This window comes from Callospermophilus lateralis, chromosome 8, assembly GCF_048772815.1.
Source record: "Callospermophilus lateralis isolate mCalLat2 chromosome 8, mCalLat2.hap1, whole genome shotgun sequence".
NCBI lineage: Eukaryota > Metazoa > Chordata > Mammalia > Rodentia > Sciuridae > Callospermophilus > Callospermophilus lateralis.
In genome coordinates this window covers 37,347,342-37,453,077 of record NC_135312.1, presented here as the reverse complement: position 1 = coordinate 37,453,077, position 105,736 = coordinate 37,347,342, and the positions used below count along the sequence as shown (strand labels likewise).

General features: G+C 36.0%; 2 protein-coding genes and 1 pseudogene across 3 annotated transcripts; all 3 read left to right on the top strand.

The window, feature by feature from the left end:
• The first annotated feature begins 6,533 nt into the window (after positions 1-6,533).
• Positions 6,534-19,849, top strand: Cnga1 (cyclic nucleotide gated channel subunit alpha 1). The gene is made up of 8 exons (XM_076864809.2): positions 6,534-6,646; positions 7,371-7,487; positions 8,399-8,461; positions 12,975-13,016; positions 13,102-13,206; positions 15,091-15,198; positions 15,935-16,041; positions 18,435-19,849. The coding sequence occupies exons 1-8, from the start codon at positions 6,540-6,542 to the stop codon at positions 19,847-19,849; spliced, it is 2,064 nt and encodes a 687-aa protein (XP_076720924.2). The 5' UTR covers positions 6,534-6,539.
• A 29,750-nt stretch (positions 19,850-49,599) lies between these two features.
• Nfxl1 (nuclear transcription factor, X-box binding like 1) lies at positions 49,600-103,596 on the top strand. 2 transcript variants are annotated; one of them, XM_076864142.2, is made up of 23 exons: positions 49,600-49,659; positions 50,004-50,237; positions 52,996-53,169; positions 57,498-57,607; positions 59,418-59,548; positions 62,449-62,627; positions 62,844-63,005; positions 63,108-63,208; positions 63,847-63,961; positions 65,566-65,690; positions 66,386-66,508; positions 70,288-70,378; positions 74,488-74,608; positions 74,825-74,984; positions 75,831-75,922; positions 79,102-79,123; positions 79,874-80,014; positions 83,888-84,054; positions 90,396-90,465; positions 97,546-97,650; positions 99,322-99,408; positions 100,222-100,275; positions 102,603-103,596. In XM_076864142.2, exons 2-23 carry the CDS (start codon positions 50,006-50,008, stop codon positions 102,774-102,776), a joined length of 2,736 nt encoding a protein of 911 aa, XP_076720257.2. In that variant the 5' UTR covers positions 49,600-49,659; positions 50,004-50,005; the 3' UTR covers positions 102,777-103,596. The 2 variants fall into 2 exon arrangements, with proteins under 2 accessions (XP_076720257.2, XP_076720258.2); XM_076864143.2 differs by lacking the exons at positions 90,396-90,465; positions 100,222-100,275; positions 102,603-103,596 and having other exon boundaries at positions 99,322-99,399.
• Positions 103,597-104,885: 1,289 nt separating this feature from the next.
• On the top strand, positions 104,886-105,427 carry LOC143405632 (armadillo repeat-containing protein 7 pseudogene; annotated as a pseudogene).
• Positions 105,428-105,736: the final 309 nt, after the last annotated feature.

Here is a 105,736-nt window from a genome sequence, read left to right as displayed (position 1 = left end):
CTTTCTCTGTTGGAGTATTAAGAAAATTTTCTGTGTTTTCTTCAAGATCATTGAGTTGTCTTAAAACAGCTATTTTAAGTTCTCTGCCTGAGAGTTTCTGGTACTTTATTAGCAAGGTCACATTTTCCAGAAAGCTCTTGATACTTGTTGACATGCAATGTCATCTAGGCATTGAAGGGTTAAGCATTTATTCCTGTCTTCCTGATCTGATTTTATGCCTGTCTTTCCAGAAATTCTGAGCAACTGCTTATATTCTCTGAACCTATAGTGACTTCTACTATTTCAGCCCTGCTTTGTTGTTCAGATCCAGATTTTTTTGGAGTCTGCCATTGGTGTGTGGTCACTATTTCAGTACTAGAACCCAGGTTTGTCCCCACATACATTGTTGGTATGTTCAGAAAGAACCAACAGAGTATCTAGAAAGAGTGTCCCCACAAACCTCTTCTTGGGACTAAAATAAACCCACATGATTTACCATAGTTCCTGGCCTGTGATCAGGCACTGTGGGATTTTGCCCAGCTATGGGAAGTCACTGTGGATGGACAACATTTGGTTCCTGTGTCATTCCCATGACTACCAATATCACAAGGCCCTGTCACACCTGAAGCCCATAGCTTACCCAGACCTGCACAGCCCTGGAGTAAGATCAAGGCCTACACTGCAGAGGATGTCTATTATTGAGGTGCATTTGTAACCCAAGATTGCTGCTACCAGCCACAAGTCATGCTCTCTGTAATAGAAGTCTGATAGACCAGAGCCATGTGTCTTCCCTTGGCACTAGAGGTATTATTCCATAGGCTCCATCCACAAGTAGGTTTGAAGATAGGGACTGATAGAATCTACTCTGTGTTAGGTTTCACCAGCTCAGCACTAAGTTCTAGGGTTGTATCCCACCTGTAAATGGGGTCTTTGTACTATATAATATGTTCAAGTTTGGGTAGTGCTTGTGAAGGCAGACCTTTGTCCTCTTAGATTGATGCTAAGCTGGGTAATGCTCAAGTCTTACAGTCACAAGGACCTGCACCAAATCAGGAGTGCACTGAGTCCCAGGCAGCACTGGGCAGTGATGAAGACCAAAACATGAATCCATCCCACTGGGGGGTCATAGTCTCTGTTTGGTATCAGGGTATTTAGAGAGAGCCACATCTGTGAGTACTGGCCTGATGATAGTTGTACTGCCTGAGGTTAGGAGACCAATAGTAGACACAGTCTCTTGGTCACTAAGACTGACACTGGGTCACCTCTGAGTCTCACAGCCACATAGGCTTGCACAGTCTTGCAGAGCTGTGCTAGACCCACTCTAAAGCTGGAAATGATGTAGACTGAAACTCAAATCTGTTTTACCCAGTGTACAGGTTTCTACTTGATGCCACAGCCAGTCTAGAGGCTCTGTCTGTGAGCTTTGGCCACAGTATAGGTCCTTCATTTTCTACCAGGTAGAAAATGTAGCAGATCTGGCCCTTGGCTCAAAGACAAAGCCCTGTGATAGCTTTAATGCCCCGTTTCCCAGTGGATGGAGTCTTGTACCTACCTCTGCTGCTCGGGTTTGGAGGAGGGGTAGTGGATATAGTCAATTGCCTGCTATAATACAATTTTGGCAGCTCAGTCTATGGATATTGGTCTGGCAGAAAAGATAAATCTCAAGGTAGAGGCAGAAGTTTTGTTTTTCCCAGGGCTTTGCTCAACACTGAGTTTTGCATGGTAGGTCCATGCTGGGTTTCAAGTTAAGTCCTGGACTTAATTCACTCTCCTTCACCCAAGAGGGAAGTCTCTTTTTTCATGCTGGATTGTTTGGAGTTGGAGGAGGCCTTGGGGTTGAGGTTAACCCTTTAGTATGTTCTTCAGTGCATCTTTTTGTTTTGTTATACTGAAAGCAAATATTATGGTCTCTTACCTAATTTTCTAGACTCTTGTGAAGGTACTTGGTGCATAGGTATTCAACTTGTTTATGGGGTGATGATCACTGGCAGGTCTTACTCAGCTGCCATCTTGCTCTGCCTCATTGGCTACTTTCACACCTTCTTTTAGAAAGGATTTGTTTGGCCATATTTTAATAAAATTATTTTTCTTGTTATATTTACTTGTAAATGTCTTTTATATTCTGTATATAAGTTTCATCAGACAAATTTACCTTGAATACACTTATCTATGGCTTGCCATTACGTCTTTTTGTCTTTTAATAAGCAAAATGTTAGAATTTTGATGATATCCAACCCATCAAAATTATTTTTACCTTTTTTTGTGCGTTCTAAGAAATCTTGCCCACATTAAGCCATGACTATGTTTTCCTATGCATTCTTTTAGAAGCTTCATAATTTTGTTTTTATGTTTCTGCCTATAATCCACTCTGAAATCTTGTGGTATTATGAGGTAGAGGCAGAAGTTTTCTTTTTCTTCTGCAATCTTTAAAATTAGAACTTACTTTATTTGCACATTGAGGCCACAGTATATTCAAGTTCCCAAAGTGAAATATGAGACTAAATGAATTTGGCATTTTCTTGGTGATACAAAGATTCCTGGGTGATTACATACTATTAATTTTTGTTCTTGGTGTCTATTCTCTATATTTTCTATATTTTTTGGCCTCTGATTAAGCAAGACAGTTTGTTGTTGTTGTTTTTGTTTTGTTTCGTTTTGTTGTTGTTGTTTTTGTTTTGTTTCATTTTGTTGTTGTTGTTTTTTGTTTTTTTTTAGGAGGTAGCCAGCCCAGGTTGCAGGTGTCAGGACTCATAAATTCCCCAACTCTTTTCTAATGACTGACTACTCCCTTTCTCAAAATATCGCTTTATGTTTTTGTTAGTTGGTCACATAAAATTTTCTTTCTTTTTTTTTTTTTGTTTTAGTTTCTTTCTTTTTTCTTTTCTTTTTTTTTTTTTTTTTTTGTGTGTGTGTGTGTGAGGTGCTGAATATAAATCTCAAGGCCTCATGCATGCCAGGCAAGTACTCTATCACTGAGCCACGTCCCTACTTCTATGTTTTTAATTTCTTATGTAAAATTCAAGATGATTCTGTTATAGCAAGTGATTTTATTTCTATAATAAAAATAAAGGTATTTTTTAGCTCCTACTTTATAACTCATGCTTCTACCAAAACATAAGATAATTATAATAATGATTTATGTTTTAGGCACACAGTTAGGACTTGGTACAGTAATCCACTTTAATATTTTAAAGAACTTAAGTATGTGCCAAATATGGTATACAGCAGCTCTCCCGTGAACTTTTTCAAAGAGTTCACAACTTAACCAGGGAGCCAGACATGTCAGTACCTATATATCAGCCAGGGTGTAAAGAGGCAGATGCAAATAACTATGGGAACAAAAAGGAGGATGTGATGAATTCTACCTAAGCTGGAGTAATTATTAAAGTCTTCACAGAGGTCATATGTGAACTGATGTTTGAAAGACCAATAGGATTTTCCTTCAAAAATGAAAAAGGGTGTAGAATTCTGTGTTAAGGGACCAGCATAAACACAATGATAAACACATCTGCCTGATGCACTATCAAGTTCTTGCAGTGTAGAGGAATGGTCGAAGCTCATTAAGGCTCCTGGATTGTTAGAAACCTCCACACTCTTTGCATCTAGTGAGATCAGTTCTACGTCTAATAGGAGATCCCTAAAATAGCATAAGAGTGTTCTACATCACTTTTAACCTTGCCTTTCTTTAAATGTCTTTTAGTACTTGTGAAGTGGGGCACTCTCAGCAGTTATTTTTACTCTTTTAATAAAAGATTCATGAGTACATTTAAGGAGACAATACTTTCATTGTCTTGAAAGGTTAGACAAATGTAAAAATTTGCAGTAATGGGCTGGGGTTGTGGCTCAGTGGTAGAGCCCTTGCCTAGCATGTAATGAAGCCCTGGGTTCAATCCTCAGCACCATATATAAATAAATAAAGGTATTGGGTCCATCCATAACTAAATTTCTTTTAATCTACAGTAAAATATGGTATTTATTGTCCCTACCCTGTTATATTCTAGACTAAACCCCAAGCATGATTCCAGAATAACATCCCAGAATGGGACCCCACAGGGGAGTTTCTTCCTCTCTCATATTCTGGAAGGTGGGTAGTGTGGAAGCTCAGTGGAATTCTTTATTCATGAATGAATCACCTTAACTGTGAGCCAAGGATCAGAAAGCCATTTCCTGTCAACTGGGCTTAAAGCCACCCAACTTCTGCTAGATCCATTACAACACGAATTGGAGGCCTTGCCTTCAGTACCCAGAATGCTAGTGAATGCTTTTTCTTGAATGCCGTAGGAATCCACAGCTGATTAAGCACACTTTGGTATTTTATTTTGCTATTTCCTACTTTACTAGCTTGGTATCATGTAGGACCTCTACAGTTTTGCTCCACACCTACCCTGCCTGAATATTTCAAAACTGGGATAAATCCACATTTTTGAATAAAACCCCTATCCTCTGATACCTTTTTTTTTTTGTACAGGGATTGGACCCAGGGGCACTTAACCACTGAGCCACATCCTGAGTCTGTTTTATAAATATTTTTTATTTTGAGATAGGGTTTGACTAGTTGCTTAGGGCCTCACTAAATTGCTGAGGCTGGCTTTGAATTCTTGATCCTCCTGCCTCAGTCTCCCCAGCCGTTGGGATTAAAAGTGGGCAGCATCACACCTGACTCTGGTACTTTTGAATTAAACAATGTACACCAAAAAAGTGGCCAATTGAAATTAAGGGGATAGACCATGTCTGTGTTCTTTTTTTTAAAAAATGTTTTATTTGTTGTAAGTAGTTATACATGACAGTAGAATGCACTTTGATACATTAAATATAATGAAGTATAATTTTTCATTCTTCTGGTTGTGCATGATGTAGAATCCCGCTGGTCATATAGTTATATACATACATAGTATAATAATGTCTGATTTATTCTACTATCTTTTCTACCTCCATACCCCCTCCCTTCTATACCTCTTTATCTAATCTAAAGTAACTATATACTTCCCCAGCGCCCCCACCATGCCACCCACACTCCCTGCCTTATTGTGGATTAGCAACCTCATGTCAGAGAAAACATTCGGCCTTTGGTTCTTTGGGATGGGCTTATTTCACTTTGCATGATATTCTCCAGCTCCATCCATTTACTGGCAAATGCCACAATTTCATTCTTCTTTAAGGCTGAATAATATTTCATTTTGTGTGTGTGTGTGTGTGTGTGTGTGTGTATGTGTGTATGCGTCACATGTTTTTAATCCATTCATCTATTGAAGGGCACATAGGTTGGTTCCATAGTATAACTATTTTGAGTTGTGCCACTATAAACATTGATGTGGCTGCATCATTGTAATAGGTTGATTTTAAGTCCTTTGAGTATAAACTGAGGAGTGGAGTGGGGTAACTGGGTCAAATGGTGGTTATATTCCAAATTTTCTGAGAAATCTCCTTCCCATCAGTGATGTATGAGTGTACATTTTCCCCCACATCCTTGCCAACATTTATTGTTGTTTGTAATTCTTGATAATTACCATTCTGACTGGAATGAGATGAAATCTTAGAATAGTTTTGATTTGCATTTCTCCAATTGCTAAAGATGTTGAACATTTTTTCATATACTTGTTGATCAAGTATATTTCTTCTTCTGTGAAATGTCTATTACCAAAAACATTATACAATTTAATGCAATTCCAATTAAAATCCCAATGATATTCTTTATAGAACTATAAAAAGCAATCATAAAATTCATTTGGAAAAATAAGAGACCCAGAATATCTAAAGTTATCCTTAGCAAGAAGAATGAAGCATGAGGCACCAGAATACCAGACCTTAAACTATACTAAAGAGCCATAAGTAACAAAAATGGCATGGTTTGGGCACCAAAACAGAGGCATAGACCAATAGGGCAGAATAGAAGATATAGAGACAAACCCACATACATACAGTTATCTCATACTAGACAAAGGCACAAAAAAAATGCACCGGAGAAAAGATAGCCTATTCAATAAATGGTACTGAGAAAACTGGATATCCACATGTAACAAAATGAAATTAAACCCCTATCTCTCACCTAGCATGAAACTCAACTTAAAGTAGATCAAAGACTTTGGCACTAGACCAGAGACCCTACACCTAATAGAAGAAAAAGTAGGCCCTAATCTTCATTATGTCGGCTTAGAATCTAACTTCCTTAAGACTCCTAAAGCACAAGAAGTAAAATCAAGAATCAGTAAATGGGATAGATTCAAACTAAAAATCTTCTTCTCAGCAAAGGAAACAATCAGTAATATAAACAGAGAGCCTACAGAATTATAGAAAATATTTACCACATGAAACTCAGATACAGCATCAACCTCCAGGATATATAAAGAACTCAAAGAGCTTAACACCAGAAAAATCCAAATAACCCAATCAATAAATGGGCTAAGTCACATCTGTAATCCTTTAAAGAACAATTCTTCTGTATAATTGTGAATGAGGTTATCACAAACTTGAAAAAGAATGATAAAGTCAAACTTCTGATAATATACATAAAAAAGTCTTCCCACTATTAAATTATTTTTCCCTCAGATATTTAATTAACCATGAAGACAAACATTGTCAACACATGGCACTCCTTTGTGAATGTTCCCAATGTGGTTGTTCCAGATATTGAAAAGGAAATAAGAAAGATGGAAAATGGAGCATGCAGGTAAATCTGTACTTTTTCTTACGTATTTCTCATAGCAGCCATTGTTCTTTGATTTACCTAGGTTAAATTTCAATTTAACTTTATAATTCATAACCTTATATTTTATAATTTTGTTAATTTATGTATACTGTGAAACAGTATAACTTGTATAGCCAGTGAACACAGATAATATTGTGATAAATTTTTCAGAAGCACACCAAATATTTCTTTAGTCATTGACAGGTACTTTCCTCATGAATTACTTCAAATTTAAACCGATGACATTGCCATAGATGAATGTGAAAAAGTACACAGAGTAGAAATGTTACTAATATGATTTAAAAGTATAAAGTGGTCACCCTATAAACTAACAGAAGGTGTGTGTAAATGTGGTTGAATTTTTTGTGTATATGGAAAGAAGGGAATATTAAGAGAGTTCATACAACTATATAGTAAGATTTAAAACTCAGATATCTCACTTTCTGTTTGATAAATGTTAACATCAACCAATGCATTGAATAAGAATGTGGAAGTCCTAGTAAAGGGTTTCTTAATTAAATGTGTTTTACTGTATTATACATATACTGTGTATTCTGTACAGTTTTCAGCCCAATCTAATTTAAAATTGTGTTAGTTTGAGAGGGAAAGAAAGAAGTGAGGCATGTGTCCCTCTTATGAGAAATGTTGCTCCTCCTCCATGGTTGAAAACTAATTGAATACATCTTTGCCTTGTGTTGAGCTGTAGCTCCTTTTCTGACAATGATGACAGTGCCTCTATATCTGAAGAATCTGAGAATGAGAGATTCCAGGCAAGAGGCTCCTTTAAAAACAACTCATGCAGAATGGGAGAACCATCACAGAGGTGAGCAGTAGATCCAGTCCCTGAGGACTTGGTTTTAACTGTTATTTGGACAAGAAGTCTTCTACTCCATTCAAAGATTGGGCTGGGCAAACATTCCTGTGTCCAGATACTACACAGGATCTCAGGAGTAACTTGCTCCTTCAGTTCTAATCCTTGCCCTCTATGGGAAAACTGCCACTGCCTGCACATTGGATTCCAAGTCACACAAGCACACTTGGTCATTTCCCCCTGAGACTCTTGTCAATCCCTTAAGAAACATCATCCCTAATTCTCTTTGTTTTCCTGTTTCTTTTTGAAGGGAAGAAGGACAATTTTTCAGGGTTCTGAAGCAATTTTACATAAGAAGGTTGGCTGTTACTCTTTAACCTCTTCTATGCCATTTGACTCTACTTCCAGGAAGCACTGCAGAGGAATGAACAGCTAGAATAGAAGAGCTACACTTCCTTAGTAGGAAGCACAGCATGGTGCAACATAGGGCTGTGAGGGTGTAGAAGGAGGCATTGCTGTGGATCAGGGGTTCCCATTCTATGAAAATTATTTACTTTTACTTTGCTTTTTTCCTTCCCACAGCTTTCCCTCTGTTTTTGTTTTCTCCTTTTCCTATCTTCCCTGATCTATCTTAAATCATTTTTTGGGAGTTAGTGACATACAACTTGGTTCACTTGAAGGCTGAGGAAGATGCTAATTCTTGGTATGAACATTTACCAACAGTCATTAACTAAACACTCTTGTTCGAAACATTGGTATTTGGGAAACGTGTGCTTCACAGAGACTCTATATTTTCAAAAATCATCTAGGAAATCTTTAGTAGTGAGTAGAAACTAAAAAGTATTTGTGCTTTAAAACCTTTTGCTTACAATGGAAATTATACAGGTGGTAATCATAATTTCACAGTATATTTTGTTTCCCAGGGAGCAATACCTGCCTGGTGCCATGACACTTTTCAATGTCAACAACAGCAGCAATAAGGAACAGTAAGTAATTTACAATAGAAAAATTGAAGTTTGTTTTAAAGAAAACCAGTAAATCTGATATTTATTATATCTATACCTGATACAGAGCAAATTAGGCAAATCATCTAATAGAATAACAGTGATGGTATTCTATTATTTGGGTTTTTTGTTGTTGTTATTTACATCATATTAAAAGTCGTATTTATTTATTTACTTATTTGAATGTCTGTAGAAAACCCTTGTCTACCATATGCATTCAAATGCTCTCCCTTGTGGTAGACTGGCTGACAAAAGGACATGATTAGTTCTTTCCAGTCTGAACCAATGTATCTTACTTAGGTCAAGTTCCCTAGGAGATAATCTAGATAGAGGTTTGTGTGCAGGTGTTTATTAGGAATGCTTTGGGGGACAATACCTGGAAGGGAGTTGGGGAACAGAATTGGGGAAGCTGAATTTCAGAGAATAGTTGATATACAATGTGATCCTATGAGGAGCTTTGGAGCATGGATGGCCTTTAAGAGTTGTCCCATATTTAGATTAAAGGACTGTGCCTTTTACCCATGTACAGTCATTGGATAAGGGCTGGCCCTAGAAAGTGGGGGCATAACATTGAGCATAGTGATTTCCTTCAGCCAAAGCCAACCAAAAGATAGGAAAAACTGTCAACTATAAGCAACCAATAGTCTTGGAAGGCAAAGAATTAATACCTGAAATCTGTGAACCATGGAATTCAACCAGCCCACCTTGCATGACTCATCCACTTTTCTTTGTGTAGAAAATTTACTCATCTGGGCATATCTCCTCCAGGATTCTAGTTGTTCTTTTTTCCTGGGGAAGGTATTAAGAGGAAGGTCAATGGATACATTAAGGTCCTTGACGACTGCAGCTGGTTTTGAGGATTTGACTAAAATTTCCCATCCCCTCCAACTCATTCTAGGGTCCTTTCTGCCTTCGTCAGAACCTCTGTGGCCATACATGAATTACCTGGTGGAATAATACAGACACTGATCCTTGAAGGATTTGAGCCACTGGGCATGATGCCCTTCTTGGGTCATGGCTACTGTACTTGTCCACTTACTACCAAATCTGGAGAATGCTTAAAGATACTACAGTGGATCACTTGGGTGCCACACATATTTTTCATTCCTTCATTATACACTAGCAGCACTATCTACTTCTGATGATCAAGATCAATGACTTGGCAGTATGGTGACTCTTCCTTGCCCATTGGATTCTTGGCATAAGGGATTCAAAGTGGCTGGGAATAGTGATAGCTTGATGTTTAATGGAACTTCAATCATGTAGCCTGGCAGAGGCATGACACCTGCCCCCTCTCCCCAAGAAACCAGGACCTCTAGACTCACAGAGCCTAAAGTGGCAGGAATGGAAAGTATGTTGTCTCTCAGTAAGTCACCCTTACTTAGACTCCTTGGTTCCTAGACTCATGTATTCTATATAGGCATAGGGTATCATCTAATGACCATGGATCCTTCATCTATATAGTATCTTGGAGAGTGTCACCTCACCTTCCTGGGGTCTGAACTCTAAGATGGCATTTCAGCTTTGCCTTTAAAAGGCCACTCCAAACCTCTATCACATCATCAGCTTCAGAGTGGGGCAGCATATGATAGGACCACTGAATCCATACTCAGCGTTCAATGCCACATTTCCTTTGCTGTAAAGATGATCCTCTGATCCAAAATAATGTTATGCAGTATTGTCAGAGCTGCCACATATGAGCTGAGTGCCCCCTAGCTCTGAGCGATGGAAATGTGGAGACTGGCTTCCCTGACCAGGAAGCAGGTGGATCCCCATCCTCACTGAACAGAGGAGCAAAGCTTTGGGAGTAGGTGTTACCCAGTGGAGTGGGCTGCCTTCTTGTTCCTTTGTAATACTACCCCTGACCTTTTTTGGAAAGAACATTCCATGGAACCTCTCTTTGGGTGTCCCCTCTACCTAAGAATAAAGAATTCAGGTGGTGTTCTATCTTTTCAATAGACCCCTAAGATCGAGAAAAAGGCCAAAGAAAAAGATATTTTCTGTCTGTAATTATTTTGTGCCAACCCCAATTCACCTGGAGTGATCCTGACTGATTAGTTTTGTGTAGAGGCACCGTATTCTATTTAAGTGGATCATAGTTTGTTTTTTTTTTTTTTTTTTTTTTTTGGTACTGAGGATTGAATCCAGAGCAACTTAACCACTTAGCCACATTCCCAGATTACCCACCCCCATTTAAATATATTTTATTTAGAGAAGGGATCTCGCTAAACTGCTTAGGGCCTTGCTAAGTTGCTGAGGCTGACTTTGAACTCATGATTAAGCCATTAAAATAAAGACACTGGTTAAAGCTTGTGATAAACAAAGCAAAACAAAACAAATCATATGTGTGTGTGTGTGTGTGTGTATGCACACATACAGACATATATATGTGTGTGTGTGTGTGTGTGTGTGTGTATGTGTGTGTGTGTGTATTATATCTATATATTTGGTGTCCCTTCATAGTGGCAAGGGTCCAGTGTAGTTATCTTGAAGAGTGCTGTATTAGAATCATAGCAATGGCCTCTGTAATTGGCAGGTTGGATATTCAACCTTGGTGAGTGGGAAGCCACATGCTGGACCCATCTCTACTACCATTGTGGCTCCATATCTATCCACATTCTGCCAGCATTGAAAATGCTGATGCAAGAGGTTGACTTTATCAACTGGCTGAGTCAGTCTGTCTACTTGTTTGTTTTTTACCTTTTCTGTGGTACCTGCTACTTGATGGACATTAAAAAGGGATACAAAGATTTTCAGTCTTGGTGCGTGTGTTCATAAATCCATTCATTCTGCTTCTTCTCCAGAACTATTTTCCTTGAACTTTCAATCTTTTTTTCATCTAGGTACTTGACCAACCAGTCAAGGCATTTGTGACTGCCCATAAATCCTCACATATTCTTAAGCTAAATCATTTTTTTTCCATACAAAAGTGAATGACCCATACAAGCAAAGAAATGAAAAATTGTGCTCCATTTGTGTACTATAAATCAAAATGCATTCTACTGTAATGTATAACAAATTAGGACAAATTAATTAATTAATTTTAAAAAGCAGCCAGGTGCTGTGGCACATGCCTGTAATCCCAGAGGCCCGGGAGGCTAAGGTAGGAGGATCGTGAGTTCAAAGCCAGCCTCAGCAACAGCAAGGCACTAAGCAACTCAGTGAGACCCTGTCTCTAAATAAAATACAAAATAGGGCTGGGGATGTGGCTCGGTGGTCTAGTGAAACTGAGTCCAATCCCTAGTACCAAAAAAAAAAAAAGTAAATGACTGTATTGTTTGAAGATGTGCCACAGGAGAGATTAATTTTACCACTGTGTTTCAAGGCTACCTCTAAGTGAGGTTATAGTATAGATACAGCTTATTTTTATCTTGCATTCATTCACATGCCAAGTGATCTACTTATTGGCCATGCTCCATCAGTTGATCCTAAAGACTGGGGATATAGCTTACCGGGTAGAGTGCTTGCCTTGCATGCACAAAGCCCTGGGTTCTAATCCCCAGCACCACCAAAAAAAAAGAACTCTCCATATGGCCCTAGGTGGCAACTTAGAGATAGGTGATGATGTAACCATGGTAATTGACATGGGGGGTCAACAAAATCCATGGGTCAATCCTTGGCTTCCCATGGATCTGATCTCTTAACATCTGCTTGGACAGTTTACCTCTTCCCTCTGTTTCATGCTTAATCTTAGATACACTACTCAATCATATGATGCCCAATCTTACAACTTGGATGGATTAACGCAGAGTTTTTTTTTTTTTTTTTTTTTTTTGTGTGTGTGTGTGTGTGTGTGTGTGATGCTGGGGATTGAACCCATGGCCTTGTGCATGTGAGGCAAGCACTCTGTCAACTGAGCTATATCCCCAGATCTTTCTGACTATTCATGAAAAATTACTTTAGTTAGGATTATTTTCTCTAAAGAAAATTTGTGGCATTTTCTTAAAATTCTCTATGCTCGGGGCTGGGGTCATGGCCCAGTGGTAGAGTGCTCACCTAGTGTGTGTGAGGAATTGTGTTTGATTCTCAGCACCACAGATAAATACATTAATTAAATAAAGGGCCATTGACAACTAAAAAAAATATTTTAAAAAATTCTCTGTGCTTTTATTTAAAGATAAATGCAAATTATATCAAGAGGCTTAAATTCTAAATTATTATTTTTAAAATAAATCAATACTTTGGAAGTGTACTCTCTTGAACTATTGTTTCTTAAGTTGACTTCTTGGAATTTTGCCTTTAATTCCATCCATTTTCTTTAATTTTCCATATCAATTAACCTGGGAACTTTTGCTTATTTTATTATCTGGGTAAGGGCCCACTTTTTTTTTTTTTTTTTGATAGAAATCTCCATTAAGAGAGTAAATTTCTAGTTTCTGAACATTGGGGAAGGTTTTTAAATGCAAGGCTGAGAATTTTCTTTATAGAAAAGTAAAACAGAATGAAAATCAGAGTGTAATATGATTATGTGACAGAGGTATTGTTTCTTCTTTAGAGAACCAAAAGAAAAAAAGGAAAAGAAAAAAGAGAAAAAGAGGTAAGTGAGACTTTGGCACAAATGTCCCCATATATTTTGGCCCATACATTTTCACTTTTTAATACTATATACTCAATCTTTTCAGCAAGTCTGATGATAAAAATAAAAAGGAGCCACAGAAGAAAAAGAAGAAGGAAAAGAAAAAAGAGAAGAAAAACAAAGAGGAGAAAAACAAAGATAAAAAAGAAGAGTAAGTTTTTTTTATTTGTATTGAAATTAGAAATGAATTTGTTGTGGGTTTTAGATGTAGGAATAATTTCCCATAATATAAAGTAGAAGAAACTTTATAATAAAGAAACCCTGTGTAAAGAATAAGTGACTCTAAATATTTAAAAATATTTAAAATTAATTATTATCAAATGTGAATTAAAACTTTTTTCTAAGTTCCCTAAAATTAGCTATTTTTTCTAAGTTCCCTAAAATTAGAAAACTATTAGTTTTCTCATTAAGACTTTTTGCAATTATGGATAACTGCAAAAGTCTTCTACAAGCATTGGTGAAGATAAACTTATCACTGAGAAATACTTAGGTTGGAGGAGAACTGGCTACCTAGAATCTTACATCACCAAACTGAAATAAGAATTTAATAATTTCATTAATGCTTTTGAGTAATAAATACTGTATGGTAAATACTTCAAAGTAAAGAATGATTATTGCAAAAGCATGCCTACTTTTGAGAGCAGTAAAAATGCTATCAAAACACCAGCCTCTTTCTTGTATTCTTTCTAAAACAAACAGTTGAAAGCTAAAACTTCATAAGGCAAAGGTCAAGTGGCATTTGAAAGCTCTTTTTACTTTCTATTAAAGACAAATTGTTTTATGAACTTACTTTGAACAAAGGTTTCATCCTGTGACTGTTTAGGATGGTGTTGAGGTTTGTATAAGGAGACAAGTCCTTAAAAATACAGTCTTGTTTAAAAGAGAATAACATCATGGCATTTGCAGGTAAATGGATGGAGTTGGAGAATATAATCCTAAGTGAAGTTAGCCAATCCCCAAAAAACCAAATGCTGAATGTTTTCTCTGATATAAGGAGGCTGATTCATAATGGGGTTGTGGGGGAGCATGGGTGTATTAGATGAACTCTAGATAGAGCAAAGGGGAGAGAGGAGAAGGGAGGGGGCATGGGTGTAGGAAAGACAGTAGAATGAAATGGGCATCATTACCCTAACTACATGTATGAAGACATGAAAGGTGTGACTCTACTTTGTGTACAACCAGAGATATGAAAAACTGGGCTCTGTATGTGTAATATGAACTGTAATGCATTCTGCTGTCATACATAACAAACCAGAATAAAAAAATAAAAATATGAGGGCTGGGATTGTGGCTCAGCGGTAGAGCACTCATCTAGCATGAGCGAGGCCCTGGGTTTGATCCTCAGCACCACATAAAAATAAGTAAGTTAATTAAAAGTATCATGTCCATCTACAACTAAAAAAATTTTAAAAAAATATAGGCTTGGACCAGAACATTAAAAAATAGTGTCCATTTCACCATATGTTTCCTTCCTGCCTTCTTCTTGCCCTTTATCACCACTCTTAAAGAATCTTCCTCCATGCCGGTGAATAAGGCCCTTTGTATTAGGTTGTGTTAGATTATTCTTTCTTTACAGATGAGAAAGAAGTCAGGAGTCTTTCCTCCCCACACACAATGTGTTTCTGGTCACTTTGTTACGTGATTGAGAAGGGGTGGCAAGTTCACTATTCTTCTACCACCCATAAACTTCCCAACGAGTCTGTGAACATCTGTGTGGTTTTCTGTAATCTATGCTACTCTTCCCTCTTAGGGGATGGGGTATAGAAGTGACTGCAGCATTACAGTAAAACCAGGGCCTTAATAAAATTGAATATATGGTTTAATATAATACTGGTAGTTTATCTATCCACCCCTCATTAATCAGTTTCTTATGCCTAGTGCACTTAACAAGCTAACCTTCTGACTTCAGGGTAAACTTATTCAGCTTACTCCTATTTCATTAATTGTGGGAGGTAGGCGTGACCACATTTGATATGGTAAATAAAAATGTTCTTGTTTCTTGGTAACCTTCCTCCTTATTTCTACTTGCTGCTAGGGAGAAGAAAGAAGTTGTGATTATTGATCCCTCAGGAAACTCATACTACAACTGGCTGCTTTGCATCTCCTTACCTGTGATGTACAACTGGACGATGCTTATTGCAAGGTGTTCATATATTTTTTTGTGAATCTCAGTCCACTTCTAATGTCCAAGTTTACTGACTAAACAATTTGACCTAGAGCTCTTCAGGACATACCTTCTCTACCACAGGTTGTAAAGGGAGTCTGAATTATTCTCAATGTGTTTTCCTGAGATCAGGAGAAGGTGCTTTGGTTCTCAATATACTTGGACCTTCAGTATGGGGATGGCAAGTGGGGGGTACTTTTAAACTTCTAATTGCTCTATCATGTATTTAGAAGATTAGGAGAAAGATAGATATATATATATATATATATATATATATATATATATATTCATATATATATGAAAAGAATGTTGCCAATAGTGGAAACATATTAAGGGTGTAGTGTCTTCAGACGATAGATATCTCAGTCATCCACAACCAAGCATGATTTACTTAAGCATTTTGTATTCAGAGAGAGAATATAAACTGGTGATCACTGTATTTCATCTGATATATCTTGACTTTAACTTGAGGCCATTTATTCTTATTTGATATTTTTACTGACTAGGGTTAATGAGAAGAATGTTGGAGTTCAAAAATATGAGAAAAATATTTGAACTACTCAAGGAAAGATTTGGGAAAGCCATGATTGATCTAATACATTCTAAGAATCCCTCCTAAGCCTTAGCGTATTGTACTTCTCAAAATTATAAACAGACAAATTTTACTTCAGTTAATTTCCACTTCACTTTATTTATATAAGATTTTCTTTTACAGAGCATGTTTTGATGAACTTCAATCTGATTACCTAGGATACTGGCTTGTTCTGGATTACATATCAGATATAATCTATCTTATTGATATGTTTGTACGAACAAGGACAGGTAAATATGTTTAGTTTGGATATTCTAGAATTTAATGTCTTTTCCTCTATTAAAAGATTTGAAATTTCTGCATCCGAGTATTCTTTAAAATAAATTCACAAAAATCTGTTTTAGAGGAAAAAGCACTTCTCTTAAAAATTACAATTACTCTTGAAAATAAAAGTAATTATGTACTCACTGGCCATCTTAGGCCACTCCAAGTGATTCAGAAAAATGTTAGTTGCTAGGTAACCTTTTGAGCAGGAACTGGTGGTTTTCCTCCATTTTCCTGTTCATTAGGTCTATGCCAGGTGAGAGGACTGGAGAGAACAGAAATATTCTGCCAACTCTTTTGGGGGAATGGATAATTACTACATAATTAGGAATCCCTTGGAAAGGCAGCGGAAACATTGTTTTATCCAGCAGAGCCATATTAGATATGTTACAGAAAGCATGAACTTTGTGATGCATGGTGGGGCATGATTGACCAGGGACAGCTTCTTACTTCACGTGCTCTTGTTTTTGCATTGCTCTCCACATGCATGTGTAACTAGTGTATGCAGAGGAGAAGCTTTTGAGAACTATTATAGAATATTGAGGCATTTTCTAAATATCAGTGCCCTGGGGTAATGCTCCAATTATTCTGTCCTTTTTCCGTTATAGAAAGAGGAACAGACGTCTTGTCCTAATGTGATGTATTACAGCGCTGAAATTCTGGGTTTAACAAAAACAGGCCTATGGTAAATAGCATAGAAGGAAAGATCCCTAGTAACTAGGTATGAGGGACAATGATGCCCCGCCGCCATCAAGGGAAAAGATGAGAGATGAAAATGCAGCCTCATAGAGACTTATGCTTCACATGAAAGGGGCAGGGCACACATGCAAAATGGACAGCAGGGCAGATACCCAAGCAGACACCCAAATTTCCAAGGTAGGCCTAGGATTCTGTCAAGAGAGTGGCATGAGTTATTAGGTGTAGGGCCAGGGTGTTCAAGACACTTTTGAAGATCTGTGTATGTAAGGAAAAGCAAACTATTTTTTTCTTACTCTACTCTCAACACAATACACTTGTGTCTACCAAAATGTATGTGGGGAAACTCCACATACCAAGCAATTCTGCAACATCAGTTGGGTATTCTTCAATTAAACTCAATTCTGACACTAACTGGAAGTAGTGCAGACCCCATATGTTAGGGGCTCAATCCCACAAGACACTCCCCCACTTCAGATGACAACCTCAGCTTGTGACCCGTGCTTGTGACCTACGAGCTATAAAATCAGGGTTCTCACAATCCCTTCCTTGGTTTCAATGATTTGTTCATATGGCTCACAGAACTCTGGGAAACACATTTACTAGTTTTTTGTATTAATAAAGGGTATAATGAATGATACAGATGAATGGTCAGATGAAGAGATTCATAAGGCGAAGTCTGGAAGTCTGGAAGGGTCCCAAAGCAGGGGCTTTGGTCTCCATGGAATTGGGGCGTGCAACTCTTCCTGCATCATACATGTCTTGGCCAACCTGGAAACTCTCTGAATCCCATAGTTAGATATATTAACTAATATATTGACTAGCACAGTGGCACACGCCTGTAATCCCAGGGGTTTGGGAGGCAGAGGCAGGAAGATCACGAGTTTAAAGCCAGCCTTAGCAATTTAGTGAGATGCTAAGCAACTCAGTGAGACCCTGTCTCTAAATAAAATACAAAATAGGGCCAGTGATGTGGCTTAGTGGTCGAGTGACCTGAGTTCAATCCCCAGTACCCCCTCCCAAAAAATGCCTAATATATTAACTTAATCTCTACCCCTTCTCCCCTTCCTGGAGAAAGTTGAGGCTGAAAGTTCCAAGCTTCTAAACATGGCTTATTCTTTCTGGTGATCAGCCCCCTCTAGGAGTTGCTTTCTTAGAATAAAAGACTCTTATCACCCAGAAAATTCCAAGGGATTAGGATCTCAGTGTTAGGAATTGGGGTCAAAGGTCAAATATCAGAACAAAAGCTGCAACTAGCACTCCTGTTGCTTAGAAAATTATAAGGATTTTAAGAACTCTGTACCAGAAACAAGGACAAAAACTAAATATGTAATTTATTACATCACACTATCAAGAATATAAATGCTTTCTATGAAAGAGATGACTTTACCTGAATACTTGAATGGGGATTCTGAATCCTGAGAGATTTGTGTACATATATACAAATCTCTCACTTTCACACTTACAAAGTTCTACTTTTTATTTCCACAACAGACTATTGTCCACAGGCATATATTGATTGATATTCAGGTTACATATTACATTGATGAAGGCAATTGGATTGTTGTTTTGACCTTAACAAAGTTGAGAGTTACTTTGGAAAAATTCACAACAGCCTAAAAAAGAAAAAAAAAATCAAGTTGATTTTTTCCTTTTATTTTAGGTTATCTAGAACAAGGATTGCTGGTGAAAGAAAAAGGAAAACTCATAAAGAAATACACATCAGGTTTGCAATTTAAACTTGATGTTCTGTCAATGATACCAACTGATCTGATATATTTTAAGTTAGGGTGGAACTATCCCGAAGTTCGATTGAATAAGCTGTTAAGGATCTCTCGTATGTTTGAGTTCTTCCAGAGAACAGAAACAAGGACAAACTATCCAAACGTCTTTAGGATTTCTAACCTTGTTATGTATATCATCATCATTATCCATTGGAATGCATGTGTGTACTACTCTATTTCAAAAGCTATTGGATTTGGTAATGATACATGGGTCTACCCTGATATTAATGATCCTGAATTTGGCCGTTTGTCTAGAAAATATGTATACAGCCTTTACTGGTCTACACTGACTTTGACTACCATTGGTGAAACGCCACCTCCTGTGCTGGACTCTGAATATATCTTTGTGGTGGTTGATTTTTTAATTGGAGTTTTAATTTTTGCTACCATTGTTGGTAACATAGGTTCTATGATTTCCAATATGAATGCAGCAAGGGCAGAATTTCAATCAAGAGTTGATGCTGTCAAGCAATACATGAATTTTCGAAATGTAGGCAAAGATATGGAGAAGAGGGTAATTAAATGGTTCGACTACCTGTGGACTAACAAAAAAACCGTTGATGAGAAAGAAGTCTTGAAGTATCTGCCTGATAAACTAAGGGCAGAAATTGCCATCAATGTTCACTTAGACACATTAAGAAAAGTACGTATTTTTGCTGACTGTGAAGCTGGTTTGTTGGTGGAGTTGGTCTTGAAATTACAACCCCAAGTCTATAGTCCTGGAGACTACATATGCAAGAAAGGGGATATTGGAAGAGAGATGTACATCATCAAGGAAGGTAAACTTGCTGTGGTGGCAGATGATGGAATCACTCAGTTTGTGGTGTTGAGTGATGGCAGCTACTTTGGTGAGATTAGCATTCTTAACATTAAAGGTAGCAAAGCTGGTAATCGAAGAACAGCTAATATCAAAAGTATTGGCTACTCAGACCTGTTCTGTCTGTCAAAAGATGACCTCATGGAAGCTCTAACTGAGTACCCGGATGCCAAAACTATGCTGGAGGAGAAAGGGAAGCAAATCCTAATGAAAGATGGTCTACTGGATGAAAGCATTGCAAATGCTGGTAGTAGTCCTAAAGACCTTGAAGAGAAGGTCACTCGAATGGAGGGGTCAGTAGATCTCCTGCAAACACGGTTTGCCAGGATCCTGGCTGAGTATGAGTCAATGCATCAGAAACTGAAGCAAAGGTTAACCAAGATCGAGAAATTTCTGAAACCAGTCATTGACACAGATTTTTCAGCTCTCGAGGGAGCTGAGGTAGAAGGTGGACCCACAGACTCTACACAGGACTGAAAAACTGATCATTAACAAGAACACACACATCTTGTGATCCTTTTGATCATGTGACCTAAGGCAAATGAAATTTGGAAGAATAGGAAGCCACAGTTGGGAAATTTTTCCATAAGGAAAATTGTTCTTGGGTGCATGACACAAGGCCCTATACTCACTGTAAGGAACTATGATTATGGAATTATCGTATCTCAGGATTTTTCACAGTGTATAATGTGCAAGGACATAAACTGATAAATTTGTCAGTGTCTGTATCTTCTGATTTTTTTTCTTATCACTTCCTGTGCTGGACTCTGAGTATGTCTTTGTGGTGGTTAATTTCTTAAGTGGAATTTTCATTTTTTGCTCTCATTGTTGGTAACCATAGTTTTATGATTTCCAACATGAATGCAGCCTTCTATGTTCCTTTTTATGTAATATTATTTATAAAAGTGAATAAGTATCCCTCACTTGCAGGCTATTTGCATTGTTGAGGAATAAAATATATTCAGAGTAACTGGGAGTTATTGTGTGTATCATGTCGGGTATACCATTTTTTAGAAGAATTAGAATGTAATAAAGTAACATGAATTATGAAACTATAGTGAATATGAATTTATTGATAATTTAGTAGGGAGTTTAGGATCTTAACTCTTTTCAAGGTCAGTTTAAGAACACTAGCCTTTGTGATAGTCTAGAACTCAGGGTAGTAGGGAGAAACTTCTTATAGATAAATCGTGAAAAGTCAGATTCCACTATATGAATATATTCATACACACAAATATTGAAATATATAATATTGAAAATCATAAAATGTTATAGAAATTCTTTTTTAAAATATTTATTTTTTAGTTTTAGGTGGACACAATATCTTTATTTTTTATTTTTATGTGGTACTGAGCATAGAACCCAGTGTCTCGTGCATGCTAGGCAAGCACTCTACCCTTGAGCCACAACCCCAGCCCTAGAAATTCTTTATAATAAAATGTTAAAAGTCTTTGAGTCTTAAGGCCTGACAGCTATTATCTTATTTATGTGCCTGACCAGTAGTGAGAAAAACAGATAAAAGTAATAATAGTATTGGGTGATTAACAGGGAAAGCTGTGGTAATGTTAGAAAAGGAGAACTAGAAGTTGTGTACAGCAGCATGGGCGTTACCTAGGTGCTTCTTAAAAATGCAGAATCCCAGAGCTGGGGATGTAACTAAGTGTAGAGTGCTTGATTAGCATTTAGGAGACCCTAGATGCATTCCCCAGCACTGCAAGGGAGAAAGCAGGAAAGAGAAAGAGGAAGACTCTGCTCCATACCCATTGCATCAGAATCTGCACTTTAGTAAGATCCCTATATGATTCATATCCACATTGAAGCTTGAGAAACATGTATCTAGAGAATCATAAAGGAGGTAATAAGAGGATAGTTCTAAGGGGAAAAAAAGAAAGAAAAGAAAAGGGAACTTTCTACAAATGTGTGAACACATTGGAACACACTGCTAATCAATCACACAACTCAGTGCTTGTAAACCCAGATGTGGTTCAAAAAATTATTCTTAGCATAACTCATTAGAATTGATGTGTGATTTCTATCCTTGCCTATAATGACATTACTCTACATGGTTTCTTGTTAATTTGACATTTCAGATATTTTTTATGGACCTGAATCAGTGAATGCCAACACTATAATTTATTCCATCATTAGAATACACATTGAATTATACACTATGTCTTTGTAGTCCTTTACATTTTATCTGTTTCTTCAATATCAGCCAGCAAGTATTTCTTCACAATAAAGGAAGTGTTTGATCCTTAAGTTGGTGCATTGAATGTAATATGCAATATGGTCTCGGAGACAAGGGCTCCTCTTCCTTTCTTTTCTTTTTTGTTATTCCTTCTCTTTCATCTGTATAAAGACCTCTAAGACACTGTAGACTAGACTTGCAGATAGAATAGAATAGGAATGAGTGAGGGTTATACACTAATTCAAGGCTGGTTCCCCAAGAAGCAGCAGCCTCAATAATAGTACCTGGGGGATGGATAGGTAATTGAGTCTGATCTGTGCTGGATATATAGCCAAGAGTTCTGATTTGGTGACCTCTGACCCCAAGCTCTGGGAGCTTCATTGATGCTTACTTTGGACAGGTGGCAGATTCTGAGTTCAAAGGTTTGGGGAAGGAAGGTTAGCCAATTTCTTTTTCATTAACTCCTCTAGGTCAAGGGCTCTGACAGACTAAGTTGGGTTACAGATTAGACTCCTGGAAGGAGTACAGTGCAGAGATTTACAACTTCGTAAGGGAACTTGTTTTTATTTTTTGTTTTGAAAAAACTAGAAACATTGCTTTAGGTAAATTCACTATAAGAGTGCTGATTGGGATACCCATGGATGCCAAAGGACAAGTCCACATTTAGCAATGCTGAAATCAGCCATATCCCTGATTCTGCACTCCAACTAGTTTTCCAGAATAAGCATCTTACCATATTAGGACCAGAACAGGGGCAGGAGAGGGTGAAGGGGAGCTAAGGGTGAAGTTTGAAGATCCTTAGTGCTTGCAAATGAGGGGATGAGACAAAGAATTCTGGGATTCCAAGATGGCAGATCAGTGGAGTAGAAAACCAAGCTCCTGGTATTGCCAATATGTCTGAGGAGTGTTTACTCTACCCCCCACTCTATTATAATGTGATATTCATATAGGAAGAAATTGCTTCATTATTTTGAATGCATTTTAAAAATAGCAATATTTCCAACTTAAAATATTATGTGATTAAGCATCTTGCCTTTAGGTGGCAGTGTTACTCTACAATTATAACCTTTGAAGCCTAAAGTTGTATATTTTTTCTCCTTAGAAATTATACATAGTATATCTATAATTCATACCCAAACCTCAATCATGATGCAGTGTTAAACAATGACTCATCTCCAAAAGTTGCTAAATATTTTAAAGACAGGAACTCTATAAAATGAATGTAAATTTGTGAAAATCTAGGCTGCCTTAATTAATGTGTAAAATTCACGTTTCCTCAGAAGTTAGAAAGTACTTTTCAATAGAAGAGGAATCACTAATGAATCAATTTTCTCTGCTAGAGGCATGCACCAAAAATTTCAGTACCTATGACAGTTGTCTGCTTGACAGAGTTGAGTTTTGTTTGAGACTCAAAGGGTCACTTGCTAAAGACTTCTGGTTTGGTTTAATAAGCCAACATAAGCTACCTTGCCTAGCCAGAGTCCTGGGAAATGTGTCTTGTGTCTTTTTTTTTTTTTTAGTCATAATAACAGATAGACTTTACTTCTCTTAATAACAGCATTGCTATGCAGAACTGAGCATATCAAAAAGAAAGGAAAAAATCTTGCAGCTTGCACATATACACACAAGCATGCACGTGCAAACATATACATTTGGCTCAGTTTTACTGATGATATCTTGACTTGAAAATAAAACCATGTAATTCATGAAACTGTTCCTGCACAATTCTTAAATAAGTAATTGTTACAGAAATACATCAAATCCTTAAGTTACCTAGTCACAATGTATATACACATTACCCAGACTTTTCTCTAAAAATCACTAGCATATACAAGCTGAAAGGAACTCAAACCATATTATAGTACAATGTTGCTGTGCGACATTTTGAAGTTTCCAGTTTGATATTTCAATATTTTTCTTACCACTTACTTATTTGCTTCCCAATAATCATTTCTTAGCTTTCTTTCCCATCCAGATTATGAAATTCTTGAGTCAAAGACTGCATCATCTTTACTGTGCTCATAAAACTCTGCACATAAAAGATGCTAAGCAAATGTGGAATGAAGTTGGTGCTGTGCACATACCTTATTAAACAATCTCAGATAAGAAAATGCAATATGTGTATGTATTCTTTGTGGGATGGCCTTCAAGGATGAACAAAGCAAATTTTAAGCACTACTAATATATGATAATGATGATGATGGAAAAATTATTGGTGCCAGACAAAAAATAGTTTCTTTTTAAAAGAATAACAATATAATGTGTGGATCATCCAGACCTCTGTTTTCCTCACCATTGAAAGAGGAAGTGAGAAGGGAGGAATGCAGACTTTTTGATCTGGATGTTAATGTCAGTTTGTTGCATCAATCTGGCCAGATAGAGGACTGACCATCTTTATGAATGACTTGAAGTTCTCAGAATTCTATCCTCTTAATGTGTCATAAATGTCTGATCCTGGGATTGAGGATTTCAGAAGTCTTTACTCACTTTTTATTTCTACACAATTGAAAATGGAAATTTGGTTCAGTGGTTTAAAATGAAAGAAATTATAGGTACTAAAACCAGTGCTTTTTGGCAAGGAAGAGTAGGGTTTTTTGTTTGTTTGTTTTGTTTTTGGTACCAGATATTGAACCCAGGGGCACTGGACCACTGAGTCACATTCCCAGCCCTATTTTGTATTTTATTTAGAGACAGAGTCTCACTGAATTGCTTAGTGCCTTGCCTTTGTGGAGGCTGACTTTTAACTCATGTTCCTCCTGTCTCATCCTCCTGAGCTGCTGGGATTACAAGTGTGCACCACAGTGCCTGGCAGAAGAGTAGTATTTCTAACATGAGTACTTCCAAAAGGTTTTAGAATCTCAAAGTACACACCAGTCTAAAATAAAAATATGATCAAATAAGGTTGAAAAGGTAAATTTAATGAATAAAGTAATACAACAAATTGAAGTGTTTCAAGGTTTTTTAATTTCAGGAAGTTCATAAGGGGAATTATAATAATAATTACAAGAAGCTTTTTACTAATGTATAGGTACCAGAGATCAGCTAAAGGGAAAGAAGGAGCAAGCAGCATTTATCTTAAAATTCAATTTGAATTTCTATTTTTAAAAAATGTCCTTGCTTGAAAACATTTAAAAGCATGGGTTTGTTTTAACAGTGTGGCAGTAAGCCTGGCTAAGACACAATCATGGTCGGGATATGTGTTATCCCTTAAAAACTCGCATGTGAGACAGTTCAAGAATGTTCAGAGGTGAAATGACTAGATGATGAGAACCCTAACCTAACGGTGGATCACTGATATGGATTAACTAGGTAGTAACTGTAAGCAGGTATGGTATGGCTGGAAGTGGTAGGTCACTGAGGGCATGCCTTTAAGGTACATATTTTGTCCTTGGTGAGCAGAGGTATCTCTCTCTCTGCTTCCTGGTTTGTATGTCCTGAGCTGCTTTCTTCCCTCATGCCTTTCCTCCATGATGTTCTGCACCACTCCTGGCCCATTGGTATGGAGTTGGCAGACCATGGACTGGACCTCTAAAACCATTGAGCCAAAATTCCTCCTCTGAAATGTTCTTTTCAGTATTTTGGTCACAGTGAGAAAAAGCTAACTAAAACAGACACTGTCCGTTTAGATTAAATTCTTCCTGATAATTTCTTAAATTGTTTTATTGAATGTCCAAGTTTGTAGACTGTTCAGAATAAATAATAGCAAAAATAGATAGATAGATAGATAGATAGATAGATAAAAATAAATAGGTAAATAATAGCAAACAACAGGACTCAGGAAAATAATTTGATATTCCCTGGGCTAGTGTATCTACAGGCGAAGGAAAAAAATGTGGTTTATCCCTTCACATTTTATAAATATACAAATGATGGTCAGTCAACACCAAAATCCGTGAGGCTGTAGAATATTAGGAGCTATGGACAAGTATTGAAAAACCAGCCTCTACCTCAGAGCAAAGCCTGTTCAAGGAAGGGACATGACCTTTGTCCTTGGAAAAACCCACAGAGCACTCCTAGGCACATTCCCACCCTGCTAAGTTGTTTATCTACAGGAGAGATCTGCGCTCCAGGTGTCCCTGACTCAGTCAGGCTAGGTGGGGGCCCATAGCAGCCCCCTAGCAGCCACCAATCAGCATGAGACAGGGAAATACCTGGGATGCCAGATGACCCTCCCAGTAGTTTTGTAAGGGTCCGGCGAACGTCGTCGGAGGAAGAGACCACCAAGTGACCAACTCATGCAATAGCAAAAGGGGTTTATTGAGGATCCAATCCAGCACACTGGAGCTCCATGCTCACTCAAGAAGGGAGAGCAGCCCAGAGCCCCGAGCAGGGCTTGAAAAGTGTTTAAGTACACTTTTTGGGGAGGGCGGGGGCTTTGCATACATCACAGTCTCTTTTAACAAATCATCATACACCGCGGGAAAATCAAACAACAATTCTTAGACATGATTAGTACATTCATTGGCGGGAACAGGTTGGGCGGGGGTGATTGGTCACTCCTAAGCGGGGTACACATTCAAACTGATTGATTTTGGGCCCTGAATGCCTACATGCCAGGCTACACAGGGTCCTAGGTTATTAAACAACCAGAGGGTCAGGGGGAATATTTACTGGGCAGTTCGGATATTGTCCTAACAGCTACAGGAATTTCAGGTTTTGGGGATAGCAGAGGAACTTAACAATACCTGGTCCTTTACTTTTTAACTCAGGCCTTGCAGCTTAAAAATTTTACAATGCCCGGTCTTTTACACTTTAACTTCAATTTCTTTTACAGTTTATGATGGTTGATAATGTGTTGGGAACCATGTAGTTCAGCATGAACACCCCTCTTGGCTTAAACCAATCAGTTCAAATGAATACCCTTTTTGTACTGACCAATCACCCTTACCCAACTTGTTCCCGCCAGTGAATGTATTGATCATGTTTTAGAGTTGTTATTTGATTTTCCCGCGGTGCGTGATGATTTGCAAGAGATGCTATGATGTATGTGGGTGTCCCTGCCTTCTCCAAAGAATGTAGAAAACTGCTGCAAACCCTCGGCTCGGGGCCTCTCAGCGTCACCAGTTGCTGTGTGTGTGCGCGTGCGGAGGACCCAGCTAGCTCACAATAAACACCTCTTTGCTGTTTACATGGATCTTGGTCTCTGGTGGTCTTTTGGGGGTCCCGAATTTGAGCATAACAATATAGGAATTTTTTTATCATACTTTTGAATGTTACATGCTAATGCCTGGTAGAGCCAAAGTTGGGATGACCTGACATTCAGCAATTTTATTCATTGGTATAGTAATGGATAAACTCTGCCACACTATTTTACACATTCTTAAACATATGTGTTCAAGGACACATGTTTAAGAATGTGTAAAATAGTAAAACATTAGGAAACAGCCTAAATGTTCATCAAAAAGAAATTAGATATGTAAATTAGAATAGAGACTAATTATATATACACAAATATAGAAATATTTATACATGTATTCTAATACTTATATTCTAATTATACACCAATTTTTATAGATAGATAGATATATTGATATACCTAGCCTAGTTCTCTGATTAGATCAGAAGCCAGCTTGTCACAAGTTATGAAGGATTCATTTCTGTTTTCTGTAAAAATATTAGGATGTCTGTATGGGCTGGCCATTAGTTGATGTTGTAAAGCTGATTGGAATGCCTGCCTGTGCCCTGAATTCACCCATGTCCGGTTTTCCCTGACCAGATAACAACCCTTTTCTAAACTGAAAAACCAGCCCCTATCTTAGAGCAAAGCCTGTCCAAGGAAGGAACATGACCTTTGTCCTTGGAAAAACCCACAGAGCACTCCTAGGCACATTCCCACCCTGCTAAGTTGTTTATCTACAGGAGAGATCTGTGCGCCAGGTGTCCCTGACTCAGTCAGGCTAGGTGGGGACCCATAGCAGCCCCCTAGCAGCCACCAATCAGCATGAGACAGGGAAATACCTGGGATGTCAGATGACCCTCCCAGTAGTTTATGATGTTGGGAAACCATGTAGTTCAGCATGTACACCCCTCTTGGCTTAAACCAATCAGTTCAAACGAATACCCCCTTTGTACTGACCAATCACCCCTAGACAACTTGTTCCCACCAGTGAATGTGCTAATCATGTTTTAGAGTTGTTATTTGATTTTCCCGCGGTGTGTGATGATTTGCTAAAAGAGGCTATGATGTATGTGAAGTCCCTGCCCTCTCCAAAAAATGTATAAAAATGCTGCAAACCCTGGGTTCGGGGCCTCTCAGCGTCACCAGTTGCTGTGTGTGTGTGCAGAGGACCGAGCTAGCTTGCAATAAACACCTCTTTGCTGCTTACATCGATCTTGGGTCTCTGGTGGTCTTTGGGGGTCCTGAATTCGAGCATAACAAAACAATAGAAACACCTGTAATGTAGATCTATTAATTAATTATCTATTAATTATCAGTATTTTTGCAAAGTAAGGAGTGGCATATTACATTCTAAAATGTGCAGGAAAAAATATAATGCTATTCTAGTGACGCACTGGTAATGGTCAGCAAATATGCATTCCTTAAGTAGTATGAGTGGTTCAGATGTCATTCTTCCCGTGGAAAGTAAGTGTGAAGCTGATACTGCCACTGATCAGTAATGAGTCCTGCTTCCTCACATGTTGAAGTTTGAAAATTAGAGAAGCACACCGAGGCAAGCATATAAAGCAGGGTTTATTTAGAAAAGTCTAGGGAGAAGGGGGTCATAGCTGGTATTCTGGTATCCCAAGAATCAAGGCATTCTGCTCTTTTTATATGTTCTGGTTTTCCTTTGTTCTCCTGCTCTCTTCCCATTATCTCTCTCCTTCCTACATACTGTATGTGACTAGGTCCAGGAAATGCTCGGTGGGATGGCCAAAAGGTGGGAAACAGGTGGGCTGAAGTGGGGAGGGCAGGATGGAGCAACCCATTAATTTAAAACCTTATAGCTCCCTGTAGGGAGGGGTAATTCCTGGGAGAGGTCACCTTAGCAATAGGTTGGAGCAGGGGCAGTTTCCTGATTTGATAAGGGTGGAGGAAGGACTCAGAAGGAATTAACATTTCAACCCTTCTGGGGACAGTCTCCAACTTGCCAGACTCACTCAAAAACTGGCCTTCCTGATGCAACCTGACTCAATTTATCTATCTATACTGACTGCCTGTCCGATTCTGTCTTCAAGGCCACTGGCAGAGACCATGGCGCAACGAGGGCTTTGGTACCACCAGGGTACCAATGCTCCTCAGCATCATGAATCCTGGACAAACCCAGGAAACAGGCTCTCTACTCTCTAAAAGCTAGCCCAAGTAGCTTTCTGGACTAGATCCAGTTGGCTGAAACTCAGCCCAGATAAAACAAAAATGAACCTAGGTATAAAGAGGAAAATTGGCACTCTGACAAGAAATCCAATATTAACTCTTTTTAAGGGTCAATATTGACAGGCTGGCGAGTAATTTTGTGGTAAATTGTTATTTTCAGATTCCCAAAGTGATTTATGGGTGAAAAAAATACATTCTTTCACTTTTAACTAGTCAGGAAACCAAGAACCAAACATGAAATATAATTCTAGAAAGTATTGTCTCAAATTTACTCAGTATGCACTCAGACTAGTCTAAAGTGGAAACGTATAGTTAACAGGCATGATATTGATACTGCAGGTTACTGGTGACAAATCCTCAGATGTTGAATTATAACATTAGAGAAGCACGCCAAGGCAAGCATATAAAGCAGAGATTATTTAAAAGGGGGTAACATAGACCCCTCCTGGGAGGGAGAAGGGGACCATAGCTGGTATCCTGGTATCCCAGGAAGTGAAGGTGTTCTGCCTTTTTATATGACCTAGGCTTCCTTTGTGCTCTTGCTCCCTTCCCCCTTAGCTTTCTCCTTCCTGCTTTTGTGACTAGGCCCAGGAAATGCTTGGTGGGATGGCCAAAAGGTGGGAAAAAGGTGGGCTGGAGGGGCCAAGGAGGAGTGGTCCAGGCAGGAAGGGGGCCCAGGACAAATTAATTAACTTTTATAACTCCCTATAGGGAGGGACAATTCCTGGGACAGGTTACCTTGGCAACAGGTTGGAGAAGGGGCCTGTTCTTTTTTTTTTTTTTTTTTTTTTTTTGATGCCAGGGATTGAACTCTGAACTCAGGAACACTTTGTCACTGAGCCACATCCCCAGCCCTATTTTGTAATTTTTTTTTTTTTTAAATTTAGAGACAGGGTCTCACTAAGTTGCTTAGCACCTTGCCATTGCTGAGGATGGCTCTGAACTTAAGAATCTAATGTGACTCCATTTTTGAGAAACCAGCCTCTACCTCAGAGCAAAGCCTGTCCAAGGAAGGGGGCGTGACCCTTGTCCTGGGAAAAACCCACAGAGCACTCCTAAGCACATACCCACCCTGCTGAGTAGTTTGTCTGCAAATAACAGGAGAGGTCTGAGGCTCCAGGTGTCCCTGACTCAGTTAGGCTAGGTGAAGACCCATAGCAACCCCCTAGCAACCACCAATCAGCATGAGACAGGGAATGCCAGATAACTCCCCACTAGTTTATGGTGGTTGATAACATGTTGGGAAACCATGTAGTTTAGCACACACCTTTGTGGCCTAAACCAATCAGTTCAAAGGAATCCCTGTCTTGTACTAACCAATCACCCCTACCCAACTTGTTCCCGCCAGTGAATGTGCTAATCAATGTTAAGAGTTGTTGTTTGACTTTCCCGTGGTGTGGAATGATTTGCTGTGTGATGTTGTGATGCATAGAGTATCCCCCCAAAACCTATAAAATCTCACCAAAAAAAGGACTGGGACTCACTCCCTGGGACCGCTGCGTTGGAACAGTTGTGAGTCCAGGCTCGAGCTTGCAATAAAGACTCTGGTGTGATTGCATCAGATTCGGCTCCTGGAGGTCTATTGGGGTCCCACGAATCTGGCATAACAAACTCATGAATTTTTTCTGCCTCAGCCTCCAGAGCCACTGGGATCACAGGCATGCACCACCACCCCAGCTAGGAACGTGTTCTTGATAGGGTGGAGGAAAGGCTCTGAAGGAATTAACATTTCAATCCATTCTCTGGATCTGACCCTGCCTATCTGCCTGTCTAATTCTGGCTTAAGTATTGTTATACTCGAGTTCGGGACCCCCAAAAGACCACCAGAGACCAAGATCGATGTAAGCAGCAAAGAGGTGTTTATTGTGAGCTAGCTTAGTCCTCCATGCACACACAGCAACAGGTGACACTGAGAGGCCCCGAGCCCAGGGTTTGCAGCAGTTTTATACATTCTTTGGAGAGGGCAGGGACTTCACATACATCATAGCAAATCATCTAGCAATCATCATAGCACATCTCCTAGCAAATCATCACCCACCGCGGGAAAATCAAATAACAACTCTAAAACATGATTAGCACATTCACTGGCGGGAACAAGTTGGGTAGGGGTGATTGGTCACTACAAGAGGGGGATTCATTTGAACTGATTGGTTTAAATCGTGAGGATGTTGCAAGGGGAGTACGTGCCAAACTGCAGGGCTTCTAGTTTAGATACTGGTCACCACACCTAGGTGGGGGCCATCTGGAATTTCAGATATGTGGTTATCGTGGCCTATCTTAGGTGATCACCATCTGCGGCTTTTCCAAGAACTGTTTCCACAGAGTTTCAGAGCAAAATAAGGTCCCAAGCAGAATGAGATTTCTTAGGTCTTTCAGTATCATCAAGTGGGAACCCAGAAAGCACTCACCTTAGTCTGTAGAAAGCAATCAAGGAAGACTTTCTCAGAGAGAAGACAGAACTGAACCAAGGCTCAAAAGTTCAGGGTTTTCCACTAAACTAGCTACATGAATTTATACTAAAACCTTCTACTCTTGTTTTTTTTTTTCTTCTTTTGAAATAGTTTAGACATTTCACAAAATTATAGAGAGCAAACTATGGAGAGTCTCTATAGTCTGCTACTGCAGTCTGGCTCTCAGGGCTCTCACAAAGACTTGTATGTTCAAACTGGAAGCTTTATTGCCCGAACTCCACCAGCACTCCATGCACACACTCCCCAGGAACTTTCTCACCCTCCACCAGGGTCTGCATGCACTCTCCCTCGGAAACCCCGGGAGAACTCCACAGGAACTCCAAAGTAGCGGCCCGCCAGAGGCAGCAAGAGCCGCCCTATTGCCAGACAGTAAAGGTCAAATATACAATTGAATACACAACTTAACATAACCATCATCATCTCAATGGCTCGTTGGCACCACCTCTCAACCACTCCCTTCTGGTAATATGCCATGCATCTTCCTGACTCAGCTATGGCCCTCAACAGTCTGCCAAATCTTAACATTAGGATTTTTTTCCAGATTGTTTTGAAAGATATAAAATAGCTCATACAGTTGAAGTTCTATGTATTTCTGACACTGCTTCCATCCCATTGTCTTCCATCTACAAGGAGATAACCAGGACTTTAATTTCTGGGGTCTACTATTTCCCTGGATATTGTTAAACTTCTGCCTGATAAGAACAGATATATAAACATTATTCAATATTGAATACAAATGCTATATAAGTGTTTTATAGTCTTTTGATATAAGAATATATTCTAACTTAAGCAAGTGCAGTGACACACACTTGTAATGCCAGATCCTCAGGAGGCTGAGGCAGGAGGATTGCAAGTTCAAGGCCAGCCTGGGCAACTTAGTGAGACCCTATCTCAAAATAAAAAGGACTAAAATTGTAGCTCACTGGTAGAGAATTCAAGGGTTCACACACACAAACATACACACACACAAAAAAAATAGGTATTTATTTGTCATATTGTTAGACCATGACACAAGAAAAGACCACTGACTCCAATTAAAATCAAATTAAAGCAAGCTTATTATTTCGACCGGCCAGGCTGCCTTGCCCATCAAAATCGCGGGAGCCAAGGACAGCGGCAAGGTTTCTTTGCAGCCCAGTTTTATAGCCCAAAAAGTTACACAAAGGGGGGTTACAGATAACAACACTCTGAGGAGCATAACACAAGTTTACATATTTGCTGGCCCCAGCATCAGAATTTATGGAGATCTTAGAGACTCAGAGAGGATTATCCGGCCAGGGAAGGCCAGAATTTATGAGGTGTCACCAAGGTTTTGTTATGCTCGAATTCAGGACCCCCAAAGACCACCAGAGACCCAAGATCAATGTAAGCAGCAAAGAGGTGTTTATTGCGAGCTAGCTCGGTCCTCTGCACACACACACAGCAACTGGTGACGCTGAGAGGCCCCGAACCCAGGGTTTGCAGCATTTTTATACATTTTTTGGAGAGGGCAGGGACTTCACATACATCATAGCCTCTTTTAGCAAATTATCACACACCTCGGGAAAATCAAATAACAACTCTAAAACATGATTAGCACATTCACTGGTGGGAACAAGTTGTCTAGGGGTGATTGGTCAGTACAAAGGGGGTATTCGTTTGAACTGATTGGTTTAAGCCAAGAGGGGTGTACATGCTGAACTACATGGTTTCCCAACATCATAAACTACTGGGAGGGTCATCTGACATCCCAGGTATTTCCCTGTCTCATGCTGATTGGTGGCTGCTAGGGGGCTGCTATGGGTCCCCACCTAGCCTGACTGAGTCAGGGACACCTGGCGCACAGATCTCTCCTGTAGATAAACAACTTAGCAGGGTGGGAATGTGCCTAGGAGTGCTCTGTGGGTTTTTCCAAGGACAAAGGTCATGTCCCTTCCTTGGACAGGCTTTGCTCTGAGGTAGAGGCTGGTTTTTCAAGGTCACAGAATGAGTGGTAGGCCCCCAAACTCCTTGAGGACTGGATATGTAGCCCCGAAGGAGACAGGCTTACTTGAAATATGCAGAGTTACCCTGGATTCCCGGCGGAGCTATGATAGTGGTCAGGTGATGGGAACCTGGACCTCTTCAATCCTCTGCAGCCAGTTCTAAGAGTTGGAAAGGGGAACTAGATGGGCTGGATGGCCAGGGGCCACTATGGGCTGAGGGACAGTCAATGGCCCAATGTCCCTCCTGATGGCATTTAGGACAAAGGCCTGGAGGCTTGTGAGGCTTGGGACATGTACGAGCCCAGTGACGCATCTGACCCCATTTAAAGCAGGGTCTGGTTGGTCCTGAGGGACCCTTCTATGGGTCAGTGAAACCAGAGACAGATGCTGCTGGATGGACGGCTTGAGCCAGCATCTGATATTTTTGCTTCGAAGCCTTCTCATCTCTCCCGTGATTCACCTTAGAGTCCACTCCCAGAACCTCAGCTTGGGGAGTTAGGGACCCCCTCTTGAGGCACCTTAGTTTGGCCTTAATATCAGGGAAACTCTGGAAGAAAAAAGTAGGTCATTAGTGGTTGTCTTCCATCTGGAGTCTCAGGGTCCAGATTATTATTGTAATAAAGCCTTGGTCAGGCAATCTAAAAATGCTAAAGTGTTTTCATTTTTATCTTGGATGACTTCCTGGAGCTTTTCGTAATTGATAGCCTTATGGGCTGCCTTTCTAAGTCCTGGCATGAGGCAAGTAATGACTAGGTTTCTACTAGTTACTCCTCCAGGCAAATTATAATCCCAGCTGGGGTTCCGATCAGGGACTGCTTCAGTGCCAATCGGATGGGCAGGGGAGATACGATGTACCTCATCAGCATAATTTCTAGCTTGTTCCCAAACTTGCCTGCACTCTTCAGGCAGGAGGGTGTTAGACAAGATCATATGGACATTGTGGAATGTCATATTATATGACTGAATCAGATATTGAAACTCTTTGATATATGTGGTAGCCTGTGAGCGTGTGGCAGGAAAGAAGGATGGAGGGGCTGAGGAGACAGTTGCTGTGGACACTTCATTAGAAAGAGAATCGTGGAATGGCGTGGGCTCATCCACTGGTCAAAGGAGAAGGAGTTCTGGGTAGGATCTTTTGTCCCTTTGGAAGCAGGCATAGGGGAGGTGAGAGCTAAGAGGACTTGTGTGGGAGAGAGGGCTTAGAACATAGAGAAGAGGAAGTCTGAGTGTATGATATCTCTTTCCATTTTCCTGAATGCTCACAATAGTTGAAAAGATCTCTGATAATATTGGGATCTAGAATGCCGTTAAGCAACCATTTAGAGCCTAAAGGTTATTGAGACCAGAACTGATTGCATAAGAAGATAAGTTTTGGGGGGTTTCAGTCCAGGGTGAGAGCCTAGGTTAATCAGGAGGCAGCCTAGAGGACTATGGATGGACAGGGGAGATCTATGGGAGGGAATGGATGATGAGCCACCTGTGGTGAGATGTAGGAGGTGAGTTTAGAGGTGGGGTGTCCCCTAGTCTCTATTGTCACCCAGTGGAGAGGATGGTTATGCTTAGGGGGTCATCACCACTGCTGGGTAAGCGTCAGGGGCAGAGCCCATAGAGCATTTAAGTGCCTGACCAGAACTACGTAGGGGCAGAAGCCATAGAGATGAACCCAGGGCTGAGAGGTCTCACCAGGAACAACTCGCAGTTATCCTTGGTGATTTTTCTCAAAAACAGGATCCCAATAAAAGACCACCTATAGACCCAATTGACAGTAGGGATCAACTGTAGCAGTGAAAGCTGTGGCTGAGGGTGTCCCCAACCACATGGTAACCTGGGAGTGCTGCACAATCAACGGTCACTTCCCAGGACCTGTATGTCATTTAGGTCGACCAGAGACAGGTCTTACCTGAAATGTCCAATGGTGGGTACAGAGAGGGCATTCAGCAGAATGGAGGGCCTGGTCCCATGATGGAATCTGGATGGGGGCCTGGGGATGCTCAGTGACCCTCAAAGAAGGGAGTGGGCACACTAGGAACCAATGTGGGAAACCAATCCTGGGTTTTGGCATCAATCAAAGGAAAGCAAGAAACTGGGATGTAGACGAGAGAGAAATGAAAGATAGAGACCAGGCAGAGATATTTAAATAAATATTTACATAAACAAGATATTTAAATAAATAAGAATTTATTGTTAGAGCTGACAAATAAAGGCCATCTCTCCATAGAAGGAGAGAGGCAAAACAGGCTTGAGTTTTTTTTTTTCTTTTTTGTGGTGCTGAGGATCAGGCTTGAATTCTGGGACTTTTATGGGGCAGGCTCAAGAATTAGAGCCGGTTGGGTCCTAATGCAGGCAGTGAAGGGTTGGTTTGGTATGAGGGAGTGGTCAGCCTTTCTCAGAAATGCCCTTGGGTGGGAAAGTGGAACTTTTTCTTAAGATGGTCATCCAGATGCTAAACAAGGACCTTACACCATTCAGATATAACTTCACCAATGCCCAAAGAGCATAAATATATAAAATTATTTAAAAAATTACACAATAAAGTAATGTGAAATTTCTTCTGATTATGTTCCTTTCATTTCTATGTCTAAAATAATTGAACATTTGAAATTTCTCGACTAAAGAGAAATAAGACTCGTTAGTGATTGAAAAATGGGTTAGTTTTTACCAAGCTGGAATAATAGAAATTTCTTCCCTTTCTTAGAAATTTCTTATTTTGATTTTGATACAAAGCTCTTTAGTATAGCCCTCTTGACTCAATACCATGGACCTAGTCTCATTTCTTTTACCTGAAGAAAGGACCTGCTCTCTGGCCTCCACATCCAGCTAAAAAGCCATGTACTTTTTTGCAGCTCAGAGGAAGGGTCAAAAATAAATAACAGGCCTGGGGCTATAGCTCAGTGGCAAAGCACTTGCTTTGCATGTATGAGGCACTGGGTTGGATCCTTAGCACTACATAAAAATAAATAAAATAAAGGCATTCTGACCATCTACAACTACAAAAAAAATTTGAAAAAAAATCACAAAACTATTAAAATACAAAATGCAGATTTACTGTATTTCAAACACTTATTCGCAATCATATATAGTATGGCATAGGTATCAGAGATGTCAACTGAGAATTTGCTGCCTGCACCCAGTTCCACATGTGATTACACAGGGCTCCAGATTAAGAAAGACAAAGGCTAAGAGAAAAGTGCTATAAAAACAATCAACACCAAAAAACAAAAAACAAAACCAAACAAAACACCTAGGTGCTTACTAAGAGATAGAAAGACAATATTCACTAATTAATCACATCTCTGACTCTCCATCTATAAAAGAACCCTTGAAGGCTGAAAAATCATAGACCTCTCCTTGTTAAGTGCAAGAAAAACAACACAAAATCTCATGGCAGAAAAAGACCTGAAATCTCACCTAGTTCTAAAGCTAAACATAGTCATTAGATTGTTCTTGAATTTGCTTTACTGTCTGGACTTCCCATAATGTTTTCTGCAATTTTAAGACACACAACAAATGTGGTACAAATTCCAGAAAGGTATTCTCACTGGGGACCCAATGATTCCGAGGACTGAGGACAGGTACAATAACAAGGGTGACTGTTTTTAGGGCAGTCTATTAAAACCTTCTGGATTATGAGCCACAGAAGTGCATTTTGTATTGTGACCCAGAAAACACACAAACCTTTCAGAAAAGAATATTACTCTTAAAATATGCAATACACTAGGGAACATTCTGTTTTCTCTATTCTATTTTAGCTTTTTTTTTTTTTTCTAAAGTGCTTGTTGCAAACTGCTAAATTGATCTCATGCTTAATTAATGGAGCATTACTGGCAATCAAATAGAAAAAATAAAACTACTCTCCCAGAGAATGGTAAGTAGAATTGCCTAGAAGAGAGAATTCACTTTAGCCTATGCAAGAGAGGAGGAAAATCAAGGGGAGTGAAAAATACCCAGGAGTGGAGGTTCTGGAGTGTTGAGAGCCACAGCCGAAGGGACCACAGCAAACTTCCAGCTGCCAGCAAACTTCCAGCTGCCAGCTGATGATTGTATGTTTGTATGTAGTATGTCCATATATCATATATGATGAGTGCTCATGAAAAAATGGATCCAAATATTTTTTTATTCACGTGATTTAAATGGTTTAATTTAAATTGGGTAAACAGCTGTTGAGGATAGTTTTAATATGTGAACAAAAAAGGAGGTTAACAGATCTGTTTGTTTACTTTCACCTTTCCTTTTCATTATATTTAATAATTCTGTTCAAGATAATGTAAATTGTTAAGAAAATTGTTTTCTTTTAGTGCCTTCTGGAATGTTACATAATTTTTTTCTTTAGCCATTATTGCCAGAATTCCTATCTTCATCCCAGTGCTGGTGAAGACAAAGATAAAACCAATCTACAGCTTCTGCAATAGCCATCATTGAACTGCTTGCAGAACTTGCCTGGACTATGTATCACTTGTATGCATTGTGAACTCACTTGTATGCATTGTGAACTATCTGTTGGTGCAACGACTTGTGGTAGTGTTGGGATATTTTTGCTGATGGTGTCATCGGTGGTACAATTTTTCCAAAAGGAGCCATCAATTGGCTTGGTGTATCTTCCTCCCTTCTGCTTTGTTGTTCAACTAAAATTTGGGGGCCAACAGAGGTGAGGCAAAGAACCTCACCCCCCCCCCGCTGGTACAAAGACCTATCCACAGGTGTGACTGTATGTTGGACTGATAGTCAATGACAGGTAAGATCCAATTGCAATGGTACCAACCTAAGACAGGAGGCTGACGCCTTGAGGTCAGCTCATCCGATGAATGGTAAGGACCATATGTACTATTGGACAACCTACAACAGGCACGGTCCCTAAGCCACACGCTTGTTGTTTAAACAGAGAGGGGGAGATGTTGAGAGCCACAGCCGAAGGGACCCCAGCAAACTTCCAGCTGCCAGCAAACTTCTAGCTGCCAACTGATTGGCTCCTCTGTGGTGATGCTCATTGGGCTGTTTCCCCGCCCTTTCAGACCACAGAGCTGCTCATTGGGGGACTTTTTTTGGCTCCACCCACGTGACCCAGCCAATCGGCCTCAAGAGCAGGAGGAGTGGGGGAGGTTGAGAGGCTTGTGGGAAGCTGGTGGTGGCAGTTGGGCTCTGAAGGTTTTCCTGAAGAGCTGTGTGGTTCTAAAAATAAAGTTTGTTTCTTTTGACAAGTGGCTCCTGAATTGTGCCCAGCCAGATTGCCACACTGGAGGTTTCATCATATAAAATGTCAAGTCAGTATTTCTTCACGCTAGCTGCCACTAGGTATGAAACATGCTTTACTTAGTGTGGTGGCCCGCTACTTTTTGAGACCATAACCCACTAATGAATTATCCTATTCCCAGCTCATTCTGTTTTTTTTTTAATATGATATTTGAATGTCAATCTCACTTACAAGGGTTCTTTTCTCTAATTTTTTGAAGATTTTCATCAAAATCTTTAGAGACATAATGAATCTTTTATTAGATAACAGATGAACAGCAAGCATCCTTCATAAGGTGCATTGAGTTTGCTCAGCACTAGAATCTTTTAAATTTTTTCTCTTTAAGGGGAGAATACAGTAGCTATGAAAATTAATTTGCCTAATAGCTTCAGGAGCATTAGGTGCTGTTTGGGGCACCACCAGTCCATATTAGGGACTATTATGTTTCTGTCTTCCTAGTATTAAAACCCTGGAAAAATAAACTCGACAGAATAATCCAGTAATAAGTCTGCAAATAATTTTCAGAAATCAGCTAAACTACTGCTGAGTTCACCTGCGTAATAGCTGACAAGATGATACCTAACTACTTTTATAGACCCTAAGAAATTGGAAATTTATCATCTCTTTAGCTATTAGCAGAGAATATATTCTTCAATAACCATATCCTTTTCTTTGTAATGTTTTTATTTTCCTTTTAATGAATTTTTTATAAACTTATCTTACAAAATTTATTGAAACTTAATTATCAACTTTCTTTCTCAAAACTAGGTTTTTCATATTGTATTAGTTTATCATTAGGTTGAACCACCAAACAAAATAACAGTGGCTTAGTAAAATTCAGGAACTGTATTTTAAGTATAATAGAGTCTATATTTCTCACACTAAAGTCCAGATGCAGGAATATGTATGAGGATTTCCAAATCATTTTGTTCAGTGAAATTCTCAGGGGTACAAACAAACTCCTTCTACCTACTTCAACAGGTCTGACTTCCATTCCCCTGATAACATTATGGTCCAAGATGGCTAACCCAGCTCCTGACATCACATTACACTTTAGGCATTAGGAAAGAGGAATGCAGAAAGAAGGACATTCTACCTCCCTCTCAGGACATCTTCCAGAAATCATAAAACCCACTTCCATTTATATCTCATGGACAAAAACATAATTGTGTGATTGTGACTGGCTTACTATAGTTGTTATCTTAAGACCTATACCATATATGGAGTACAATATATGGATAAAATCAGGGGCGTTCTTGTCCATGTCCTATGCAGGCTGTGGAAATGGGGTTCCCTTCGGTGGAATGAGCTGGCTGAGAAATAAAAGGTAAGAAAACAGAATGACAAGAAAACCACAGGACACAGGAAGTAGTTTCAAAAACGAGGGCAGGGCAGAAGCCTATCAGACTGATTGAGCTTCTATACTCTGGCAAAATGGAGCCTGTACCTACTTTATTTATATCAGGGGACATCAAAGGTAGGGGTAAGGTTTCAAAGGGCAAAATTTTGTTTCTTGGTGTCTTGCAGTCTTGCAGGTTGACTGACATCTTGGCAGATCACACCCATCTTAGGTGCTGTGTAGTATCTCTGGCAGAGCTTGAGGGGGAAGTTCACTTGCATCAGGTGATCAGTTCCTGTGGGGGTGCCATGGGAGATTCCCAATGCCAGACTTCTCCCCTCGTTAAGCTACTATGCTCAACATAGTCCACAGCCCATATATTTCTGTTAGACTCTAACTCCGTTCATTCTTTGAATGTGCCTTTTGATGCTGGGGATTGAACTCATGGCCTTGTGCATTCGAGGCAAGCACCCTTCCAACTGAGCTATATCCCCAGCCCCATCCTTGAATGTTCTAAGGCAGCACCCCAAGGATATCATACTTGCTCAAAGGGAAGTCAGGTAGCAGTATGGAAATACTGGATCGCAGACGTGGTGTTGCAGTTTCCACAAATCTCATATCCTAACCATGGCCTTGAAAAAAAAGAGCCATAGACCTGAAGGAACCATCTGGATCATGCAGTTCTCTACACTCTGATGATAATAACCAAAGAGAACTCTCCAGGGCACTGCATTAAATTTTTTGAATCATTAGTGATCACTACTTTAGTCTTTTGGGAATTTTCTTTGTAGTATCTGGGATGGGAGCAGGTCTGAGATGTGTCTGTTGTAAAGGACAAACACTACAAGTTTCTATCTAAGGCTTAAATCTTCCCAGTGGACAAGTTCCTAGATACTCAGACTCAAGAGTCTTGCTTTTCAATTATCTCCCATTCTACTCCCGTACATTACTACTTTTTCCTCCTCTATGGGATAGTTGCATTAGTATGCAATAGTCAAATATTAAACACTTGCTTGACCTGTTTCTGCTTCCAGTTAATACCTCATTTCTCTGTTCTTCTTTACTGTAAGGCTCTTTTGTCCATTTGTCCTTGTAGAATTTCTCTCTTACTCTTCTTTCTTGAGTCTGATATAATTAAGTTTGCTACTGTCTCTCCACTGAAACCTCTCATTAATCTTAACAGTGACTCCTATAGTAGAGGATAGGAAGGGCAGCAGAATACAACAGACACTAGTATGGCAGTATGTAAAAAAGTGGATGTGGAACCGATGTGAATCTGCAATATGGGAGTTCATAATCTGCTTGAATCAAATGTATGAAATATGATATGTCAAGAGCTTTGTAATGTTTTGAACAACTAATAATAAAAAAAGAATCAAAAATTTAAAAAAATAAAAATAAAAATAATTTTAGAGAAAAATACAACAGTGACTCCTACATAGCCCAATATAAGGGCCAGTTCTCAGCCCAAGAATTATGAGACTTCTTGGTAGCATTTGGCAGAAGTGACTAATCTCACCCACTTTTTTTGAATGACTTTGTTTTTGGTACAGGAAATTGAGTTCAGAAGAGCACTACTTTTTAAATTTTATTTATTTAAAAATATTTTTTTGTAGTTGTAAATGGACAGAATGCCTTTGTTTATTTTTATGTGATGCTGAGGGTCATACCCAGTGCCTCACACATGCTAGGCAAGTGCTCTGCCACTGAGCTATAGCCCCAACCTTCTTTTTTATTTTTTGAGAAAATGTTTTCCTAAGTTGCTGAGGGTCTCACTAAATCATAGAGCCTCGCCTTGAAACAGTGATTCTCCTGCCTCAAACTCCTAGTGTAAGGGTCCGGCGAAACGTCGGAGGAAGAGACCACCAAGAGACTGACTCATGCAATTGCAGAAGGGGATTTATTGAGGATCCATTCCAGCATGCTGGGGCTCTGTGCTCACTCAAGAAGGGAGAGCAGCCCAGAGCCCTGGGCAGGGGTTGAGCAGCGCTTAAGTACACTTTTTGGGGAGGGCGGGGGCTTTGCATACATCACATTTTCCTTTAACAAATCACCATACACCGCGGGAAAATCAAACAACAATTCTTAGACATGATTAGTACATTCATTGGCGGGAACAGGTTGGGGGGGGCGATTGGTCACTTCTAAGTGGGGTACACATTCAAACTGATTGGTTCGGGCCCTGTATGCCTACGTGACAAGCTACACAGGGTCCCAGGTTATTAAACAACCAGAGGGTCAGTGGGAATATTTACTGGGCAGTTCGGATATTGTCCTAACAGCTACAAGAATTTCAGGTTTTGGGGATAGCAGAGGAACTTAACAATACCTAGTCCTTTACTTTTTAACTCAGGCCTTGCAGCTTAGAAACTTTACAATGCCCGGTCTTTTACACTTTAACTTTTACACTTTAACTTCAATTTCTTTTACCCTTACACTAGTTGCTTGGATTATAGGCTTGCACCTGTGCTTGGCCTTGAACTGCTTCTTTACTTGACTGTCAGAACACTTGGCTTTCAGTTATTTTTCAGACTAAAATTCCATTTCCCCTGGCCCTTCTCATCAGAGATCTAATTGTCACAGGGTCCTGTAGCTATAATATTCACTAGAGTAGCCTCTTACTTGATCTCTGTAATTCTACTCTTGCTCCTCTGCACACAATAGTCCATTTCCATACAGTAATCACTGTGATTTTTTTTTTTTTGTGTGTGTGGTGCTGGAGATTGAACCCAGGGTCTTGTGCACCTGAGGCCAGCACTCTACCAACTGAGCTATATCCCAGCTCCCACTGTGTTCATTTAAAATCAAAATCAGAGCATGACTTCTTGGCCTTAGCTTGCTTAAAATTAAACCCCAAATCTTCACCATAGCTCTACATTAAGTAGCTCCTGGCCTCTCTGATTTAATTTTCCAGCATTCTTCTACCCACTCAATCTCTCTCAATCATATTGGCCTTCTTACTGTCCTTGAATACACTACATACATTCCATTTCCCATTTTCTGGGTCCTTGTAGTTTCCTCTTCCTTTCCTGGGAAGTTGTCTCCACAGTATCCAATGGTTAATGCTGTCTCTTCATTTAAGTCTGCTCCAATGTCATCCCCTTTGAGGACTTTCCCTGACTATTTGATCTGAATCCAATTCTTTATCACCTTATCTGCCTGCACAGAAAACAACTAGATATTATATTTTGATTTGTTTTCTCCACTTAAAATGAAAGTTATATTAGGACAGGTATTTAATTTCATTTATTACTCCCTTTTTTTTTCTTTTTGTTTTTTTCTGGTGTGGTGGGATGGGTACCAGGGATTGCACTCAGGGGCGCTCAATCACTGAGCCACATCTCCAGCCCATTTTGTATTTTATTTAGAGACTTGATCTCACTGAGTTACCGATAACCTCACTTTTTCTGAGACTGGCTTTGAACTCAAGATCCTCATCTCTGTCTCCTGAGCCACTGGGATTACAGGTGTGCACCACTGCACCCAGTTAATTGAAGCCAGAATTAAAAAAAAAAAAAAACACAAAAAAAACAGGTAGTCAATGTAGATAGATAAATCGGGCCAGTATGAAGAAAACAGACCAAACGAGTTTGGGTCCAAAGCCTAAAACTATGCTCATGTGTTGAGAGCCACAGACAAGTCAAGATGGTGCCTGGCACTTTGCTAAGAGGAGTGGTTTGAGAAGTAACGCCAGCGAGCCATTAAGATGATAGAGATTCCTTAATGACTGACTGCTGTGTCTAGATTATGTCAATTAAGTTAAGCTGTGTGTAATTATTAAGTTGATGAGGATTCCTTAATGACCAATTGATGTATCTGGCTGTTAATTGAAACAAGCTGTGTATATATAACTCTACTGTCCGACAATAAAGTGGCTCCCTCTGTATCAACCTTCACAAATTCCTTGTCACTCGCCCCAGGCAGACTGTGGCACCCATGGGAGACTGAAATGTTAAAGTTCCCAAAGCCTGGCCTATACTACCCATCCTAAAAAATTGTTAATGAGGGCTGGACATGTGGCTCAAGCGGTAGGGCGCTCACCTGGCATGCGTGCGGCCCCGGTTCGATCCTCAGCACCACATACAGACAAAGATGTTGTGTCCGCCAAATACTAAAAAATAAATATTAAAATTCTCTCTCCTTTCTCTCGCTCTTTCTTTAAAAAAAAAAAAAAATTGTTAATGAAGCAACTCTGAGCTGCTGATTAATTCACTCCGGGCCCCCTTCCTGGCTGGATCACTCCTCCATGGCCCCTCCCGCCCACCTGTTTCCCACCTTTTGGCCATCCCACCAAACATTTCCTGGGCCTAGTCACAAAAGTAGGAAGGAGAGAGATAAGGGGGAAGAGTGCAGGAGAACAAAGGAAGCCTAAGTCATATAAAAAGGCAGAACACCTTCGCTTCCTGGGATACCAGGATACAAGATATGGCCTCCTTCTCCCTCCTGGGGAAAGCCTATGTTATCCCTTTTTAAATAAACCCTGCTTTTCATGCTTGCCTTGTCGTGCTTCTCTAATATTATACTTCAACCACTAAGGGAGCTGAACTCACCACCCATAACCGGCCATATTATTATTACTCCGTTTCTATTGCCTACAAAGTACCTGGGACATAATAGGGTCTCAATAGTTTTTCTTGACTAAATTAATAGACAAGTGAATTTCCCAACCAATTCTGGGAAGATAAAACTCAGAGTTCAATTAAGTTGAATGACTATGACTACAAAAATGTGATCATTTGCATATCCAAGTTTCTAAGCTAGGAGTCACATGTACTGCAATTTTAATACTAGGTGGCCATTGTATCCAAGCCATTTCCAATCTTAAATCATCCTATTATTTCTAAATTAGTTTTTCTGAAAAATCTTGCTTAGGATGCCATCTCCGTTCTCTTGAACCTCATGGTGACCGCTTACTGTTAATGTTGAGACCAAACTTTTTAGCTTTATCATCTTTGCCTTAGGATGCAACAGATTTTATTATTATTATTATTATTTCCTTTCTGATCCAAATATGCCATGCTTATTCTCACTTCTAACTCTTGGTTCATGCTGTCCCTACCTCTCAGCATGCCTTCTTCTATCGCATTCAAATCTTACCTTTCTCAGTTCTCAGCATCCATGACCTCTTCATTCTTACCCTGGTAATTTACATACAGCAAATCCTTCTCATCTCTGAGTATAAGGTGGGTCTGCTGTTGACAGTATTGACTAACTGCTAGCCTCACTTACGGAGTGATGGACTATTTAGCTGGAAATCTGAAAAATTTTACATTAAATATGAAGAATGTTTGGTTTAGCTTCTGTTTTCAATTTTTTTCTAGAAAAAGTAAAATGATAGCTCAGTAAATAATCATAATCATTCATTTCTGAGTTTTACTAAGTACAGAAAAATAGGACCTATTTCTTAAAGTTATATTGATAGACCCAACCTGATCTTTTCTTAAAATTGGGAGCCATCTCACCACAAAGCCATGAAAAGATAATTTTGGCTTTACTATAAATTACTGCAAATTCTAACCTTGCTTGGAATGCCTGCCCGTGCCTTGAACTCACCCATGCCTGGCTCTCAGGCCAGATAGCAGCCCTCTCTGAAACTTTAGCGACGCCTCACAAATCTTGGCCTTCCCTGGTCAGATAACAACCCTCTCTGAGGCTCTAATGACCTTCATAAATTCTGATGTCGGGGCCAGCAAAAATGTAAACTACCATTAGTGTTATGCTCGTCAGAGTTTTGTTATCTGTAACCCCCTTTGTGTAACTTTCTGAGCTATAAAGCTGGGCTGCAGGAAAGCTGCGGCTGCTGTCTTGTTCCCACAGTTTTGGGTGGGAGAGGCAGCCCGGCTGGTCGAAATAATAAGCTTGCTTTAATTTTGGTTTTAATTGGAGTCAGTGGTCTTTTCTTGCATCCTGGTCTAACAATATCTCAACCTGGTTAGAAAAAGCAACTGGACTATTAATGTTCCTAATTCTCCTCTGCTCCATCTATAGAAGAAAAGCTTTTAAAAATTTATTGGCTCATAATGTCAGGGTTTGATTGCATGTTTTATTCTTTATTTTCTCCTTAACATTTTTCCCTCCTGCAGTTTGGTTAGGTCATGTCAGTATTTGAAGGAAAATTGACATAAAATGTATACAGTGTCTGTATCAGTCTGGGTCCAAACAAAACTAGAAACTACATTGGTTAAGTTTTATATAAATAATTATTAAACTTTGGTAAAAGAATGATTACAAGGAAACTGTATATGGTATTTTAAAGCTGAAGGAAAGTATATAAGGAGGACAAATTGCCCCCTCCCCAAGGCTGAAATTTAGATCTTATTGGAAAGGGGATCAGTCAACACATTGGATAGTAGAAAAGTTTGCTAGTCTGTTGTAGCCAGAGCTAGTATGCAGATAGTATTTGGAGGCAGGCCCTTTGGTTGGTAATTTTAGTTAGATGAACTTAGGAGGGAAAGAGAGATCTGATCTTTATTGCTTGCTCTCTTGACCTTTGATGCCTTGAACATGCCTTGACACAGTTAGAAAACCCTCACCAGATGCTAGTACCATGATATTGGACATCACAGCTTCCAGAACTGTAAAAATGAATGTTCTTTATAAAAATCACTAAGTCATTTATAACTACCCAGAATACCAAAGATCCAAATATAGTTTCAGATATTCTGCTAATAGCAGCAAAATATACACTAAGACTGGTCATTTTAAATTTGCAGCTATTTTGTATACAACTGCTCTGAACATGAGTTTTTGTGGAAGTATGCATTCATTTGTTCTGGTTATATATCCAGAAATGGGATTTCTTAGTCATGGTACTTCAGTATCAAGGTTTTGAAAAACCAGCCTCTACCTCAGAGCAAAGCCTGTCCAAGGAAGGGACATGACCTTTGTCCTTGGAAAACCCCACAGAGCACTCCTAGGCACATTCCCATCCAGCTAAGTTGTTTATCTACAGGAGAGATCTGCTGCGCCAGGTGTCCCTGACTCAGTCAGGCTAGGTGGGGACCTGTAGCAGCCCCCTAGCAGCCACCAATCAGCATGAGACAGGGAAATACCTGGGATGCTAGATGACCCTCCCAGTAGTTTATGATGTTGGGAAACCATGTAGTTCAGCACGTACACCCCTCTTGGCTTAAACCAATCAGTTCAAACGAATACCCCCTTTGTACTGACCAATCACCCCTAGACAACTTGTTCCCACCAGTGAATGTGCTAATCATGTTTTAGAGTTGTTATTTGATTTTCCCGCGGTGTGTGATGATTTGCTAAAAGAGGCTATGATGTATGTGAAGTCCCTGCCCTCTCCAAAAAATGTATAAAAATGCTGCAAACCCTGGGTTCGGGGCCTCTCAGCATCACCTGTTGCTGTGTGTGTGTACGCGGAGGACCGAGCTAGCTCCCAATAAACACCTCTTTGCTGCTTACATCGATCTTGGGTCTCTGGTGGTCTTTTGGGGGTCCCGATTTCGAGCTTAACAGTTTGTTTAATTTTGGCACATATTGCCACAATTTTTGGGGAAGTGTTTGAACCAACTTCCACTTCCACTAGAAGAAGGTACAAGGATTCCAATTGCTTGTCAATGTTTGGTATTCAGTCAGTCTTTTGGTGCTTGGGATTGAACCTGGGGCCTTTTGCATGCAAAGCAAGCACTCTACCACTTGAGCTGTATCCCGAGTCCTTCTTTTAAGGCTATTCTTGTGATACATTTAAGCAAATTAATATTAATTATAAACGTACAATATTTCTCAACCTTTAAACCAATGTCACTTTTGATAAATATAGTGAAACCATGTTTCTTCCAAATATTATCTGAAATTTCAAAGGAAAAATAACAGCAATGGATATTTTTGAAAAGGTGTTCTCCACTTCCATGTGCTTTCATATTACACTCAGTTGTCCACTGCAAAAATTTATATTGAAAATATGTTCAATGACTGCTCATTCAGAGAGTTTGTAAGATTCTGATTCCAAAGTGATCATTGTGACTATTTTCTACATAACGTGGCAGGGAAAAAATGGGATTACAGGAATCTTTTGCCTGTATTTTAAAGTAATTGAAATTTTCAGGTAGACATTAAATTCATTTATATAGTCATCATATCATGGTGGTTGAAAGAGTACTGGCCAGGAGTTGCACTGTCCCATTGCAATCCTGGCTTTGTTAGAATGCTGAATAAGACAATTTTTACATGCCTTTATTTCCTAATTTTAATAATGGTTCTGGTAACAATAATTATGGATTTTTGAAATGATTAGATAAGTAAAAGAAAAAATGGTTTAGAAAAATACTGGCATACAAAAAGCACTTAATGCATGTCGGATATTGTCATTAGCTATTAATTTTGGGGAATGGAAGAAATTTGTTCTCAAGAAGGTTTAGCATAGCTCAGCAGTAGAGTGTCCCTGAGTTCAATTCCCAGTAGTAAAACAAAAACAAAAACAAACAAACAAACAAACAAAAAATGGTGGGGGACGTTTAGCATACAGATTTGGAGAATATATGCTCATTTAGATCTCTGGCATATAAAATTATTTTCAACTGAGTCTCCCTCATTAGTAACCATTCTTAAAGCTTCAAACTAAAAGTCTTTATTCAAGTGCAATGTTAAGCTGTTGGTTCATATCTGTTAATTTCTAGCCAATGAAACTATACTCTTAGGACCATGTTTGTATTTGGATAATGTACCGGCAATACTGTAATACCTATGTATAAGAGGTTGAAAGCATGGTTTCCAATAAATCATACTACTTGCTTTTGAAACTTACTTTCACCTTTTTCCTTTCTGTATGAACAGGGGCAAGTCACTTAGCCTCTTTGCCTCAGTGTAAAACGGAGGTAATAATCAGGGTTACTGTCCCAAATCAATTAACACATATATCTATAAAATATTTTGAACAGTACCTGCCATTAAATAAATGCTATCAAAATATTTGATACTTGAGATTAAGATTGAAGAATTAATTATGTTGAGGTGTTGCAATAGGATTGCATAATCCCAAACATTAATCAATATATTTTTCAATCCCAGACCTGACCTCAAAATTAATTTTTGAAATCTACATATCTCAGTACATCTTGTTAGAAAACTCAGCAAAGTAACAAGATTTAGGTCCTGGCTCTCAACTATTTTCTTTAATAAAACCTACTTGAGGGAACTGTCTTGAAAGGAAAAAATCAGATTGCTCCAGAAAAAGCACCTTGCAAACTCTAATGAACTAGGATAATAATAGGCATCAGATTTTGACAGCGCTCTAGAAATTCAGAAGGGCACTTTCTTAACTCTAGCCATTTCCTGAAATGTTCCCACTCCTTAACTTTCCTTCCCTCTCTAAGCGGCTACTCCGAAGTGTTTTCTATTTTTTTTTTTTTTTTTGGCTGTGAGAACACATCCGCAAGCCCCAAAACAAGGATGTAGTGGAAGTCCAACTGGGACTACTTGGATAGAATCCTGACCCCTAGCGGCAATCAGGGCGATGGCCGGGCAGCGACCTCCATAAATCAAGAGCTTTTCCCCAGCACGCGTCCTTTCTGGCCGCTACCCTTCCCGAACTCCTGAGCACGCCGGGAATTGTAGTTCCCAAAAGGTCGGCGTAGTCAGGTGAGCGCACGCGCAGTGAGCCCCTCCCAGGACTCTAGACAAGGAAGCGGCCATCGGTGCCACGCGTTCAGCGGCCGGCCGGTGGGGGCTTCTGGGAATTGTAGTCGCTGCGAGCGAGCGCCGTCGGTAAGGAGACGTAGCTTTCCGTGGGGTCCGTTCTTGTAGTTGATTCTCGGTGAAAGCCACCGGGTTAGTCTGGCGCTCTTCTTCCATCGTGCTTCTACTGAGGCTGAGAAGGCACTTTCTGTCTCCTCGGCTCTTCCTATCTGGCTTTGGGCGCTCCTTGCCCCGCGGTCCTTTTCTCCACCTAGTCCACTCCCTCTTCGGTCCACCTCCCAAGCCCGGGCTTAGCGAGGACTAGCCCTCTCAGAGAGACAGGGCCGCGACCTTCTCAAACCGCGGCCCCGCCCTGGGACCCTGCCCTGGGACCCTGCCCACGCAGCCGCTAGCATAACGTGTCCCCCTGCCTCTTTCCTCCTCCGCGGGACCCGTCGTGTTCACGCTTTTTCCACTCCTTTATCTTTCCTCTGCAGGGATGGAAGCTTCCTGGCGCCAGGTGGCCGGTGGCCGAGGCCGTGCCCGAGGACGGGCCACCGCCGCCCCCTCCTCAGGAAATGGAGTTCCTCTCCGCGGCGCGGGAGGAGGGCGAGAGAAAGGGTCTGGGGGTGCAGTTCATGCCAGCCCCGGAGGAGCCGCGAGCACGACGGGTGGAGGTAGCAGGCACGGCCCCGTGGGACCTGAAGCACCGCAGGCTTCCGTGGCCACTGGTGAGAATGGCTCCTGTGCTCAGACTCACCTGGATGCTCAACATTTTTTCCTGCCTCTGCCTTCGCTCTTTGTCATTCACTTCTTTATTCTCCTTCAAAGAAGTTTATTATTGGGCTCAGTTCTCAAACCGTTCCGGCATCTTTTCTTCAGTCCTTTTCATCTGAATGTAGTTGATATTGCCTTTGTTACTTTCTGGCCAGTATTTTTCCAAACCACACTTTTTGCGTGCCCGAATCCCTGTAAATTGTGCCATCTCATAAAAATCTGCTAACCACTTAATTTTTTTTTTTTTTAAATAAAGTATTGTGGCTTAAGTATCTTTGGGCATGGCAACAGTCATCTGGGCTGAGATTGCAGAAATCCAATTTAGATTGGGAGCGGACACTGCACCTTAAGTTATCTCTTCTTTGCCAGATTTTCTTTTTTCTTTCTTTTTTTTTTTTTTTTTTGGACTGGCTTCTTTAAGCACTACAATGAGCTTTTGAGCAAGTGGTCCTTTCCTAACTGTGGTTCCTGTTCAGAAATTTCACATCCTTTCATGGATATATCTGTGTTGCCTTCTTGATTTTCTTAATACCCTTCATTCCAGACTGTGTTTTAGTGTAGTCTGAGAGCATTTACACAAATATGTAGGTAGGACTGAGAGAATAATCACTGATTTGTGTGTGTGTGTGTGTGTGTGTGTGTGTATGTTTGGAATGTGTTTGTTTCAGAATACCTTTTTTTTGGCGGGTGGGGGGGAGGGAGCAAATTTGAGCTTCTGAATGGGTTTTCTAGGATTTTAAAGTCGGGTGGTGTTCACATGGTTTGCAGCTACTGAGTTTATTTACTTATTTATATTAGTTACACATGACAGTACAATGATCTTGACATGTCATACATTTGAATCAAATGGGGTATAATTTCTCATTTTTCTGAATGTACAGGTTGCAGAATCACATTGGTTATACAGTTACGTGTATACATACAGCAATACTAGTGTTTTGGAGACCTATGAACAATTTCGGTAAACTTTCTTGGATTTTGTGAGTAGAAGGAAAGCAAGTGTACTCTGTCAGGGTAATTGGGATTTGAGTGTAAGAAATAATATGTGGAAAAGTTGTTTTGTCAACTTCTCTGTAGCTTGAGATGTCAGATAAATACATAAATATCAGGTTATAAATGTTTTCATTGTCTCTGTACATCTCAGCCTCACCACCTTAAGTGTCTTTTAAGTGCATTTCCCATAGATCATTGGCATTTATCACTTCTCTTATTGTACAGATTTTTGAGTCAAATATCTTATAGCCATTACTTTTTTCTCAGTACTTAACAATACCCAGGTAAACACTATACATTTTACATTTTATTTTCTTCTAGTTTTACTTGAAATAACAGTTTTGGTCGATAATCACAAAAGTGGCTGTAGTAAGAAAAAGGAAACATTTTATGAGAGAAATAAAAGATAAAACTTCACTAAATACTAATATGCTACCTAAAATAAGAGAGCATTTCTCATAGTAGTTCATTAGTTTCTAATTAGCAAATTTAAAATCCTTCCAATAAGTGCACTATTGAATTCAGGTGAATTCAATTGTTTGTGGTTCCTTTCTTTTTTTTTTCTTTTTTTCTTTTTTTTTTTAGAGAGAGAAAGATTTTTTTTTTTTTTTAATATTTATTTTTCAGTTTTTGGTAGACACAACATCTTTGTTTGTATGTGGTGCTGAGGATTGAACCGGGCCGCATGCATGCCAGGCGAGCACGCTACCACTTGAGCCACATCCCCAGCCCCTGTGGTTCCTTTCTTAATCTATGATTACTGTCCATAGAACTTATTAACCGAAGAAAATTCCCATGATCCTTATTCTTTAAGAACTTTGAAGTCTATTGAGAATATGTGCCATGAAATTATCTAATTCTCTTTTCAACTCTTATTTAATCAAGTGACAAAACAAGAACTACAAACAGTGCTTAAGGAAATCAAGTGGAAGAACTAACTTATTTTACATTCTTTTTGAAGTGAAATTGTAAAAATGTATATTTTCTATGAAAGCAATATTTTGTGTGGGTTAATGTTAAATGTACTTATTTTTGTGACCACAAAAATGTCAAAAGACTACATGGAAGGCCAAAAGTTCTTGATCTTTCTAAGAAGCAGGTTATATTTAATATAATAGATACACAATGAATACTGTCTGTGCAGACTGGTGGGTTGGGTTGGGCTGTGGTTGAAAATAGGGTAGTTTAAAGAAGTATCTGTTTCCCCAGATTCTGAAATGCTTCCAGTGAGCATGTTCCCTCACTGTTTAAAAATAACTGTGTAGTGTATTTTAAAAATGTGCCATTTGAATTTTGTTAGTATTTGTTTATGTGTTTGCTTTTGTGGTACTGGGAATTGAACTCAGGGCCTCATACATGCTAGGCGGGTACTCCACCACTGAGCTATATTCCCAGACTTTTTAATAATTTTTTTTTGAGGTTGATCAGGTTTTGATATTTTTATCTTCATAATTTCTTTTTCTTGATTTGTTATTCATTTCTATAATTCACTGCTTTTAGTGGGACTTATAAAAATGAAAATTTTTGTTGTGATATTTTCTTTAACTGTGTGTCAAGAAATTTGAAAATACTTTTTCTTATGAATTTTTAGCAAGATAGAATGTTCCAAAGGCTACTTTCAAATGCATGTTTAAAAATAATATAAGCACATCGTGTCTTGCTTTTTGAGGAGATTGTTTTGCAGAAATGAAACCATTTATTTTTTTTCCTTTTAAACAGAGCTAATGTCTCAGCAGAAATTTGAGGAAATCAAGAAAGCTAATCAAGCTGCAGCCAAAAAACTAATTGAAGAACACTTTAGCTCTTCATCTGAAGAAGAAGGAGATGAAGATTTTGAAGGAAAACAGGGGAAAATAGTTGCCAATACATTTGTAACATATACTACTCAGACAGGTATTGATCTTGTATATTTTGACTTTTTTGACATCATTGAAAATATATTCCTTTTTTTTGGTAATACTTTTTCATACTACATGGAATGATTTTTTTTGCATTTTAAGAATGAGAATGTTGTGTTGTGTGTGAAGTTGAATTTTTGTACATTTTACTATTTGAGTTATATGGTATTTAATCTTTCTATAAAACAAATAGCATGGGGATGGTTCTTTCACAGCCCTTTTGTATCTCTTGTGATTTTAATTGGCATTTCAGTAGAATGCTGGGAGGGGGCTGTCAGTTCTCTGAGAAATGGCTAGAGCAAGTTGTCCTGTTGTGATTTGATTGAACTAGAAGACTTCAGATATTTTTTCAACCTATTTTTCATTTTTATCATGTTAAAAGTGTCTTGAAATTAATTTAACTTATTACTTTAATTTATATCTTATTCACATTTGATCTTCATATTTTTTTTCTTATTTCTAAGCTGAATCTCTTCATGTCTGACATGTATATTTATGTTAATCTGTTGTATATAACTGGGTTGCTCTTACAGCCACATTTGTTTGTGTAAAAGGGCCAAAGTAATGCTACTGTGCATGACTTAGTATTAAGTTATAAAAATAGATTATTTTGGGGCTGGGGTTGTGGCTCAGTGGAATAGAGTGCTCATCTAGCACGTGCGAGGCTCTGGTTTTGAGCCCTCAGCACCACATAAAAATAAATAAGTAAAATTAAGTATTGTGGGGCTGGGGATGTGGCTTAAGTGGTAGTGTGCTCACCTGGCATGCGTGCGGCCCGGATTCGATCTTCAGCACCACATACAAAGATGTTGTGACTGCCGAAAACTAAAAAAAAATAAATATTAAAAAAAAAATTTCTCTCTCTCTCTCTCTTAAAAAAAAAAAAAATATTGTGTCCAACTACAACTAAAAAATAAATATTAAAAAAATAGATTTTTTTAATATTTAATATTTTTAAGGTAAAAATGAATATTCTTAAATCTTTCATGTTTATACTTAAAGTTATTAGTAACATTCTTGCATGTATTATCAACATTTATCACTATTTTTATAGAAATATATTGTTCATATACTTATCTCACTTTAGGATCCTGTTAGAACAACAAGAAAGTGTGGAAATTTTCTAGGAAACAACTGTGCACAGGAGGAGAAACTCACACAGAAAATGACAGAACTGGGTTTAAACCTAACTTTTTGAGCCACTACTAAGTTGTATCTTCTGTGTAAAAGCAGGAGAAATTATGAGGTAGTTTAGACTGCTGCTCTTGTACTTATTCATGGGGAAAAAAATGGCATCATACAGTAGTTAAGAACATTGACTCTCAAGCCAAGCTGCCAAGGTTTAAATCTTGGCTTTGCTTCATGAACAAAGTTTTAAGGTAATTTTTTTATATCAAATCCATTAATATTTTATTGTCATTCCTATATATATTCTGTACTTTGCATTTATCAAAGTAAGGAGATCTGATTGCTAGATTTATGAACAGTGAATGCCAGAGTAATGAGAGGGTTTCCACCTCACATTAGTGAATTGAATACTAGGACTTTACCCAAGGAGTTCGTATTTGAGCACATCCCTCGCACTTTCGTGATTCTTCTCTGAACTTTCACACTTGTATGGCCCATTTCCTGATGACTCTCTCTATCTGGCTTAACCCATGGATAAATCATACATTTGTTGAAAGATGACTTAATTCTTCTTTTGTTAGTCTTTTACCTCTACAGTTGTCCCAGTGACCTGCCCACCCAATATGGGAGCTAGGATGGCATGAGTATTGTCATTTACTAGTGTTTCTTTCTGCCATGTGAGGCAACTTATCACAAGTCTCCTCTTGTGAATCTTGATAGTACCATTACCTTTTGAAGTACCAATCTAATTGTCCACCCAAGATGCTTAAGTTCTGCTTCCTAAATATCATAAATCTATGCATGCTCTCCCTACATACTGTCATTGCCTAATTCATGTCTTCATAGCTGTTCAATTTGTGGATGAAATCTATGTAATAACTGTGAGATAACTTAATACTATTTGATGCATATGAAAACGGAGACAGGAGTAGGGCATGGTGGCACATGCCTGTAATCCCAGTGGCTCAGGAGGCTGAGACAGGAGGATCATGAGTTTAAAGCCAGCCTCAGCAAAATCTCCAGTTTTTTTGGGGGGAGTGGGGTGGGGCTTGTTACTAGGGATTGAACTTAGGGGCAGTCAACCCCTGAGCCACATCCCTCTTTTGTATTTTATTTAGAGACAGGGTCTCACTGAGTTGCTTAGTGCTTTGCCATTGCTGAGGCTGGCTTTGAACCTGTGATCTTCCTGTCTCAGCTCCCAGAGCTGCTGGGATTACAGGTGTGCGCCACCACCACACGGGCTAATGGTCATTTTTTGCTTTATCTGCCCCTAACTTCTTATTTCCTGCTGCTTCTTATCTTGGCCTCTTCATGTTTTTTTTTTTTTTTTTTTTTAAGTTGCCAGAGTGATCTTTTTAAAAGGCATGCCATGCTATTCATAGTGACAGTATACTTTATTGCCACAACCAAACTTTAATCAAAGCTTCAAAGAAGTCTTACATAAATTTTGTGAGGAAAAATTTATACTTATTATTTTTTTTTAATTTTTATTGTTGGTTGTTCAAAACATTACATAGTTCTTGATATATCATATTTCACACTTTGATTCAAGTTGGTTATGAACTCCCATTTTTACCCCGTATACAGATTGCAGACTCACATCAATTACACATCCATTGATTTACATATTGCCATACTAGTGTCAAAACCTTTTCCATCTTGTTCTTAAATTCTAAATTATGTGAATTAACTGTTATATTAAATAAAATCTGAAATATTAAGCTTTTTATTTAAAAAAAACCCAGCTGTGTTGAAAAGTGATATAAGCATATTTAACACAGTCATTTTGCTTTTAAAGATATTTTTGAAACTTCACTGTTTATTTGAAATAAAGCAAGTGTCTAATAATTTCACAGTTTTAGGAGTGCTTTTCCATGTATTTCTTTAATAGCCTAAATTGCATTTATGTTTACATTGTGATAAGGTAAATTTTTGTTAAGTGCTGTATTTACTTTAATAATTTTAGGATGTAAAGAATTAACCAGGTGTCTTATTTATTCAATTTTTCTTTATAACAACTTAAATTTTGATTTGAACCAGGTTATTGCCTTGGTAAGTTCTGTACTTTTGTTAGTTTATAGTACTAGTCTACTTTCTTGGAGACTCAGTCAACCTGTATTGAACAATTTTTATTGTACTAAGGGCATGTAGGCTTATTTTTCTTACACTAAAGTTGCTGAATTTACTGCCCCTTTAAGTGTTGTTTGTCCTTTAAGGTACTTGTTTTATCTTTCATTTTGCTGTTACTTATTGTTTCTTGCACCTGATTGTCCTAACCCTCATTGCAGCACAGCATAGAGGTTAAGGGGACTCATTTTTTTTTTTTTTTAAAGAGAGAGAGAATCTTAATATTTTTATTTTTTAGTTTTCGGTAGACACAACATCTTTGTTTGTATGTGGTGCTGAGGATCGAACCCGGGCCGCACGCATGCCAAGCGAGTGTGCTACCGCTTGAGCCACATCCCCAGCCCCAAGGGGACTCATTTTTAGTCAAGCTAAAGTACTTAATTATTTTGTATCTCATATTTCTCTTCTGTAAAATGAAGATAATGACAGTTCATTTACTCCTATGGAAATAATAGTAGTCTAGTATGTAGCAAATAAATGCTCAATGACTGCTTAAAATACAGTTTTAGTTAATTTTTTTAAGCTTTATGCTACTTTTTCTTTTTTTAGCACAAATAGTGAACATAATTTAATGAAGCATGGTTATTGTAATGTAATGACCTCAGTCAGGGACTTTTGTTCAGTGAATTTTTATTAAGAGTGTGCTATGTGCTAAACACACACACACACACACACACACACACACACATGCCCATTCATTGTAAATGGTCCTAAAAAGTTTTGGCTTTTCATTTTCTTTCACTTTTTTTTTTTTTTTTTTTATGCTTTCTGTTATTACTTTACATCTTGATGCTCACATCTGTGGTTCTGCACCCAACAAATTTGTTAAGGACTTTAATGAAAAAAAAAAAAAAAAAAGAATATACACAGAGCTAAGATACTGTTTTTGAATCAAGTATATGGATTTAATTAATGGATCTTATAATCTCTTGACAAAGGATCTTTTTTTTTAATTTAAAACTTTGCATTTTTTAGCAATTAATATTGCTCATGATGTGACACTAAGAGTGAGTTTATGTTATTTTCAGATGTTGCTTAACATGAAATTTTCAATTTTTAAATTTCAAGATGGAGATATACGTGAATTAGAGCGAACAAAACAGTATGTAAATGAAGCTTTTCAAGCAGGAGCTATGACATGTTTAATTTGTATTGCTTCAGTAAAGAGAAACCAAGCAGTAAGTTGTTCTCCTTGCTCATATTAATGTCTTTCCTGAATATTTTTTGTTTATATTCATTTAAACTTGATTCATTTAAGAATTTTGTATATAAATTGATCTTCATTTTATAAATATGAAAATTTTAAAAATTGTCTCAAAATGAGCTTTCATTGTTTTTAGCACTTTTAATATTTGTAGTATCAGTTTTATTGCATATGTTGATTAGCGAAATCATTTTTAGTATGTATACTTCATAGTGTACCACAAATATGAAGTGTTAAAATGTGCTGTATTACATTGCTTTCAGTGGGTTTGATAAAAGAAAAGTAATGTAATAAAACACATATGATTTATTAAAGTGACAGAGGTCATTGAGGAGAGAAGAGTCAAACATAACTCATGTCCTTAGAGAAGCTGTGGCCTAATGAAGAATTATCTAAATATATATCTATAAGGGTATTAATGACGCAATTAAAGAGAAGTGACAACTGAATATAATAGACTCAGCTTTTAGACCTGGTATTAGTTTACTGCTTATTAGAGCTACATTACCTAGGGAAAGATAATCAGGCATGATGAAATGGGATTGGTCAGGCAGAATGAGTCAGAAACTGAACATGTTCTGGATGGTTGGCACTTTTAGCAGATATAGTGCCTTTGGTATTCAGTCCTTTGGATGTCCTCTGTAGCTGTGGTGGATGAGTGGACACAGTTCTACTTTAGAGCTGTGGACACTGTGGACATGTAGACACAGTTCTTCTTTAAACACTTGCTCAGTGTGTGGGTTGTTTTGTTTCCCCCATCTCAGGCTATTCTCTTTGGAAACTAATTCAGCCAGTTAATGTCCCGTAAGGCAGCATTCCATCACAGGGAATTGGTAGACTGATGTCTCAACCTTCTGTTTATTAGGGATGGGGCTGGGGTAGTCCATGGGGTTTCTTACATGATTCTTCAGAGGGCTCCCTATGGTATTGAGCTGCTGTGGCCCTTAGTAGTAATCAGCTCAATAATATACTGTTTATTGGCATGTCTTTCCAATCTTGTTCACTGACTCCTGCGTCTTAAGATCTTAATGACTGCTTAGGGGAAACCCAAATTAAGAAGTTGGATTTTTGTAATGCTGTTGCCAGCTTATTCCATATGCTATGTGTCTACTTATTTTAACAGTTGTAAAATGTTATAAGGAAAGGGGAAGTGATTTTTTTTCATATATATCAGTGTTGTCTGCTGTAAAAATTAATTCAGTATTATTTCTTAAGCCTCTCATTATATATATTCTCAGTTTTTACTCACTTAATTTTAGAATTTAGCTGTTATGTGCTAGACTAATATGTTTTATATTAAAAAAAGCCATATATATTATACATATGTAGTTTTAGGATTTCATTATAATAATATTTATAATTGGAAATAACCTAAAAGTCCAAGAACAAGAATTTGGTTAAATAAATTATGGTACATGAATCTATGGGACATACTGTAAAATTTTGAATTTCATGTTGTTTACACATTTTTGATAAGTGTAAAATGTTTATACTGTGTTTAAAAAAGACTATAAAAATTACATGAGTTAGTACCAGTATGACTTTGTTTTTAAGGATAATACACATACGTATTTGTACAGGTACACATGATTCGATATTATCTAGAATGTTAGCTATAGTTATTTCTAGGTAATTGAATCTGGGTAGTTAATAATATTTTTCTTTACGTTGTTCTATACCTAAGTACAATTTTATTAAGGACATTTCTATTAATTTAGTGTGATGCTCTTTTTAAAGTATTATGGAATTAATAATTAAATTAATTTCCAACACTTTTGTCTTAGGTTTGGAGCTGTTCAGGATGTTTCTGTATATTTCACATGCCCTGTATCCAAAAGTGGGCTAAAGACAGCCAGTTTCTTGTATCTTCTTTGACAGATGATGATTTTGGCAAGAAAGATTATCCTTGGCCTTGGTAACTTTTTCTAATTAGTTGGATTTGAAGTTGTGAATGAAAATTGTACATCATTTGTTGATTTATTGGCAGTTTCAGTGTCCATGTTTGGCCTTCAGCCATTTAGTTTATGAATATATGGAACCTTGGAAATGACTTTTTTTTTTTTTTCCTTCAATTTGTGTAACTTCTAGTTTTTTTCAGTTACTTTTAAATCATGTTTATTTCAGTAACTCATGAATTATTCAATTTATTTTTTCTATCAGAACAACTTCTTAATTATGCTTTAAAGGAACTTTCACTTTGGGACTGAAAATCATTCTTGATTTTGTATAGCTCTTGGAATTCCATTGTCATCACATTAACAAGGTTATCATCTTATTTTGATTGTTAGACTTCCCAATTTTATCCTTGAAATTATAGTTGTATATTAATTTTTCTATGTTCATTCTATTGTGCCTATTATTGACTAGTATTTAATATTTAACTTTTGTCATATTTTGAGAAAGAGTTGTGGAGTAGAAATTCTATCTCTCTGCTAAATAAGGACAGTAAAAAATTTAACCATAGTGGCAACCCAAAGGTGTAGTTCAATGTCAAGGTAGTGAAACAGAAGCTCAGGGGCTCTGTGTATTCACATTTTTTAGCTAATTTGTTGTTTATAACTTTGTGTTCTTTTTCTTAACATAAGCCCCCAAACTGTATAAGATTCAAGCCTTACAATACCTCCATTAGACCTCTCTTTATTATAATGAGTACTGGTGCGTTTGTAAAATTGTGGTGGTGTGGTTTTAAAAAATATTTATGCATACAGGTTCCTTTGTAAAAATTCTCAGCAATCAGTGAGAGATTTTTATTTGTCCACTACCAAAGAGGGGATTGGAGTGTGTTGAAAGAAAAGGATGATTTCGGGTTTTTCTTACTGCTACATGATTTAGTCAGGATTTGAAACTTGGAATTCTCAATTTCTGAATTCTATGCTTTTTTTCAGTTTTCTAACTGAGTTCTGTCTTATGGTATTGCTTTTAGAGATATTGTTTTCAAAGCCTATATTTATTTTGCTGTTGTATGTTATTTACCTTTGGTACAGATATTGTAGTGTTCCATAGGTGTAGAATTAAAGCAGATATTCTGATTTCTTAGTGTTAGAAATTTAAATCTCACATGTACTTTTGCTTGTCCTTAACTCTTCTGATTTCTATTTTAAGTAGTCTTTGTGCCATAGAAGAGGAAAGTATCAGTTAAGAGGAAAAGGAACAGCTACTCCTAAATCTAAAAGAAAAACAAAAATTTAATTGAGAGGGCAATATCCTTTACATTCTGTATTTCACAACTTATTTTTAACTCATACATTTGCAAATATTGTCCTCTCTCAAATAGTTTTATCTTATTGATGATGGGGAGTATGAATGCATGGTGAGTTGCCTGTTAGCACCTCCATATCTAAGTTTATTAAAAGTATACATCCCCCTTTTTGATGAATGCATGGTGAGTTGCCTGTTAGCACCTCCATATCTAAGTTTATTAAAAGTATACATCCCCCTTTATGATAGCTGAAAGGAATCGTAGACATTTTTTTTTTTTTGTAAAGAAAAATTTAACTTTTCAACAAAATGCCAATTACAACAGATGAGTCATAGTATTTTATTTTTGATTGTTGGTTACAGGAACATATCTCAGTTACTTTGAAAATATGTGGTGTTTATTTGGAAAAAGAAAATGTTTTTGTGACAATAAAGACATTATATTTGATACAGAAGGAATTTAAGTTATAATATAAAACTTGTTTTGGTATAGTGTTCTAACTATACTCATTTGTCTGGGAGATCATAAGGCTTAGGATATCTTTTGGCAGTAATCTATGATGATATACAAGTGGATTTTTGATAGAGCTGAAGATCAAAACTTCTAGTATCAAAACTTATTTTAATGTTGTAGGTTACTAATCTTTCTGCTTTAGCAGAGAATGTGAGATGGTATTTGAACTTTTCCTTGACTTAGCACATTGGATATTTACCTATTTTGACTTAGATGTTGAGAATTACAAAATTCTTTGTTTCTTCTCAATTTTTTACCCTTTAATTCTGGAGTTTAGTCAAGTTTCTTGTTATTGTTTTGCCCACCCATAACCCAACTATTTTTCTGTTTACCATTGCTAGTATATATTATTTATTTGTAAATCATATAACCAAACTTTTTAAAAACTGAACTTCATAAAAATCTGCGTGAATCTGGGCAGTGGCGTGTACCTGTAATCCCAGCAGCACGGGAGGTTGAGATGGGAGGATCACAAGTTGAAAGCCAGCCTCAGCCTCTGCCAGGCACGAAACAACTCAGGGAGACCCTGTCCCTAAATAAAATACGAAATAGGGCTGGGGATGTGGATCAGTGGTTTGAGTGTCCCTGAGTTCAGGTCCCAGTACCCATCCCGCCCCCCCCCCCCAAAAAAAATCTGAGTGATTACCTCAAGAATTAAAGTTTAAGTGGTTAAAAGGAAGCTAATATTGCTTACTTTTTGAAACTGTATTCTGGATATATATGTTTAATACATAGCAACTAGCCACAGGTTAATATTTAAATTAAAAAAAATTAAAAGATAAAGAAATTCTGATTCTTCCTCAATTGTATGTATTAGCCAAATCTCGAGTGCCATATGTGGCTAGTTGGTACTGTATTGGTACAGATCTAAGACAGTTCTGTCATCTCAGGAAATCATTGTACAGAGCTGTGCTAGATAGTTAAATAGATTTTAGTAAGAGAGCTTGTTTTTTTTTTTTTTTTTTTACTAATATAAAAACAGAGCTTAAGGTTCCTTAACCTAAAACTAATTGAACAGTATCATTTGTTACTAAATATGTTTATATTCTTATCTCTTATGTTTAAGATGAAATAAATTTTAATTATTTTGTTCTTTTTTGTAGTCCAAAATGTAGGTTTGAATACAAAAGGTCAGAAACGCCTAGTAGGTATTATTGCTATTGTGGAAAAGTAGAAGATCCACCTTTAGATCCGTGGCTTGTGCCTCATTCATGTGGCCAAGTATGTGAGAGAGAATTTAAACCTCCTTGTGGTCATAAGTGTTTACTCCTCTGTCATCCAGGTGAGTTCCATATTACATTTTTAGTTGTCTCTGAGTGGTTATTATGTTGAGGCCAAAAAAAAGGTGAAAGTTTACTTGAGAACTTAAGAACATATTGGAAGGTAATGCCTTTTTAAACTGTTGATAAAAGTTCTAGAAATTACTAAAAGATATAGAAATTGAAAGTTTTAATTTTCAACTTATGATTTTTTTTCCCCTACTTTCTTTGGATTGTAGGTCCCTGTCCTCCTTGTCCAAAGATGGTTACAACTACTTGTTACTGTAAGAAAGCAAAGCCTATCCCTCGTAGGTGCAGCACCAAGGAATGGTCCTGTCAGCTACCATGTGGACGAAAGTTGCTTTGTGGGCAACATAAATGTGAAAATCCTTGTCATGCAGGTAAAGCACATACCTGTTACGTATTCTGACTTTACGCAAAAATCAAAGCAATCTTTGTTGCTTTTAAATTGTTTGTAAGCTAATTGATCATTCTGGTTTTAGGAAGTTGTCAACCCTGTCCAAGGGTTAGTAGACAAAAATGTGTCTGTGGCAAAAAAGTAGCTGAAAGAAGCTGTGCGAGTCCACTGTGGCACTGTGATCAAGTAAGTTTATATACATTTTGAGGGGGTGGATATTAAAGAATACAAAAAGCATAAACTAGAAAGCAAAAATTCTAATTTGATTTAGTTGAATAAAGGATAATAAAGAGTAGCAACTCAGATGAACTGCATCATGATTTAGGAAGCTAGTTTTCAATTAATATAATTTAATTACTGGGGAATTTTTTTTTTTTAATAACAGCTTTTTGTTGAATTCTGAATTTAGTACAGTTTTACTCTCTTACTTGTAAGCTTACCCTCCCCTTTCTCTCTTTCCCTTATCTTCAGCCAATACTTCCCTGCTTCTTGTTATTCCCTTTAAGGAAGTAGGATTGAATTTGTAGATTGCTCATCCAAGAATTGACATGATTGTAGTACTGTTTGGAAATCTTTGATGGATAGCTATATGAAGCTATATGTATTTTTTAATTTATTATATACTCCTCTTTGGTGTATAGGAAATAAATATGTATATACATGGATATATGGATATACACACACACATGTGTATGTATGACACCTATGTTGAACACAAAGTTTAATGTAAGGGACATAAAGAAGTAGTTTATTTATTATTAAAAGTGAATCACGTTTTGTGCAAAGTTGTTGACTTTTAAATCCTTCACTTTTGCTTATTTTAGGTATGTGGAAAAACACTGCCATGTGGTAATCATACATGTGAGCAAGTTTGCCATGTTGGTGCTTGTGGAGAATGTCCTCGATCTGGGAAAAGGTTCTGTCCATGTCAGAAATCAAGTAGGACTTTTCTTTAAGAAAATGTTTTATTGGTGCATGTTAATTATACAGAACAGTGGGTTTCATTGTGGCATATTTGTACATGTATGTAACATAATTTGATCAGTTTTATTCCCCACTACCTCCCCTTGCCTTTCCCTCCTCACTTCCCTTTATTCCCTTCTTTTACCATAATGATTTCCCTTCTATTTGCTTGTTTGGTACTGGGGATTGAACCCAGGAATGCTTAACCACTGAGCCACATCTCCAACCCTTTTTATATTTCATTTAAATACAGGTTCTCCCTGAGTTGCTTAGGGCCTTGCTGAGTTGCTGAGGCTGGCTGTAAATTTGCAATCTTCCTGTTTCAGCCTCCTGAGCCACTGGGATTACAGGTGTATATCACCATCCCCAGCTCCCTTTTGTTTTTCCCCATGGGATCCCCCCCCCCACACTTTTTTCCTTTAGCTTTCACATATGATAGAAAACATAACATATATTTATGTCTTTATATATTTTGAGTCTGGATTATTTCACTTATGATGCTATCTAGTTCTGTTTTCTTGAAAATGGCATAATTGCATCTTTTTAATGGATGAATAAAACTTCATTGTTAGGCTGGGGGTGTAGCTCAGTGCTAGAGCACTTGCCTAGCACATGTGAGGCCCTGAGTTTGATCCTCAGCACCACATAAAAATAAATACATAAATAAAGGTATTGTGTCCATCTACAACTAAAAAATATAAAAAAACAAAAACAAAAACCTTCATTGTTTATACATACCACATTTTCTTTATGCATCTTCTGTTGATGGATATCTACTCTGGTTCCATAACTTGGCTCTGGTGATTATGTTGCTATAAATATAGGAATGTGTGTATCTCTACAGTGTGGTGGTTTTACATTTTTTCGATAAATGTAGAGGAGTTGTGTAATTGAATCATATGGTAGGTCCATTTTTATTGTTTTGAGGAATCACCATACTGATTTTCATAGAGGCTATACTAATTTACGTTTCTACTAATAGTGTGTGAAGGTTCCTTTTTCCCCATATCCTTATCAGCATCTGTATTTTTTTTTAACATTTTTATTTTATTTATTTATATGTGGTGCTGAGGATCGAACCCAGGGTCTTGCATGTGCTAGGCAAGCGCTCTACCGCTGAGCCACAACCCCAGCCCAGCATCTGTATTTTTGATGCCTGCCATGCTGATTGGAGTAATCCTGTGAGGTTAAGAGCAAATTAAAAAAACAATTTCTTTGTATTGTGAAAATTCCTCATTAAAGTTCTTTGTAGTTTTACTCATTTCATTAGGTAACCATATCTGAAGTAGTTAGCACATACAAGAATTGTCATGTATCAAATTTCTTATTTTGTATTTTATTTTTTTCGGAAAAATTGAGGATGTAGATGCCATGAGCAAAACAAGATCAATTTTAAATTTCTTTTAAAAAAACATAAGCCTTAAAATTCTATGAGTTATTTTCATTAAAGGCAGTTTTTTCCCAATAACTACATGGATGAAAAATTCATAATCTGAAAAAGCTATATTATTCTTTAGAGCACTTTGTTAGTGCTTAATAGCAATGTATTATATTAACATTGACATTTTGTCTGCTTTTAGAGTTTTCTTTGCCTTGTACAGAAGATGTACCAACTTGTGGAGATAGTTGTGACAAAGTCCTGGAATGTGGAATCCACAGATGTTCACAGCGTTGTCACCGAGGTCCTTGTGAAACATGTAGACAAGTTAGTTATGTCCTGTAATAATTCCTTTTGGAGCGACATATTATAATATGTCAAATGAGATTGTCTATGATTCTTTTCCATTATTTACTTTTATATACATCTATGTAGTGATGTATATGAGTTTAATGTCCTAATATTTATAGTAAGAAATGAGAGTATGCTAGCAATCAAATCTAAAAATTGCCTTTTGTTTTTGTGTTATAAAAGTTCTTATTTTATATTCCAATGTGAGTTTATCTGTTCTCAGAAGATAGTTGAAGCAGTGATGAATTAGGCCTACTGATGATGGAAGAAAATTAATGCCTAGATTTAAGTCTTAACTATATATATCATTTTGGTTTTGACTGTACTACCAGGCCAACAAGTTAGCTGACTAGGTAGTTCAGTTTTCTTGCTCTACTGAGAAAAGATGTGTAGATGTTATGGTTATAGCTAGATATAAGTGATTTTAATGTGTGGCATATTTTAAAATATTTATTATCATTTCTACTAAATTTAATGAATTCTTAAGTTGTTTTTGGAACAGAATGAGATAAACAGATATTTTGGGAGAGACAACTTTGGTTTGGGTAAAGTCTTGCATATACGTTTGTTATTTAAGATTTTTGTCCATGTTTTAGTAATTATGGAAATTGTAATGTGGGAAAAAAAGGATATTAACAAAAGTCAGTTTTAATACCATGTCTTTGTTCCAGGAAGTGGAAAAGCATTGTCGCTGTGGAAAGCATACAAAACGAATGCCCTGCCATAAACCTTATATATGTGAAACTAAATGTGTCAAGATGCGAGACTGTCAAAAGCATCAGTGTAGGAGAAAGGTATGCTTAATAAGTTTGGAAAACTGATTAAAAATTGTCTTGAATTTTTCCTTTTTGGGGCCATGATAAACAGTCTTCCTGACTTGTTCCTTAAATGTTCAGACATACTGTTTTCTGTATAAAATATTAATAAATATTCTAAGTTAATTTTAGTTGTTTTTTTAAATGAGAAAGCTGTCAGTTTTTTAAAAGAGTCTTTTTTGTCTTGTACCACAGTCCTCTCAGTTTGGTTCATAGGCTCTTTCTGTTCCCTAACTTTAAAATATCATTAACAGTGTTAAAGTGATAGTTGATTTGGTGGTAGAGACCTAACTTCTATGGTTCAAATCTTCTTGAGTCTGGATTCCTTTTTTCATTATGAAATATCTTTTTTATCTCTGGTAAGTTTCCTTATCCTTGGTTTTTTTTTTTTTTTTTTTTGGTGTGTATGTGTGTGGTGCTGGGGATTGAATCCAGGGAATTTTTTTTTTGGTGGTGCTAGGGACTGAACCCAGGTCCTTGTGCCTGCGAGTTCTGCCAACTAAGCTGTATCCGCAGCCCCTTATTCTTAAATTGTTTGAAATAAATGATGATTTCAGCTTTGTTTTTCTTAGTGTTAGCATAGTACATATTTTTTCATTCTCTTAAAGTACATTTCTTTTGGATTTTATTTTATCCAAGTTAACACTCATTTGATTTTGATATAAACTATTTACTTTTAATATGATCTTTTTGTTATTGTTGGATTTGAATCTTGTTATTCTGGTAGAGCACTTGCCTTAGCAAGGCCAAGGGCCTGGGTTCGATACCCGGAATCACAAAAAAAAAAGTTAAATAAATGAATCTTCTATTTTGCTGTTTATTTTCTATTTGCCCATTCATTCCTTTCCTTTTTTTTTTTGTCTTCTTTTTTGATTGAATGTTATTTTTTAGTGATTCCATTTTTATCTACTGTTTTTATTAGCTATAACTAGTTTTCTTTCTTCGAAGTGTTGCTTTTGGCCTTATATTCTTTAAGACCTTTACAATAGTGTGTTTTATGACACTTTTCCTGACTTAAAGTGTATGATTCTTACAGTTTTTTCTACTCATATGTTTTATAATCCCCCAATATATTGTTTTCATTTTTGCTTTAAAAGGATTTGAAAAAAATAAGATTTTTTAATCTTTTTTTGGTACTTTTTTTTGTGTGTGGATTCAAGTTTCCATCTGGTTTCATTTCTTTCTATCTAAAGGATTTCCTTTAACATTTCTTTTGGTGCTGGTAATGAATATTTTCAACTTTGTATGTCTGAAAGTATCTTTTTTGCCTTTGCGAATTCTAGTTTGACATTTTGTTCTGCCCATACTTAAAAGATGGTACTTTACTGTCTTCTAGTTTGCATATTTTTTCCTACAAGGAGCTGTGATTCTTACCTTTATTCCTCTGTACATAATGTATTTCTCTCTGTCTCTCTTGTTTGTTTAGGATTTTTTTATCATCAGTTTTTAGCAATTATTTTTTGGTGTTCTTTGGCATAATGTTTTGTATTTCTTCAGCCTTATTTTCTTTGAGGAACTTGGATTCATACACTTACAGTTTTCCTCAAATTTTTGATCTTTACTAGATATTTTTTCTGTTTTCCCTTTTCTACCCTCTTCAGGCACTTTGATGATTTATCTGTTACATGTAGTACCACAACTCACTAATGCTGTAATTATTTATTAGCCTTTTTTAATATCTGTATTTTATTTTATATAGTTTATATAATTTTGCCTTTACATTCACCATTTTCTTCTGTGTTATTTAATCTGCTTTTTATTCATCCTGTGTTTTTTCTTTTCAGACGTGTATTTTCATCTCTAAAGGTTGAGCTTGGGTCTTTTTTATATCTCCTATGCTGCTTTGCATGCTTACATTTTTCTTTATCTTCTTTAATATATGACTAGACTATATCCATAATACCTACTTTAGTATGGAGGTAGGAAAGACAGAATGAGATGCACATCATTACCCTACATGTATGAAAACACATACGCATACTAAATAAATAACACCTACTTTGTTGTCTTTGTCTACTAATTGTTATCAATTCTCATTTCTGGGTCAATTTTTTTTCCTTCCTGTGTCTCTTGGGTTATATGTTCCTGCTAAGGTTGGCCTGCTTGAGAATTTTTAAAATTGTTTTTTAAATGTTGCAAACTTTACATTTTTGGGGGGTGCTGGTTTTTTTTTTTTTTTTTTTTTAACATTCCTTTAAGTATTTATAATATTTATTCCAGGACAAAGTTAAGTTCCTTAGAAACCTCTTGAACTTTTTTAGACCCGATAGAGTTAGATGTGACTAGAGCATTCCTTTGTCTAGGGCTAATTTGGCCCCACTACTGAGGCAATAACTCTTCTTAAATATTATACTCAGTGCCTGTGTATTGGGAGGTACTCCCTCTCTGGCCATAGGAACACAAACTATTCCTAGCTCTGTGCAACCTCTGGAAATTGTTTTCCTTTCCTTCCAGTGCTTTTTTTTTTTTTTTTTTTTTTTTGCAGGTTTTGGGTAGAGTCTTCTCACACCTGTACAGGTCACTATTCAGGCAAAGATTCAGCGGCCTCTTCTGGATATTTCCAGAACTTTCTCTGTACACTTACCTCCTCACCACAAATTCTAGCCCCACTGGCCTCCTTGAATTATGATATTTTTTGTTTTATTTTTTTGTTTAACTTGGTGAATCTACCAGGTTTTGCTTGCAATCTTCCTTTTTGTATAGCAGCTTAAAGACCTCCAAGTCAAGAGATGTTGTAATTATAGGATTCACCTTGTTTGTTTCCCTTCCCTTAGGGATTGCTATTCTGTACTGCATGATTAATGTCAAAAAACTGTGACTTCATATCTTTTGTCTGATTTTTCTAGTTGTTTGAGATGGAGGGAAATCTGATGAATGTTACTCTGTGATGTTTGGAATTTAAGTGTCAGTAGTTTTATTCAAGTCAGAGAATACTATTGCCACTTGGAAAGTGATAGGTACATAGCATTATTCAGTATATACTATCTAATTGAATGCTCAGTTTTGACTTTTAATTGCTTTTCAGTAAGGTGCATTGTTTGGAGCTATTTTTTATATGCTTTTGAAACTTGTTCTTTTATGAGTTATAATCCTAAATATCTTTAATACTCTTGTAATATGTGTTTTCTTTCCAAAGTTTGAGTATGTGAAAAGTCAAGAGAGAGGTTAGAAAGGCAAGGTAGATGTTAAGTAGTTGCCTACTCTTTGTGAATGAAAATTAGGACAGGTGGTAGCTATAGTTCTCACAAATTAGAAATCACAAAGAATGATAGCCTATCTACTTCTTTTCATTAGTTGGTTTCTGGTCTCATGGTTTGGAAATAATTGCCGAACTGATCTATACAAGTTTTATTTTAATGAATATTAAAAAATATTAAAAACTAGTTGCCCAAATTGACTGTGGCATGTAAGTAGATCCATTCTTTTGGGTAATGTTGTCAGTATCTGTATAGAAAAGTAAATGAAATCTGATGAAAGTATTTTAAATCATCGAAAAATTAACTGAAGGGCAAGGAAATTCAGCTTGATATTATTAGAGTAGGTCATTATCTGTTCAAACTTGTAAATTCTTAGCAGTATATCTACTTACCAGAGGAATGTTGATACTCTTGAATATTTTCATTCAAGAGTGAATGGAATATCAAGAATGAAGAGAAATATCTTTGCTTTCTGTAAGTTCTGTAAATAACTAGTAATGACATTCGTATCATGCATGGATTTTCAAATTATCTATTCTCAATATATTGCTTTCTCTTTAGTGTTGCCCTGGAAACTGTCCACCTTGTGATCAAAACTGTGGACGGACTTTAGGATGTAGAAACCATAAGTGTCCGTCTGTCTGCCACAGAGGTAAAATTAAACAATAGTCATAATTATAATGTTTGTATTTACTTAGTGCTGTAAGTTGATAGCATTCATATTCACTATCTTATTTGGTCTTCCTAACAACCTTGAGAAGTACGTAGGAAAGGACAGTAGACAGTATGCCTGTTTTATCAACAGTGTGATTGGTGCTAAAAGGGATTCAGAGACTTATTCAGGGAAACATCTAGTATAGCAATATAGCCAAGATTTGAACCCAAGCCTCCTGAATATAAGTTTTGTTCTTTCTGTAAAACTGTGGTTTTTTTCCCCTCCCTTAACCTTCCTCACACAAATTTAAAAAAAAAAATTTTTTTAGTTTTTTTAGTTTTTTTTTTAGCTAGGCAAGTGCACTACCGCTCAGCCTCAGCCCTGCCCCCATACATTTTTTTTCTCAAATTAGTTAAGATGTTAATAGACTTTTTTTGGGTTTGATTCTGGATTTAATTAATTTATATGAAATTAAATCTAGTAAGGGATTGACCAGTTCTCAAACATTTTAGTCTGAGGAGCCCTTTATTCTTTTTGGGACCCTAAGGAACTTTTGTTAATGTGGGTTTTGCCCATTTACATTTATTGTATTTGAAGTTAAAATATAATACTATCTATTATTTTAAAATTGCAATAATAAACCTGTTAGAACATATAACATTTTGTGAAAAATAACCATTTTCTGAATAAATAGTGAGAATGCTATTCTTTCACATTCTTGCAAATATCCTGAATGTCTTGCTTAATAGAGGGCAACTGTGTTTACATAATCTGTTTCTGCATTTAATCTTTTGTGATATGGCTTGTTGCTAGCTTTTGGACAATTCTGCTCTGTGTATGTGAGATCTTGCAGATTCTCTGAATGGATCCTTAGAGTACTGTGAGAATAAATTCCTAATTTATTATAATAACATTTTTGAGCATCCACTAAATATCAGGTATTGGGATTATATGGGTGAACAGAATTGACAGTCTCTGCTCCTGTGGAACTTAACTTTTGACTCTTCCCTTCTTGGTCAAATTCAGTTAATAGAGCTATTAAACATAGTAGACAAGTATTAAAAGAAAAAGTAAAACTAAAATCATGATGCTGGGAATGGTGCGTACTATTTTACATTTACATTTATAAATATGTTATTGTTTATCAAGGAGAGGACTCTGAAAAGATGACATTTGACCTAAAAGAAGTAAGGGCTCAAGACATGGAAATGGGAGTTGTGTAGTGTTCCCGGTCAAAAAGCAGTAACTACAGAGTAGAATGCTCAAAGGGACATATGGCAGGACATGAGGTCAAAGAGATCATGAGTTAAAGGACTGTTAAAAAAAGGAGAATATGAATAGGACTCTATAGACCATTGTGAGAAAAAACACTGGGCATGTAAGCTTGACTAGGTCTATGACCACTGAAGTGTTGAGTCAGTAGTTTAAAATTTTTTTCATCAGGAAAACACCAGGCCTAGTTGATTTTTACACATTATTTTAACAACTTAATATTTATTATGTATATAAGTTCAATTTCCTCATAAGCTGCTTGAAAGTATATGTTAAAAAACCCCACACATCCAACTTATATTTTATCTTACAAAGAAAGTAAGAGAAAATTACATGTCACTTTGAGGAAATATTAATGGTTAATCTGTCATAACCAAGTTGGACTTATTTCAATAATATAGTGCTGGTTTAACATTAGTAAATGTAATAGTGTGATTTACTATATTAACTCATCTAGGTCAGTGTCTGAAATATGGTTGATAAATCTAACATCCATATATGACAAAAATTTAAATAGACATAGAAAAACATATCCTTAATCTGATGGGGTATCTGTAGAAAGTCTAGAGCAAATATCTTACTTAGCAGAGTAGTGTTGAGAACATTTCGCCTTCTCCTCACATTTTGAAACAAATCCCATAAATATTTCAGTATTCATCCTAAAAATGGATTCTTAACTTTTGTCATTAATACATTTCTTCATGTCGCCAAATATCTGGTGTTCAAATTCTTGTATCATAAGCTTCTTATTTTTTAACTCAGTTTGTGTGACTATTAAGACCTTGAAATCAACATGATGCTATTAGTTTATGAATCTCTTAAAAGTCTTTCAATCTATAATCTCTCTCCTTCACCATCCCCCTTTAATGGCTTCTTTGTTGAAGAAATTAGGTTGCTTTATTTGGTTTCTCATTCTAGATGTTACATATTGCATCCCTGTGGTGTTATTTAACATGTGTCTCTGTCCTGTATATTTCTTGTAAATTGTTAGTTAGATTTAGAAATTTGATCACGGGTTCAAGTTTTGGCAGAGCGTTTATTTTTTTAAGAAGATGTTTATTTAAAAAAATTTTAGAAGCCACTGTTGTACACTCTAACCATTTAATTCACATAAGAATTAGAATCATCATTTTATAATATTTGTCATCATTCTAGACATCTCAGGGAGAAGATGTTAACTGCATATTTGCAAGTAAATGTAAGAAAAGTTGATTTACATTTCTCTAAAGTTAAAGGTTATCTCTTGATAATTCCTCAACTACACAACTCTTGCCGATTTTGATCTGGACTGTAGTTATTCTTTGTAAGCTGCTTTTTAATTTTGAAAATACAATTTTGAAACTTTTCATTAGTATTTATTATGCTATATAGGTATCAATATAAATTCTTTTGGCCAGTAGGAAGACCATTTAAGGAAATTATTCCTTATTTTTTTTAAGACTTAATTTTTTAAAAATGATGCTATAGTTTTAATGTGGCAAAAAGGTTATGTTTGATTTTTGATAACAGATATTGATGTCAAATGCTGAGAACAGACAAATATCACTATTAGATTGAAAAGTGTAGCACCTAATCATTCTTTAGAAAAAATCAAAACTTGATTGTGTGTGTCAGGATGACTTGGTTTATGTTACCATCAATATTTCACTGGATTATATTTATCAAAACTGAAGTATAAATTAATAATTTGTATAATAGATGTTATTTTTTTCTCTCATTTTCTCATTATTGGAATCAAAATTCTTAATTTGTAGCTCATTTGTTTTATGGAACTATTTTTTAACTTTAAAAGGTATTAAACCAAGCTATTTTCTGTCATTAGTCTGTTTCTAATCAGGTTAGTTGCTGAGCAGTTTTTTACTTGTTCCTGACACTTAGCAGTTTAAGATTTTCAGTCTTTAAAGACTCCCATTCCTTCCTTATTATTTCATTTCTAATGGACTTTCTTACTGGGAAGACTAGAGTGGGAAGAAAGTCTTTAAGATGATGTCAGAGCCTCAGTGAAAATTTGAAAAGGTTTCTTTCATTTTCTTTTTGTATATTTCTACCAACTCACAGCAAACTCAATACTACTTTTTGAAATGTTTAGAAGAGAAACATATAGAATCAGAACCTAAAAAGAGGGTTTAGAATTTAGTCTTTTCATAAAGCACAAATAATTGACTGTGCTTATTAACCAACATCAGGTCATGAGAGAGAAGTTATTTTCTTGTTGGGGAATTTATCTAAAAATAACGTACTTGGATAGCAGTATGTACGTAAATAGGCCAAAAAGATTACTGTTAGTGTTAGATTTTCCAAAGATTTAAAAGCCATTTTGCTTGTTGTAATTTTTGACTGTTACGTTAAATTTGTTATTTAGAATAGAAGTTTTAGAACATTTTGAAACTTCTAAAGCTTTATTGAAGTGCCAGTGTATACATGGAAAAGTATACAAATCATAGAAGCATAGCTTGATGATGTTTTATAAGCTGAACATAACCATATAATCAGAATTCATAAGCAGAACATTACAGACATTTCCAAAACTTCTTAAATCCTTCATAACTATTATTCTGCTTTTGAACAGTAAAAATTAGCTTTTCCCATTTTCTTTATATAAATGGAATCATACTATCCTACATTACTCTTTGTATATGGCTTCTTTTGCTTAATGTTATCTATTAGTACATTCATATTGCTGTCATTTATTTCCTTGTTCTTGTAGGCTATTCCATTGTGCAAATGTGTTAAATTTATTGATTCTACCACTGATGAGCATTTGCATGATTATAAAGTAACTTCTTTTTAAATGTAAGACTTTGTTTATTTTATCTTATTTCTTTTTTGGTCAGGCAGTTGCTATCCATGCCCAGAAACTGTAGATGTAAAGTGCAATTGTGGTAATGCAAAAGTGACAGTACCTTGTGGCCGGGAACGAACCACAAGGCCACCCAAATGCAAAGAGATATGCAGGTTGGTATAAAGCTTTGCATAAACTTATATCTGATATTTTATAATTTAAATTCATATTGATTTTTAATATTATTAGTAATTTAATATAATTTTTAATATTTTAAAATATTTTAATAGTATGCTCATTCTATATGGAATCAGAAGATATATAGATAGTTGCACTTTAGATGTAATTGTCCAATGGTCAAAAGTAACAGTTTGTATTTTGTGATTTAGTCGACCACCAACATGCCATCATACAAGTCGAGAAAAGCATCGTTGTCATTTTGGTCCTTGTCCACCATGTCATCAACCTTGCCGAAAAGTTTTGGAGAAATGTGGTCACTTGTGTCCTGCTTCATGTCATGATCAAGCATTAATAAAGCAGACAGGCAGGGTAAGAGAACAGTATTATTAAATAGATGATGCGTTGCTGTGGATCATATTTTCTGGATTTTACATAGTCATTCAATAAAAAATGATGAAGTACTTTTTAGATAATAAGCACTGTGCTAGGAGCTGGGGTACAAGGAAAATAAGAGTTGGTCTCTTGTCTTATGAAGCTCATATTATAAGGGTTGGATGTGTAGCTCAGTGATAGAGCACTTCCTTTGCATGTGCAAAACTCGATTTCCCAACACTGCAAAAAAATAAAAATAAAACTCATAAACTCTTAGAAAAGGAAATAAAATAAACAAATGTTTGCAAATCAGTGTGATAGTTATGTAAAACCATGAATATAGATGAATTTGCTAGTATTTCTTCATATATTACGGTTTAGGGTTATAGATAGCCTTTAATTTCTTTAGCAATTCATTCACTTAATTCTGTCTTTATTGAGCTCTTATTATGTGTCAAGAATTCTTTTAGATGATGAGGAACAACAGTGAATAAAATAATGGAAGTTACAGTGAACTAATGAGTAGTAGAGTTTACAGTTGTGTTTCATTCTCTTTTTGGATTATCAGAAGTAAAGAAGGCTGCACTGCCTTTGTTCTACCATTTAAAAACTGGAGTCAGCCTTTGTATTTAATTGTGTGGAGGGGAACAATCTGAGTATATAAATGTAATAAAATATTTCAATAAGCAGAATTTTTTAATTACTTGAACAATTTTCAGTTTGCTTGAGCAGAGGATATATGGGAGCTATTTTCTTTGATTATTAAAAGAGTCATATGATTTAATCCTTTAAATTTTATCCTTTAAATTTAATCTTTAAATTTGTCATGTGTTTTACTCATAGCACCAACCTTCAGGTCCTTGGGAGCAGTCTTCTGAGCCAGCATTTATTCAGACTGCATTACCTTGTCCTCCATGTCAAGTTCCTATTTCTATGTAAGTATAAGAATTTTAACCTTTTTTTTTTGTTGTTATTGTTGCTTTTGTTTTTGTTATTTTAATCTCTTGACATAGACTGACAAGCTCTCCCCTTTGTCTTAGTTCATTTCATCTTTATTTCAGGTTTGGTCTCTAACCTAGTTTCTGTGTTTCTCTTCATTCTTTTTGAGTCTTCTCCCCAGCTGGAGTTTAATGTCCTTCACCTTTTCATAGCAACTTGTGCTTACAAAGCGCATCTAAGAGACTTACTGTTTGTTACTTTTCCTGATGATTCCCATGTTAGAATACAAGCTCCTTGAGGGTGAGGAAAGCTAGGTTTTTGGATAGCAGACTTTAAAGAGTGTTCAAGGAAACATTGGAAATTAAAGGAGGTAGTTTACTGGATGGACCAACGAATGACTGTATTTGAGCTCTAACAGTTGAATCGGAGGGAATAGACAATCCTGGAGTGTTTCATATTTTAAGCAGAAGCTATGGATTATAGGGAAAAAGAAGCACAGAATTCTGGAAAGCTACATAAAATTAGAAAAGGGGCTGTAGTCTACAACTAATGTTCCAAATCTAACGTTAGTATGTGTTGTCCATTGGTCTTTTAAAGAATATATTCTTATTTATTTTTAAAAGTTGTTCTCATTTTTCCTCCCACTGGGTTATAGTATATAATCCTTTTTTACATGTTATTGGATTCAGTTTGCTAGTATTTTGTTGAGAATTTTTTCACCTGAATTATTCATGTAGAATATTAGTTTGTATTTCTCTTATGATAGCTTTCTTTGGTTTTAGTATCAGAGAAATACTAACATCGTTGAATGAGTTGGGAGGTATCCTTTCTTAAGGAAGTAGTGTGAATTCTTCTTTAAACATTTGGTAGAATTCACTGGTAAAGTCATCTGGTCCTGGGCTTTTCTCTGTGGTAAGTTTTTAATTACTAATAGTTTTGCCTTTTCCAGAACATCATATACAATAGTTGAAATCCTATAGTATATAGCATTTCCAGACTGACTCCTTTCATTTAGCAGTCTGGAAATGCATTTATGGTTCCTTCATGTCTTCTCATGACTTGATAGCTCATTTCCTTTTATCACTGAGTAATATTCCACATCTGGAAGTCCTGTAGTTTGCTTATCTATTTGCCTATTGAAGGAGATTTTGGTTGCTTCCAAGATTTTTGAACCAAGAGTAAAGCTGCTGTGAACATTTATGTGCAGATTTTTGTGTGGATGTGTTTTCAGCTCGATTGGGTAAGTAGTACACCTAAGAAAGTACATCTAAGTAGGTGTACAACTGCTGGATCGCATAGCAAGCTTAGGTTTGTACAAAGCTTCCAGACTGTCTGCCAACATATCTATACCAGTCTGTATTCTCACTAGCAATGAATGGAGCTCCTGATATTCTGTATCTTTCACAACATATACACTGCTAGGGTTTTGAATTTTAGCCACTCCAATGGGTGTATAGTGGCATCTCATTTTAATTTTCAGTTCCTTAGTAGCATATAATGTTGAGCATCTTCATACACTATTTGCCATATGTAGATCTTTTGATGAGATATCTATTCTTTGTTCAGATCTTTTGCCCATTTTTTTACTTAGGATGTTTGCTTTCTTACTTATATAAGAGTTCTTGGTATATTTTGGACATAAATCCTTTACCGGGTGTATGTTTTTCAAATGGTTTCTCCCAGTCTGTGGTTTGTATTTTATTTTCCAAAGTGTTCTTTGCAGAGTAGAAGTTTTTCATGTAATAAAACCCAACTTACCTATTTTTTTTTCCCCCATGGATTATACTTTTGGTGATGTATCTAAAGAGTCATTACTAAACCCAAGGTCACCCAGATCTTATTTTAATTAGTTTGTCCATTTCACATTTAGGTCTGTGATACATTTTGAATCATCTATTTTGAAAAGTGCAAGATCTGTCTAGATTTTTTTCAAGAGGACATTCGTTTGTTCCAACACCAACTGTTTGTTGATGAGAATACCCTTTCTCCTGTTGTTTGCCATTTTTAAAAAAATCTATTTTTTTTTTTTTTTTTTTGTTCTTGTTAGGTATACATGACAATAGAATGTATTTTATTTTATTTTATTTTTGTACTGGGGATTGAACCCAGGGGTGCTCAGCCACTGGGGCACATCCCCAGCCCTTTTTCATATTTTTATTTAGAGACAGTGTCTCACTGAGATGCTTATTGCCTTGCTGTTGCTGAGGCTGACATTGAACTTATGATCTTCCTGCCTCAGCCTCCTGAGCAGCTGGGATGAGAGGAGTGTGCCCCTGTACCCAATGCAGTAGAGTGTATTTTGACATATTATACATACATGGGGTGTAACTTCTCATTCTTGTGGTTCTACATAACGTGGAGTTACATTTGTCGTGTATGTGAACATAGGAAAATTATGTCCAATTCATTCTACTGTTTTTCCTATTCCCATCTTCTCTCCCTTCCCTTTATTCTCCTTTGTCTAATCCAGTGCTATTGCTCTTTTGTCAAAAGATCAATTAAATGCAATTATGTGAGTCTGTTTCTGGTCTTCCTATGCCCTGACATTGATTTGTCTGTTCTTTCATCAATACATGCTGTCTTGATCACTGTAGCTTTATAGTAAGTCTTGAAGTCAGTGTCAGGCCTCTGATTTAGTTCTTTAATGTTGTGTTGACTATTTTGGGTCTGTTTATCTTTCCATAGAGACTTTAGAATCAGTTTGTTGATACTCAAAGTAACTTGCTGGGATTTTGATTGGAATTGTGTCAAATCTAGGTGAAATTGGAAATAAAGACTTCTTAATAATATTGAACCTTCCTATCCACGAACATGAAATATTTCTCCTCTATTTAAAACCTTTTGTTTCCTCAGCCTTTTGTAGTCTTGTATATTGTTTTTTTTTTGTGTGTGTACTAATGTATACATATATACATATATAGATTTATACATATTTCATTTTTTTGTATGTGTCAGTATTGTAATTTTAATTCAAATTTCAATTGCTCTTTACTGACTTATAGGAAAGACTTGGTCTCTGTGTATGTTAACTTTATTTCCTATAAGTTTACACAGTGACTTATCATTTCTGTGTTTGTTTTATTCTTAATAAAACAGTGGAGTTTGTATCTTTGATTTAGAAAACGCTTTCTGAAGATTTATAATGTTTTTATTTCATTTTATTTTTTCCTTGTAGGGAATGTCTTGGGAAGCATGAGGTGAGTTATAGGCATAGTTTTTTTTTTTAAATTTTTTTTAGTTGTTGATAGACCTTTATTTATTTACTTATTTTATTTATATGTGGTGCTGAGAATCAAACCCAGGGCCTCACACATTGCTAGGCAAGTGCTGTACCACTGAGCCACAACCCCAGTCCATAGGCATAATTTTTAAGTAAAGCTTGTAATCTGTACCTAATCTATACTAGAGTTATTAGAAATAACAGTCAAAATATTGTGTTTCCTTGGCATAAAGAATGCAAGCCTTTTTCTACTAATTTACAAAATATTTAATGCTTTCATTTGAGAATTTGTCTGAATATATGTACTCATTATAGATTCATCATGTTGAATTTCCATTGGAATAGAATATTTTGCTTCTTGGCAACTGTCTTTTAGGGAATTTTTTGTGATAGGTCATTTTTTAAAAAAATTATTTTTAGTTATATATGGACACGATATCTTTATTTTGTTTATCGATATATATGTGGTGTTAAGGTTTGAACCCAGCGCCTCACCTATACGAGGCAAGTGCTCTGCCACTGAGCCACAACCCTAGCCCATCATTTTGGTTTTGATAGTATAAATTATTAATGAAAACATTAATAATTAGATTTTTAATTATTAGATTTAATAATTAGATTTTTGTGAAAGTTCTCAAATGAAAGCAAAGTTATTTTGGAAACATAGGTTCTGGTGTATTTTGGTGTATGTGTGTATATTATACTAATTTCCTTTTTATTTGTTTAGGTGAGTCCCCTACCATGCCATGCTGTTGGACCCTACTCTTGTAAGAGAGTTTGTGGACGAATCTTAGCTTGTCAGAATCATACCTGTATGAAAGAATGCCACAAAGTAACTGAAGTTGAAGGCTGCGGTGACAAAAACAAGGTAGTGTCTTTAGGTTGTGTATATATTTGCCTACCATATGCTTGAAACATTCTTTATAGCAATTATACTATAAATATTATTTCATTTTGCTGTAGCTTCTTTTATCTTCATTGTCCTCATCCCTTCTCCTTCCTTTCTTTTCCTAAGACAGCTGACTTTTTAACAACTTGATGTTTATTGCTCTTCATGTTTGACCTGCTTCAGAAAAATGTGTCTTTTAATGTGAAACTCTTCATATACAGTGTTAATACACAGGTTATGATTTTATGATAAAAATATAGAATCTGTATGTCTTCTTAGTAGGTAGCAGTATCATCTTCACTCTTGCCCATATGTGTTAGTTTAGAGCATTTGCTCTCAGATATTTTCCACATCTGACACATATGGTAAATAATGTTCACAATTTTAATAAATTTCCAATCTTTTGTTGGAATATAAATAGCATTATAGATGTGTGGTATATTTATTAAAGGCATTTCACAAGCATTTGAACTTACCTATTCAGATATCTCTAAAATTTGCCATTTTATAAGGAAAAACAAATATAATTAATCAGATTTTAAATTAGAAACTTTAATTAATTAATTAATTTTTTGTGGTACTGGGGATGAATTCAGGGGCACTCGACTTCTGAGCCACATCCACAGCCCTATTTTGTATTTAGAGACAGGGTCTCACTGAGTTGCTTAGTGCCTTTTGTTGAGGCTGGTTTTGAACTCAGGATCCTCCTATTTCAAGCCTCCTGAGCCGCTGTTATTACAGGTGTGTGCCATCATGCTTGGCTTTAGAAACTTTATCTTAAAAATAATGTTTTTCCCTAGACTTTCACCATGTAGGGACTCCTAATAATATTGGTTAGTATCTTATGGAAAATAAGCCAGAAATTTTAAACCTCCCTGTATGATTAAGTAACATTAAGTTTACAGATAGTTAAAGTAATTTTGAATTATGTTATTGAAGATTTTACTTGTGTTGTAGGTAGCACTGTATATATAGGTTCTGTAATGCAAGACAACAAATACTCAGTATAATTCTTACTCATGTGCACATATGTAAATATATTGCTTATAATTTCTTTATTTTCTTCATCAAACATGCCTTGGTCCTTAAGAAAAATGTACCTATGATAAAATGAAAAAGATACTGGAATTATAAAACCAATTAACAAATGCTGATAATGACTCCAAGTTAGGGGACAGATACTTTATAGCTTTCCTTCTCCAGATTTCCAGAATATGAAATGAAAAAACTAGCTTTACCATTAGGGAATTATTGTGGATTGTTCAAGCATTATTTCCTTGGTTAAAACTTCAGTGACTCTTGGGGCTTGGGGATGTGGCTCAAGCAGTAGCGCGCTCGCCTGGCATGTGTGCGGCCCGGGTTCGATCCTCAGCACCACATACACCACAAAGATGTTGTGCCCACCCATAACTAAAAAATAAATATTAAAATTCTCTACCTCTCTCTCAAAAAAAAAAAAAAAAAAAAAAAACTTCAGTGACTCTTTTTAGTGAGCCTACATGTGGTATTTGACAATTTTGAGGTATTTTCTAATTAAGACCATCTTTCCTAAAAGATGGAACCAATATTGGAAGTAATGCAGAAAGATAGTTTAGGAAATATAGATTTTTCAGTGATTCTTTTTTGTTTCCTTTATAGCTGGAAGGAGCTCATATCAGAATTCTTGTTTTGTAGATAGGGAAACTGAAGCTTAATATTGATTGAAGCTTAATAATGACTTGTTTATGGTCATTGAACAGGAGAGTATCAAACCAGTTATTGATATCCCTGATTTCTTAACTCCTAGCCTGATATGCTCTTCTCATGTTCTTTAAATAGAAGATTATTGTAGGTATTTAGCTAAAAAGAGCAAATAAAATAGACTGTTAATTTTGATTGTGTTTGTATATTTTGTGGCTCATTGTCCTTTCTTCAGTCTTTCTCATTTCAAAAAGTCTTATTACGATTTTTTACATGTTTGCACATCATTTTTACCTTGTTGCCTAGGAATCACGCTTGACTTCTTTCTTATCTTCATTGCAAATTCTCTTTATCTTCAAAATAGAATCTGACCATTTCTTATTACCTTTAGTTTGAACTAACATCTTCATCATAACCACCTTTATCTCTTATCTCTATTTCCATAGTCTCTTTCCAACTTGCTGCTCATAGTTTTATTTTACTACATTAACCAGATTTATCTTTTTAGAAATGTATATCAAGTAACATTTCTGTGTTCACAACCTTTGGGAAGTTTTCTGTCACACTCTGATTAAAATTCAAAGGTCTTACAATGGCCCAGGAGGTTCTGTGCTGATCTAACTCCCAACTGCCTTTCTTGTCTCTCTTCTCGCTATTTCTTGAACATTCCAAGTTTGTTCTTACTTCAGAGCTTTATTTATTCCTTTTCTCTGGAATTCTGCACTCTTCTGGTTTTCTTCCTTATTTAGCTCAATTTCTATTTCAATATGAACTTTATTGGACAGGTTGCATTCTTGTTACAACCATCACTCTCTTATTGTGCTTTCTCTTTCTTTTTTTTTTTTTTTTTGTTTTTAATATTTATTTTTTAGTTTTCGGCAGACACACTTGTTTGTATGTGGTGCTGAGGATTGAACCCGGGCCGCACGCATGCCAGGCGAGCGCGCTACCGCTTGAGCCACATCTCCAGCCCCTATCTTTCTTTAGAATACTTATAAAAACAGTTTTTATGTTCTTTGCTTCTTCACTTAACTGTAACTTCCAGGGATCCCATCTGTTCCCAGTACTTGGAAAAATGCCTGGCAGTTAAATGCTGAATAAGTATTTGTAGAATGAATGAGTATACTTTTTTTTTTTTTTCAAAAAATCCCAATTTTAAACAGCAGAATGCATTAAAATTCATATTACACATAAAGAGCATAATTTTTCATATCTCTGGTTGTATATAACGTATATTCACACCATTCGTGTCTTTATACCTGTACTTAGGGTAATGATATTCATCTCATTCCACCATCTTTTTTACTCCCAAGCCGAATTAATATACTTTTTAATAATTAAAAAAATGGAAATTATTTGTAGAAGAATATTTTTATAATTTGAAAGACTTTTTCTTTTGAATCCTAAATCCCAAAAATAGATTAGAATTTTATTAATGTAAGTATAATCATGGCCGTACTTATGAATGATAATATAAATGCTTAGTCTTTAAGACTTAGTATCCATGTCTTTGGCTCTTTGATTTATTTTATCTCAAGTATAACATTTGAAAGTAAATATCCTGCAATTGAAATCTTTAATATTTGATAAAATCTGATTACTATCAGATAATTTATAGTGATTTATATTCTTAAATCACTAGAGCATGAAGAGAAGCCTTGTTAAATTACATCAAGGTATGTTTATTTGCAAATGTAATTTAGCGTTATCTAATTAATATATATTTTATGAATTCAATTAAACTTTAGTTCATTGATATGCATTTTATTAATGTGTTAACAATGTTGGTTTCTTTAGTTCATTGGTGATTGTGTTTTTGTGTGGGTGGGTGAATGAATTGGTAACATTTTATTCTAAATTTTTAAGAAGTAGTTTGCATTTTATTAGAGATACTTAATGTAGTTAATATTTTAAAGGTGATGTAGTTTGATTTAATAAGATTCATAGGCGTAAAAATCTATATGAATAATGGTCATATTGATAGTCTCACTATTCTTCATCTTGAGTATTTTTGAGGTGAATGAGAGCATGTGCTATTTTATTAACTATATTTCTAATGACTACTAAAAATATTTTTAAAATATTTTAATTAGATAGTTAACTTTTAAAATTTTAATATATAGAAATATTAGCTTCTGTTCTCAGGTGATAGATTTCCATGCAATTTTTCAGGCTGGCCCAGAATGCCTTCATTGTGAAGAAGGGTGTTCTAAATCACGGCCACCAGGTTGTCCTCATCCGTGTGTTTTGCCATGTCACCCAGGAGAATGCCCTCCTTGTGTTCAGATGCTTAGAATAAAATGTCACTGCAAGATCACAAGCCTATATGTGGAATGTCGGTAAGTGGACTAAAAATATATTCTTGTTTTACTAAAGTTCGTTGAATGGTATATTTTTATAATTTAGAACATTTTCTTTCAGAAATGTTGTTCAGTTGTGTTCCTTAAATTCTGTAGGCCTAGATTTTTCAGTAGAGACCTGGAAGGAAGAAATACGGGTTACTTCACGTTCTAGATACCTTACTGTGATTCAGCTGGGGAATTCTGCTTTATTCCATTGGAGATTTTTTAGGAAAATAGTTGTATCACTCCTATTAAAAAATTAGAAAAACATTCCTATAACTGATTGTATATGTGTCAAACTACAATTTTGTTTGATTTATGTTTACTTAGGCATAATTTTTGAATTATATATTTAAAAAGTAGACCTTTGTTTATTACAAAGTTGTTATAGCATTTATTATAACTAGGATATGATTTGTATATTTTCCTTACTTAAAAAAATGGAAAATTTTCTTGCAGATTATGTGAAGGGAAAATATTTTCTATTTAACAATGATCTAACATAATTTACCTTAGACTCTGACAGCTCTGTTTTGTACCAGTCTGTAAAGCCATCTTTTTGTTAATATATTTTACTTAAGTTTAATTTGGGACTATAACTACTCCAGATTCTTTTTAGCATAATTACATTTTGAAAAATGTTGTTAACATTGTCTGAAATTTTTGTCATACTCTAAATTCATGCTCTGTTAAATTTTAAAAGCCAATTTTTACTTTTAAGTATTGAAATTATTTTGTTGAAATTTTAAAAATAAAGCATAATTCATGGTTTTAGAAATTTTATGGTCAGTTAAAAGTCAATTTTGCATTAAGGAGAGATACAGATAAAAAAAGATTGAACACGTAGTTTTAAAATCACATTCATTTTTTTTTTTTTAATTGTATAGCTTTTTCCTCATAAAACTTTTACTCACTGGTTTCAGCATCCATTAATGATTATGGTATAAATTGGTTGTTGGTATGATAGTGCCAAATGTTAATTTTCTAGCTCCATCATCTCTTCTACATTTATTAATTGGAATTTTACTATAAGGAGTAGCTTTTCCTTTTTCCTCATTTATTAATAGTGTCATGGGATAGTGTATTCTTATTTGTTACTATCATTTTGTGTTTAAATTACTGACCCTCAAATTTTCATGGGAGCACCTTTAAATAGTCCCTATGTCCCTTTGACATTACATCAGTTTTTAATATTTTCTTACTTTTTGACAAAATAAAAATGTCTCTTTCATGGGGTTGATTTTGGAAAACTGTATTTTCTTTGGAAATTATCAGTTTCATCTTGGGTTTTCAAATTTATTTCTATAAAGGTTTTCAAAGAAATTGTATATGATTTAAATTTTTTTTACCATTTTATAATTTTTTTCTTTTGTCATTCTTAATTTGAATATTTATGCTCTTTTCCTGGGATTGAACTGAAGGCCTTGCATAGATTAGGCAAGTGCTCTACTACAGAGCTACATCCTCAGCCCCCAGGATTTTATTAATTGATTAGATTGACTTCTTTTATCTTTATCACTTTAATTTCTGTTTATATCATTAGTTTTTTCTTTTTTTTTTTTAAAAAAAACTTTTCAGTTAGGAATTTTATTTATTTTCATGCTTTAATTTTTACTTTGAACATGTTTAATGGTTGTTGATTCTCTGATCATTTTTTAATGTTTTCTATATACTTATGTTCTAATTCCATTATATTTGAAAGCCTTATATGTGGGTTCATTTTTTTTTGTCCTACAGAAGATTTGTCTTATACTAAAAGTGTGAAATAAAAATCCTATATATTTAGTGTGTTTCTGTATCTTTTTGCAACTACTATAGTTTTTGCTTTATAAAAATGGTTGATCGGTTTTATGTTGCATAGAATTCTTAACTAATAGGGCTTTTAGGATTAAAAAGTATCATTCTTTGTCACATTTAATATTTTTTGGCTTGTATTCTTTCTTGATCTTGGATTTGCAATCCCTTTTTAATTTAGATATGGCAAGATAAATCCTTTCACAGTTTTGAATATCTCTCTTTTGGTAAGCTCTGTAATTACTTCATAATAAGTTTTGTTGCTGTGTTTATGTATTCTGGGTGAGGTATTTTCTTGGTTCTTATTTTAAAACTTATTTAGGAAGGATCATGTTTTTGTCTTGTGGTTGGTTACTTTTGTACTTACCTGATTGCAGTGTCCTTAGATTCCAGTTTCTTCAGTCTTTTATTAACCGATTTGCCAACTTTTATCATTGGTTTTTAATTTAGGAACTATATGACAACCAGTGAGATTATTCTACTTGCCTCTCTTCTTTTCCCTTATTCTCTTAGTTTTTAGTTACATTTTGATTTGATGTAGCATTTATATATTGTTACACCCTTATAACCACCTTTGTTTCTGTTTTAGATCTGTAATTTTGTATTTTCAATTTTAACTATCAGGTTTTTTGCCTAAATTTCTCTAATCCTTTCTTGGTTGAATGATGTGCATTCAGAGGTAGATTTATGGTATAGTATTTCTGAGTTCTTTCATGTTTAAGATTGTTTTCCTGTTGGATTGATAATCGATCGATATAATGTCCTTAGTTTATGTGTTCTTTTCTTGAAAATATTGGTTTGTGTTGCTTTCTTTATACTTTTATTTTGACAAGTTTAATGTCAGTTTCACTTTCCCTTATAAGTTAGTTGAATTGATTTTTCTTTTTTTAATATTTTATTTACATTTTAGTTTCGGCAGACACAACATCTTTGTTTGTGGTGCTGAGGATCAAACCCTTGCGCACCCGTGCCAGGCGAGCGCGCTACCGCTTGAGCCACATCCCCAGCCCCTAGTTGAATTGATTTTTTTTTTTTTTGGCTTGACATCCCTGGGTTTAGTTTTTTCCCTATTTCTTCTTTTTTATTGTCTTTAGTATTTAAGTTTTTACTAAGATATGACTCAGAGTTAAAAGTTTTGTGTAATTTTCTAGGGTATCACTTGGACCTTTTTGCTATTTAGATTCAGTACTTTTGTTTTCTTGGATTATAGTTTCAAATACTAGTTCTGTTCCATTCATTATTTTTTTTTCTTCTTTAGAGATATCAATTGAGTATATGTTGGATCTTTTTCAGTTTTCCATTTCAACCACTCATTTCTTTGACACTTTGTCCCATTTTTGTTTTCATATACTGGGTTGGTTTTCCTTCTCACTTCAAGAATCCTTATTAAATTTTTATTCAAATATGTTTTTCTATATTCTTTGCTGTGTACCTTATAATTTATTTTTTCTGATACATTTTTATTTTTAAAATTATTTTCCTGAATTCATTTAACCTTGGTTAATTTCTTTCTTCTTTTTTTTTTTTTTCCTTTCCTATTTATGTTCTTAGGGTTTGATTTTTCTAGTTACTGTGTTACATGTCCCCGGGCCACACTCAGATTTAATAATTTGCTTGGAGGACTCAGTACTCAGCTTATGGTCATATTCACATTGTACATTATTACAGCAAAAGAATACAAAGCACAGTTAGCAAAGGGAAAAGGCACTTGGGGCAAAGTTCAGGAAAGACCAGGCTCATCTCTTCCCAATTTAGGCCTGCAAGGTTCACTCTTTTCTGCACAGGTAGTTTTCCATATTCTACAGTGCTTCTTTTGAGATTTAAATTAGTTTGGAATATTGTGTTTCAATTTTCTTTTTCTTTGAACTGATTGAATATCCTGTATTTGAAATACTTGGGACCAGAAGTGTTTCAGATTTTGGAGTTCTTTGGATTTTGGAATACTTACATAGACTTTACTGTTGGACATCCCTGTTCCAGAAATCCAAAATGCTACACTCGAATTTTCAGATTAGGAATATTGGTGGGGTATAAGGTGAAGTAGGAGAGATTTTTCATCAGCTGAAAAGTTTTGATTATCATTTTCTGCTTATTTCTTATAGTACTTTTTTTCTTTTCTTTTTTTTTTGAGTACCGGGGATTGAACTCAGGGGTACTCAACCACTGAGCCACATTCCCAGCCCTATTTTATTTTTTATTTAGAGACAGGGTCCCACTGAGTTGCTTAGTGCCTTGCCATTGCTGAGGCTGGCTTTGAACTTGGAATCCTCCTGTCTCAGTCTCCTAAACTGCTAGGATACACCCGGCTCTTTTAGTAATTTTTTGTAGATATAAATTACATTTCTTCGTTTTTATAGCTAAAGTTATCCTGGTCTTGGGTAAATTGATGACACTCTGTTCTGTCAGTGTTGAGAAATACAACTTTTTAATGATTGACTTCTTAGTGTAGTATTGGGAGGAAGCATTATGTGTCCTTCTTTTGCTTTGTTTTTTGTTTATTTTGCCTTAAAGGGTCCTAAATTTCCCCTCCTGCTCCTTTTCCTCTTCCTCTTGTAGTCTCCATAGGGGGCCTTTCATTTATAACTTCTTCTTCCCAGAGGACTGCTTTTCCAGGATCAGCTATTTGAATCTTGTGTGCTTAAAAAAAAAGACTATCCCTTCAGTCAGTGCTCTGATCTAGCAGGACTTACTCAGTATTTTCACTCTTGTTTGATTTTTAGCTCAGTCCCTTCTTCTCTTCTGCTATTTATCCTGAGTTCCCCTATCTCTGAAGACTTGAAAGAGGAAACTTGAAATAACTGCTAGGAATTGGTATTTATTTTTCTACTTATAGGTAATTTGAGGTTTATAGGAACTTCTGTCTTCTAGTTATGCTGAACTTGTGGATTTGAGTGATTTTATTTGTTATTAATAAGCTATGTCGTTTTGAGGAGGGATGTATGATATCTTTGAGTTGATGTGATTTCCATTACCTCAGCTCTTGTTTCTGGAGAAAAGGAAAACAGAAATGTTTTCCTTTTCTTAAATATATATCAAAATATGTGTTTTTATATAGATTATTTTTGTTCCAATAAATTTAACATGCTTTCAATTCAGTCAGTTATTTCACAAGCTATTTTTTCTTTTAGTCCCTTCAGATTTGTCTAAATTTCTTCTTAGATATAAAAGATGCAAGCCTTGAAAAGCTGATTTATTTCTAATTATGGAACATAATTATATTAACTCTCTTTTTACATATATATATGTATATATATATACATGTGTGTGTGTATGTATGTATATATATATATGTATATATATATATATATATTTTTTTTTTAGTTGTAGATGGACACAGTACTTTTATTTTATTTGTTTTTTTAATGTGGTGCTGAGGATTGAATCCAGTGCCTTACCTGTGCTAGGCAAGTGCTCTATTACTGTGCTACAATCCCAGCCCTAATTATATTAATTTAAAAATTTTTTTAAAAATTAAAAAATTTTTGTTCTTTAGTTGTAGATAGACAAATACCTTTATTTTTTGTTTATTTATTTATTCTTTTTACGTGGTGCTGAAGATCAAACCCAGGGCCCCACTTGTGCTAGGCAAGTCCTCTACCACTGAGCCAAAACCTCAGCCCTTATATTAACTTTTGAAGTGAATACCATACTTGTACGAATGGAAAATATGCAACAGCTTTTTACAGAATCAGCATAAATACTTTGTGCTGTTTCCGTGAAGAAATTTGAGACATAATCTGAGAGTGGATTTATAGCTTATTTAATATAATAGTTTTAATTAACATTAGATTAAATTTTGGCAGTTTTGCCTAGTGAAGGGAATAGGAAAGACAGGAGAATAAAGGTAATAAGAGGAAAATGAAATATATACAATAGGGAACTTTAGCTTTATTGGCTTAGTTATTGTCCATGGTAGTTCTATTCAGTTCTTTTAGAACGGTATTTCTTGATTTTATTCCTTGATGTTTGTGACTTTTTTTGAATAATACTGAGTCAAATAAAAATCACATGAAAGTGTTGATTGATCTGAAATGAATTAATTTCTAACATTAATAGATAGCTTGCCCAGAAACAACTGAAAAAGTTTTCCCAATCAACTTATTGCATTTTTCACTGAATAGCCTAAATGATTCAATTTGAAGTAACATAAAATACTAGTTTTTAATTTTATTGTAGAAGCTTTAATGGAGAATTACAGTTATCATAATAATAACTGATCTATAGTGATCTGTTATTATCTATAGGAAAAGATATAAGCAGGGACTGTTAAAGAGAAGGCAGGTGTGGGTGGGGATGGTGTTTTATGTGTGTTTTGTACTTGTTTCCTACAGTGATTGCCTTTCTGCATTTGATTTGTTGATAGTAGATAAAGGACTGATTAGTTTGAGTTATCAGAAGACAATTGTTACAGATAGAGACATAATTAATATTTATTTAGAAAAAATAATTTTATGGATATATTTGAACTTGTGAATTAGTTTTAGAAAAATGCTATGAAACAGACTTTGGCTTGAATGTCATCAAAGTATTTGTCCTATTTTTAGAAAAATAACCACAGCTGATGTAAATGAAAAGAACCTCCTCAGTTGTTGCAAAAATCAGTGCCCTAAAGAGGTAAGCTGTAATAGGACCTTTTAAGTTGGGTTCCTTGGGTATTGTTTCTCTGGGATTTTCTCTTTCTCGTTTGGTTCAGGTCTTTTTTTAGTGGGTCTTTTGTGGACCCACTAAAAATGTAGATGTTAAAGGAAATGTGAGTGATGTCTATAAAAATCTAACACATATGGTTAGAATAGATGCACATGCTATTTGGAGATAAAATGAAGAATGACCCTTTGAAGTTTTTTTGTTTTTGTTTTTTTAAAGAAAGCAGTTTTAAAATACCTTTATGTAAAAAATATTGACCTAGTGTTTACCCCTGCTAAAATGTGATTCATGCTTAAAATATAAATGTAGAACTCTCTGAGTCTTGGGCAGTTAGACAGTAAATCCATAGTAGTTAAAAAGTATGTGTATGTGTGTATTTACATGTGTGTATATGTGCATGTGTGTGTGCACGCATGTGCATCCCTGCACATGTGTGTGCTACTATAGGGGATAGTGTGAGAGGATAGACCTTTATATCCATAGTATTTGAATATGCTATCACAGAAGATATTGTGTTCTTTGGTGCTAGTACCATTCATATGGTTGAACCTTTACAGTTTATTACCAATTGGTATAAAGTATGTGTGTGTATGTGTGTGTGTGTGTGTGTGTGTATGTGTGTGTGTATATATAATCATATATGTACAATATGTGCATAATTATATAAAGATTATTAAAAAGAGGCCATTTCTAGCAATAAATGATTATTTTAACAATTCTGTTATATAAGTGAAACTAGGTGCATGGGATATTTCAAACTTAATTTTTTGAATTTTCAAATCCTGAAAATTGTCTTTTGTTAAAATAAATTTTCTTCTGTCTCAGTTGAGATTATAATTAATAAGTAGCTTAGAATATTTTACTTTTAAGCATCATTTTTTTAAAAAATCATCAAAAGTGGTTTGAAAAAATTGTTCAGAGTAAAATGGTAAACACTGACCAATGACTTGTCTTGGCAATAATTTCAAAACCCTGAGCAAGTCCATGTCTAACTGATTATTCTGAAAGGGAAGGTGCTCCTGTTTTTATTCTTGGGAATGATAGTGACAGTTATTTGAGTAAACATTTAAAAACATTTAAAAAGAGATCCTTTTGACCTATTGATATACTAAGTAGTACCTCTTTCCTTTAAATTATTTGTTTGATGCACTTATGTAATTGTTTCTTTTTCTAATGTGGGGAAGAGATGACAATTAAGTCTTAAATATAATTGTTTGATTAAATCTTTAATTTTTGTTAGCAGTATTTCCTTTTAACTCAAACTTTGGACCAATTTTGTGGATTTCTGTTTAAGAACTTGAAATTTGAACCTGAGAATTTTAAGGTTATCAAAAGAGAGACCATTTCAAACAATAAATGATTATTTTATCAATCCTGTCTGGTATATAAGTGTAACTAGGTACATGGGATATTTCGAACTTATTTTCTTATTTTTTTTTTTTAAATCCTGAAATTCCCTGTTAAAATAAATTTTCTTCTGTCTTAATTCAGAGTCTAGGTAATAAGTAGCTGAGGTTATTTTACTTTTAATCTGACTCAGAACTTGATATGGTTTTGTAAGTGGAAATGTGATCATTTAATTCAGGGGTTGCTATTTTGCAACTTAGCATTGCCTTAGTTCTAGTGATGCTGTTATGATGTTGAGTAAGTATGTTTATTTAAAAATTTCTTATATGCCTTCATGATTTTGGATTCTAGGTCATTCTGGAGGCCCTGGTCTTTCCAGAATCTCCTTGGGTTTTGTTTTGATACTGGGGATTGATCCCAGGGGCACTTAACCACTGAGCCATATCCCCAGGCCTTTTTTTATATTTTATTTTGAGACAGGGTCTTGCAGAATTACATAGGGCCTTGTTGCTGAGGTTGGCTTTGATTTTGGGATTCTCCTGCTGCAGCCTCCTGAGCTACTTGGGTTACAGGTGTGTGCCACCATGCCCTGGCTCCTTGGGCTTTCTTAAAAAAATATATATATATATTCTAGGAGCAATCCAAATGACTTTTATAATTGGGAATAATCAAGGAGTGCAAAGGTGCATTTATTTCATTGTGTCTAGCAGAAATCATTTTGGTTTATTACTCTTAAGTTGGTAAGGCTGTAGCAGTGTTCTCAAACTTTAGTGTGCATTAGAATCACCTCAAGGGTTTCTTAAAAAACAAATCACTGGGCCCTACCCCATACTTTTTGATTTTGTATATGTGGTGCCTAAGCTTTATGTTTCTATTAAGTTCTCAAGTATGGTGACACTCTTTAGTGTCACTCACTCTATAGAACACTTTGAGAACCACTGAGCTATAGAATCAAGGTATAATTAGGATTAACAAAAAAGCATGTCACTTTGAATCAAGTAGATATCTTGTACTGAAAGAAAGTATAGGCTTCTTATAAATTCCAATATACTGATAAATTCCTGTTTATTTTCTTCTCCTCTCTCCATACTGTAGATTTATTAAGGGCAAGTATGTTTGTATGTGTACGTTTGTATCTAGTGCCTGATTCCCTGGCTCCCTGGTTGGTAAATATCCATGGAATGTGAATAAAATGTGGGAGTGGCAAAGCATATTCCTTCTACTACTCTGCTTCCCTTATATGCATTGTGTGTGTTTTCTAGACTGTTAGGTTTGCATTTTATTGAAAAAATAAAGATGCCAATAAGAGCTGTACCTGTAAACTATGCCCTGTAAGTGTATTTCTACACTTTGGAATATATAAAGAGAAACTAAATGAAAATTTGCAATTTTTTTTTTTTACATGAAACATGGCTTGAATTATTTTATTGTTAAAATTTTCTTAAAATTTTTTAATTGAAAAGCAATTATTATGTATAACATAATTTTGAAACATGTATACATTATAGAGTAGGTAAATCTTGTGTATTACTTCACATGTGTGCTTTTTTGTGGTAAAGTATACTTAAAATCTACTCTCAGCAGTTTTTAAGAATATAATACACTCCATTCACTATAGTCTCTGTTGTATAATAGATCTCTTGAATTTATTCTGTCTAGATGAAATTTTGTGTACTTTGACCAACATCTTCCCAACAGCCACCCACTCCCACCTCTGCCTGCCACACCCTGCTATCCACTATTCTACTCTCTACTTCTGAGTTTAAGTTAGATTCTACACAAACTGAAATCATGTGGTATTTCTACTTTCAAAACATTTTGAATTTGTTTTTATCATTCCCATGTACAATGTATTACTTTTTACTTGGACATATTATTTAATCTCTAACTCAAGTTGTTCATATATAAAATGGGGGCAGTAATTTCCAGTTCAGAGTGCTATGTTTGTGGTAATAAAATAACATGTAAAGGTCCTCTTGTATGGTAAGTATAATGAAATAATAACATTTTAAAGTCCTAGTATACGTAGTAGCTACAGACAATGGTATTTATCTACAAACAATATTGTTTTATAAACTTTTCATAATATTAGAAAAATTTCTCGTTATTAGGATTAAAATGGGACATTTTGATCTAAATCGTATTAGTTATAGGTAAGCCATTTGATGTGGCTCATTAAAAGTGCTAGCATGTGAGAGCAATGTGGAGAAGAAACCCATGCCATTTTGAATGGAAAGGATAGATGGGGTAGCTCATCTTTAATACTGTAATACTGAAGTTGGATATCTTAGAAAAACCTCTGCTGTGAAATCTGTGATGAAGATATAGTCACTATATATTATGCATTTTAATCAACTTTCTTTATAACTACTTTTCAGTTTTTTTAGAATATAACAGCAGTTGAGATAACACATACTTTCATGACTAACAAGGAAATTGTTATATGATTAGAGCATTATAGTTATAAATAGTTGCGTTCATTTTGATAAACTCATACATGTGTGGAATTTGATTTTTTAAAACAAAGAAATATCACATATATGTATAGTCTAACACATAGATAAGAAGTGAGTACCATATAACTCCACCCAGGTCAAAAAAATAAAGCATTGCTGGCATCTCAGAAGTCTACCAGCATCTCTACTGTTCCCTCCTTCTGTATGTAACTATCATTTGCCTTTTGTAGTAATCATTTCCATGCTTTTATTTAGTTTTTATTATCTGAGTGTTTATCTACAAATAGTATTTATAGTTTGCCTAATTTTGTATTTAAAATTTAAAAGTATATACTTTTATGACTTATCTGTCATTTTGATTGCATGTAGCTGTAGTCCATTTATTCTGTCATGAATACACTATAGTTCTTCTGTAGTGTATTCATGACAGAATACATTTAGGTTGTTTCTAGTTTGGGTTATTATAAAAAATACTGCAGTGAGCAACTTGCTTGTTCATATGGGAACATGTATATTCAGATTTCCGTAGGTATGTAGTAGGTTAATTGCTTAGCTGCATGGGATGTATAATTTCAACTTCAATAAATAATGTCAAATCGACTTGCAAAATGTTTGTACCAATTTACAGTCAGGTCATTTTCCCATTATGATATCTATCAGAAAATTTTCCCACTCACAGTGTGTGAAAGTTCCTGTTTTGACATCATTGACAATACTTAGTATTGGCAAAAGTTTTTATTTTTGCCTTCTTTTTTTTTTTTTTTGCATCTCCTTGTGATTTTAATTTACTTTTCCCTGTTTACAGATGAGTTGAATGGCTTCTTAGGATTTTTGACATTACTTTTGCCTGTGGTTATATATTGGGTTTCAGCATGGTGTACTTCTGGATGAGTTTCAGTTCTCCTAGTTGAAAACTAAAAAACTGATTCTAACTTTATTCTAACTTATGGCAAAAAGAAGATGTATTTAGTGGATATTGAACACAGTTTACCGATTGTAAAGAAAATGATGTGTAGCCAAACTTTTGAAAGGGCAGGAGAAACTCAGGTGCTTTTGTTGGACCCAGGGTCTCTCCTTGGCACAGGCAGCCACAAAGAGGGAACTAGAGAATAGGTAGCATTGCCATGGCTGTGTGACTCCTGGGAGATTTGTGGTGAACCAGGCAGGCATTTCAGTTTATAGCTTCTAGCAGCACTAAACATCGAAAGGTGAGGAGATTCATGCAGTAGTAATTAGATGAGGTAGCAGAATCAATTGAAAGATCTAGAGAAAAGAGAGATATATTTTGAAGGTAGGAGACCCAGCCAGAGAAAAGAGAGACTTTTAAGACGTCAGTGAAATTGTGAAGAGGCAGAATTATATAAATCAAAACTAATAACACTTTTTCACTAATTTCAAAAACTGCCAATGCATTGGAGGACTAAAATACTGATCATTGAAGCCATTATTCTGTTTCTTTATTGGCTTTACATACTTCCTTATTCACTTTCTTCTTAGAATTATTGATTTCAAATTGAAGCAGAATAGATACTCTCGGAGGTGACTGATAAAATTCTCTGAGACATTAAGAAATGATTAAGAAATTATCTCTATATTTTATTTATTTTGAGGGGAAGAGAAGACAGATGGTGAGCCAGTGCTGTCTATCTTCTTTATAAAGTCAGGCTAGAGGCACTGCAGGAGTGAAGGTGAGAATAAAGGAATACAAAGACTTGAAATCTCTATGAGGCAAGTATTTGATATATGAGTAAATACTGAACTTATTAAGGGCCTGGAATTATCTTACTTCAGCAGTGTCTAGTGTAAAACTGACGCTGGCAGTAACCTTCCCTGTGGTAGGATTAGTGGAAGTGCACAATGTGAGTGATCCAAGCTTAGTTTTGGAGTGAATGACTTGGCTAAAAATGAAAAAGCAATCAAGCCTTGTTGTACGCTAGAGAGAGGCTAAAGACAGGAAGAGAATTCTGAATTTTGTAAAGTAAATGAAGTCAGTAGTTTGAAAGGTCAATCTGGTGAATCAGAGAATCAGAAATGGAGAATTTAAATGTTTGTTGAGGTGTCTACTGTTTAAAAGATGTCTTTGTTAGGGATTCTGAGATGAGGGACATGAAGAAATGTAAGATCATTGCCCTCAACTTACTTATAATAGCTAACTATTTTGAAGACATTTAAACCTCACAACAGCTTTATAAAGTGTTATCACTTGTTGCAGTGAAACAGAGCATGTGAAACAGAAAAGTGAGGTGACTTGCCTTAGGTCCCATGGTTAGTAATCAGGGAATCTAAGTCAGTTCCAGGTAGTCTGGTTTTGGATTTTAATCCCTAACCAAGAGCATATTTGTATATTTATATTCTGGTTGGAGAAACAGAAATATTTGAAGTGCCTAACAATTTGTTTTTTTAGCTATAGTTCAAGATAGTACAGCAGTACCACAACAATTTAGAAATAGATGTTTTAAATTACTCCTATTATATATTTATAGACAAACTCATATTAGGCTTTTATAGTATATAAACTGTGTCTGGAAGTGTGGATAATATTTGAATAAATAGGGAAAGAATGTTTCATCTGAAAGCTTGACTGGGATAATAAGATAGGAAATAATTAAAAACCAGAGATACAAATGTCATGGTGATTACTGAGTTGTTTGGACTTCCTGAATCATGGGTATTAGTAAATAGTGTCAAAGAATATGTTTTGGAGTAAAGGGCTAATCAGTTACAACACAGTACAGTGGCTTAAGGACAAAAAAGTTTTCTTTCTCATATAACAATGCAGGGAGATTAGGAATGTGTCCCATGTATTCATCCAGGGATCCAAGTTAGCTGGGCACCTGAGCTGTCTTTGACATAGTTTCCATTATTGCTCAAGATTTCACTTACAGCACATGGGGAAGGGAAGAACATGGAAGTACTCTTTTTGAAATGCTTTAAGGCAAAAATAACTTTTACTTGCTTTATATTCAGTTTCCTAAAACCTAGTTACATAACTATAACTAGCTGCAGTATGGCAATGAGATAATTGAGATAATCTTGGCGTGGAGTTGGGAAGAATGTTTAAAATTTCTATATAATTAAAATAATGTACCAAAAAGAAAAAAATTGAAAAATTAGCTCATTCATTAATCAGCATTAATTGGCCCCTATGTGTGATGGACTCATCCTTAAAATAGTTGCTTGGTGTGGGAAAGGGTACAATATGACCAAAATGTAAATATGTAATTGCTTTATTTTGGTTTTATTTTAGCTTCCCTGTGGACATAGATGTAAAGAGATGTGTCATCCTGGTGAATGTCCCTTTAATTGCAACCAGAAGGTAAAACTCAGATGTCCTTGTAAAAGAATAAAAAAGGTATGTATTTTAAGTGTATAAAATACTTTTCTGTGTAAGTTGTTCTTGTTTGATTTGATTTTGTCTATTTGACTTGGTAGTTTGACTTTATTTTATTTTTTGTATTCTAATTTTAAAGAATATTTTTATTATAATTAAAATGAGTCTTTTGTTCAATTTAATAATAAAAGAAAGAGAGTTTTATGTTGGAATCAAGCTCAGTGCCCTTTTCATGGATAGAGTCATTGAACTCTAGATTTAAGGGCTTTGAACAAGCAATGCAGTGTGATAAAGTGGGTGTCATGGTTTAAGAAATGGCCTGGAATTAGGCTTTGTTCTGATTTATGAAACTTTGTCATAAGTATTGTGCTTTGAAAGTATTTTCTTAAAAAGACCTCATGTGCACACCCTTATAAATGAAATAATACTTAAACTGGGAAATAATTTATTTTAAGATAAAATAATAGTAATAGGAATAAACAGGTGAAAACCAATGATTGAAAGGCCCAGTGGAAGCCAACTGTATACTATTCAATAAAATTTATAAAGGGAAAGAGTTTTATTCAGATCTCATTTTCCTTGACTTCCCTGTTGGCAGTATAGACTCTTAAAACTTTCTTCTATCTTGACCTCAATTTACCATATCTCAGACATAGCCAGTAACTCCTTTTTTTTCTTCATATTCCTATGATCTTTCCCAAAGGTTAAGTGCCATTTTTCTCTTTACATTCACTCTCTTGTTCATTCATGCAGCAGGTATTTATTGAGGATCTTTTATATGTCCTTTGCTTTTCATTTATTTCCATAGCTCCAAGTATATTTTTCTGTGATGGGTAAATTCTACATTTAAGTAGGCCTGATATTTCAAGTTGCTACCTGGTGTTTACTTAATAATTGATTCTAAATTCTTAATATGATAACTTAAGAGGAAACATGAAAATTTAAATATAAGTATTCAAGCCCCACTTATAATCTGAGATGTCTCTTCAGTTTTCTGTGAGATATTTTGTTTCATCCAAGTACAGTTTGCTACCTGTAGTACTTACACAATGAAGTGTAATCATAAGCTTTAGAAGAGTTTCATTCTAAACTTTTTAAAAAAGCATTAACAGTTGAGAGAAACATCTTTAGACTTACACTGAGATGATAGCCACTAGCTATATGTGGGCTATTTAAATGAGTATTTTAGTGAATTAACAGGAAAGAATATTCACATTTTGGTTCCTGAGGTAGTCTAATCACATTTTGTTTTAAATGCTTACTTGTCATATGTGGTTAAGGCTACTCTACTGAATAGTGCGCATTTAGATGACTTCCATTATCCCAGAAAGCTCTGTTGGATAGCACTGTTTGAGAACATTTATTCCCTGGAAGAATAACAAGAAGCAATAAAGAAAAGTAAAGAACAAAAATAAATTAGAGTGAAATTGATTGTGGCACTTAGTAAATAATTATTAAGTGGATTATTTTAATTTTATGGTGTTTCACTCTTCTAATGAAAAGAAGCAAATGGGAGTAATCACTATTGGAACAAAGATATCCAAACTTCTAACCACATCATTAAACATTAATGAACTTGACTACTAAATATTTATAACCTTAAGCTGTTGGATAAATTTTATGTTTTTATAGCATACAGTTGTGAATTTAAAGGAAAGATCATTTAAACTTTGAAGTTTGCATTATTTGTAGGAATTGCCATGCAGTAAAGTACGTGAAAATCAGGTTTCAGTAGAATGTGATGCAACATGCAAAGAAATGAAGCGGAAAGCATCTGAGGTAATATCTTGTTAAATACAATTTTTTTTTATGTGCTAAATTTTTTTTTACCTTTCTTTACTTATTTTGTACATTTATTTGTGTTCTTAATAAAAAGAATTTGAAATCTTATATTTTTGCTTTTGTTATAAAAGCCCAGTTTTATAAGGTTATTTTGAATCCAAGGTGTGCTTTTTACTGCCTAATGTGTACCTGAGCTTTCCGTAGTTAGTATATTTGCTCTGGGTCATGGTCATTTGTTTTAATGTTAGCCTATGCCTCCTGAATATTAGGTTAACAAAATAAAAGAGTAAGATTTTGTGATTCTGTGCTGTTTGCCGTGTCACCAATATTACTGGTGTGTCCGTCCCCGCCCCGCCCCCTCCCGTGAACTCGGTCAATGAATAAATTCTTGATTTTGTTTGAAACTAAAGGATTCCCTTCCAGTTAGGGCATTTGAAATAAATGGCCAATTTCAACTTAAGGGAAATGTGAAACTTAATTATTGGTTCTAAATTTTTAATATGATAACTTAAGAGGAAATATGAAAATTTAAAAGCATTTTACTGTATAGTGTTTTAATGCTTTGAAGTGTATCTAACATCTACTATAATAAGTTAAGGAATAACACTTCATCTACTAGCAGCCTCAATCTGCTAGATGGTACCTTAGTAAAACTTCTCAATTTGACATATACCTTTTTTTTAAGTGATTTCTAATTTGAGGCTCCCAAAAGCCTCTGTGGATTTTTAGAGCCTGAATGAGGAAATGTTATAATTTTATATAAAATTTGGTAGTTAAATTGTTAATTTACTTTTTAATATATCTAAACAGATAAAAGAAGCAGAAGCCAAAGCTGTTCTCGAAGAGGAAAAACGAAGACAACAGGTAACCAAACAAAATAACCAGATTTGTGTCTCTTGACATCATAATTTTTTGTGCAAGCACAAGGTAAATGCCAGGTATAAAGTGGGGGCTGTAGACAACTCTGTTCTTTTTGGGGGGAGTACTGGGGATTAAACCCGGGGTGCTTAACCACTGAGTGCACATCCCCAGCCCTTTTTTATATTTTATTAGAGACAGGGTCTCACTAAGTTGCTTATTTGCTGAGGCTGGCTTTGAACTCACAGTCCTCCTGCCTTAGCCTCCAGAGTTGCTGGGATTACAGGTTTGTGCCACTGTGCTCAACTAGACAACTGTATTCTGAACTGAAAATAACATGGTTGCTACAAAACAAAACTGAGCCGTCTACTTAGGCTTTACTTCAGGTAAATTGAGAAGCCATGGGATCTCACAAACTCCCAAATATTTCATGTTTTTCCAGTTTACAGCATTGCCAAGCCAGTGTTATTCATTTTCCAACCATAAGAGTTTTGACTCTTTTTTTGTTGGGGAAGTAGAAGAAAGGGTGTCATGTCATCATTGTAATTACAGTGGAGCCCATGCCCTTCACTCACCTAAAAGTTTTTGAGTTTCTTTTTACTGAGTTGCAAATAAGTGCAACTCAGTAAAAAGTAATCAATACATTTTTTAAAATAATTTATTCCCTATTTTTCCATTAGATCCTTAAATGCAGAACTATTATCTGTTTTTTGTAATTATCTAGATAATAAGTACATTCCTGATACACCATTAATCCTGTATTGATAATGTACTTCAAAGCACATTAATTTTTGAATAGTGAGGTGTAATTACTTGTCAGTTTGCACCTTGAAATGCTTTATTCAACTAAACTGCCACCTTCATAAATGAGGGGATTAGAACCTGCATGACTTGGAGGAGGACTTTAGAAACAGTTCTTGTGGTAGATAAAGATTGGCTAGGATGATCTCTGTTATTTTATCATTCTTTAAAGTTGATTTGCCTAATATCCTCTAAATAAGTTATCAGAGCTAATACAATGAAACACAGGTTGGCTGGAATCCTAGAAAGATTAAATTATTAAGAGTAGGTTAGGAGCCAGATACAGTGGTGCATGCTCATAACCCTAGCAGCTGAGGAGGCTGAGGCAGGAGGATCTCAAGTTCAAAGCCAGCCTTAGCAAAAACAAGGTACTAAGCAATTCAATGAGACCCTGTCTCTAAATAAAATACAGTGTAGGGCTGGGGATATGGCTCAATGGTGGAGTGCCCCTGAGTTCAATATTCGGTACTAAATTAAAAAAAAAAAAAAAGTAGGTTAGGGTATTTCTTCCTTTATCTTCTTTTTATGTACAAATATGGATGAAAATCTTAAATATATTCACCATTTACTGACTCTTTTGGTTATCGTTTATTTAGTTGTCATTTATTTTACTGTGGCATTGGTCCTCAAGTTTGGCTGCCTTTAAGATATTTTGACTTTTTTCTATATTTCAAAAACAAATAGGGAATATTTTATTTTGGGCTCATTGAAGAATGCCACTTTATATTAAATAAGTATATTATTGGGTTCTTCAGGTGTGTTTTTTGGCCACAGTAATGGGTTAACTGAAGTTTTTATTTCCTTCTGTTAAATAAACATTTAGATCCTTGCATGAATATTACATATATATTTAATAACTATCATATTTTAGTGAACAAGTGCTGTAATGTGTCATGATATAGTAACATGTATAGAAGTTTAGCAAGTACTTAGCAGTAGAATGAAAATCCATAACTGATAACAACTGTATTCCAGTTATTTGAACCAGTTTTTAATTCTTTCTGAAATAGACATTTTGTATTAAAGGATGAAGCATTTTTGTTTCCTTAAAGAGTTTTTAATGTATTTTTAAAAAATGTATTTGATAAAGAAGAATTTCCGTTCTGGCAACTTTCTGTCTTTACTCACTTGAATTTCTTTATGTGAGTCACTAATATTTATTACTTGCATTGTAAGAAAACTAAAATTGTAGGTATCTTTATTCTCACTGGGCATCTCTTAGCACTTGCTAGAAGGTGGCGTTGAAGCATAAAAATGATGTCTGTATTTTGATTTAATCAGAAATTTTAATATTTAGCATCATAAAGTAAGGCCTAGAGTCTGAAATAATCTCTTCTATTACTATCCAGTTCCCTTTCCTAAACTTTATTTGTTAAATATAATCATTAGTGGAGAGAGGTGTTCCTTTTTTTAAAAAATCAAATTAATGTATTTGTTTTATACCATTTCGATTAAAACTTCCCAAATTGATTTATTTTCATTCAAATCAGCATATACATAGAATTTAATAAAATGAAACTGTTTTGATTTAGGCTGAACTGGAGGCTTTTGAGAACAGACTGAAGGGTCGTCGGAAGAAGAACAGGAAAAGAGATGAAGTGGCAGTTGAACTATCACTTTGGCAAAAATATAAATATTACCTCCTTCCAGTGTGTGGAGTTACAGTCGTGTTATTTGCATGGTACATTGCCCATGATGTGGATTAAAAAATTTTTTATCTTTTAATATACCTCAGATTGGAGTTAGATCAGTTGTTAAATTTGGACTATTAGAAAATGTATATTGTGGGCCATGGTATATATTCACATTCATCTCTGTATACTTCTGGATGTTGTAAGAAAGTCAGAATGTTAAGCTTTATCTTCATTAGTATATTAGAAAGGGCAGTATAACACTGTCTAAAAGCATGATTGAAATTGTATATTGCATAAGGCTTAGTTAGTGGTAAGAGTTACATGTTTGATATTCATTGCGTTTTCTTGTATTTACTTAGTTGTTTTGTTTAATATTTCAAACAAACTATTTTTTTTTTTTTTTGGTAAATTCGGGTGAAACAGCCATATATACAATAAAAGGACCATTTCTCCATGTTTTGTTTTCATATTGGCTACTTTTCTTGATCATGTGACTTTGTACCTTTTAAAAAAGGTGATACTCTACAACAACTCTTGTAATGTGAAGCTTTATAATCAGATTCCAGAAGTTACGTTTGTGAGGAATTTTTATCCATTGTTAAAGTGAAATTTAGTTGTTTCAACAAATGACGGACTAGGTTCCTCTCATGGCTGTTTCTTGTGCAAGAAGCTTTTAACTAAAGTTTGCATGTTTTATGAAACTTGTATGTCTCTTTTTAAGATAGTAATAAAAGGAAAACTAATATTTATGAGCAATATGTGCTGAGCACAGGGGTTATAAGTTTTACATACTTGATTCTTATTTCTCTGTACCACAGTCCTAAATAGATTACAGCTAGAAATAATCAGTTCTTATGAAAACAAACTGGTGGGGAAGTATCATCAAGCCAAATCTATTTGAATTGTAAGTCATTTTAAATAGTTTTGCTATTTAATTTTTGTATGATTGTTTTCATTAAAATTTTTCAAACCAAATTTGTAATTTAGAATATTATTATTTAAAATATTTAGGAGTCAATACTTTTTATACATTAGTACCAGTGTATAAAAACCCTTAACATTGATGCAGAAAATAGTCTCTGATACTGAAGAGTATCTAATTAACAAGTGTAGAAGTGTGCTTTAAATGAGTCCAAAGGGAGATTATATAATTTGCTGGGTTTAACTAAAAAAATCTTTAATGTTATATTGTTGAATCAAGTATTGGTTAGTATCCAGAAGAAGAGTCATTCCCTTTTTTTTTTTTTTTTTTTTGTGGTGCTGGGGATCAAACCCAGGGCCTTGTGCATTCAAGGCAAGCACTCCACCAACTGAGCTACATCCCCAGCCCCATTCCTTTTTTTAATGCACTTTGTGTTTTGATTTTTTTTAACCTTTCCCAGTGATAGAATTCCTGGGTTGGTATTTTAGAAGCTCTAAATGATGTCTGCTGCACTCACATTAGTACTTGCTCTAACCAAAATGCATCTTCAGGAATATGAATGATGAGTTATCTAGGTGGGAAGCCATCATTATGAATTTCAGAATCTTGACCTAGGTAGCAAGCCTGAAGCCTAGTTCCTAGTTCGTTTCTATTGTTTGTTGAACTTCTGTTCTTGCCAGTTTTTTTTTTTTTTTTTTTTCCTTTCCCATTTGTTGGAAAGGAATTTAGTATGTGGAGGAAGGAGATTGAATGAATGAACAATTGAGCTGCCTTGTTTTGTTTGGCTAGCGGAGAACTTAATTTACCCAAAGTCACACAGCTATTCATTCACTGTTTCATTCAACAGATATGTTTCCTTTACTGGGAACTTTAGGTGCTGGAAATAATTGTGATCTTTTGGGGTGCTGCTTAGGGATAGAGGAGAGGAGGCAGGAAGTAAATGTACAGAAAATGAATATGATTTCATATGTGATAAGTGGTGTTAAAACATAAGAAATGAGAAGGAGTTGTGGCTGTACTCCTGTCCGCATCTCCTGCCCCAGCTGGCGGCTGCCTTCCTGTCTCTCAGTTTTGAACCCAACTCCTCATCCTCCACATCTCAGTTCCATCTTCAAGTTTTGCAGAATCTGAACCTAGAAAAGAAACCCATATTCTGTCCTTTTCACCTGTGGAGAGCCAGGTGAGGTTCTTTTAGGCTTTCCAGTCTTGCCTTTCCTTCTCTCCCGTTAGTCCTCTGAAAGTCCTCTGTTGCTCCAACCATGGTCCAGAAGCCAAAGGTAGAACCCCACATCAGGCAGCTGGGGTATCTTTAGGCACTGGTTATGGAATTCCAGGAATCTGAAAGCTGGGATGCCAAGTAGCAAGTCCTTGCCAATCTTGCCAGCTTTGCCTGTGACCCCTGCAAATACCAGTATCTATGACAACTAGAAGTCCTGGATATATTGCTTGATTCTCTGTTAGAAGAGAACGAGAACCTGGTGGAGTTTGTTGTTAGGGGCGTCTGCAACCTATGCTCAGACAGGACCATATCTTGCATGCAGGCAGTATCCTGCTTGTCACCAACTGCTTGTCCAATCCCAGTGAGGAGACAGTGTTGTCTGCAGTAACCATGCTCATATACCTGAGCTCACCAGGTGCCAGCTCCCACCCTGAGCTGACTTCCATGCTGTTGGCCCAGTGCAGGCTGCACTTCTCTTTTTGAGCCAACACAAGACTCCAGAACCTGGCCTAGATCTTCCTGGAGGACTTCTGTTCCCCAAGTCAGGTGGCAGAAGCTTGCAGCTGGCAAGCCCACTGCTAATGACTAAGGGCCTGCACCAGCCCTGACCCAAGGCAACTCTCAATACTGTGACACGGTTGTTGATGGGGAACACAATCTTGGTGGGAAAGCAGGGGACACATTCTATCAAAAGTGGTGTTTTTTCTAGCATCTTAAAGGTGAAGTTTTTCAGCACGACAGATGTTTACACTGTGATGAAAAGGCAATAGGATGCCAGACTTTGAGGCATATGGAGGAAGTCAAAGCTGGTGCTATTTCGTGGGCTGGCACTCTCAACAAACTGCAAGTGGAGGATCTACCCCCAGTGCCACCCATTTCCAGGCTCACACC

Bases quoted from the DNA above. Each gene is read 5' to 3' on its own strand.
- Cnga1 (XM_076864809.2), top strand. From the start codon at position 6,540: ATGAAGACAAACATTGTCAACACATGGCACTCCTTTGTGAATGTTCCC. The intron at 6,647-7,370 runs GTAAATCTGTAC...GTTGAGCTGTAG, and splicing joins ATGGAAAATGGAGCATGCAG to CTCCTTTTCTGACAATGATG. The intron at 16,042-18,434 runs GTAAATATGTTT...CTTTTATTTTAG, and splicing joins GTTTGTACGAACAAGGACAG to GTTATCTAGAACAAGGATTG.
- Nfxl1 (XM_076864142.2), top strand. From the start codon at position 50,006: ATGGAAGCTTCCTGGCGCCAGGTGGCCGGTGGCCGAGGCCGTGCCCGA. The intron at 57,608-59,417 runs GTAAGTTGTTCT...CTTTTGTCTTAG, and splicing joins CAGTAAAGAGAAACCAAGCA to GTTTGGAGCTGTTCAGGATG. The intron at 65,691-66,385 runs GTTAGTTATGTC...TCTTTGTTCCAG, and splicing joins CTTGTGAAACATGTAGACAA to GAAGTGGAAAAGCATTGTCG.